A 144,179-nucleotide genomic window follows, 5' to 3' on the forward strand; every position below is an offset into this window, starting at 1 on the left:
GTACAACTCTCATCATCAAAAGCAGAGTCTCTGGGAAATGATGCAAAAAAACACCACAACAGGCTGCTACCAAAGATGATGCCAGAAAAAAAAGGCACTAAACTGTTGTAAATTTTATGACTTCAACAGTATTTTACTGTTAACTTTTAGTGTGTCAATGGTGACTTGGCAGAAGATGTGTTAATGAGAAGCCAGTGAGTCAAACAGCTGCTTCACAATATATTCCATGAAGTTCACTTACCTGGTGTTATAGCTTTAACTTTTCAGGTAAAGTCAGACTGAGATAAAGTATTACAGCAGACAAGACTAGGTTTACAAAATGTTGCTTTCTCTCTTGTATTGAGCGTCTCTGATATTAACCCAGTAAGATTGTATAGAAATTTTAGTAACCATTCTACAAATTACATTTCATCAAGAGCATATTTAACACGAACCATTTTAACATTATTAGTTGATTTTTATGGTTTTCAGGAAACCTGTGTTGATATTATGCAGGGGAACAAATCTTGCAATAGCAAAAACCCAATATTACTATAATAACCTCCCTCCTTTTTTCTTCTGTTTTGGTTGAGGATCTGTCTGTGTGCCTTAAAGCAGTTCTGCACATTTCAGAGGGAATTGTACCTGAACACAGACAGAATAAACAAGTAGAAAGCAATATACAGAAAGAAGCAAAAATGATAGGACTAGTTTTCACTGCAATTATCTCATATTTTAGTTTGACAGTAATACATTGTGGATGTTGTGTGTTAAATACAACATTTATGTTAACATCTGCATATTCCTCTCAGTATCCTTATTTTATGGCGGCTGAGAGAGCTCAGCACACTACAAGTGAAGAAAACAAATCAAGAAACACATTCTCAAATTTTACAATGCAAGACTTGCTGCACATACAGAAATGCTGCAAGTCACACACAACAATGAAACAGATTTATAACCAGTGTCGTGAGAGTTGGTTGCGAAATTTGATCGATTCCTCATTACTTTTGTTACTCAGCCTTTGAGCAATTCTAAAGGCTCAAGCACACATCAGGTATTCTGTATTTAACACCTCAGAAAAAACAAAATACGACATTATGGTTTAACAAGCAGCTGGCCAACAGTTAATAAGTATACTGACCAGTAACAGCTAGCTTAACAGCACTCAGGAGGTCCCATCCTCATGATGAAGCCAAGGGGTTGAAACACCTTCCAACTCTGAGCAAAGCCCAGGTGACTCATAAATGTAGGCTTACCAGTGGCAAAATTTAATAAGCCAGCTGAATAGACACAACATGTAATGTTAATTAAGACACTTTTGGGGTCACTGGGACTTTTCCTTTGGTTGAGGCTAGTTGCCTCCCCACACCTCCATCCCTTTAAATAATGAGCCACTGCTGAGACACTTGGTCCAGACTGTTGCAACACAGTTAATTACAGGAGTGACCTGAGCAAAACACGTTCGACGATAGTAAGCAACACCGCTCATGTCTTTGTCTGGTGTTCACTCAATGTCATCAGGGGTGCTATTGCTGTTGACTGTAAATGGGACTGCAATCAACTTGTAGTTCTGCTCTGAACATCTCAAAAGACTTCATTTTAACCACTGACTACACAGCAATTAAACATTTACTTGTGCACATATTGTCTAAACAAAATATTACATAATTTCACATCTGCACTATGTGTATCTGTATTCCCCACACAGTTCTCTTATTAACTGTTTTACAAGTTGAGAACTAGCCCAGCTGCATTACCTGCTTATCTCTGCCGGCTGGCTGATACAAAAAGCTTATAGCTATCAAGCATTCCTGACTAAATGAAGCACAATATGCAAATTCTGCCACTAGGGGTCTCTCTCACATTAAAACGCTAACAAAAGATGTAGTTAGATGTTGTGAAGTGACGTGGGATCATGGGAGTTAACTTCACAACAACCACTGTAGCTGATGAAAATCTATCTGACATGACTCAGGCAGAAATCATGTCCATGGAGCAGGTGATATTGAAGTTAAATTCACATTACATTTATTCATATAAAGTAACACCTAACAAACTACCGACTGACTTTATTGACTCCAAATTACTATTTATGCTTATCTTTAACACTGTGACTTGTTTATGGTAATACAAAGGCTAGGCTCTTATGCTAAGTCTATCTAACTCTAGTCACCTAATCATAAATGCTAACTACTATTATATATAACCACTTACGCTAATTGTTAATGTTTCTCCCACATATACACAGTGTAGTATTTGCATCCCAGTACACGTACACAAGATGTCATCTTGTCACCACAGCCTTGTGGTGTACAAGAGTACAAAATGTCTTTTAATTTTGATGCAAAAATGCACTGCAAAGTGGTCTATTAAAACCCCTTAAATCTAAAATAAATATTGTCAGGCATAGCAAATTCTTGAACACCACCCACAAATGGTAAACATATTTATCTAGTTTAGTGTGCCCTGGAAATTTACATTCTGCTATGTTGGATTTTTTTTTTTCTGTATTTACAGTTGGCCACCATTTCTGTTATGTTTCCATAATATTCTACCATGCATCCTTCAGACCTCCGACATGTCTGCATAACCCTGACCCAAAGCGTGCACAGCAGTGGACATTTGTTGGCTCCTCATCCATTCCAAGGCTCTCCATTATGGCTCTGGATGACAGATGTAGATACGGCGGTGTTCTCCCCGCGGCTGTAAAGCATGAGGCCTAACCTTCCTTCCAACAGAAGTAATGGTCCACACCTTTAATTGTCGTGGGCTGTTCATCTTCACTAACAATAGCGGTAAGCAATGGGTCTGGGAGAGAAAGGCAGTCGTGTCTGACAAAGGAAGTGATTTAGTTCTGGAGGCAATTCGTAAGCGGGCGTTGCAGGGGCAGCAATAATGTGCGGAGAGAAAGATCATATGGGGTAAGAGGCGTAGCAGACACAATAGTGGCACACAAGCAATGCTAGATGTTTTTTCCTCCCATTGCAAAGATTTATCTGGAAAAAAAGAGGCAGTAAAATGTATATTGTGTGTGTCCTTCATGGAGCAAGAGCTTGTGTTATTGAAGTGGACATGATTTTCTCTGAATTATGAATGCTGCAGGAGCTCAGAAAGTAAGTTGGACAAGAGCAACTTTGTCGTCATGTCTTCATCAGTCAAAAAATAAAATAAAAAACAAACAGGAGACCTCATTTAAAGAACTGGGCTGTTTGCGTAGGTGACACTTTTCAGGTTTTGATGCTTCCTCATTATTCTATTTGATGTCAAAACATCATTTGATGCTGAACTTTCAAAAGTCTGCTCTTAGTTGTGTATTTCTTTATTCCGGCGAGCCTTCTAAAGAGGAAAAACTGCTGTGAAAAAAAGTGCCATTGATGGGTCACTAGTTTACTGTCTGAATTAGACATGTAACATAAGGAATAGACAAGTGTAGTTACCAAATTAAAGCATGTTTCCTGGGAAAGTTGAGGCCCATTAAAATGATAGATTGCGCGGTGTATGCAAAGGGATGCTTTACACCCACAAAACAGTCTAATTGCATTCATTCCTGTAAGAAGTCCACAAATGTTGAATCTAGATTCTCGGGCGTATTGGCAGCAAGCTGCTAGACAGCAGATGACTAGCTTCAAACGAGTAGCGAGGGGGAGGGATGTAAAATCTTGACAAACAGTGAGAGCCAGTGTCCACATCATCCCTCGCCCCTGACAGGCTTCCCCTGCATGCATGAATTCAAAGCTGGTAAAACCATGGCTGGATTCATTTTGATCTGACATCCATCATGTAGATCAGTGTTGTGGTTTCACTGTACTGTGTCCACGATAAGATGTTTTGGCAATCGGCCCATGACTTCTGTTAAAGCCAGTCAAGAGAAACTGGGACCAATTTGGCATTTCTTTCACTAGGTATTGTTGGCATTTGGCTTTTTGTGCATTCATTCATACTACAATAGTCACACAAGTACCAAAAGTATCTCTGAATGTAGTTGTACTAAATGTCTAAATTGATAAATCAAAAAAGAATATAGGATCTATTGAAAAAAAATATCCTGCCTCTATTATATCTTTGTGTTAACCACTTTTGCAAGATCATTGCAAAAAATGTGTATTTATTTACCCATGTTATATTTCATTTATTACATTCTGTATAAAGAATATCAGCTAGTATATCTATATCATGTTTTGTACTTCCTAATATCAGCATCAGCTCCAAAAATCCTGTTTCAGTCAGACCCTAATCTTAGTTTTAAAATCTAATAGATCCAATCTTTAACTCCTAAATATATAGAAATATAAATCTTCCTTCCATCAGTCAAGCACCTGTCAGCCACATGTCATCCATTAAAGGAATATATATTATAGGGTCCCTGGAATATTTTCTATCTTGTAAGGGGTTCTTGGCTGACAAAAACCTGAGAAGGAGCGATATATTGTATATGAAGTTAATCATATTCATTCATGATCATTTTTTACGTTGAAATTCATGGTGCTGTTGCATCAGATTGTGTGATCCACTAATGCGTTTAGATTTTTTTTTTCCTATCAGTGCTGTTTCTTTACCCCAGAGAGGGTTTGCAAATTGGAAAATTGGGAGGGACTGCAGATTTCGTCCTCTTTTCATTTGTCAGAAGGCACCAGAGAAAGCCTTGCAGCCAGTTGCTGGGGGGTAAATGGGTTTTGTGTACTAGTTTAAAACCATTAAGAAATAAACTACACGATATGCTGCGATATTAATGGTGATATGATATGCAGACTAGACGCATGTCTAAGACTCGGGGGCTCTTTGATGATTACCACTATAAAAAAAAAGAAACACATCCCTGCACGCATTCATCCAATCAAACGTGAGTCTGTATTCTCTGAATGCTGACGTGATAATTAACCATGCAGTGATTTATTTAACAGCAGTGTCCGAACCTGCTAAGAGCACAGGTCTCTGAGCTGAGTTATAGAATTACAGATAAACTACTCACTGTGTTTGCGCACCAGCTTGTATGGCTGAGGCATGGCGGCATGTGTGTGGAAGGCGTTAGGCAGATGGGATGTGTCTGATATCTCTCACTCAACATAATGAGACGAGAATGCGCTTCACCAATCTTAGGGCCCGTCTGATGGCAAGAGACACAGTGCCCACTCATACGGGAGGGATCTTTCCCCTCTTCAAAGATAATGAGATGACAATGTATTCAACTATCATTAGACAGAGACAGGGTTTGGGGGGAGGATGGAGGGAGAAACATTCTACAGCAGTTGTCGGCCGCCTTTGATCAGACGAGAAAAGCAACTGTCACTCTTTGTATCAGCACTGGACTCATGAAAGCCCAGCTAACTACTTTATCACCGTCAGTGTCACTTTAAGGCTGTGCACTGGTTTGTAGTGTGGTGATTTTTCAAGTTCACCTGGATTGTTATGGCTGAATGGGAACACACAACTCTGCGGTGAGATACACTCCTATAAATAAGGATTCCAAAAGGGTTCTGTCTGAAGGGCTAAAGTTGATTGTTTTAACTAAAACCGTTGTAATATAAAAGGGTTCCCGGTAGAATTCCCTGTGTGCATTCTAGATAAAACCCTTGGACTCTTAACAAGGTTCTCAGTAGAACCCCCATGATAGGGGGATTGGATAAAACCATTGGAATATAAAAATCTTCCAGGTAGAACACAGAGTGTGTTCAAGATAAAACTCCTAGAATCTAAAAAAGGTTCTGTGTTGAATGCAGAGTCCCCCGTGTGGGTTCTAGATAAAACATTTGGAATACAAAAAAGGTTCTGGGTAGAAGCCCTGGGGTGGGTTCAAGCAACCACCCATAGGATATAAAAATGTTTCTGGTCAAACCACCAAAGTGTGTTCAAGATAAAACCTTTGGAATCTAAAAAGATTTCACTAGAACCCCCTGGGTAACTTCTAGATAAAACCTTTGGTATATAAAAAGGTTCTCCAAAGAACCCCCTGGGTGAGTTCTTGCTATCACCCTGAGAAGACGGGATGGGTCTCGATAGACCCTCCAGAGAGGATTCTGGGTGAAACCATTATGCAGTAGAAAGGTTCTCTGTAGAACCTCTAATAGAGGGTTCTGGATAAAACCTTTGACACATGGTTCTAGGTATAACCCTTTATGTTGGGTTTTAGGTAGAACTTTCTGAAAGGGGTCCAAGTGGAACCTTTATAAAAGGTTCTACCACGAACCAAAAAGGGTTATCCGAGGGGGAAAAGCCGAAGAACCCTTTATGGTTCTAGTAAGAACTTTTATTTCTAAGAGTGTAGTGTCCCGCTCCTTGTGCGATATGTTAAATTTTTGTCTCTGTGAAGTCAGTCACTTGACAAAAAATTGTTGCGGTGTAAAATCAATTTGCCATCACCTGGGAGGAGAAGACACAACATTTTGCCTGACACTGCATTCCGTCGCGAGATGTCACAAGTGCCATGTTAACAGGCTTATTTAAGCAGGCTCGACGAGACAATCTTATTCTAAGTTGACAGTTTGTTGTGGCACTTGTAGAGGGATCCATCTTGTCTTTTGTCCCCGTGGCGACGATGATCCCTCGCATGCTGTTTTTTCTTCTTTTTTTTTTCATTCCCAGTCTTTCTTAGAACTCAGTGTTTTGACAAATAAACCATCAAAATCCTTTTTTTCAGGCATTCTTCAGTGAGCATTAGGCCAACTGATCTGTACTGAAGTTCTGAGACAGTATTTTGACAGCAAACAATTATGCAGCGTTATCATTTATCTGGCAGAAGAAAATGTGTTTGGTGAAATCCAAATTTCTGTGCCTGTAACATGTTATCTTTGTAATGCAATAATTTGTCATTTGTGTAAACTTTCAATCCTCCTCAATCCAAAAATATGCAGTATACTATATAAAAAAAACAACCTGGTGCACATATGGTAAGCCTTCAAAACCAACAATCAATAAAGTACAATGTTTGCAACGCGTGCTGTGCTGTTGCATCTTTCTCTCATCACTTTCCATCTCTGTTCACTGTCAAGAAAAAAAGAATAAAATACGAGGGAGAGCTGCTCCCTCACTCCTCAGAAAATATGGGGGAAAAAAAAAAGGCTAGGAGCAGAGCTCAAAAATAGAACAATCTGTCTGCATTTGTCACACAATTATGAGAGATTGTTCAAACTTTTGTGATGCCAAAATCCCTTTAAAACCTGACAAATCATCTCCAAAGTCAGAACTCATCTTCCTCGTGGGCTTCATGCTTCCCTTAAAACTCAGCAAGATGCTCATTTGAAAGTAAGAGAAGGGGGCGCCTTAACATCCAATTTCCCAACATTTCATCATCGTGTCTCAATAATTATGCAGGGTTATTAGCTCAAGTATTTGTCCTTGGCATTCTTAATGCCGGTTGACATTTATTATGAACAGTAATGGTATTGGAGATCTTTGATTTGCCGTTTGCGGTGGAAAGTATGGCTTGGTGTGTTCTCTGCAGTGCAACAGCACCCTCTCTTGATAATTTATGATATCATTACATCACCAGGAAGACACAGCATACAGTATGCGAGTGTGTGATGAAAACACACGAAAACCCAAACTGCTAAGATGAACCAAAATGGGTGGACACATATTTAAATAATTTGTTTGTATACTTTTATTTTTAGTATGAATTGAGTTGATATTAGAATATATACATTCTTTTTAGATTAATGCACCAGAAAGCTCTTATCCCATTCTCATTTTAGTGTTATTTTCTCATTTGTCTCAAAGCTTAAAACTCAGTTTCTTAATTATCTGTTACTATTTGTCTTGATCTCCTCCTATGTAATGTTTCTGGGTTTAACAAGGGAAATCATGCATGTCATTGTCATTCAGTATGGAAAACATGAAACTTTCAGTGTTGGAACCATTAAAAAAATACCTCATACTGTCCTTCAAACTTAATAATTTACATTCTATGTCTTGGCTAAATGCCATATAATTATTCACTTGCTCATTATTTTGGGAGTGGGCCTGTTTTATGGTGTGAATGTACACATAGTTGATCTTATGTATTGTGACGGCACAATTTTATCTTAATTAGTGCAGATATAGTTTCAGTATGCATGAAGGTGAAATGTACAATATAGGGAAATATGTTTTGGCCAACATGTTAAATTCTTGGGATTAGATTTAAAGAGGAACAGAGGATCCTCTTTTGAAGTAACAAAACTTAATTTGACTAATTTTGGTCATGTTAAATATCTAAAAGGGTTAAATAACAGGATTCTAAGGATGCACATCAATCAATAGGATTTCTATATCAGAGCTTTGAGTGAAGTCTGTGCTGAACCACCATACTTCTAACGTATCTGTAAATTTTGTCGCTTAGGAATCAAAATGTTTTGTTTAGTTATTTATTTTTATGCTCTGTTCAATCATAAAAAGAATGTGCTCTATGTAGGCCCTAGACTTGGAAACCTGACGACTTTGAGGTGGTGTATTGCATCACACTCTAATCACGTGACTTTCTCAGTGTTTGGATCTGTGTGTGTGTGTGTGTGTGTGTGTTAGAGTTTGGATTCAAGCCTATGGGAGGCAACTTGGCTGAGTTGGCAAAACAGTTTAGTCAGATGTGGAATTTAAGATTGCATAACGCTGAGCTAAGCCCCGGGAGAAGAATAAACAGAAATAAACGGAAAAGAATCAAATGTTGTGCATAACAATCATATGCAATACAGGGCCAAATTGAATAACGCTATTTTCATTATTATGGCCTCATGTATCTCAGAGGTATATTGAGATAAGTATTCTGCACCTTGGGGCTTTCAGTAATATTATACTCTGAAGAGGTGAGCTTAGGTGAAAGCTATTATCCTTTATTGATTTCCATTATAAGATCTGACAGGAGGAGATGCAGATAAACAGAAATAGAAAAAGTTAGAGAGGGAGATTTATCTTTACATCAGCTGCGATATGGATTGTGCAAAAAGGGCTAAAGTTCAAAAGAAAAAAAGATGAAGGTACTCTAATATTTTGTGTATTCTGCAAAGAATACATTTCTGAATTTAATACGTACATGTGGACACATAAGCTTGTATTTTGTATGCAAAAACCATCTAAATCCAATCAAACAAGCAAGAGGAGGGCTGAAACTATTTGAAGGGTACACAGTGGAAAAAAAAACAAAAAACAAAGGCAAGCAATAGCAGTTGGTCCTCAGTCTGTTGATGAGAGAGTGAGGAAAAAAAAAACAGAGTGGTATCAGCAAACATGCTTGATTTAAAAAGCGGGTGCTGCAATGAGAAGAAAACTGAGGTTAATGTTGACATCAAAGTACCTTCCAAGTCTGTTTAGTCAAAGAATCAGTTGAGTTTACTTAAAGCAGAACAACAAGAGAAATCAAATATCTGCCCGCTGAGGGGCCACATTCAGCTCCAAACATGGATTTGAACATGCAGAGAAGACTGAAGTCATTTTATTTATAGGTTTGCATGCTGTACAAAATTATGATAAAAGCATAAAAAGTAACATTTGGCCCCAAAAACATGATATAATTACAGTTACAAATTGTTCTCAGTGTGATAAAGTTAGCAATGTTTTACTTTTATGAGCAGAACCAGCTACAAATCTAAAAATTCTAATCAAAGTCACATTAGTGAGGTGCTGCAGAAATCAGGTTTCCCAGTGCTGCACATGTGAAACGGTGCTTGAAATTCTCCCATAGACTCTCTCATAGATGGCTGGTTTGGAGGCACCTGGTGCCACTTAGCTGTACTTTACTGTTTCTTCTGTGTTAATCCAGTGGTCGAGTTGTAAATAAGATCATCTACATCAGTGGTTCCCAACCTTTTTCCTCAAGGGAGCCCCGATGACGCCTGACTAAGTGGCATATTTTTATGGACATTTCGTATTATATTCAATGCATAACAATAACACTACAGAACAGATAAACTGTAGAATTAACCTAAATAGCAACCACAATAACTGCCGAAGGTTTGTTCAAAATGAGGGATCTGGATGAATTTTGAGCAGTTTTCCTATTATTTTCAGCAACTTTCTCTGTCTGTATTATGTATTTTTATTAATTCCTAACAATCATGCATAATAAGCTTTTGTGACAAATTCTGTTTTGTCTTCTCCTTGGGACTTGGCCATTGTTCTTTGGTTGTTTTAACTGCATACTTTTCCAATGCAGGACGAGGCTGTCTAGCAGAAAGTGAAGAGACTGTGAATATAGCTTGTGTTTAAGTCTTCACTGTGTCCTTATCCTGTGAGATTTTCTATTTCTTTCTTATTTATATCTCAAAACTACTACAAGACACATTCATATTCTCTTAATTTTACCCCCTGTAGACAAAAGCACTAGTGTTTCCACTGTAACATCCACAAAATACAAGGTCAATAATAAAATCATCTAAAGAAAAATGGTTGAGGTACAACACACTATAACTTTGCCTGGGAAAATGCAAACAGACTCTTTTCATCTGATTTTAAGGAGAATCTGACCAGGTGGAAAACATAAAGAGTAACTATATAGAAATAGCCAGTCTCTTCACGGATGCTCTTGTTTGCTCATTCAGGTTATGCAGAGGCATCAGCGTTAAACTGAGACTGTTGCATAACTACTTAAAAACTCCTTGTAGTAGCTTTAAATAATAATCTAAATTTTAAAAATGACATTTCATTAGGTTTTTGCACAGAAATGAATTAAAAGCTGAGATAAAGGCAGACTTTATATTACTTTGACAAAAGTCCTTTAGCGAACAATAGCAGGTGCCAGGGCCGCCAGGTTGGGAACCAGTGATCTACGTGACCCAAAAGGCATCGTATCCTCAAAAATACAGAACAGACAGTGATTTGATATATAATATTGTATAAATCAAATAAAACATTCGCTCAGCTAGCATGCCTGGAAGTAAAGACTGAAGAATAATAACTGTAGTCACCAGATTGAGAGCACTGGTTTAGGCATGATTCTATCAACACAAATGTAGTTTCTGAAAGTTCACAAAAATCTGTACAGTAAATATCAGTGAAATATCAATATGATATATTTTCTGTAATTCACAATTTTGTAAACTTTTATTTAATGCGTAACAAGACTTCTAAGACAAGCAAATGACTTTGGTGTTCTGTAGCTACAGGCTCAATAAAAAAAGAACTGAGGAAAATGTCCAAATATATTATTCAGAAAAAAATTCATTCCTGTTCTTCAAACCAGCGCGGACAAAGTCATCACACTCAGTGTTCACAGTGGTCTTCTTCACTAAAGAGTAAGAATCTGCTCAGACCACCCGCAAAGGGAAGACAATGGTACATGGTTACATGTATGTAATATAACAATTTTCATTTGAGTGGCTATAAAGTGACATAAAAACCCAAAAATAGACTGTATGTGATGGCACCGATAAGAAAAGTCTCTGTATAGATGTAAACTAACCTGCAGGCTTATTTACTCAAAACTTTTACATTTAATCTTACGGACATACACTGAACTTTTCATAAAACTAGTATAACAAACCAGTACAACAAAGGCTTGGCTCTTGCTACAGCTTAGCCAAGTCTATGAAAATTCTTGATCGGTTGAGAATGTGGAGAATGTGCAGTCCTCCCCAGTGGGCAGACATGTCCACTAATGATGGAAACAATGGTTTATGGGCAAGGCTCCGTCTGCGTTTCCCTCTGAAAAATCTGGAGAGCCGAGTTAAAGGGAAAAAAAAGAAAAAACATGACTCTCGAAGGATGTGTCCTTGATCTCTTGTTTTGTTTGTCCACTCTTCTTCTGCTGCTCTCTCATTTGTTTCCCATGCTGTCGTGAGACAAAATGCTCAAGGCAATTTCACCACCACCACGCAGGCGCCTGCCCTGCCAATGTTGAGAGGGACCTCCTACAGGAAGACAGAGAGGTTAACATGCAGCCTCTCATCTGAGGCAGTCTTCAAAAAATCCCATTTTACATCATGCAGATAAGAGGGTTACTGAGGCAAGATTGGAAAAACATAAAGCAAACAAACTATAAAATGCTGATACGATTCAGTGACTCGGGAGATTTACACTCACAGAGGGTGTTAGCTGGAACTCCTGATGGTATGTGTTACCAGTTCAGGCGAAAAAAAGCTGTTTTTTTAAACCATTTTAAATGTCAAACATTCCCTAAAACTGAATTTACATTGTAATATTTTTATTTATATTTATATCTAAGAAGTTTAGCAAGTTTAGCAAAACTAGTGAATCCAGATTTCAAATTAAGCACAGCTCTGTTGTACAATTAACTAATCTTAAATTAGTGATTGAAACTGAAACGAATGAATGAATTAATGAATTAATCAGTTTAATCAATACAGTGATGCTTGCTTGCCCAAATTAAAATAAACTGGCAAAGTAAAGGTTAAGTAAATTTCACAATGTTTGCTAGTTGGCTAAAAGTTTTGTGAAAGCTTATATTGTTTGCTAGCTGCAGCTAAAGAATAATAACAAACAAACAAACAAAATTTTTTATATTTTTTGCATTTTTTAAAAAGTTAGGCTATATCCTATTGTTTGCTTGCTAGCTAAAACACTAGTTGGCCTAGTTAGCCTACTCATGAAGGCTCAGCAGAAAAGGTGCGATCTCTCCTCCTTTGAGAAAAACATATTGGCCAAATTATCAGCTGGAGTGAAAGAAAGAAGAGACACATCATAAAACTCAGCTGGACTGAGTCTTTGAGGAACTTCATTATATTGTTCAGTTCATTTTTAAAAGGCAGCTAAAAGTTAAACCTCCTCAAGTGTAAGTCAATACTGGATTACATTTCATATTGGACTTCAAAGTTTTGGTGCAACAGAATTAAATTTAATCTAAGTTTGGAGTAAAACCTAAATTGAGGTTTCTTAATTTTAAGAAAGGTTATAATTTCATTCAGGTTTAGAACTTAATCCTTTGTTGGTATCGCCCGATCTACAACTCTAGTGTTTAAACTGTGATTTATTAGTTTTTGTTGCTTACCTCAGTCCACTCATTGTTCTGTGCATCGTAGGACTCCACAGTGTTGAGATATGACTGTCCATCATATCCACCCACAGCATAAAGCCTGTCACCCAGCAGGCAAACACCCACCGCATCCCGCGGAACACTGAGGGAGGACACAGTGGTCCACGTGTCCGTCTTTGGGTCATACCTGTAATTTAAATATTTGGTCAAATGATTGTTTTTCCATCGCAGTAGGCATGAAAAAGCAAGATGAAATTACTCATCCAATCAGCCCGAACCTCAAGAGGGAAACTGTGTCCCATCCCTACTAACTGAGACGTCCTTATGTTCGCCCTCTTTAATCACTGATGTCTGAATGGTCACTAGCGGCAGCTCCTCTCAGCACAGACAGAGAACCAAATTGAAACTTAAAAGCAAAATTGTCTCTTGAACAGCAGTCCAGAGAGAGCTGGACTCATCAGTGAAGGCAGGAGTTTCTGAAGAAAGATTTCATTTTTCACCATGTTGGCCAAAATGATGAAGAAAATGAGGACACATTATATGATTCACTTTCTGAGATTTAAGGGCATTTTAAATGTTTAAAAATTCAGTCATGTATTGCTGACACTTAGCATTACAAAGTTTGAAGCTGCCTCATGCAGTTTTATTTCAGTTTTAAGCAAACTAAATCAAAAAATGAAGTGAAAGAATGTGATCTGCAATCATAAAATTGTATTATTAAGTATTATTTATATAAACAGACAGGTGCAATAACCACCAGTAACACTGTATGATAAAAGAGCCTTAATCTTACAAATAGAAATATATAAAAACATGGGATATGCTCAGAAGATGAATATAAGGTATTTTAGAACACCATCAACCTTATTCAAGTATGCTGGAGGTAATGTGGGAAAAATAAATCTGTCTGTACACGTATACCTTTTTAGATGTCAAAAATACAGATCAGATGTTAGGGAAAGCCAGTCTATCTAGAAAAACACAGATGTCACGATCTTGAGAAGTGCAAACTTAAACAAATAATGAGAGGTTGGAAGAAACTGGAACGTCCCGAGGTAAACAAGTAGAGCTGGAAACACTAGAGGACATACAGTTTACAGTATGGAAACTGTAATCTACAAAAACCAATGAGAACAAGAGGTGCTTGGAAAAAAGATGGGCCTTCTTTCTATCAAGTCTATTAGATGAAATAAGTTTTGTTCATTTTTTTTTTTATGAAATTGTAATAGAAAACTAGCTGCAGTAGCCCAATTTCTATAATGAATGATAAAAGCACATTTCTTCTCTCTCAGTACAAATTATTTTAACTGCTTTCTAGTGAGTAAAATCACAGTTTTAAAGATGAACTGAACTGTTGCAACTGTTACTCTCTGCCTGACTAACACGTCGATTAAAAATCAAAAATGTGTAGAAATCAGGCAGCACTAAAAGGACTGTATATACATCATATATACACAGATATATTAATCAGGAAGTTTGGAAAAATAAACAAATGTTCAAATGAAGCAACCTTGTTTTACTTCTATTACTTCTATTAGAACCACTTACAAAATTACACTGCAGATTAAAGCAGAAAAAAGCACAATGACTTCCCACTTACTATTACAGTAATGGAGGTCTGTGATTATTGTTTGACAGTCCAGAAAAATCTGTGGCACTTTGATTTTGACTCTAAAAATGCTTGTAGAGAGTCTCTGAGGGTATAGTAAACCCTCATCAGGGTATAGAAGGCTTCATCATTATATATATCATATTTATGTATCATATTTTTTAAATTGTATTATATACTGTATATATGTTTATTTTAGTGTTTTGTTATTTCTTGCTGATTATTTTAATTGTTCCTTTCATGGGTTTCATCTCTCTCTTGATACTCTGTTTTTGTAAGTTCTCTATATAAAATGTATTATTATTATTATTATGTTATCACCCTGATGAGTATATAGGATATTTTTCACCCTGTGTATCCATCAGGGAACTCTGAGTCGAAATCCTTGAGCTAATAAAGGATTTTTAGATTCACTAAATAACCATGGGCTTCCGTTACTAGTAAGTTGGACAGAGTTTTTTTCTGTTTCATTCTACTATTTTTTGAGTTTTTATTGTCATATTACAAACTCTACTTTTTTGACCCAGTGCAGCCGATTAGTTTGATATTGCTTTGAAGGCTGCAGCTGCATTCACAGATTGTTTTCTTTAAATAGACAAATAGTGGGAGCACATGAAAATTGGGCATAATTTGAAATTTTTCAAAAATAGGGAAAGGTAATCTTGGCAGTGAATTACAACTGAAGGTGCTCTACTCTGTGTCTGAGATTCAGGTGATATTGTGGCCACCAGATGGTGCCAGACACTGTAAAATAAAAGCATGTGTGGAAACTATGATCTCTTCAACGGAGTATCTCGTATTCTAACACAGACATGTCTCAAAATGCAGGAACAGGGTGGGGATGGCGAGGGGCTGAACTCCCTTTTGTTCTTGTTAGAAAATCCCGTCCCCACCCATGGCTGAATTCCATCAACTGAAATCTAAAACTGTTTACGCAACATGTCCATGTTTGTGTGTTTTCTCCAGAGAAAGAAGAGTTTACCGACCTCTCCACACAATCGGAGAGTCGAGAACAGTGGTTGGAGGCGGGGGCGTCGTGTCCACCGACAGCATACAGGAAGTTGTTGTATGTTGCTACGCCCACTCCTCCTCGCCTCTTGGCCATGGGTGCACACATGCTCCACTTGTTGGTGTGTGGATCAAAGCACTCCATCGACCTCAGACAGGAGCTGCCGTCTCGGCCACCGACTGCAAACAATCTGAGAAAAAAAAAAAGACAAACCGGGTTAAAAATCTCACCGCCTAACTTGCACATACAGTAACTGCTGGATCTGGCAGAAGCAGCTCACGTCAGCTGTCAGACGTTTGATGACAGAACAGTGATAATGTGACAGGTTTTATAAAATACAGCAGTGAGCAGTGGATAGCATTTTTCAAAGGCTCTTTCCTTGAGAGTGTTCTCTCCCAGAAAGATCACATCAGTGTTTTCAGTGCTTGTAGCTCACAGGCCCGACAGCAAGAAAGTAGAGGCTAGGGAAACAGTTTCCTTGTTGTCTATTTTTGACCTAGATGCAGAAATAACTCAGCTTCGACTTTAACACTGAATACTGGATGCAGCTGAGCAGCAGCCTCTCCTCCTTCGGCACACAAACATATTTAAATGAGGCTGAGAGCTGGTCTGTTCTTTGCTTAATTTACTTTCAAATGGTGTTGTAAGCCACTTAATACATACAAATACATAAAGTGTTGTGCTTTTATGGAGTCTAGATTGCACTGTATAAATTAGCACACTAATCAGAGCTGCTGACTACTTCACAGCCACGCTGTAGTTTATCTCACAGACCACAAAGGTTGATTGTGGATTTCAAGAAGTATAATGTTGTCAAACTGTTACTGCACTAATGGTGCACTTCAGCTTTTCCTGGACCAGTGTACTGTGAGTTACGTAACCGTGCCTGTGTTGTTGCGTGCTCTATTCCAACTTGTGTATCACGTTACTGTTGACCACTTTCCACAGCAAAACACGCTGCTGTGTTATAGATCTTTGTATTTATTGTGTATCATTTCAGTAGAGTCTGAAAATCAGCTTTCAGAATATCTAACGGTGGCCATAAACATTTCTTTTATGTCAAAGTCACAGTATTTTTGCATGAAAACATCATATGACCTATATTTAGCAAAAGGAAAAGCAGACATGTTCAAATTTCAAGTCTATAAGCAAGGTGATTTTGTAATAGAAAAATATCCAAGAACATTTGACATTGTATGGTTATTTTAATGCGTAATTCAATATTCAATATTTCTACATACAAAAAAGAAACCACATATTTAAAGGGACAGTTCAATCCAAAATCAAAAACACATTAAACATTTTTTTTTGGCTTGTAGTACAGTTTCATGTAGGAGCTACTTTCATATTCAGTATTACTTTTTACTTTTTCATTATTTGTATCATGTGTAATATTAATATTACATTATTATTGATGTAATTTAGAATATTAATATAATATAGTAACACTTTTTATTAGTTTTCAATATCACTGCCAGTATTACTTTCAAAGTCATTGCCAACACCTTTTTTCTGTTTTAGTTTATTTTTGTTTGCTCTTTTAGTTAACTTATGTTACTATTTTTATATATATATATATATATATTAGGCACTGTTGTTTTGCATTTAAACTTAATATTTTATATTTAACTTTATATTTGATACTCTGTTGTTTTCTATTGGTTTTATTCTGTTACTGTACTGTTTTGGAGCAATCTCGGCCACAAGAATTTCCTTCACCACAAGCTGAGTTTCATTATTTTCAAGAGAAGGCAGACATCTCTACGGCTCGTATCTATAAAACTCAGACACTCACGCTAAATCTATTTAGATGGATGAGTAGCACTACAGGCCGGACGAAAGACACAGATTTTTGATTAAGGGGTGAATTGTCCCTTGAAGGCAAACAGGGACCTTTCAAAATCATGCCCTAACACTGACATTCCTTTTTCCCTGTAAATTGCCGCTCTGCCTCCTCATTGTCTGTTGCGGCTTTACTAATGCCACTGACCTCGACCTCAGGCTCCACGATATTTCAAAGTCACAGAAAAACAACAATAAGGTTGCACATTTTAGCATTAAGCAAAGTTGGGATTCCATAAAGCAACTTACTTTCCATTGAGTGCTGTGACTCCCATGGTGCTCCGTGGTGTTGACATACTGGCCACATAGTTCCACTGTCTGGCCTGCGGGTCCCAGCGCTCCACTGTGTTGAGATAGCTCCAGCCATCATGGCCTCCCACAGCGTACATAGGGCCCTCCAGCACAGCGATACCTACACAAATAGAAACAAGAGATATATGTTTACCCAAAAAATAACTGCTGTTATGATACCTATAAATACTCGTGTATTATATGTATATAATGTTTATATTAGAGGTGCACAGAGATGTCAATATTTGTATCCGTATCTGTTCAACCAACGAAATGATCTGGATATGTATTCACATAGAAGACCAGAAGTGGGCATATTTTATACCGTGAGTCACGTTAAACCTGGCAAATGTTTTGTTTTCTAACCTAATATTCATTGGCAATGCAATTGTTGTTCCATCAAAATGATTTAATATTAGCAAATAATTGATTCTGAAATATATTTCCACAACTTCATACTTCATACTACATACTTTTCACCTGTTTCCTTTCTTTTTTCAAACTAAATTGTCTGAAGCCCCCCACCACCTCCCTTTTAACAGTGATTGATTAAGGTAATTGCAACTTTTTTTTAACTATGCCAAGTTAGTCATGGAACATTTTCTGAACAATAATAAGCGATTCTCATATAAAAGAAATATATTTTTCTTTTTCCTAGCATTACAAATTATTGCAGTAACATTTTATATGATTTTATTACACTGCTTTAGTGAATACTCAATTCTGATTGATCAATTACAGCCATTAGGTGATTTGTTCACTTTTAATGGAGAGCTGGACACGGTTCGATTAGTTCACCTGTGAAAAGGAAATGACTAGCAGACAGACTATACTAGCTGGCTATACTAATTATACAGTTTAGAGAAACAGCCATGTAATAAGCAGGATAAAGTACAGTGAGCAGGTCATTATTACAAATTATTACATGACAAATAGTCTATTTTGATTTGTCAATTACAGCATTCTAAGGTCTGTTATTACTGTATAACAGACTGTTACTATGAACACAGTCAGCGTCTGTAGGAGCAACAAAATCATTTTTAGATCTGTAAAATAATTTTGAAATGTAGTGCTGTTGTGTCAAATAATTGTTTTTTGTAAGTAATGTACAGTGAGCATGTGATTCATGATTGCATCACCCTGTCTGGGTTTATTTGACCATAATGACTCAGCTCACTGTACATTAACCCTTCCATAAATCCTGATAGGGTGATGCAGGACAAAGTATTTCTAATGTGTGAGAATTATTACAGTGTGCAAGCATACAGTAGATGCTGGAACATTGATATCCTTTAACTATTGCTGTCATGCTAAGTGTTTCACACAAATATCAAAGCTAAAGCCACAATACATTCAATTCCTCCTTGAGGGTAATGAATCAAAGATTAGTTCCTTTTTTCAAATGCTCATTTTAAACCATAATCTCAGCACAGGGTAACGTTCACAAACCACATATTTGTGAATAATCAGTGAAAAGAAATAATATGACATTTCTGAATCAAACCTTTCTTCACCAGTTCTTGGAGAGCCGAGGCAGAGATGCATTTCTCATTTTAGAAGTGAGCAGAGTGAGTCACACAGCTGACCAAATCTATTCAGAAAACAGGAAGACTATAAAACTGCATTGTTGTTCCTCATTCCTAAGTCACAGGGGAAAGCGGTTTTTGCCAGCAACATTGCAGAGGATGTTTTAACACAATGGATTTTTATAACACCACCCTTATTTCCTTTGGTGAGAGTTCAATTATTTTGGGGGAACATGAGGGCAAGACCACATCCAGAGAACCTCGAATGACAAAAACACAGTCAGACAGAAACAATTCTCGTAGTGGAACTCTCTTTTTATTACTGACTGGTGGTTTCGGAATGAAAAAGAAATACTTTTCTTTCTCTCGTCTTTACCCATAATGCACACAGCAGGCAGTAGCCCGGGCAGGGATGTTGGTAGGCACTATCAAATATATTCAGACTCAAAATATGCACGCCACAAGCAAAGCAGCGAGAGATATTTGCTACAGGAAAGATCAAAGACGACACAGGTAATCTGTACGGTGTGATCTCCTGGGCTCGCTGATACCTCAGACCACACTGGGTGAGTGAGCTGAATGCTTTGACAAGATCTCCCTGTTCTGTTCCCCAGACCTGTTTCAACTGTGAATCAAAACGCTTCTGATATGAGATTTATTGGGCAGGGAAGGGTAAGGAAGAGCAGGGCCAGCACAGCCTGCCAAGCTTTGATAGGCGAATGGGTAAATATCAAAGGTCTATCTCTAAAAGAAATGTGTCATTTTTCTTACAGTGTGCCAGCTGTGCATCCCACAGTTTTGAACCACCAGGTAGTCTGACTGTGCTAAACCTTGGCATGATTGAAAGAATTGTGTTTTACAGTCAGCATCCTCTTGAAAACCGGTAAAGACCGGTAAAAAAGATATTGCATAAATAATGACAACTCCAAAATTTCCCCCTTTTTAGTATAAAGAAATACAAGTACATTCACAATTAATGAATTTACAAAACCAATGAACAACCTGAGATGTGTAATTGTGTAAAGTGCAATTTCAGTCTACTGTCACTGCATGTGTATTGCAATATACAGATCACAGTGGATCGACATGTGTCCGAAGCTGTATTTTGAAACTGAGCAACAATATAGTTTTGTACTTCTTCATGATTCCATGATTCAAACATCTTCTCATCTAGTCAAGATCTAGATCTCTAGATTAATTTTCCAGAAATGTCCGCTCCTGAGTAGTAATACTGCACCACAGCAACAACAACACAACTAAAGTGGAAGCTAATGAGGGAGAAGGTCAAGTTATCTCCTGCCTCAAAAACCATTTACAAATTTAAAAGGTTTGGCTCTGCTTTAGCAGCAGGCTTCTGCCAATACTGTTTTATGATACATTCTTTTGCACTGAAGCTGTACATTAGTAAATTTATACTATCAAAGATAATATTTTGCACAATGATCAATATCTTTAAATATAACCACAATAAGTATTCATTACTGTTTCAGAGATCAGTGTTTTGGTCTGGCATTAATGAATTGATGCTTCGTTTTTTAAACTTTGTCTAAGTCATCCACTGGGCTGGATTGGCGCTTTTAGTGGGTTTGTTCTGGAGCTTGATCTGTACGTTTGAAACCTGTTACAGACAACTTAATAATTATTTAATTGAGAAAATAACTGGCAGACTAACTGATATATAATATAATACAATACATATAATACATAATAATATGTACATACTGTATGTGTATATATAATATAGTGTATGTTAATATACTGTATAATGCATAACATATATGTTTATGTGTATGTATATATATCCTTATTATCAATGTACTCCTTCAAACAAAAGCTGTTCTTTAAAGAAAATGAGACACATCTATAAACAGATACATAGAGCTTTGAAACAGGATTGTTGTGGAACTCAAAATGTTAAGTGTGCTGTACTGGTGTTAGTTTATGCATATCAGATAATTAGTAATATTATCTGTAGAAATAAGGAATCTAACTCCATTAGTATGCAATCCTTAACTTTTATATTGACTAGCCTATATACTATCTACATAACAGAGTTATTCAGTTTAGGCTCTTGGTTTTTTGTGTACCACCCCATGATTTTTAGTGTCCCCACCTGGCCATCTTTATGAAAACTTTCTGAACCACTGTTGTCACTGTATGTGACACTCTGGTATAAACAAAACACTGATTTGATGTTTGCATTATTAGGTTTTCTATCAGTGTATTACTTTTCTTTTGAATAAAGTAAGTGGAGGCTCATGTGCCTCACAAGACACACTCACCAAGTCCATGTCTGTGCGTCGACATGGGGGGCATGGTGGACCATACTTTGTTGATGGGATTGTAACACTCCACCATGTTGGACGTCTTGAGTCCGTCCCTCCCGCCAACCACATATAGCTTGTTTTCGATCACTGCCACACCAAACTGCAGCCGGCGCCCGTTCATGACTCCGACCTGAACCCAAGTGTTGGTCCGCAGGTCGTACTTCTCTATGGTGGTGGAGCCTAAAACCACAGATGCAGCAAGTGTTACAAGTTAAATACACCATCGCTTGGGTGCCGATAACTCCTGCTCATGGGCCGTACCTTTGGTGGCATCCATCCCTCCTACGGCATAAAGTGCACCCACAGTGGACTTTCGGGGTTTGGTCCTCGGGCTCTGGAACATAGGACGTCTCTCAGGCAGAAGATGGTATTTCATGGCTTCCATCAGCAGCTTTTGGCATTCCAGATCATCAGAGAACATCTTGTTGTTTTCCAAGTCTGCAAGGAGCTGCATTTAAAGGAACTACTTTAATAGGTTACATCATGAGAACATATTCAAAATATAAATGTGTACAGAAAGTGCCAAATAATTACGGTGTTTTATACAAATCATCTGTGAACTGATGCATTGTCTTGGCTGTTTATGCAAAACCAGATTCATCCAATGTAGAATTACAGAATACAGAATGAAGAGCAGCTTATAACTTCATGTAACACCCGTGTACATAAACAGCTTCTTATTTTTAGATGTTGTAAAAACAAGTCTGTTTTCACAAAACAATTTGTAGTCAGGAAAATCATATTTAGAATTTTGCGTGTCCCTGGTCTTTTGGAAAATACCCATAAATGAGCCTTTAATATCTTGTACCATGTATATAATACTGAACCCACACCGAGGACTGAAGCAGTTGCTTTTCAATGTGCACATTTTTTTAATAGTTTTTTTATTTAATGATGTTGTTAAGCCTGCAGGTAATGTAAGTAAAGCTCTGCTCTGCTCATCTCTTCAGTTTCTACTTAGTACTGGTTTTGACAAATGTGATGATTCATTTCTGTTGTTTATTTGCCTCACAGCAAACATTATCTCCCCAGCCAATGGATGAGATAACTTATGTATTAGATCATGTTTTCCACATATTCATTCATAAACTATTCACTACTTCATTGTATGGATGGATTAGATCATGTTTTCTGCATACTTTTCATTTAACTGCTTCAATGTTGCTTGTGGGTTGTTTTTTCCTGCATCTGTTCACCTGATATAAAGTAAAATATCAAATTCACATGTGCATAATTAGTTTTGGAAGATAATCTGTCAGTGAAACTGAACCTGGTTCATATAAAAAGGAAGATATTTTCATTCTTCATATCTGCCAAAAATCTGGGTTTGATGTTATGTAAATGAGGATGACACAGTTGTAAAACAACGTTGCACTCCTCTCAGAAATACAGCATTCATAAAACATGAGTTGCAGTTGTTAAAACAATAATAATTCAAACATAAGTGAGCTATTTATAGCCTGACAATGCACATAAAAAGTCGTGTAGCTGTCATACTGTGAATCTGATTCATCACAAGACTGGAGAATGCTTTTAATTGAGCCACTAACATAAACAACGTGATTATTGACAGTGCAGTGGTTCATTGCCTTTCAGAGGTCAGTTGGAAGACTGGGGGTGTACTGGGGTCTTTTCTTGCACTAGATATGTGGGACAAACACCTCAATCTCAGAGGACACAGGAGGCGTTGTGACAGCTTAGTTCTCAGCAAGAAACTCAAGCAAAAACACAGCATGTCCTTCACCACTGTCTTTATATGTGCTCTCTCACCTGTGGAGGAAGAAGAGGCAGGCGGATGAAAGCGAGAAGCACCCCGAGGTCCTGCTGTCGATGCTGGACGTCGTACCGCACCCACATCATCAAAGCCTGGAAGATTGTTTCCTCGTCGGGGACGTTGATGTCATCGCTGGAGAGCAGCTTAACAATCTCCGCCGTGGGGAGCAGCAGGAACTCCTGGTTCTGAATGACCTCCAGGAAGTGTTCCTGGAACACGGAGGAGACGTGGAGGAGGCAGATAATCATCAGTCATTAGCTGGGGGGGTACGTGTGATGCAGCATCGAGTGTGTGTGTGTGTGTGTTTCTACATGTGTGAGGACCACGTGGCACAAGGACAGATAGGTGAAGACAAATGAAGATAGAGAAGCAGATAGAGAAGGCCAATTTAGAGGTTTCTATTGACTACTTCTGACAGTGAAATACTCTGTTTCTCAAACATTTTGACTGAACAGATGAAACTGTCATCTGTTTCACTCAGCTCACTAAATAAAATGATCCACACAACAGCAGGCTACAAATCAATCTGGCATAAAACATCTCCAAAAAAGCCTCTTCGTAAGCTTATAAGGCGTCCTTGCTGCTGATAATACATGACACCATTAAGCCTTTACAAGCCTTTTAATGAGAAACAGAGAGGCACTGTGCACCAACATTACCATCACAGCAATACAGTGTCCCGCTCCAAGTTTTGTGGAAGATGTTCTCTATTGCCTTCCTAAAGATTGATCTTCCATTTACTGGCCAGAAGCCCGGGCGATATTACAGCACCGCATGGCTAACTCTTCAAGGACATTGTCTCTGGGCAGTTCCATTAGACATGATCGTATATAAAACACCATCCCTCCTCGACAGTATGTTATATCCAACATTAAAACTCATGAAAGACATGCAGGGCAATCCTCGTCCATAATTATGCCCTGTTTCCTTTTTGAAAGAGGCAGCTGAGCATTAATTATTAAGCTGCCAGAATAACTTTGACAAATCATGCGCTCGCTGTACGGTGGATGCTCAACAATTACAAAAAACAAGCAAGCTATTGATCATCAACTTGCAGTAAATTACAATGTCTTGGTCGGATCTATTATGAGAGCAGGTTTTAAGAGCTTAACACAGACAGCTTTAATGAAATGAGGGACATCTATTGATCTGCTGTGGTAACACTGAGGGAGAAATCCCGTCCAACTCTTTGACGTTGCTTTAGACCAATTATATGTAATTACCAGTCTCCAACAGCTGACGAATGAATTGAAAGCTCGACAGTTTGTTTCATAACCGTTTAAAAGGATGTATTTTCAGAAGCTGGCAATCTCATTGGTGAGTAAACTGCTCGGAAAACAAGATCAGCGGGAGAGGATACTAATTGATTTAACTACTGCAAAACAGTAATTGTGTAATAACAGTGTTTTTCTGAGGAGGAGGAGCGCGGATGTTTAATCGGCACGAGGCTGGGAGAATTACCTTTCAAGAACTTTTCGATTACCATGTAATTTGCAGAGGCTGGAAAACACAGATTGCTATATATGTTGTTTTCTTTTAAATTTGGTTTACTTCACAAAATCCAAACTCGGTCGCACCTTACAGAACACTAATACGATGGAAAAAGCCATAATTTGTCTCAAATTAGACAAAAGAAATAATATGTTCTTCATTAGATATTAAACAAGCGCAACTATACTCTAATTAGACACCATACACCAAACGGTACCCCAATAAGACATAACACGCCGTAAAAAAACAAACACTCATGAGTCTTTAATATCTTACATCTATCAAATATTTAACCCACACTGAAGATTGAAGCAGTAGCTTTTTGATGTACTCATTTATTGAACAAAGGTTCGTATTTATTAATCTTGATAGGCCTGCAGGTAATGTAAGTAAAGCTCTGCTCTGTTCATCTCTTCAGTTTCTGCTTTATACTAGTTTTGACAAATGCAGTGGTTTGTTTGTGATATTTATTTGCCTCGCAGCAAACATTATCTCCCCAGCCAGTGGATGAGGTAACTTATGTATTAGATCATATTTTCCGCATATTCATTCATAAACTATACACTACTTCATTGTTGCTTGCAGACAGCGAGCCCTAATTTGTATCAAATTAGATGAAAGCTAGATAGTATATGTCCTTTAATGGACAGTAGACCCTTTATTGAAGGGTAATTTGGGAGTCTACAACAGACCTGTACTGTAAACTAAAGTGCCAGTTGTTTGGGAACAGCCAGCGACAGAGTGTCTCAAGTAGCAGTTGTTTTGATTTCACGTTAGTTTACAGTACAGTTCTATTGTCCCAAATTACCCTCTAAGAAAGTTTAATAAGTGTCTAATAACAGAACATATTATTTCTAGTTTTGTCTAATTTGATACAAAGTAGAGTTTGTTACGTCTTATTATGGAACATGGCATTTTCTGATATTTAACTGAAATATAGCTTTTTGTCATCTCAAGCAGTACATGTAAAGGGTATCTCTTCCATAAAGGAAAAGGATGTCAAAGGCAGATCTCGACTGCCACGCTCAGCCACAGAAAAACAAGCTTATCAAAACATAACTCGCTCCACTCAGAACCCAGAGGATGGACTTCCAGGAAGCTGACAGCTCTCGCAGCTCATTACTGAAATGATTGAACAGGAAGTTGGCCCTCTTGTGCAGTTTGATGATTAGATTAACCTCCTGGTTCTGGATGGGGCCTATGTAAACAGGCTGAGCAGATGTCCTTTAGGAGATAAGGCCTGCCTCGCACTGTCACTTCTGCACGGCCAGCAAGACGTTATCTGACAGATATGTGCATGAATCTTAATCCAATGCAAATATTCCTCGCAGAGATATATATATATATATGTGGAAACTGCATTTTCACAAGTCAGGCTCTGCACTAATCAATGTGCAGCAACATGGTATTTCTTACTGACAGCCATATAACCAAATTAGATCAGGTGAAAGCATGAAACTATTCAATTTCTATTCAAATGTGGACGTCACCCATTTCTCTGCTGAAATTAGATGAAGACACCAACAGCTCATTCCTTTACAGGTTATGACAGGTTATTTAAATTAACTAGCCTCAAAACAGAGGGCAGTCACAAATATCTCAATGTGTTATGTACAATATATCAAAATGTGATGTGATCTACACACATTTCATTCATTTACTATATTCACAAAACAATGCTTATTACACATTTAATGAGAAACTTTCTTGAAATAATGAGTACTGTCTCTCAAAGTGTCTTGTCTCAAAGATATAGATACAAGAAAGTTTCTCAATTTGAGATAGTATGTCATTATTTTGAGAGTTTCTAATTATTTTTGATATTTGAAAACTAAGTCATTGTTATGAAATAAATAAGTTATTATTTTGAGATACAAAGTTATTGTTTTGAAATAAGCAATTCATTGTTTTGAGATGTTAAATCATTATTTTGAAATACAAAGTCATTATTTTGAGAGTTTTTAATTACTTTGCAATAGTAAGTCATTATTTTGAAAAATAACTCCTTATTTTGAGATACATTGGTGGAAACTGGTTTCCATAATAATCAGAATTGATAAGATAAAAATAAAAATCAGATTTGCACTGAAAAATGGCTCACAGTTAATCCTGTCATTACATTGATTATGTAGAGTTCATTTGGTTCACTACAGCGTGGACTGCCTTTCATGTGCAAGAGGATACAGTGGTAATAATTAAACTAAATTTTTAAATACTCTTGATACTGTTATTGCTTTCATTACCACAGCTGCCCTCATCTAATCATGCAACAAAGAGTCACTTTTGAGAGCGCTGTCTCTTATCACAAAATAAATAATTCAGCCCACCCAGCCATGTAAACGTGGTGTGGCTATTCGCCCTCCTACCATGGTGTAGTTATGAGCCACGTTGAGCAGGTCCACGCAGCCCTGGGCGTCTGCAAAGGAGCGTATTCCCAGGCAATTGGAGGGATGGAGCTGCTTCATTAGGAAGTTACAGCAAACCTGGATGACTTGTGAAAGCTGGAGGAGGCAAGCTGCTGCCAATAAACTCTCGATGGTCTCCTCTTTCAGCTCAAGGACGCCTGCAATGTCAGGAAAAGAAAAATATATATTTTTTATGTCACGACTGGAGTTGGCCATAATGTCAAACGCAGGTGCAGGAGGAGCATTTCAATCATACTTAAGTATAAACAGTTACATACAGTAAACTAGGGACGGTTGCAACACCTGCATTTCTCTTGTTTACTCAAAGACTATTTGGACTAGACCATGGGTCTGCAACCTTTACTCTCAAAAGAGCCATTTTCAGCCAAAAAAAAGACATAAAAATCTGTCTGGAGCCACAATTATTTGTGTATTTTCACCTGAAGACTTCTCTCTTTTTTGGATTTGTCATCCGTAGCTAGTCTACAGTGGCTCAAGACCAGCCACCTGCAAAATTCAGAGGAAAAGTCCACATGTCCCTATCCAAAGAGCCCCTCAAACAAATACAAACATGTTTTAATTTAAACATTTTTACATTCGGGAATGCAAGAATCATTTTTGACCTGCAACAATGATAAATTAAATCTTAAATATTAAAAAATAAGTCTTGTTTATTTCCATATAACATTTTGTCAAAGCCACAGGGAACCACTGGAGAGGCAAAAGAGCAGCATGTGGCTCCACCCCTGGACTGGACCAACCAAATCCTTATACATTAAATTTACATCTTACTGCTAATTACTAATATCATTTGAAGATAATTACCTATGACACATCATTCACCATATTTTTTTCAGAGGAAGAATTCCCCAACCCCTGGGGACAGTAAAATATGATAAGGGGATGGTTGCAACATATTAAAAATACATTAAATTTCACTTATTAACTTTTTATTTTTTCCCAATAAGAACAGTATTCTGAAAATATGCATTGTTTTACAATAATATTTTAGTACTATCCATTTAGAAACATTTATCATATAGCAGGGATTGAGTTTTGTTTGTTTGTGCATAGAACATGGTCTAGCTTAAATGAAGAATCAAACAATTTATAATGCAACTTTTTATTTGGGTGAACTATCCTTTTATCTTCCCCACAATGACTTGCTTATGTTGAAAAATATTGCTGTGTGGTATGTTTTGAAATGACAGAATACCATGTTCTCACACATGTCACTAAGAAATCAACAAAACAAGGATACAAATGATGAAGTTATGATTTACTCATCAAAAAGGTCAGGGGAAAGTATGACATGGCCGTGTGTAGAATGACTATCATCATTCTAGCATGTTGGTGGCTTGAGAAATGTTGCAGCCATTCCTTGTCGCAACCATCCCCGGTCTACCGTACCCGTAGTGACAAATAGCTATACTACATCCTACAGCAAAAACAAGCCGGATAATCATCATTATGTTATTTTACCCTTTTTTATGATTACAATACTGTGTAAGTGGATATTTCCAAACAACAGCACTTATCAAAGGGGATTTGTCCTGTAAAATAAAGCAATATTTCATTGAACTGCTGCCCAGTCAGCCCAGTGATGAATTGCCTTATCGATCCATTTTAATCACGCTGGGTTTCAGAAGTCTCATAACTGCTTACAAGAGGTAGTGAATGTCTTTATGAGCACTCACCGGTGTAGGCAAAATGAACCAGGGATCTGAGGGCCTCTGGATCGACTCCCTCCATCTTGATCTCCTCCTGCTTCGCTTCTCTCACGTCACTGGTGAACATAGCAGCAAAGTAGTCCGACACAGCGCTCAGGACCAGTCTGCCATAAAGATAAATGTGGCAAATTTATGCTCCCATACTGTACATTAGTTGAACATCGCTATGTGAGATCTATATGCTGATTATTTTAAGTGGTTAGCGAATCAATCCTGAGGTTGCATGTCCTCAAATGTAGCTTTTCTTCCTAATTAAGTGCATATCTTCGCAGTGTATTGTATCACATTGTACTGTAATTTCATGTAGTAACTGTGATTTATACTGCTTGTCTGGCTTTAACACTCTGCTAGGTCACTATGACAAATTGAGTGACTTACTGTTTCCCCCTACATTCTGTGTCGTTCCACTTTGTCAGTGTATGATAAATGAAATTATCCCACATCCTTCATGTTGCTAATAGCTACACTGGTCAGACTCCTAATTATGTTAACTCATTTGTCTGGCTCGCATATCACACTGGTTGATTCATGAGGGAAACGAGAGATCATATGGCAATACAAGGAAGTGAGATCGAGTGACACAATCCAACAGTCTACATCCATGTCTGCATAATGTTGCGGGTTTCTAATATTCCTCTATGTATTTATTATATCGTGTGTCCTTTATTACATCTATCCACCATACCTGCTTTACTTGGCTGTGTCCTATGAGCAAAAATATAAAGCCACACTGAAACAGGCAGTCAGACAGCTGATCATTTCGCCCAACTAGGTCAGTCACTGATACTTTTTTCTCTCTCTCTGGAGCATTCTGGTTTCTGTTTCATGAGTCTGTCTGGATGAACTAACAAAATACGCCAGTGGATAGACGTACGAGCACATGCACTCAGTGAACGCGGTGCCTCCCAGCATTCAGGGGGATGTCATGCGATCTGATCAGCTCAACCATTCAACTGAAGGCTGGATGCCCAAATATTGACACCTACGTGTCGTGGATCACGGTGTTCCTTCATGTTTCAAATGTAATGCGGAAGGGAAGAGGTTGAATTACAGCACAGCAGTGTACGTTATTTTGATGCAAATTTAATTTGCATATCTTTGTTCTCTATTGGACAGTATTGGACCCTTTATTAGACTTAATAGAGGGTAATTAGGGACACATTCCAACAGAACTGTACTTTAAACTATTATTTTCCACACTTGGAGCCTCATTAGACTTTATTAGAAGGTAATTAGGGACACATAGAAAAAATATTCCTCTACTGCTTTTTTGAAGGGGGGCATTTACTTGGTAATCTGGCTCAAATATTGCTTTTAAATGGGGAAGTAGGAGATATGTGATTTCATTTTAGTTTACAATACAGTTCTGTTGTTATGTGTCCCAGATTACCCTCTAAGGAAGTCTAATAAAGATCTAATAAAGGATCTAATACTGTCTAATACAGAACATACAAACATTACATAGATACATAGTTATAAATAGTACGGCTTGTTATGTCTTAATGGTCCTTGGGTATATGGCGTCTGATTAGAGTATTGTTGTGTTTGTTTACTGTCTAATGAAGAACATGTTATTTCTAGTTTTTGTCTAATTTGATACAAAGTAGGGTTTGTTACGTCTTATTGGTGTACTACAAAATAAATAGTGACAGAGGAATCTTCCTTTGCATTTCAAAGATTATTCCTCTGAAGGATTGGACTGAATGTGTTTCAGCGAAGTGAAGTCCAGACTAAAGCCTGAATGCAAACACATCAACAGCTTAATGAAGTGAATCCAAATGAGCTCTGTATCTCTTCACTAAATTCGATGCAGGAGTAATTAACAGAATTAAAGCTGACAGAAGCACCAACACCAACCTGTGAGCCGGTATCTTATGATCCCCTGCTATCAAGAGGACATCACACAGCTGCTTGTGCTGGAGGTACGTCTCCATCTTGCGGAAAGTCTGTTCTGCATGATTTGTGGCCTGGAAAAACTCATCGGAGGAGTTGGTGTTCATCCTGGAGAAGGTGCTCAGAGCCAGCCTGTGTGAAGACAAGCAAGGAGGGAGGAAGAGAAGACAGATGTTGAATGACCAAAACTAGATGATCTTTGCATTCTGTGCTTTTTCTATATTCTTTTGAACATCTGGGCATTGCATCACAGGCCATTTGCTCTTTGGACCCTTGTGAGCAACTGTTTTCAAAACCAACACCAGCCGTGCCCAAATGTTAACATGAAAAGCTTGAGATAAAACCATATACAGCACACGCACTCAAACGACACACTGTGATCACTACAGTCGCTGATGTGCTGTTTTCACACTTGATCACACAGTGTCTGAACAAGTGTGAAAAAGAGTACTGCATAGTGCACAGTTCATATAACAATAGCTTCACCCCTTTGGTGGTTTTGTTCCCTGAATTATTTTCTTCAGCCTGGCGATGCTGGCATGATGTTAAATTTCACATCGGTTCAATTTCAAGTTTCTTCTCTCACTTGACTCTTTCCACTTAATGCATTGTGTTTACAAAGGGACAATCAGATGTTTTGGGCTGCATGCATTTAAAAAAAAATATCAAAATCCTCAAAGGATAAATTGATTTTTATCAATGCAATCATTGCTCAGTCTAAGCAACCCAAATGTCCCATAATTGGGTGACCCTTCTGGCATTAGCCAAATTACCAAATGGCTAATCCACCACTGAACATTGCACATGGTCTCCACTAAATCAATAGAGGAATACTTTAAGTTTTGCTGCATTAAGCTTCCCCTTTCTACTTTTTTTAAGATACACAATATGTAATAAATAGTGAACCCAGTAAACAATAACCTCTTCACAAAACACAGACATAAAAAAAAATCCATAGGACAATCACAAGGATATTTCAATTCATGGAGACAAAATAATTAAAAAAATGTATGTCATTCACTGTTTCCTCTCCCTAGCTATTATCATAAATATGAAATAAAAAAAATAAATTCAAAAAGCTGAACACAGCAAGATAAGCACTAAACTACTGAGGACACAAAAGAGCTTATTTGGACACATGGCACTCCTGAATCCTCTATTCTCTGCGGTGCATCTGCATCTTTCTTGCCACTCTAAGCTGAAATTAAAACTGTTACGGACTAAACTCCGTAAATAAGTGGATAACTAAGCGCGACAGTCCAATGGGACAAGCAGGCACCACAATCTATGCAACAGCTTCCCAGACAGAATTTCCCTCTGTCTGCGTGCATGTCTTTGTGTTTGTTCCTGTGTGCGTTTGCATATCTTGTGTGCGCACGTGTGTTTTCCAAAGACAGGGACTTAACAAGTGAACAAGCCTGTTCCTCACAGCATTGTGGCATTGAGGCTGAGTCCCCATCCCCACAGGCTGCTAGATTACATGCTGTTTTACAGGAATCCAAGTAATCCCTCAGACTCGTGGCAAATAATGTAGCCCAGTTGCTTGGTGTCCTTCACAGAGCAAGTCCACTCATTGACATTTAGGGTTGTTTGTTACGCCACATAAACAGACCCAAACTGCCTCTCCGAGGGAATTTACTGCCATCTCACAGTTCTTCTGCTGTGTGGAGCTCAAGAAAAAATGTCAAAGCTATTTAAAGCGACACTTTATGTCCCCACTCATTACCACTTATCCACTGATATGAGAGCTGCATAAACTAGTAAAATTACAGATTTGTCGATGCGAATGAACTGGAAACCCTGTAATGCTTGGCAGCGTGGCGTATCGGCACACACTAAGATTTATAACACGGGAAGAATGGAGGAGGTGGTGGCTCGTATTGACATCCTGATTAACACACTATTACAAAGTTTTTAGCCAAGTGTGTGACTTTCCCCTCTTTGATTACCAGAAGCAACAACATTTTCCCTTTGGGAATTGTTTCTATTGCCCTCCGGTCACTGCAGTATCCTATACTCTAATCTTTACTGGGAGACTTTCTGCTAAATGCAAGAGTAATTTATTGCCCTGTCACGATAATTCCCCACTGACTCCGAAGTCTTGGAGAGGAACACCAAACAAGACTGAATAAGCAATAGGGCCGTAAAACTGAGATGCATTGCCTTTGTATTGGCTCCACGGCACGCTGTAAGGATTTTTCATGCCTACCAATCTCTCCGACACTAATTGCTTTGGTATCACATTCTAGGGAGCAGTAAATTTCTCGGAGGTGTATATTTCGCTTTCACTTGTGCGTCGGATCATCAGAGGTAGAGCCCACTTTTATTGAGGCACTAAAGGCCCAGAACACCTTACTCCAGAGAAACTGCTGTAGGGACATCGCTGTATGTCGCATATTACTAAGCAATCTGATGAGAGTCACAGAGCCTAACAGGACCGATAGATTTCTGTTGTGCTCTACAAACTAATGTATCACACTTTGTTTTACAGTACACTATTAAGATGGACCAAGCTGTACTTTTTTTTTTTTTTATCAAATTAGACAAAAACTATAAATAATGTTCTTTATTATACATCAGAACATTACTGTAAACTGAAGTGTGTTGTTTCTCTCTGTTAGACATTCAACAGAACTAGGCATCAGTCTTGGCTACTCAGCCAAATGTATGGAAGGTGTGTCTCAACTAGCAGATATATGATATTTTTTAGTTTACAGTACAGTTCCGTTGTAATATGTCCTTAATTACTCTCTAATAAACTCTAATATGGGGTCTAATAATGTCTCATAAAGAACATATTATTTTTAGTTTTTGTCCATGTGATACAAACTGCAGCTTGTTAAATCTTGTATTACTATTTTGTAATAAACTGCTACCAACAATTGCTGCACTCCTGGAACAATGATGAGGTAAATCATCCTATAGAAAAGATCAGACTGTTTGGGCTTCTGTATCCCATCCCACCTCATCCTGGAGTACATATCACCTGAAGTCTTGTCATTTGCGCTTCACACCTTCTCAAAGATATCACACCGCAATGTGACTAATTGGATCTGAGAAAAGACACTGTGAATTCATGCTACTCAGGTGAAGCAGAGGTTGTGTGATTCGTGCCTGTGTTAGGACTCTGTTTTAAGACTGTATGATGTAAACGTGCTACGTTTTGAGAAACAGACAAAGAGAAGACGTTTATTAATAATAACGCAGAAGAGTTATTTAAAATGTCGTGTTTAAGGTCCTTTCCTCTGTTCCGTCTGCTGTAATCTGCTTCAGCTTCTCACTGTGCCAAAACTGCCCTCCTAGATGAATGGTTGGACGATTCAAGATGTGCTTCCATCAGCCCAGATTAGCCCCTGGCTGCAAAGGTTGTGAGTCAGACATGTTGCTGAGATTCTCAGTCTTATTCCAACTAGTGTCAACTCCATCCCTCTACAAGAGGGAAAGTCGTGCCTGCCTGGGCCAAATGGGAAATGTCTCTTTCAAAATGGATTATAACAGCCATTTGCCCCTGAAGGCTGCTGAGTAGCTCGGGTTGGGTTGAGAATCCAACAAAGCCTCGTGCAGCATGTGCCAAGTCTATATATTCCATGAGATCTTTATGCCTCTGTACTTTGACAGTCGGTGTACTGCCATTCGGCTTTGTGTAGACAGAAATATATACACTGACTGTAATAACTTGATCCCGGCAGTGAGGCTGAGATGATAACTCTGTGCAGAAATAGATTTTCCTCCCTGCACTTTCCCTATCTCACCAAGCCTTGCAACAGACATCCTCCCTCTGAAGCCATTGTTACACTGGACATACCTGCTTAATATTGATAATGATGGAGGAAATGTAGCCGCACACAGAAAGCATGTCTTTTGAAATCGGCTCTGAATGTGGCCAGTGGGCTCTTTATGTTAGACAGTGCAGTGGAAAATTGCCCAGCTATTAACAGAAATGAAATATTGCTTTTCCTCTCAGCTTTTTACCAAAAACCGCACACATTTTAAAGAAGTCTGGTGGAGAAGTCATGTCAGCACAGTGTCTCCCATCACATACTTAACATCTCAGGTGAGATATTGATTCCTGTTTTGAATATTAACTAAGTATGTCAGAGAGGAGTTAAATCTTGTGCAATGTAAATGAAATTTCATCAGTCAAAACGTCTGTTCGTTTAATAAGGAAATTCTGCATAACTCACTTGCAAACACAAATGAGCCACTGAGGAATAATGTGCCAGGGGATGAATATATTTCAAAGTAGAGATTCAATTTTTTATGTTGTTAAGAACAGCATATTAGAATTGTGGACGTGTGTTGAAGAGGTACAGGTACGGTGAATTTTATTGGTGTGATACATTTTAATTCCACACAGAGATTCTCAGACCTCCTTCGTAGGTTAACTGTGATTACAATGCTGAGCTGTGCAATCTAGCGCTGAGGAATTTGGTATAAATTGTGTGTGTGGGTGTGTGTGTGTGTGTGCGCTGCATATGTGTGTTGGGGGTTGGGGGCGTCATGTAAGTGAAAATTGTGCAGATCTTAGCAGAAAGCTCCTCACTGCTTTGCTGATGGCAGATTAACTTGCACCGTGTATGAGAGTGTCATCATTGTTGGATTGTCCATAATTTATTTACATCTGATGTAAGTGTGTAAACAAATTACTCCACGTTATTAAGGCAGTGGGTCCTGGATTTCATGTAGTCAACTGTATGAGATATTTAGATATTTCTAGATCTAAGTCTTTGCAACCTGGGCTTAACACCTTTTCCTTGGCCTGTAGAGGTTTTATTTTAATTTTACTTTTCAATGTAATTATTTATAGCTTATAATCAATCAAAAGAAAGAAACACATCACAAATCAAACAGGTTTATGTGCATATCTTTATTTTTTGTTTTTTTAATTTGTATTAATTTTACCCCAATTAATTGTTTAAGTGTCTCAGAGATCTTGGTCACCGTCGAGGCTCTCTGTGTGAGCGTCTGAACACTGGACAGCGTCTGAGATGAAGATGACGGCAGCTGAACAGGACCTGAGTGCACGCCTGGAGGTGCTGACTGTGAGGTGCCAGGGCCCGCCTCAGAGGGTGGTTGTTCTGTGGGAGATCTGTAAATAAATGATAAAAATAGAACCACTGAAGTGACCTTTTGGGGGGTTTAAATTCTGCATTTTTTTGTCCGTACAGTAAAAGCAAATATTTACATTTTGAGTACAAACTAAGCACTTTAGTAACACTTGGGCATGTTGAAGAAGAGAACATGTATCCAGTAAAATAACCACATGCTTTTAGGGTTTACGTTTTACAGCTTTTAGATAAAATGTACCATCGAATTGTATTAATTCTGAAAAAACAACTTACCTTTAGATTCTCAGATGGCCGAGGAGATAAAAACGCTCTCAGTGCTTCAACGTCTTTAGATTTTCATTTGGGATTCTTGTCTTCTCTCTTAACTTGTCTGTGTGTGATCTCTGTCTTGGCACAGCCCTGCAGTCTCATGTCCTTATTTGTGCATTGATGGGGCGTCTCCTTACGCTAATTAGGAAGAACTTGTACTTGTGAAAACATTCATCATTCAAAGAACACAGATACAAATGATTCTGCCATCTAAGAGCACCTTCATGAATCTGAGTTGGACTTTTCTTACGACTGTTCTTCAGAACAACATTAAGAGAAAACTTATGAAGATATTGGTGAATGAGGCCCACTGGCCGTAGAAATGAATGTCTTCTCTCAAATACTGTAACAGAACTAAATGGCACTGGGTGTGTGGCGCTCAAAGCACCAGAGATAACACACAGACCTTGTTGTGAGCAGTTTCATAAACAAACTTCTTTCTGTCTTCTGTAGAAAGAGTCTCTCTCACACTGAAACAATTATAAAAATTGATGAGAGATGTTATCTTTATTTTTATTCTTTTATTAAAGTTTTATTCAAGTTTCATTCAGCCACATGCGTCAACTTCCATATGTATGCCGTGTTTTCTTGGTTAGCAACTAGTTAGCAATGGCTAGCAAGAAACGCACCATTACCCAGAATACATTATGTATTTCTCTGCGTTTGAACATTGTTGGAAACAATTGGGATAATGTAAGCACTCAAATCAGCAAAATAAATATGTCTAGCCTTTTTAACTTTTTAATGCGCCAATATTACATATTATAGTTTTTTTTCTTAGTCCTTTTTTAAATTGAATTATATTTTATTTTATGGATATATTCGAAACACTTTTGTGCCGCTGGATATGATTTCCCTAATTTTATGTCTATACTATCACATTTTCAGCTTGATCACAGTTGTTCATGTCTCTATGATTCTTTTTCAGTGCAAATGACTGGATGTGAGTGCCTCAGGACGCTGTTGAACTAAGTCATGGCCCCTACTAATAGTACCCATGTAAAATTCATAGAAAGCTGTGTCAGGGGTTATTTTCTTTGAATTAAGTCCATTTGGAAGAAAAAAATGACTGATCCACATTTGAACATAAATGGGGGTATGTGTCCAGCATATATTGCTGCTGTATCTCTTCTGCTGCTCAAAGCTTTCTGCAGAAGCAAAAAGAGGTGCTATTGAAAAACTCTGTCTTGATCTTCAGCCTCCATCTGAGACGGCCTCGCTGCATACAGAATGCTGATCTGGCAAAGTTAAAGAACATTCAGAATCAATTAAGTGCAATCACAAAATCTCCCAACACCCGAGGATGTCACTATGAGATCACAGCAGACATGGTGTATTTTGCAATTTACAGCGTCTTAAGGACGCCTCCGCTGGATGTGTCACGCACAGACCAAGACCCTATAAGCCTGGTGGTGTTATGAAGCATCCAACAAATATCTGAATTACTGCTGTTGACAGGGGGAGAGGCGGTGGTATTTCTTTTCCAAGGCGGTGGAGAGGGAATTGAGATATCATTCAAACTAAAAGTGCGCTGACTCAAGCCTCTGTTAGTGTTTATGTGGGAGAGGTCAGGGTTTTCATTCCATTCAGGTTAACTTCTGTCGTATATTATCTGACAACGACGGGGAGAGGCTATTTGGATGAGAGTCATGAGGACAGAACAAATATACACCATACACAGCAGATATGTAGGGGCATTAGGAGCGAGGGTGGGAAACAGCAAAGTGTTATATCCTACTTACTCCACTGCGTTTGATTTAACAACTCTGTAGATATGTACCAGTCAGTTGGATGAGAAAGGTTAACTAAGTTCAGGGGAAAGCTAAGAGGGAGAATAATTACACCAGCATAGATCACAACTTAAATGAGCCACTGACTTTTTCACCCATCTTCAGTACAGCAGGTTTTTAACAATGTGCTACAATACATAATGTGCTACATTATGTATAAAGACAAAGACCTCTTTCAATAGATCAGTGTTCAGGGGACAGTTCAGATCACTTGATGTAGGGTTTTATAAGGTAATTATTCATAGTCTGTGTAGTATTGTGTGTTTGTCCAGATATATTATTAGAGAGCTAAGCAATGAACTGCTGTGGACAGGGTCAGCAACAGAAGTATTTTAGCCACTTTAAACAGGTCAGCTTAAAAAAAATAATGTCATTTTACATGTATGCTATATTTAGAACAGCTTTTTCTGCTGTTAAACAAGCCAAATATCACTCTCTCTAAATCAACCAAACTCCAAACGCAATCAGTAATTTTTCATAACAGAACATGGGAGCTGCTGGTCTACCGCTTGTTTGTGTTATTGTGTGACTTCAGTTTTACAGTGATAGTGCAGATTCATTGACATCACACGATACCACAAAAAACTAACAGACTGAGGCAGCAGTAGACCAGAAACTCCTTTCCCTTCTTCAAGGTAAAATTACTGATTTTGTCCATAGTTTGGTTGATTTGAGCAATATTTGGCTTATATAATGGCAGTTTCCTGTTGGAAAAGGCTGTGTGACAGCACAGTAAAGCAGTGAAAATACACACTAAAATATACACAATACACTTTTATGGTTGACCTTTTTTAAGAGACCGAAATACTTTTTGTTGCTGACCCTGTCCACAGCAGTTCATCACTTGGCTTCCATGCTGGTAGTCCTCTGCTGGTCCAAACTACAGGAGTTCCAGCCACCATCATGTGTAGCTGATACACTGATTATTGACATAGTATCAAGAGCGAGTAAGTGTCATAACATGATTTACCATATGTAACATACTCATTTCAGTGCAAACCATGATCTTATTCCAAAGTAATTCTGTTGCCTAAACGTAACTTAACTGTGACTGTTTTACAGTGTTACAGTGTTTTTGTTTTTACGATTGACTCTGGATCTGCTCTCCCAAAGTTAATGGGAAGGTCTGGCGGATCACCTGAATGCAAAATTGGACTTTGGTGTACGCACAGCACGTAATTTGAACATTTCAAGTTGTGTTGTTTGTGCACAGATTGAAGAGAATGAGGGGTTGCATTATTCAGAATCACAGAATCATAACCACATATACTACATTGTTTATTCTAAAAAGGTGCACCCAAAAGTTGGGATGAGCTGTTTTCATTGACTTTGTCAGCTCAGTTTGAAAAGAAGCTTAAATATTAATAACAAAAGTGAGAAACCAAATCAACGAAAGAATGGAAGGAAGTGACGGGTTGTTTTCCTTGAAGATATTGTGTGAATGAAACTAATCACTGAGGGGCATGTACCACAAAATGACTGACACATATTTTCCAACTACAGAGGAACGGCTAAAACTTTTGTATTTTTCACAGCCGGCAGATCTCATTTCTACATTCAGCCTGAGGGATTGTGACAAATTATGTGTCAAGGATTTATGATGTGAGACGTAATAGGGCCACCCAGCTGGTGGAGTAAATGAATGTGCATATCTCAGTGACATCCACACATCTGCTTAGCCGCCGATGAACATGCGAGCCATGGTGTGTCATACAGTCACTGGCCTAATTCACTGTGCAACGTTGTACATCTACAGAGGCAGCGCTTGTCCAAACAGTGTTTCAAGCTACTAGTCCTTCACAGTTATCAAGCTGGAATCATGTTTTTTCATGCTAACTATTTTTTTCTATGTTCTTTGGTTTAATGTTTATGTAAAACAGTCGCTGACAGGATGGTTCATTTATTACATGAAAGGAGCAAGTGATGGAACTGTCTTGTCAATATTATTAATCATACACTCCTATTTAGAAAGGAAGATTTATTTTCTGTGCATATTGTTAGCAGTTTGGGTGTGAAAGGGGAACAAATCCATGAAAAAGATTTAAAGTTAGATTCCATCACTGATTATCAAATTCATAAATGGACAGTGGTGGAAAGAGTACTGAAAGGCTGCACTGTTACATTACTGAAATATTACTCAATTACGGGTAACTACTGGTCTTAAATAAATACTCAAAGTACAAAGTAGTCTTGTGAAAAAATACTCAGAGTATTAGCTATGTTTTAATTGTGGATGTGTAATTAATTATCAGTGGGAAGCATTAAATCGAACGGGGTATCTGTTGCTCCAAGTATAAATTAGGGCTGCAAGGATTAGTTGATTTACTGATCAGTTGATCAAAGCAAATTTAGTTGCCATTTTGATAATCAGTTGATTGGTTTGGTCATTTTTTATTCAAAAATATTAGGTGCTTCCATCTTTTTAAATTTAAGGAATATCTGTTTTTCTCTGTCATTTATTACAGTAAATGAAGAGTCATTAGGTTTTGGACTGTTTGTTGGACAAAAGAAGCAATTTGAAGATGTCGCTTTGGGCTCTGAGAAATTGCAATAAACATTTTCCACAATTTTTTTTTGAATTCCTCCTAACTAGCGTTCTGCTCTCTGGTCACGCTCACCTCTTCAAACCTGTACCTGCTGCAGAGATGGGTGTTTTTGTCAGTATGTCATTGGTTTTAAATGGTCAGTTTGTAATATTTTAGCTACTAAAATGTAAATGAAAGGCTTGGATATTAATTCAAATTGTTCTTTTACCTAAGTACATGGTGTAATGCATACTTAAGTGTAAGTAAAATTAAAGACAGTCCTCAAAAACTTACTTAATTTCAGTGATTTGAGTAGTTGTAATAGTTACTTCCACCCCTATGAACGGATATCGCCAAAATCAAGCAGAGCTGAAGCAAGGATTTATTTTATGACCCAACAGAGCAGAACCATTTTAATATTTCAGCATCATTGTCAAAATATGACGGCTGTGCTGTATTTTACATGGCCGGCATGAACTCAAGGTCCCTCTGAGAGCCAGAGAGTTACACATTTTTACTGTAAGGCACATCTTTTATGCATGTACTTTTCACACACAGGGACCCCAAAACATGAACATCTGCCAATTATGCCAACACGGAGAGCGAATCGTCAAAACTGCATCTTAACTCAGAATAATTCATGTTCAGTTGAGGGTACTCGACCGTCCACTGCCCGTGGCATTCATTTCATCCATATTAGCACATTTTGGGCTGTAGACACAGTGTGTGTATTGAGAATGATGGGCTCAATCATGCTGAGCTCTGTACAGTATAAAACAAAGGGACAGCTTCACTTTCATCATTCATTTCATCACCAGGTGCATGGAACAAAAGCCAGGCAGGAATCAGCAAAGCTAGAGGACCAATCACCTTAGAATGTCACAGGCGAGATAAAAGGAGACTTGGTCTTTTCATCCTGCATGTGAGGTGCTTTTAGCTTTCTGCCAGACAGCACACACACACACACACATCTCTCTAACCTGTTTACTTCCTGGAAGAAGATGTAGGATCTCACAGAAGACAGAGGGGGGAAAAAAAAACAACCTGGAAAAGCAGGGGGAGGGATTTATAGCTGGAAAAAAACATCTATGACCCTGAGAGTTTGGCGTCAGGATATGTAAAAAGATTTTGGTAGAAAATAAATTAAATAACCTCTGCCAGCCACTAGCTATGATAGCTTTTGGCTTATAAAGTGGTTGTAGTGCCGGTCTGGATAATTCATGTGATTGCACCGCTTCCTCTTTTTATAGGTCCGGTACGTGTTATGTGATGTAATGGCTCATTCCCGGTATCCACTTTTAACTCTATGGAAGAACGCATTAGTGTAATGTGTAAAAACTGAATACTCTGAGGAATCACCCAAAGTCATGCAGTGCATGTAATCTGGACCACAACACGGACAGCGGAGCAGAAAAAGCCTGGGCTTTTCGGTCCACTGAATAATTAAAACGATGCTTTATTGGTTTATCCTGCCCAACATGCTGTGGACAATGAGAGAGAGCTGTCCCCAGGTGAGCCATGGTGGCAGCTGCAGAGCTTGAGTAAATTGGAAAATGATAGCTGTGCAGATAATTTAATCCTGGCTTAATTAAAGAATCTACATGCAGGATGGCAGTGCAAATATTGAGTGAAGTTATAAAAGCTGCAGATATAGTCTAGTATTTAGTCTCAGAAATGTTGAAGACGGATTTTAAGTCTACTGTTTTGTGCTAAGTAGGGAACATTTGCTGTTTGTTTACTGTAGGTTGTGCTCATCTTCCCTAATCACAACAAAACATTCTTACTTCTTAATCCTGGACTGTTGCCTCAGGCATCAGACTTCCTCAGTTAGATGCAGATTTTATTTAGCAGCGACACTCTCACTATGAAACATCAGGGAAGCATGTGTTCCCAAAATAGCATCCTATAATCTGGCTTCTGCTGAGTGAGAATATGATATGCAAAGTGACTCCTAACAGCACCTAACAGTCATACCTCTCTCTGGCCTCCACCTCTGCAGGTTCCTCTGTGCTGTTCTTCACGTCATCCTGGCAGGTGTTGGCGTCCTCTTTCCTTGTGGCACTGGGCGACGAGCTGCTCTTTGAAGACTCCTCGTTGACCTGGAGACCCTGGATGGTGTTTTGCTGATGGTGCCATGATTGATGACCCGCTCTGACATAGACAGGTGTGGGCCCCGGCGTCGGTGCCAAGATGCTGTGGACGGGACTGTTAGTCTTGCGTAGTCCTCCGATGCCTCTTTCCCGTGAGTGACTCTTCAGCCGGCCCTGGACGGGCGTCACTCTGTGGTCCAGGCCATCCTGCTGGATGTAGCCTCCCACCCCTCCAACGCCGCCGCCTCCACTGCCGGCCGAACCTTGGGATGAATGGCTGAACCAGCGCCAGCGGAGCCTGAGGATCTGCTTCACGTCAAATTCCTTCTTCCCCGACACAGACATCCTCCTCTGGGTTTGGAGACGAAGGCGATGGTACGTTGAGTCCCCAAAAACATGGAGAGCAGAGGAGAGAAGAGCCTTGGTTTCAGTCCTCACTGACTACAATGTGCCTCTTCTCTTCCGTTATTGTTTCACTACTATCATGACCACCCCCTCCTCCTTCTATTACTCCTCCGTTGTTCTTTTAGTGGAGATGGAAAGCAGTCCTCTGCAGCTTTTGTTCCTGTGCCTGAGACAACTACCCTCCCTCCAACTCTCCCTCTCTGTCTTTCTCTCCCTCCTTCCCTCCTGTGCTGCTGCTGCTGCTGCTGCTGTTTCTGTTTGCTGCTGCTGCTGTGCCGCTGGAGCTGAGTTAATGCACATGCATGATCCACACTCCCTCCCCTTCGCCTCCCCTGTTTCGCTTTCTCTCCCTCTGCCTCTCCTGTGCACACACACACACACACACACACTGAGAGATAGACATGTATACACTGGAAATAAAATGAGAAAATCTCCCAAGCCCTGCCCAGTCCCCTCTGCTGCTGTTCTGTGTGTCCCTGTGTGAGTATCTCTGTGAGTATCTCTATGTGTGTGTGTGTGTGTGTGTGTGTGTGTGTGAGAGAGAGAGAGAGAGAGAGAGAGAGAGAGTGAGTGAGTGTGTGTGTGTGTGTGTGTGTGTGTGTGTGTGTGTGTGTGTGTGATAACAGGGCTGCCTAGTCTTGCTGCGAGGGGGAGGTGGGGTATCATGGAGGCAGAGTGATGAGGTCACACCTTAACAAAGTAAATCACTGCTTGCTCAAGGAGGAAAAGGGGAAGACTACTAACTACACTGCATTATCAGCAGGGTTGGGAGGGTTACTTTAAAAATGTATGCTGATACAAAGATTACCTCTTAAAAAATGTAACCAGTAACCCATTTAGACAGTAACCTTATCTTGTGTTACCTTTGGATTACCTTAATACCAAATACAGTAAAATTACTTTGCCTTAAAAGGTTTATGTTAGTTGTAAGGTTTATCAGTTGTTTGTCCAGATATTTCTTCCTTTGTTATACGTGATTACATGTTTAGATTGACAGTGATAATTATGCACATATAAATGTACTTCGTTTAGTAGATGTTCACACTCAAACTTCAAGTGTAAACGCAACACAAACGCAACATCCTGGTGACTGGCATCAGTACCTACAGTCCCAAAATATCTTTCAGTATTAGTAGTGACAGGTTAGCCCACTAAGATTTCTGTACATATTAATATTAGCGATTGGTTTGTGTACCTAATGCTAATGGTTGGTCTGTGTGGCTAACATTAGCGAATGGTCTTACCTGTAAATGTTTCTCTAGGCTAGTTAGGCTAGATGTTGAGTTCTTGGGTGACGACAGCATTTTCAAAGCTGAAGGCAGTTTCTCTTTTCTGATTTAAAGACAAAATAATGTTGAAATTCCTACCCAGTGTAGCATGTTTTTCACTAAAGGCCCTGATAATGAATTGACAGTAAGATTAGCTGGTTTCACTCAGATCAGAGGAGCATTGTGAGACTCGTTAAGTGTTCTTTATTTCAAAAAAATATTTTATAATCCTGCTCATAATCCCTATTTCTACTAACTCTATCTGCAAATCTGATCCTTTATTTCTGTAACTGTAATAGAATACAGTTACCTTTTTGTACCCTAATTACGTTATCCCATTAATTGTGATCTGTTACTCCTCACACCTGACTATCAGGATTATTAGTAGGAGCTTCTAGCTCATTATAATGAACGTGGATACGCATGCATGCTCATTCATAAACAGAAAAACAGGGAAACGTTAATAACTCTCATAAATAATCAATAGACATCTACACACACTATTAAAGGCAAGTTAAATTTATCTCACACTAATACACATCTGTACAGTCTGCTATTCTCACATCAAACAGAATCCCATGGGGAAATGTCTCAGCGTATGAAGCCATGCAGAAAAAATATTCTCCTTCAGTCACTGTCTTGAAAGCCCCCTGCGATTACAAGTGAAAAACTACATACTGATGAACCTTCAAGGTCAGTAAGCTGCCTCTTCCCCATGCAGCCCTGGCTTCAGAAAACACTCTTTTACATTTCAAAAATAGATCCTGCCTCTGCATATGCTTAGTACTGACTGCACCACTGCAGGTAATTGAGATACCACAGCTTAACTTACACGTCAAAGGCAAAGAGACAGTGGTATATCATACAAGGTAATTTTGGGACATTGGATCAATGCTGACAGCATCACCAGCATAAGAAAATATTGTTATGGTGGTGTGCTGCTGTAGAGCACTGATCATCCCTCAGTCAGTGTGCAGAATGATGTAGGCTGTGTGCAGAGTTTGTTGTCACATCCATCTGCTGAAGCCTTAAATTTTAAAACACAAACTTAAATCTCTGTAATGTACACTAGAAGAGTTTGGAAACTTGATGCCACCAGTTCACATACACTGAGAGCACACTGGTACCAATTTACAATAAGAAAAGCCTTATACATGAGCTACTGGTGGTTTATAATTAAGTATTAATTAAGTTGTAAACACTATAAATTGTGAAAAAAAAAAACAATTACAAACAAACGCAGTTTTCATATGTCAATGTGGGCTCTCTATTTGGCAACATTCAGATACTACTTTAGGGCTGCAACTAACTAATTCACAGTCACAGTCAATTATTTTCTCAATTAATTGATTAGTAGTTGTTTGGTCTATAAAATGGTGATTTTTTTTTTTTATCTGTTTCACAAAGCCCAAGATGACGTCCTCAATCATCTTGTTGTGTCCACAACCCAAACATAATCAGTTTACTGTCACAGAGGAGTAAACTATTTTGAAAACTGATCGATCTATCAAAATAGTTGTCAATTAATTTAATAATTGATTAATAATTAAAAATTTATAACTGGCAAAATGTAAAATACATCATTATAATCACTTATGTCATGTCAACACCTGTGATAACAATGAAGAAGACTGCTGAAAATGTGAAGGTAAACAATATTGCCAAAGCCTTAATGTATGAGCCTGGTAATTTGATATGTTACTTTGATATGCCATAACTGATGAGACTGACAGGTATGCTGGCTGATGGAGAAAACAAAGTAAGCTAAGAAAACAATGAGATCTGAGGTTTAACACCACAAATAATTATGGGCTTCAAAACTTAATTAATAATCTAATTACAAATGATCTGTAAATCATTTATATGGGTAGTCTTGTAGAAAGTGGTAACAGTGGACTTTAATCACATCGTGTCAAACACATATGCATATTTGAATATTCATAGATTCAGGATTTCTGAATGACCAGAAATTCACCCCCCAACAGACCGCTCTTTGCCAGCTCACCAGTCCCCATCCAGTGAGCACCAAACTGCAATTCAACGTTGGTGGTTGTTGCTCATTGAAAAATAGTTGATATTTGGTCTGAACGTTTAAGACCTCTCTTGTGAAGCTTCCAGAACATTGTGATGAGGAAATTTCTTTGTGTAAAAAAAAAGAAATTGTGCATCATGCTAATGTGCATGTGCGAGTACACAGGCATGTTGGTCATAGCTTCAACTATTCTAAGGCCACTGGGGTTTGAGACTTGTGTTCAACGTTTTTTTTTTTGTTTTCAATCCAAAGTATTATTCCAATATTGTAGAGGATGAAAAATGTCACAGTTGTAAATCCTGATGAAATATGTGAACGTTCAATGTACGTCTTCAGTTTGGGTCACCAACTCTGAATGTCTTTCCACCAGTGGCCGTCATCGTCTTTTCGATGGAAAAGCGCTCACGGGGCATATCGACAAAAAGCTGAGAACTCCTGCTGTAGGCTATTCTGTCGGCACTGCTGGATATGGGTGTTTCAGGTACTTCATTATGATCCGGTTGTCAACTGTGTATGCCCATGGGGTGGGTGGTAACTGGATTGAGAAATGAATTGTGAACCATGAAAGACTGTGAACCACAACAAGCCTTACCTTACCTGCTTGATACTGCAGAGCATCTGGTCAGGATTTATGGATTTCTACAGTGGAATAATTTGATCAATGTTAATGTTCTGCACTTCAGCCCCCTATTAACACTGCGTTTTCATGCTTTTCATCACCACAAGCTTACACACTGACACCATAGAATTACAGTGAGCTTAACTTGTGTTCCTCTGAAATAGATGAACACTACTCGTTCCTCGTTTCCACATCCATGACAAAAGGTTAGAGGAGAACTCTGCACTCAAACTGCTGCTGGATTTCAGTACTGTACAATCTCTCATCCGCCTCCACCACCTCCCACTGCAGGTTTGGTGAAGTAGAGGCTACCAACTATTGTGTCCACTAGTATCTACCTAGTCTGACTCACCAGATGCACACTGCTGGTATAAGTCATTTCATAGGCCACAGTATCGCTATCTGCGTTTTCAAAGTCCCCAGGAAACAAGAACAAGAGCTGCAACCTACACGCTGAAAATGGCAAAATAGCACCTGGGACACGAATGGTATGAATATAAACAGGCAAACAGCTGTTACCAGTGATGTAGTCATTTTAATGCCAGAATTCGCCTCCCGACATGCAAGTGTTCTACCAAAACAGGGTCCCCCTCGACATTATTTTGCAGCAACACCATCATTACATCCTGGGCTTAGCCCTGGCCAAGATATTTGTGATTGTTTTTAAAAAATGCAAACAAGGCAGGGCTTTTTTCCCCTATAGCAGAATATGTGTATGTGAAGCCAGACCTTTCTCCAGCACTGAGCGCTGTGGAGGGAGGTCTGGCTATGCAAGACTACTATCTACCTAAACTATAATTGCCCATGTTATTTAATGGGGACAGGCATTGATCTGAACTATAAAAGATGTTTAAATATCTTCTGCTCACACACACATCGCCTCCATTATCTGATTATGAATAACATATTTAAAGCCAAGGATGACACTTTTCACAATTGCTCCGTGCCCGATTGATTTGTGAGTGAGTAGTCCCCACTGCTAAAATAAGATGAGCATATTGATTACAAGGGAGACAAGGATTTTCCCACAACTTCTGCAAGATCAAGAGATACGTGTTATAAAATGTTAAGTCGTTGCATTATTCAAAATGAACTGTACGGCAAAAACTAGAGGAGGCTGAAAAACTGCATGAAGTGTGTGGATCATCCTTTGTTTATATCCGAGTGTTTATGCTAATGATACAATAAGAATGGATGAGTTTCGAGCATTTTCACAGTCAAGAAGCAAAACACTGAATTATTAATAAGAGCTCTCTCTACATATAAAAATATTTTATATTGTATTATGTTATTTTGAGCCCCAAAGCGCCAGCGTATAGTAACTGGCCCCGACTGGAGATTCTAATAATTGAAAGGGTTTATACACATTATTTGAGCTTGTGTATCCACCACAGCTCAGGTTCAGCTGCTCTGGGGTTTTTCTTTATATGGAAAGGAAGACTGTACCTTAGACCTTCACCTTTTGACAGTCACTGTTTCACGAGCGGGATAGTGATCATCTTTAATGCCATGACTGAATTAATGATTTCCATTAACTAAAAGCAGCAAGACCCGTGGATGTACAGTATTTATTTGATCACAAGTTTGATTATGTTGCACACATTTTTTTATAGTGGTGCACTAAGTGATGCTATAACCAGCCTCATCAAGTGCCATAATAACATGCAATACATTATGTTTACATGTACATTAAAACGCAGTGTTACTAACCTCAACCTGCTGTTCTACTGCCAGAATAGCACACTCTTTACTACAGGCATAAAAATGAAAGTAACAATTTTATTGAACTGAACTAAATGATGATAAGGAATATTATTGCTCATATTACTGCCCATTTATAACTCTTGGTTTCGTAGTAATCTCTTGGCATAGTCATTAATCACTAAATGTCATTATTACCGCGAGTAGCTTTAGCCGCATGTGTAATCTGATGAAAACAGCATTCATTGAGTTTCATCGCCTCTGTTTTTGTTATTGCACAAAAATTCTCCTCGCGTCTCCCATGTGTGTTTATTTTTGTCCAGGAGACATTGGATATTCTTTACACTTCATATCTTTTTTAATTCAACATGATATGAAAACAGTGTTTTACAAAATTATCTTTAAATAAAGCTGTATATGTGCTGTTTTATACACCAAACACATTCATTATGAAAAATGAAAGGGAGCAAAAACGGTCAATTCCCTAAAATCTATCACACCAGTGGAAAAATGCTCACACTAACCTTTTTTAGCTTTGCCAGTATGTGAAAATGGATTCTAAATGAATGAATTATTATTATTATACAGAATAAATCGGGTATTTTGAGGACACCATCTACAAAGTGTAGGTGTATCATAATAATAACAGCCCGTTAGAGTGAGATATGAGCTAATGTATAGTAACAGGCCATCACACTAGGCAACCTCTTTTATTCTTGCAGAAGTCAAGGACACCATCTGGCTGCACGCTGCATGACACATGAGATGTCAGATGTCAGACTGGTGTGGTAAACCACATTATCATCCAACATCTGCCTCCCCAACGAACATACCTACATGCCTGGACGGCTATTCTTTGAGTGTGAAAGACGGTAGATGCTCTCTGCTTGCACTAGCAATCAAGCATTAAGTTAAATGGCTGAAATGTCTCTTGAAGTATTATAAATAATACATATCAGGAGAAGGGGACTGTGTTATATAGTATGGAAATTAGATCGATGAAAAGCCAAGAACCATGTAAGAAAAACTGAAGAGCTACTGGGTCCATTCATTGCTGGAGTTATCAGTTGTTCAGAACATGATCAGCGACCTGTGATCAGTGTGGAGAGGCATTAAATGCTTGCAGATATTTCACATTGTATTCACTTGGTTATGAGTATTTTGGATAAATGCTGGATACAAGCACTGTCTGAATTATACAATTGCTTTTGGGGGAGCTCTTTTTCTTAGGGGTGGGATGCTATGCACACATAATATACAATAATACACAATATAATTCAGTTCACACATAATATTTAGCCTAAGACAACAAAAAAACAGAACAATGATTCACCTTTGAATTTTTTTTCCTCATCACTCTCTGCAAAGAAATAATAAAATTACCAATGCAAAGTGGAGTGGGGGCTTCTTAGTCAGAGGACATTCACTTGAAAGACAACATAAGGTGCGTAGTGTGTGTTGAGTGCACTCTGATGCTTAGACGGCCACAGCATGAGTAGACAGTATTGTGCTCATTGAACACAAATGATCCAAATTTATTATGGACAAATAAACATCCATGTTGACAAGTGCTTTAGCCTGTTATTTATTTCAGCAACCTGAATCAGTCCTTCCATGAAGTTGCTACTGGAACAATAAACTCGAATTCAACCAATCCCCATGAATTCTGCACAACCTTGCAATTTTGTCAAAACCCCAAACTCTATTGACTTTATCAATGCTCTGTTTACTTTTATATTTTATAATTTCGTGCTTGCCATTTTGACTTGAGTTTGAGCTCCAAAATGATTTTGATTCTTTGTGCAATTCTTCTTTTACAAAAAAAAGCATGTTTTGTTGAAGCTTTTAAAATCCTGAGGTTACTTTGAACCCTCAGAACAGAGTGTGGTTGTATTCTCCCTAGAACAAGTCACCTTTGATTTTTAAGGAATTACATAAAATAACAAAATAAAAAAAAAAACAAAAAAAAAAACAATCTCAACTTTGTTGTTGTGCACTGTTCATTTGCTTCCACAATTTCAGGGCATGAAAAGGCTGAAACAACGCAGCATCCATCACATTTTGTTTTTAGAAAAGCTGTGATGAAATCTGACAATTTAGGCTGCAACAATCCCACCCAAAAAAGCCGGCATAATCTTTAAGGGACTGCTAAATACACAAATAAATATACATTTTTACAGAAAAAAGGTGACAGTAAAAATGAAGATAGTCTTAAGCTCCCCTTACATTTTTCAAAACAGTCTTTCCAGGGAGCTCATGTCTCTTAGGAGAGCCAAGCCCCCCCCCCAGGGAACCCCCTCCACTCCCAGCTGCAACTATAACATCCTGGCAAATAACAGTTAAATGCTTCAAGGAAAGAGGAAGGAAAGGCCCTGTATGTCAGTTTTTATGCTGTGTTCGGCAGTGATGTTTCAAATGTTATTGACCACTGTCCATATTCATGAGACTACCAAGATGATATAGCTCAGCAAATAAAATGCAACGCCAAAGACAACCGCACACACCAGCACGTACTCACATATTCACCAGCACTCACCCAGCACATACACTTATGCACGCAAAGATTGATTTGAAATTTCAGAGCAATATAAAATACTACTTTTAAATGTTTAATTCTTCAGTGTAACACTCCTGACCTGACATGTCCATGACCAGGGTTCAGTAACGAGATGCAGCCTTTCACTCACTCTGGAGGTCAGGGGGGACAAGTTGAAAATTTATGAGAAAATTACGTTTAATGTTCCATTTATGGCTGAACCAGCAGACGAGAGTAGCGTGCCTCCTGAATCAATAACACACGCTGCTTTAGGCACATCTGAATGTAACCAAGGACAAACTGTATCCAGAATGCATAGTAAAGATGACCTGAATACCACTGCTGGATTAATTCAAATCTTTACCTGTCTGCAATACATAAATAATAACTGAATAAATCTCTTTGAAAATATCGTGAAAATACATCACCACAAGCGGTGATCTTTCCTCTTACCTGAGAAATTGATTCTAAGAGTCACTCCTCACCATTCAAACAGTGAAATTTCTAAAATGGACGGCCCATGAAGACGAGCTGCATGCAATCCAACTACTTGCACATCACAATTGTGCAGGACTGTTCCAACTTTTCTTCTCCCGCGTCCCTCTTTCAGGACAAAAACGTTTGCCTCTCCAGAAAGGAAGGTGGCACTTTCCTCTTTCAAAGGAAACTCCTGATAAGTTCCTTCCTCTGCGGTACAACAACAATTGCGTTCAAGCAACCAGGAACAGTGGGATCACATCCTGTGATTGAGGCACAACAGTGCTTTCTCAAAGCTTTGCCCCACAAACCATGTTTCTGGAACACTTATGCTTTTTACTGTGATCAAGATCTCAAAATGCTGCCTGATAAAACAGTTATGACTGAAACAAGCCCATGTCTATGTTAAACAAATACAAATAAGTATTTATAATGTCAAATAAAGCTTAAAAATGATAAACAATCAAATGTTTTGAAATTATTATTATTATTATGCAGCTTTGTATAAATCCATATGTTTGATAAAATATACTGCAGAGTTAATTCATCACAAGAAAGTGTTTTAAAGCCTGATGTCATCATATTTTACAGTTTTAACAGTGGTGTATTATATTTCAACCACTGGGGGGCGCATTAAACATTCTATTAAGAAAAGCCATATAACTAAACTGTATCATTGTCACAGATGTTAGTAAGTACAAGTTTTGTGACAAGGGCCTTAAGGAGTTTTTATTTTGCCAGAATGATCTATTCTATCTCTACAAACACATTTAAGACATGTCTTCTATTGATGTGTGACTTTCTGTTATAAAGACCAGTGTTTTAAATTCACTATCAACAAATTATAAGTGATACATGCATATAAATAGTGGGATGGCATGGCGTGGTTCAAAAAGTGTTTTAACTTCAACAGCAGAGGCCGTGGTAAACATCTAGTCTACAACTAACACTCAGTGTTGGTTTCTGGGACCATGATCTTTTCCTAATTGTATCTTCACCCATGAAAGAAAGTTGATTTAATTCTTCTAAAGATGTTATGTACTTACTAACAGGAGGTCATAGGCACACTGTGGTTCATGATTTATTTTCATGAATAAAAATGTTTCAAAAACATCCCCTCCCTGTGTTGAGTAATGTTTTAATGAGCGACGTGTGCTGTCATGCTGATTTGATCAGGTTCTAAAATGTCTAGTTGACCGATTAAATTGCTTGGTTGGAACTACCTGCTGTATAATTGAGTTTATTTTCATTTTATGCTATTTTATTCTTCTACTTCACTACATGGAAGATGCAAGTATTGTACTTGTAATCCACAATATTTATTAGATAACTTTAGTTCCTCTACTTTGCACTGATAATATGAGAGATAATTGACAAACAAATAATGATACATTTTAGATTAAAATAAAACATTATTGATCCCTGCCCAGCCGATAAAGCAGTTAAAATTAGCCCCATCTGTACCTGTTTCAACATTAAAGAGACCCCTGCATTACTGTATCAATAATTAAATGAATCCAATAATATATACATTATTCTGAAGTAAGCCATCCTTAATAATTAGGTATTTATGTATATTTTAACGCCAATATTTTTACTGGAGTTCAGTGTACTCCAGTAAAAATTTAATGCATGACTTTTACTTGTAACTATCAGCATTGCTACTTTCACTAAAGTGCCAAATCTTACTTCTTCCACCTTTGACATGACCTCAGCAGTTTAGTTTATTATGAAAAACAGTGAGTATAATAAAACAAACTCATAAACATGGGCTTAGATTTGTAATATTACTCCAGAGTTTAAACTGATTAAAGTATGTGGAGAAAATTAGCTGTGTGTCAGTAGCTAGCTAACCGCTGCATTAGCACAGAAACTAGCACTTCTTACAAGCAAAGTAATACCAAAAGTCAGTGTTGTATAGCCAAGCACTGCTAACACAACGAGCATGTAGTAACGAAAACTTAGCTGGTTCAGTGAAGTGAAGCAGTTCTTCATCCATTTGGTCCTCAGCTGCTCTACAGGAAACTTCTGCCACCCTGCTTGCAGTGCACGGTCCATATCAAAATCAAAAGTGTTAGATATTCAGTGTGAGAGTTGAGAGTAAAACTACAGAATCATTTCAAGTCTAATTCAACTAAAAAATAGATGTTTTTCAAAAACAGTTGTTACAGGGAGCCAAATATTATAGTGTGAACGACTCTCCAGTGACTTCACAGGATAGTGTTAATGTTGTAAGTGATAGTGTTTGTGTTATAAGTGTTAGTGTGTTACTGTCACGGAAATGCAATGAGTGGTCACAGACTCGTGTGACTGAAGAAAGGAGACTCTCTCTTCGTGTTCACCAGACATTTCTCAAAGCCTTATTAGGAACACTCGTGTGTAAGTAAATGTAAGCAAATATGTTGTTTATTTACATTTTCTATCCAGCTCTGTTGATTTCTGTAACACTAAATACCTTAATTGGTAAGCTAACAGCCAGCTAATCTTAGCTTTAATATATTTTCAACTGCCTAGCTACTTGAAACATATAGGCCTCTAGCGTGTGTGTAGCTAAGTCAGAAGTTAAAATCAAATCAGAAAGAGGTACAACTTGTCTTTTCAGAGCGAGGACGGGATGGTCCTACCCTGAGCTGCATGTTCACAGCTTCATTCTGTATTTGATGGGTAAATATGTTATATAAATACAGATCTTGATATGAATAGTTTGCTTGGGGAAGGTATGCATATTTGTCATTTCTAGTGTGGATATTGTAGAGATGTACGCAGAAAAAGTATGATTTCTGTGAAGGTTTCAGACTTAAAGATCTAGCTAGCTAAATCAGTAACAGAGGTGCACATGTTCATGGCTGCATGCTGATTTTGGGTGGGTGAATATGTCATAGTCAGAGAGAGTTTCAATCCAGCACACTTTTACTTGAGTAATTTTTAAAAGAACAACCATGATGTTTACTCTTACATTTGGATACGTTAATTGCACTACTTTTATTCAATTAATGAATTTAAAATAATTAAGTAAATAAATAATGAAATCATCATTTCTCTATTTCACAATCTCAGAAAGTGCATCCGTAAGTTTGTACATGCTTAAATCATAATGAATGAAGAGAGATATGTGTATATTCTTAATTTATCATGCAGAGTCCCTGTAGTGCTCTTACCCTGTGGTTTCGGTCTCTTTTAGGATGTTGTCGGAACACTACTATAATGCAGAGAGTGGATCTACTTGACATGGAGGATAAAGACTGTAACGTGAAGCGTTAACACTGCAGGTCAGTTGTGTAAGCACTACCTATCAAGTTGGTCCAAAGACGGATTTTCTCCTGACTGACGCTTTGTCAGATGTGATGTGCTAGCTCAAAATTACAATTTGAACTACAAACTTCTTTGTATTAGTGTTTTTTTCCCCTTCTTTTACAGTATGTAATAATATAGCACTAGTTGAATGGAAATGATAATTGATGGTAAATTAATTGTAAATGGTTAATTCATGGTAAATAAGTTGACTCCTTACAGTTTTCTTTAATATAATACACTTAATAAAATATAAATGAACTCGTTAAATGTTTTTACACCCACTATAGTGTTGATATGGCAACAACTCTAATGTGAAAAAATACACCGACAGTGCCATCTTTTGACACTACACACTAGTGTCGTGTAAACTCAACACTGACACATGTTGATGAGTTGTAAATTTTAAATACTGAGAGAGCTGGTGCAACTCTTATCATAGCGAAAATATTTAACACTGTCAGAAGTGTAGTTTTGACTATTGTGTGGCTTACTATAGACACTTTCAAAGTGTTGAATTTAACTCTATTGGTGTTGAAGTAGCACTGCTGATTTAGCTGTACAGGAGGAACGGCCAGCTAGTTGTACATATGATGTATTCCTACACTGTCTCTCTCTCTCTCCTGAGCAGAAGCAGCTCTAGAAGCAGCATTCATTCTGAACCAAATATGAAATCCATAGATTCTTAAAAGCAGAAGACTGAGATCACTTGGAGGTCTGATACTGATACAACGTGCTAAAAGGTAAGTGATTTAGACACAGGCCATATGTCTTCAAAATCTTTGGTGTTGTAGGTATTTTTATGTGTATGTCATAGGTTGCCACAGTTTCCCTTGCTTTACTCAGATTTGAAAGTTCTGGCTCCACAAAGATGACAAAGAGCAGCATTAGCCAAATGCATGAACTATAGGTGCAGGAAGTAGAGCAAGTAGCTAACAGAGCCCAGCTGTCCTGCAGCACTGTAAAACAAACTTCTTGTTTCTGTTTTGGTAACAGCATAAACCACTGTGTGATGTTACATGCTGTCATCATTCTCCGGGTTCTTTCAAAATACAGTACCCTTTATTTTATTCAGGTTTTTTTTTTTTTTTACCAAACCTGTAATTACCAATATGTAGTAGATGTGCTTATGTAGAACCATATCTAATACAATTTAGTCTTTATTACACAAATAACTTTTTCATGAGCTATTCCAACTCTAATAGTTTGTCTGCTTACTCCTGCACTTAAAATAGTTAACACAATCATCATCAGAAAAACTACTCACTGCTGCTGAGCTCACTCATCATAGTTATCTTCAGTTTCTCTTATTAATAGCTGCAATCATGCTGTGTGTCAAGGTAAGATAAAAGTCAACTTTACTGTCACATATACAATTAATCAAAGCATAACCAGATTCCAGTCTCTGCATTTAACCCATCCTAGTATTAGGAGCAGTGGGCAGCCACTGTGAAGCACCTAGGGACCAACTCCAACTCTAAGCCAGTGCTTTGGTCAGGGGTATTGGCTGGAGAATTGACCTACACTATAGGTTTTCAGTGCCAATGTTGATGGAACACAAGCATGGGGAGAACATGCAACCTCCACACAGGCACCGCCGTACATTCATACTGTATGAATGCACTGTATAACCGATACACTGAGTAAAAATATATCTTGATGTTTGTTCTAGGTGGATTGACATAGTCCACTGTGTATTGTGTGCTTTGTGTAATAAACGATTCACTGGATTTAATGCATCTCCGTATCCAGTAGCTGTTATGTCTTTGTGTAAGTGGTGAACAGTGTATCATCAGTAATGACTCTCAAAATTACAAATAACAATTCAAGTTGGATTAAATAATGGATTGTTCTGGATGAAAATATCTGTAACACTTTATAATAACTAACAGTAATAAGTGGCAAATTCGTAGACAATTAAACTTTAAATTATAGCTATTTTCCTTTTAACAAACAATGATATGATAATTAATTAGGTTTATTAATTATTATAAATGCTATATTTCAATTTAGCATTGTATGTGTTATGAATTAATTAGTTAAATTTTATTTCATAACTGATAAGAGAGAATCACAATTACATTCAAATTAAATTAGTAAACTGTTTATTGTTGCAGACACTATAACATTTTCTATACTAATTAAGTATTTATTAATGATTACCAAATGATTTGTAAAGCTTTCAGAAAACATTACTTAAAGAGATACCTGTAACACTTTGTAAATGTCTAATAATTAGCTTGTAAACTGCCTGTAAATATTATTTGGATTGCTATTATTAGTTATTTTAACCCAAATCATGATTTTCCTAAATCTACCCACCCAAGTATTTTTTTTGTTTCTTAAACCTAAGGGAATTGTTTTGGTGCCTAAACTTACCAAAGTAGTCTTTGTGCCTTTATTTTAAAGTATACCCAAACATTTCATATTTGTCTTAATTGCTAACTTGACCATGGGGCCCTGCACATGCAAAATGACGCTAGAGGGGTACCTGCAGCGTCATAGCTGAAAGCGTAGGGCCCCTGTCCAAGCTGCCACATTGCCAGATGGTATTATTTGAACGTGTGTTAACAGTAAAACAGCACTATTACTAAAGTGCAGTTAGCTATCAAATTGCCATTTATTAATGATGGTTATAAAATAGTGTTACCAGCATATCATAATCAAAAATAAGCAACAATATGTTGGATAAAATTACTGTAATGTGGAACAACTTACAAACAGCATCCAATATTGCATAAGATATTATGCCATATCATATTATACCATGTGATTAAGACATTTATTGAAAAAAATGAATAAGGACGCATTATAAATTCTATAAATCTTTTTATTTAGTTTATTTGGCAGAATGCACACAAAAGAATAGACCCAAAAAATCATGCTTTATCTCCATTAACTCTCTATGAACATAGATTTGGTTTGAAAATGAATGACATTAAAAAAGTGACTGTTTATTTCTGACAGTTTTTTTGCAATCAAACGATGTGTGTACAAAGAGAGTGACAGCAAATGAAGGAAATAAAATACAGAGGATCATAAAACAGGTAAGTATGAACATGACACAGGATTAGGGAGTAACACCTATTTAAAACAAATGAAGCAAATGCATAATTTTGGTCAATGGTACAGAATGTAAGGGTAAACAAATTGTCTTAAAAATGACCAGAAACATACTGACAGCACTTTAGAGAGTTGATGTTTCCAAACAGTGATTGTCTTTGCAATTATGGTATATACAACACATCACTCTTTAGAAATTGTTATAAAGGGCCAGCTCTATGTTGCGTAATTATGCTTCTGCACTGATTATATAATGTCAAAGCTTGAAAATAAAATACTTCCATACATAAAAAACTGGTAACTGTTTATGTTTGTGTCTGGGTGTATAAACAACATTTTCCTTCAAAATAACTATTGTAACTATCTGTTCTGTGCAATAGACCCCTGGATACAAATATACCACACCCGTTCATTAACAACATTCATTTAATAAAATGAAATAGGACAAAATGACAAACCCTATAATAAACTATTGGTGAAAATTTGGTGACGTGGCATATGTTCAATAAATCTGGACTATGTACAAAAAAACAATATTTATTATTACAATACAAATTAATCTTATTTACATTTTGAAGGGATTTTAAACAATCTCATGCACTTCTGTCTAATTACTGAAAAAAGAATTATTTGTTGTTAACAACACTGAGATGACTATATACGTCCTCTTAAGAACTTAAGTTTGAAGAATTTTCTGTATTAGGAGTGGGTATTTAGTTGTACATGAGAGAGTTTGATTTGCCTCATAATCATTTTTTAGGTGAAACAGACAGCTCAAGTCTTGGGAACCTGAAACCACCTCTTGAACCACTGTCACTGCTAGAAGATGAAGACAATCTTGACTTTTTAGAAGGCAGAGAAACACCTGCACTTCCCTCCACTCCTGCTTCACTGTCCTCACCAAGTGTCACTTCATATGAGCCCTTTGACTTTGAACCAAAACCTCCGAAGGTACCAAACTTCAACTTGCCTTTCTTTCCTTTGACTTTGCTTCCTCCTAGGTCTAATGAAATGTCACCACCCTCAGATTCTAAGTGAGCTGAAGGAGAACTAACTGCAAGGCCGCCCTCATCACTCAGAGAAGAAGACCGATGCCTTGATTTCTTAAATAGATCCAGTGAGGCTGACTTGCCTTTAGTTGACACACTGAGTCCAGGCTCACCCTCTAATTCTAATTTCCCAGTATGTACATTTAGGTCTTTAGAGACCTTACCACCTTTTCCACTTGCACTCAATTCTACCTCTGGTCCCCGAAGGTCACCTTCACTACTTCCCTTTGCTTTTGATTTTCCAAACAATTTTGGCATCTTTACTTTTACTTTGCCTTCACTGTGCCTCAGTTCTGGGCTGGGAACCTCAATATCTTGTGAACTGACTTGACAACTGACAGATGGAGACTGAATGTTTATGCCTCCACTCGCTGCAAGTTCTGATTCAACATTACCTCCACCTTGCTGCCCTTCCAACTGAGGCAAAGCAATACCAAATTTTGGCACCTTCATTTTGGGAAATGTTACAGTACCCTCTGGGAAATTAAGGCCACCACTTGCACTGCCCCCTGACACACTAGTGTCAATATCTCCACCACCTTCCACCTTTATTTTTTGGCCCCTAAACCCTGCAGACATGGTTGCCTCTCCTTGTCTATTTAAATTTGTATCAATTTTAGGAGCAGATATGTTCACCTTTGGGATTTGGATATCAGGAGTCTTTAATTTTACATCTGGCCCTTCCAAACTAACATTTGGACTGTCAACGCTGGTGTGCAATCTAGCCGATGGCAAATCAACATCAGATGACTTCAGTCCCTCTGAGAAAGACCCATCTCCTTTCAGTTTTGGTGATTTGATATCTAATTCCACATCAGGAAAATGAAGCTTACCAAAAAGAGGCTTCTTTGCCTTTCCTCCTTTAACATGGATATTGGGTGTGTCCACATCCAAGTTCACTGATGGTGTTTCTATGGCAACATCGGGTTTCTTTGCCTTTCCTTTGACTTTTGGAAGTTTAAATTTGCCCTTTTTCCCTTTTACATGTATATCAATATCAGGGGCATCAAGACTTACTTCAGTATCTGGGAGATTAACCTCTGTCTTAAGTGTGGATTCAGGCCCCTCCACTTCAGGTGATTTCATACCAAATTTAGGACCTTTAAATCTGGGAAAGGTAACACCTGTCTTCACAGGATCAATAGACACACCTTCCATGGAGATGGTGGGTGCTGCAATGTTAGCATTTGGACCTTTGATATCTCCTTCCACTTTGGGTACAGATGCATCCATCTTTCCTTTGATTTTAGGCCCCTTGACGTTGATATCAGGTGCTTTAAAATCTATGTTAGATTTGGGAAGGTTTAGGTCAATGTCTGGACCCTCCACCTTTGGACCCTCAAAGCCAAATGAAGGCATTTTGATTTTAGGCATGTCAAATCCACCCTTTGGCCCTTCAATATCAACCTGTGGACCTTTGATGTCAACTTCAGGTGTTTCTATGTCTCCCTTTATCTTAGGAACTGACACATCCACATCTCCTTTGAGTTTGGGACCTTTCACATGGAAATCCATATCTGGCATGGAAATTTTGGGTCCAGAAATCTTTGGCATGCTGAATTTGGTTCCTTTCAATTTTGCATCTGGTCCCTCAATGTCAATCTCTGGTCCTCCAATGTCTCCTTCAACCTTTGGAAGTGAAATATCCACATCTCCCTCGACTTTTGGACCTTTTAGTTTGATGTCAAAATCTGGCATCTTTGGTCCTTTTATGGTTGGTATCTTGACCTTGGGTCCTTTGATTTTTGCCTCTGGTCCTTCAATGTCAATCTCTGGAGCGTTAATGTCAAGGCCAGGTGCCTTGACATCAATACTGCCTTTTGGAGCATGTATATCAACATCAGGGCCCTCCACTTTTGGACCTTTGAAGCCAAATGTTGGCATTTTAATTTTTGGCATTTCAAATCCACCCTTTGGCCCTTCAATATCAACCTGTGGACCTTCGATGTTAACTTCAGGAGCTTTTATGTCTCCCTCTATCTTTGGAACTGACACATCCACATCTCCTTTGAGTTTGGGACCTTTCAGATTGAAATCCATATCAGGCATGGAAATGTTTGGTCCGGTAATAGTTGGCATCTTAAATTTCGGTCCCTTGATCTTACCACTAGGGCTCTCGATATCCAACTCTGGTCCTTTAACATCCATTTCAGGGACATCAACTTCTGGCCCCTCGACATTTGGACCTTTCATTCCAAAGGATGGCATTTTAAATTTAGGCATTTTAAATCCTCCTTTGTGGCCCTCAATGTCAATGTCTGGTCCTTCGATGTCAACCTTGGGACCTTTTATGTCACCCTCAATCTTAGGGACTGACACATCCACATCTCCCTTTACTTTGGGCCCTTTCATGCTGATATCCCATTCTGGCAGCTTTGGTCCTGATATTGATGGCATTTTGATCTTGGGCATTTCAAATCCACCCTTTGGCCCTTCAATATCAATTTGTGGACCTTTGATGTCAACTTCAGGTGCTTGTATGTCTCCCTCTATCTTTGGAACTGACACATCCACATCTCCTTTGAGTTTTGGACCTTTCAGATTAAAGTCTACATCTGGCATGGAGAGTTTAGGTCCAGAAATTTTTGGCATGCTGAATTTGGGTCCTTTGAGTTTTGCATCCGGTCCTTCAATGTCAACCTCTGGTCCTTTAATGTCAACATCAGGTGCCTTCACATCAATGTTTGCTTTGGGAAGGTTTATGTCAACATCAGGACCTTCTACCTTAGGACCTTTAAAGCCAAATGATGGCATTTTGATTTTGGGCATTTCAAATCCACCCTTTGGCCCTTCAAAGTCAACCTGTGGACCTTCGATGTTAACTTCAGGTGTTTTTATGTCTCCCTCTATCTTTGGAACTGACACATCCACATCACCTTTGAGTTTGGGACCTCTCAGATTAAAATCCACATCTGGCATGGAAATTTTGGGTCCAGAAATTTTTGGCATGTTGAATTTTGGGCCTTTCAGTTTTGCATCTGGTCCTTCAATGTCAACCTCTGGTCCTTCAATGTCAAGATTAGGTGCTTTCACATCAATGCTTCCTTTGGGAAGGTTTATATCAAGATCTGGACCTTCCAACTTTGGACTTTTGAAGCCAAATTTAGGCATTTTCATTTTTGGCATTTTGAAACCTCCTTTGCCACCCTCAGTGTCAAATTCTGGTCCTCCGATGTCTATGTCAGGACCTTTAATGTCTCCTTCAACCTTTGGAAGTGAAACATCTGCATCTCCCTCGACTTTTGGACCTTTTAGTTTGAGATCAAACTCTGGCATCTTTGGTCCTTTTATGGTTGGTATCTTGACCTTGGGTCCTTTGATTTTTGCATCTGGACCTTCAATGTCAATCTCTGGTGCATTAATGTCAAGGCCAGGTGCTTTGACATCAGTGCTGCCTTTTGGAGCATGTATGTCAATGTCAGGGCCCTCTACCTTTGGACCTTTAAAGCCAAATGATGGCATTTTGATTTTTGGCATTTCAAATCCACCCTTTGGCCCTTCAATATCAACCTGTGGACCTTCGATGTTAACTTCAGGAGCTTTTATGTCTCCCTCTATCTTTGGAACTGACACATCCACATCTCCTTTGAGTTTGGGACCTTTCAGATTGAAATCAATGTCGGGCATGGAAATGTTTGGTCCCTTAATAGTTGGCATCTTGAACTTGGGTCCCTTGATCTTACCACTAGGACTCTCAATGTCCAGATCTGGTCCTTTGACATCCATTTCAGGGGCTTTAATGTCAATATCAGCTTTCGGGAGGTTGACATCAACTTCTGGCCCTTCTACATGTGGACCTTTCATTCCAAAGGATGGCATTTTAAATTTCGGCATTTTAAATCCTCCTTTGTTGCCCTCAATGTCAACATCTGGTCCCTCAATGTCGACCTTAGGACCTTTTATGTCTCCCTCAATCTTTGGAGCCGACACATCCATATCTCCCTTTACTTTGGGGCCTTTCAGGTTAATGTCCCAGTCTGGCAGCTTTGGTCCTGATATTGATGGCATTTTGATTTTAGGCAATTCAAATCCACCCTTTTGCCCTTCAATGTCAAGATCTGGGCCTTCAATATCAACTTCAGGTGCTTTTATGTCTCCCTCTATCTTTGGAACTGACACATTAACATCTCCTTTGAGTTTTGGACCTTTCAGATTGAAATCCACATCTGGCATGGAAAGTTTCGGCCCAGAAATCTTTGGCATGCTGAATTTGGGCCCTTTGAGTTTTGCATCCGGTGCTTCAATGTCAATATCTGGTCCTTTAATGTCAACATCAGGTGCCTTCACATCAATGTTTGCTTTGGGAAGGTTTATGTCAATATCGGGACCTTCTACCTTAGGACCTTTGAAGCCAAATGATGGCATTTTGATTTTCGGCATTTCAAATCCACCTTTTGGCCCTTCAATATCAACATCTGGACCTTTGATGTCAACATCAGGTGTTTGTATATCTCCCTCTATCTTTGGAGCAGACACATCGACATCTCCTTTGAGTCTGGGACCTTTGAGATTGAAATCGATGTCTGGCATGGAAATATTTGGTCCCTTAATAGTGGGCATCTTGAATTTCGGTCCCTTGATCTTACCACTAGGACTCTCAATGTCCACATCTGGTCCTTTGATATCCAGTCCAGGGGATTTAATATCAATATCAGCTTTCGGGAGGTTGACATCAACTTCTGGCCCCTCAACATTTGGACCTTTCATTCCAAAGGACGGCATTTTAAATTTTGGCATTTTAAATCCACCTTTGTGGCCCTCAGTGTCAATGTCTGGTCCCTCAATGTCGACCTTGGGACCTTTTATGCCACCCTCAATCTTTGGAATTGACACATCCACATCTCCCTTTACTTTGGGACCTTTCAGGTTAATATCCCAGTCTGGTAGTTTTGGTCCTGATATTGATGGCATTTTGATTTTTGGCATTTCAAATCCACCCTTTGGACCTTCAATATCAATCTCTGGACCTTCGATGTTAACTTCAGGTGCTTTCATGTCTCCCTCTATCTTTGGAGCAGATACATCCAGATCTCCTTTGACTTTGGGACCTTTCAGATTGAAATCAATGTCTGGCATGGAAATATTTGGTCCTGTGATAGTTGGCATCTTGAATTTCGGTCCCTTGATCTTACCACTCGGACTCTCAATGTCCATATCTGGTCCTTTGATATCCAGTCCAGGTGATTTAATATCAATATCAGCTTTCGGAAGGCTGACGTCAACTTCTGGCCCTTCAACATGTGGACCTTTTATTCCAAAGGATGGCATTTTAAATTTGGGCATTTTGAATCCACCTTTGTGGCCTTCAATGTCAACATCTGGTCCTTCAATGTCAACCTTGGGACCTTTTATGTCACCCTCAATCTTTGGAACTGACACGTCCATATCTCCCTTTACTTTGGGGCCTTTTAGGTTGATGTCCCAGTCTGGCAGCTTTGGTCCTGATATTGATGGCATTTTGATTTTAGGCAATTCAAATCCACCCTTTGGCCCTTCAATGTTAATGTCTGGACCTTCAATATCAACTTCAGGTGTTTTTATGTCTCCCTCTATCTTTGGAGCAGATACATCCATATCTCCTTTCAGTTTTGGACCTTTCAGACTGAAATCAATGTCTGGCATGGAAATATTTGGTCCTGTGATAGTTGGCATCTTGAATTTCGGTCCCTTGATCTTGCCACTAGGACTCTCAATGTCCACATCTGGTCCTTTGACATCCATTTCTGGGGCTTTAATGTCAATATCAGCTTTCGGGAGGTTGACATCAACTTCTGGCCCTTCAATGTTTGGACCTTTCATTCCAAAGGACGGCATTTTAAATTTCGGCATTTTAAATCCACTTTTGTGGCCGTCAATGTCAACATCTGGTCCCTCAATGTCGACCTTAGGACCTTTTAAGTCTCCCTCAATCTTTGGAACTGACACATCAGCATCTCCCTTGATTTTGGGCCCTTTCAGGTTAATATCCCAGTCTGGCAGCTTTGGTCCTGATATTGATGGCATTTTGATCTTGGGCATTTCAAATCCACCCTTTGGCCCTTCAATATCAACCTGTGGACCTTCGATGTTAACTTCAGGAGCTTTTATGTCTCCCTCTATCTTTGGAACTGACACATCCACATCTCCTTTGACTTTTGGACCTTTCAGATTGAAATCCACATCTGGCATGGAAATGTTTGGTCCTGTGATAGTTGGCATCTTGAATTTTGGTCCTTTGATTTTACCACCAGGACTCTCAATGTCCACATCTGGTCCTTTGATATCCAGTCCAGGTGATTTAATATCAACATCAGCTTTCGGAAGGCTGACATCAACTTCTGGCCCTTCAACATGTGGACCTTTCATTCCAAAGGATGGCATTTTAAATTTCGGCATTTTGAATCCACCTTTGTGGCCTTCAATGTCAACATCTGGTCCTTCAATGTCAACCTTGGGACCTTTTACGTCACCCTCAATCTTTGGAACTGACACATCCACATCTCCCTTGACTCTGGGCCCTTTCAGGTTAATGTCCCAGTCTGGCAGCTTTGGTCCTGATATTGATGGCATTTTGATTTTAGGCAATTCAAATCCACCCTTTGGCCCTTCAATGTTAACATCTGGACCTTCAATATCAACTTCAGGTGCCTTTATGTCTCCCTCTATCTTTGGAGCAGATACATCCACATCTCCTTTGACTTTTGGACCTTTCAGATTGAAATCAATGTCTGGCATGGAAATGTTTGGTCCTGTGATAGTTGGCATCTTGAATTTCGGTCCCTTGATCTTACCACTAGGACTGTCAATGTCCAGATCTGGTCCTTTGATATCCAGTTCAGGGGCTTTAATATCAATATCAGCTTTTGGGAGGTTGACATCAACTTCTGGCCCTTCAACATGTGGACCTTTCATTCCAAAGGATGGCATTTTAAATTTCGGCATTTTGAATCCACTTTTGTGGCCTTCAATGTCAACATCTGGTCCTTCAATGTCAACCTTGGGACCTTTAATGCCACCCTCAATCTTTGGAACTGACACATCAACGTCTCCTTTTACTTTGGGTCCTTTCAGATTAATATCCCATTCTGGCAGCTTTGGTCCTGATATTGATGGCATTTTGATCTTAGGCATTTCAAATCCACCCTTTGGCCCTTCAATATCAACCTGTGGACCTTTGATGTCAACTTCAGGTGTTTTTATGTCTCCCTCTATCTTTGGAACTGACACATCCACATCTCCTTTGACTTTTGGACCTTTTAGATTGAAATCAATGTCGGGCATGGAAATGTTTGGTCCTGTGATAGTTGGCATCTTGAATTTGGGTCCCTTGATTTTACCACTAGGACTCTCAATGTCCACATCTGGTCCTTTGATATCCAGTCCAGGGGCTTTAATATCAATATCAGCTTTTGGGAGGTTGACATCAACTTCTGGCCCCTCTACATTTGGACCTTTTATTCCAAAGGATGGCATTTTAAATTTCGGCATTTTGAATCCTCCTTTGTTGCCTTCAATGTCAACATCTGGTCCTTCAATGTCGACCTTGGGACCTTTTAAGTCTCCCTCAATCTTTGGAACTGACACATCCACATCTCCCTTGATTTTGGGACCTTTCAGGTTAATATCCCAGTCTGGCAGCTTTGGTCCTGATATTGATGGCATTTTGATCTTGGGCATTTCAAATCCACCCTTTGGCCCTTCAATATCAACCTGTGGACCTTCGATGTTAACTTCAGGAGCTTTTATGTCTCCCTCTATCTTTGGAACTGACACATCCACATCTCCTTTGAGTTTGGGACCTTTCAGATTGAAATCAATGTCGGGCATGGAAATATTTGGTCCTGTGATAGTTGGCATCTTGAATTTCGGTCCCTTGATCTTACCACTAGGACTCTCAATGTCCAAATCTGGTCCTTTGACATCCATTTCTGGGGCTTTAATGTCAATATCAGCTTTTGGGAGGTTGACATCAACTTCTGGTCCTTCAATGTTTGGACCTTTCATTCCAAAGGATGGCATTTTAAATTTTGGCATTTTAAATCCACTTTTGTGGCCGTCAATGTCAACATCTGGTCCCTCAATGTCGACCTTAGGACCTTTTATGTCTCCCTCAATCTTTGGAACTGACACATCCACATCTCCCTTGATTTTGGGCCCTTTCAGGTTAATATCCCAGTCTGGCATCTTTGGTCCTGATATTGATGGCATTTTGATCTTAGGCATTTCAAATCCACCCTTTGGCCCTTCAATATCAACCTGTGGACCTTCTATATCAACTTCAGGAGCTTTTATGTCTCCCTCTATCTTTGGAACTGACACATCCACATCTCCTTTGACTCTGGGACCTTTGAGATTGAAATCAATGTCGGGCATGGAAATATTTGGTCCTGTGATAGATGGCATCTTGAATTTCGGTCCCTTGATCTTACCACTAGGACCCTCAATGTCCAGATCTGGTCCTTTGACATCCATTTCTGGGGCTTTAATGTCAATATCAGCTTTCGGGAGGTTGACATCAACTTCTGGCCCTTCAATGTTTGGACCTTTCATTCCAAAGGACGGCATTTTAAATTTTGGCATTTTAAATCCACTTTTGTGGCCTTCAATGTCAACATCTGGTCCCTCAATGTCGACCTTAGGACCTTTTAAGTCTCCCTCAATCTTTGGAACTGACACATCAACATCTCCCTTGATTTTGGGCCCTTTCAGGTTAATATCCCAGTCTGGCAGCTTTGGTCCTGATATTGATGGCATTTTGATTTTAGGCAATTCAAATCCACCCTTTGGCCCTTCAATATCAAACTCTGGACCTTCAATGTCAACTTCAGGTGCTTTTATGTCTCCCTCGACCTTTGGCACTGACACATCCACATCACCTTTGAGTTTTGGACCTTTCAGATTAAAGTCTACATCTGGCATGGAAAGTTTTGGCCCAGAAATCTTTGGCATGCTGAATTTGGGTCCTTTGAGTTTTGCATCTGGTCCTTCAATATCAACCTCCGGTCCTTTAATGTCAACATTAGGTGCCTTCACGTCAATGTCTGCTTTGGGAAGGTTTATGTCAACATCGGGACCTTCTACCTTAGGACCTTTGAGGCCAAATGATGGCATTTTGATTTTAGGCATTTCAAGTCCACCTTTTGGTCCTTTGATATCAAATTCTGGACCTTTGATGTCAATGTCAGGTGCTTTTATTTCCCCTTCAATCTTTGGAGCTGACATATCCATATCTCCTTTGACTGTTGGACCCTTCAGATTGAAATCCACATCTGGCATGGAAAGTTTTGGCCCTGAGATAGTTGGCATTTTGAAGTTCGGTCCTTTAATTTTGCCATCAGTCTTTTCAATTTTAACATCTGGTCCTTCAATGTCAACGTCTGGACTTTTGATTTCAATGCCAGCTTTGGGAAGATTAACATCGACTTCTGGCATTTCAACTTTTGAGCCTTTGAAACCAAATTTTGGTAACTTGAATTTTGATCCTTTAGCTTTTGGACCAGTCAATCCCAGGTCAAGATCAAGACCTTCAGAGCTACCAGTCTTCCCTTTGATACTGACATCCCCTTTCACCATCTTCACATCAGCTTCTGGAGCCTTTATCTTTGGACCCTTGAATCCAAACTTTGGCATTTTGAATTTTGTTTTCTTTGTGCCAATTTCAGGTACATCAAGTGTGACATCAGGTCCCTCAAGTTCAGCTTTTGGGAATTGAACATCCCCTTTCAAATCACCCTTCAACTTGGGTCCCTTAAGATTGATGTCAACATCTGGCAATGATATTTTTGGTCCAGATATTTTTGGTGTTTTTATGTCTCCTTCAATCTTTGGAACTGACACATCTCCCTTTATCTTGGGTCCTTTCAGATCAATATCAAAATCTGGCAACTTTGGTCCTGATATTGATGGCAACTTGAATTGTGCTCCTTTGACTTTTGCATCTGGGCCTTCAATATCAACATCAGGAACTTTAATGTCAATGTCAGGTGCTTTTACATCAATATTAGCTTTGGGAAGGTTTATGTCTGCATCGGGACCCTCCACTTTTGGACTTTTAATATCAAATGTTGGCATTTTGATTTTAGGTATTTCAAATCCTCCTTTTGGACCTTCAAAATTAACCTGTGGACCTTTGATGTCAACTTCAGGTGCTTTTATGTCTCCCTCTATCTTTGGAACTGACACATCCACATCACCTTTGACTTTGGGGCCTTTCAGATTAAAGTCTACATCTGGCATGGAAAGTTTCGGTCCAGAAATCTTTGGCATGCTGAATTTGGGTCCTTTGAATTTTGCATCTGGTCCTTCAATGTCAACCTCTGGTCCTTTAATGTCAACATCAGGTGCCTTCACATCAATGTTTGCTTTGGGAAGGTTTATGTCGACATCAGGACCTTCTACCTTAGGACCTTTGAAGCCAAATGATGGCATTTTGATTTTAGGCATTTCAAGTCCTCCTTTTGGTCCTTTGATATCAAATTCTGGACCTTTGATGTCAACTTCAGGTGCTTTTATATCCCCTTCAATCTTTGGAGCTGACACATCCAGGTCACCTTTAACTCTGGGACCTTTTAGATTGAAATCCACGTCTGGCATGGAGAGTTTTGGCCCTGAAATGGTTGGCATGTTGAATTTCGGTCCTTTGATTTTACCACTTGGACTCTCAATGTCTACGTCTGGTCCTTTGATATCCAGTCCAGGGGCTTTAATATCAATATCTGCTTTCGGAAGATTTACATCAACTTCTGGCCCTTCAACATTTGGACCTTTTATTCCAAAGGTTGGCATTTTAAATTTAGGCATTTTGAATCCGCCTTTGTGGCCTTCAATGTCAACATCTGGTCCTTCAATGTCAACCGTGGGACCTTTGATGTCACCTTCAATCTTTGGAACTGGCACATCCACATCACCTTTGAGTTTTGGACCTTTCAGGTTGAAATCAACATCTGGCATGGAAAGTTTCGGTCCAGAAATTTTTGGCATGCTGAACTTGGGTCCTTTGAGTTTTGCATCTGGACCTTCAATGTCAACTTCTGGTCCTTTAATGTCAACATCAGGTGCCTTCACATCAATGTTTGCTTTGGGAAGGTCAATGTCAACATCAGGACCTTCCACCTTTGGACCTTTGAAGCCAAATGATGGCATTTTGATTTTAGGCATTTCAAAGCCACCTTTTGGGCCTTCAATATCAAGATGTGGACCTTTGATGTCAACGTCAGGTGATTTTATATCCCCTTCAATCTTTGGAGTTGACACATCCAGGTCACCTTTGACTCTGGGACCTTTGAGATTAAAATCCACATCTGGCATGGAGAGTTTTGGTCCTGAAATGGTGGGCATGTTGAATTTCGGTCCCTTGATCTTACCACTCGGACCCTCAATGTCTACATCCGGTCCTTTGATATCCAGTTCAGGGGCTTTAATATCAATATCAGCTTTCGGGAGGCTGACGTCAACTTCTGGTCCTTCAACATTTGGACCTTTTATTCCAATGGATGGCATTTTAAATTTAGGCATTTTGAATCCTCCTTTTTGGCCCTCAATGTCAACGTCTGGTCCTTCAATGTCAACCTTGGGACCTTTGATGTCACCCTCAATCTTTGGAACTGACACATCCACATCTCCCTTGACTCTGGGCCCTTTCAGGTTAATGTCCCAGTCTGGCAGCTTTGGTCCTGATATCGATGGCATTTTGATTTTAGGCAATTCAAATCCACCCTTTGGCCCTTCAATGTTAACATCTGGACCTTCAATATCAACTTCAGGTGTTTTTATGTCTCCCTCTATCTTTGGGACTGACACATCCACATCTCCTTTGACTTTTGGACCTTTTAGATTGAAATCAATGTCTGGCATGGAAATGTTTGGTCCTGTGATAGTTGGCATCTTGAATTTCGGTCCCTTGATTTTACCACTAGGACTCTCAATGTCCACATCTGGTCCTTTGATATCCAGTCCAGGGGCTTTAATATCAATATCAGCTTTTGGGAGGCTGACGTCAACTTCTGGTCCTTCAACATTTGGACCTTTTATTCCAAAGGATGGCATTTTAAATTTAGGCATTTTAAATCCTCCTTTTTGGCCTTCAATGTCAACATCTGGCCCTTCAATGTCGACCTTAGGACTTTTTATTTCACCCTCAATCTTTGGAACTGACACATCCACATCACCTTTGACTCTGGGGCCTTTCAGATTAAAGTCTACATCTGGCATGGAGAGTTTTGGTCCAGAAATTTTTGGCATGCTGAACTTGGGTCCTTTGAGTTTTGCATCTGGTCCTTCAATGTCAACCTCTGGTCCTTTAATGTCAACATCAGGTGCCTTCACATCAATGTTTGCTTTGGGAAGGTTTATGTCAACATCGGGACCTTCTACCTTAGGACCTTTGAAGCCAAATGATGGCATTTTGATTTTAGGCATTTCAAGTCCACCTTTTGGTCCTTTGATATCAAATTCTGGACTTTTGATGTCAACGTCAGGTGCTTTTATATCCCCTTCAATCTTTGGAGCTGACACATCCAGGTCACCTTTGACTCTGGGACCTTTGAGATTAAAATCCACATCTGGCATGGAGAGTTTTGGTCCTGAAATGGTGGGCATGTTGAATTTGGGTCCCTTGATCTTACCACTAGGACCCTCAATGTCTACATCCGGTCCTTTGATATCCAGTTCAGGGGCTTTAATATCAATATCAGCTTTCGGGAGGCTGACATCAACCTCTGGCCCTTCAACATTTGGACCTTTAATTCCAAAGGACGGCATTTTAAGTTTCGGCATTTTGAATCCACCTTTTTGGCCTTCAATGTCAACATCTGGCCCTTCAATGTCAACCTTAGGACTTTTTATTTCACCCTCAATCTTTGGAACTGACACATCCACATCACCTTTGACTCTGGGGCCTTTCAGATTAAAGTCTACATCTGGCATGGAAAGTTTCGGTCCAGAAATTTTTGGCATGCTGAACTTGGGTCCTTTGAGTTTTGTATCTGGTCCTTCAATGTCAACCTCTGGTCCTTTAATGTCAACATCAGGTGCCTTCACATCAATGTTTGCTTTGGGAAGGTTTATGTCAACATCAGGACCTTCTACCTTAGGACCTTTGAAGCCAAATGATGGCATTTTGATTTTAGGCATTTCAAGTCCACCTTTTGGTCCTTTGATATCAAATTCTGGACCTTTGATGTCAACTTCAGGTGCTTTTATATCCCCTTCAATCTTTGGAGTTGACACATCCAGGTCACCTTTAACTCTGGGACCTTTGAGATTGAAATCCACATCTGGCATGGAGAGTTTTGGTCCTGAAATGGTGGGCATGTTGAATTTGGGTCCCTTGATCTTACCACTAGGACCCTCAATGTCTACATCCGGTCCTTTGATATCCAGTTCAGGGGCTTTAATATCAATATCAGCTTTCGGGAGGCTGACATCAACTTCTGGCCCTTCAACATTTGGACCTTTTATCCCAAAGGACGGCATTTTAAGTTTCGGCATTTTGAATCCACCTTTGTTGCCTTCAATGTCAACATCTGGTACTTCAATGTCAACCTTGGGACCTTTGATGTCGCCCTCAATCTTTGGAACTGACAAATCAACATCTCCTTTTACTTTGGGCCCTTTGAGATTAATATCCCATTCTGGCAGCTTTGGTCCTGATATTGATGGCATTTTGATTTTAGGCATATCAAATCCACCCGTTGGCGCTTCAATATCAACCTTTGGACCTTTGATGTCAACTTCAGGTGTTTTTATGTCTCCCTCTATCTTTGGAACTGACACATCCACATCACCTTTGACTCTGGGGCCTTTCAGATTAAAATCTACATCTGGCATGGAGAGTTTAGGTCCAGAAATCTTTGGCATGCTGAATTTGGGTCCTTTGAGTTTTGCATCCGGTCCTTCAATGTCAACCTGTGGTCCTTTAATGTCAACATCAGGTGCTTTCACATCAATGTTTGCTTTGGGAAGGTCAATGTCAACATCAGGACCTTCTACCTTAGGACCTTTGAAGCCAAATGATGGCATTTTGATTTTGGGCATTTCAAATCCACCTTTTGGATGTTCAATATCAACCTGTGGACCTTTGATGTCAACTTCAGGTGCCTTTATTTCTCCTTCAATCCTTGGAACTGACACATCCAGGTCACCTTTGACTCTGGGACCTTTGAGATTGAAATCCACATCTGGCATAGAGAGTTTCGGTCCTGAAATGGTTGGCATGTTGAATTTCGGTCCTTTGATTTTACCACTTGGACTTTCAATGTCCACATCTGGTCCTTTGATATCCAGTTCAGGGGCTTTAATGTCAATATCAGCTTTCGGGAGGTTGACATCAACCTCTGGCCCCTCTACATTTGGACCTTTAATTCCAAAGGATGGCATTTTAAATTTCGGCATTTTGAATCCACCTTTGTGGCCTTCAATGTCAACATCTGGTCCTTCAATGTCAACCTTAGGACCTTTTATGTCTCCTTCAATCTTTGGAACTGACACATCAACATCTCCCTTTACTTTGGACCCTTTCAGATTAATATCCCATTCTGGCAGCTTTGGTCCTGATATTGATGGCATTTTGATTTTAGGCATGTCAAATCCACCCGTTGGCGCTTCAATATCAACCTTTGGACCTTTGATGTCAACTTCAGGTGTTTTTATGTCTCCCTCTATCTTTGGAACTGACACATCCACATCACCTTTGACTCTGGGGCCCTTCAGATTGAAATCCACATCTGGCATGGAGAGTTTTGGTCCTGAAATTGTGGGCATGTTGAATTTTGGTCCTTTGAGTTTAGCGTCCGGTCCTTCAATGTCAACCTCTGGTCCTTTAATGTCCATATCAGGTGCTTTCACATCAATGTTAGCTTTGGGAAGGGTTATATCAACATCTGGACCTTCCACCTTTGGACTTTTCAAGCCAAATTTGGGCATTTTTATTTTTGGCATTTTAAAACCTTTGCCACCGTCAATGTTAATATCTGGTCCTTCAATGTCCATCTCAGGACTTTTTATATCTCCCTCAATCTTTGGAAGTGAAACATCCACATCTCCCTCGACTTTAGGACCTTTCAGTTTGACATCAAGATCTGGCACCTTTGGTCCTTTTATGCTTGGTATCTTGACCTTAGGTGCTTTGATTTTTGCCTCTGGTCCCTCGATGTCAACCTCTGGAGGTTTGATGTCAACATCAGGTGCTTTGACATCAATGTTAGCTTTGGGAAGGGTTACATCAACATCTGGCCCTTCTACTTTTGGACCTTTGAAGCCAAATTTAGGCATTTTCATTTTTGGCATTTTGAAGCCTCCTTTTACACCCTCAATGTTAACATCTGGTCCTTCAATATCCATCTCAGGACTTTTTATATCTCCCTCAATCTTTGGAATTGAAACATCCAAATCTCCCCCAACTTTAGGACCTTTTAGTTTGACATCAAAATCTGGCATCTTTGGTCCTTTTATGCTTGGTATGTTGATCTCAGGTCCTTTGATTTTTGCATCTGGTCCTTCAATGTCAATCTCTGGAGGTTTAATATCAACGTCAGGTGCCTTCACATCAATGTTAGCTTTTGGGAGGTTTATATCAACATCTGGACCTTCCACCTTTGGACTTTTCAAGCCAAATTTGGGCATTTTTATTTTTGGCATTTTAAAGCCTTTGCCACCCTCAATGTTGATATCTGGTCCTTCAATATCCACCTCAGGACCTTTTATATCTCCTTCAATCTTTGTAAGTGAAACATCCACATCTCCCTCAACTTTAGGACCTTTTAGCTTGACATCAATATCTGGCATCTTTGGTCCTTTTATGCTTGGCATCTTGACCTTAGGTGATTTGATTTTTGCATCCGGTCCTTCAATGTCAACCTCTGGTCCTTTAATGTCAACATCAGGTACTTTCACATCAATGTTTGCTTTGGGAAGGTTAATGTCAACATCTGGCCCTTCCACTTTTGGACCTTTGAAGCCAAATGATGGCATTTTGATTTTAGGCATTTCAAATCCACCTTTTGGACCTTCCATGTCAACCTGTGGACCTTTGATGTCAACATCAGGTGCTTTTATATCCCCTTCAATCTTTGGAGCTGACACATCCAGGTCACCTTTGACTCTGGGACCTTTGAGTTTGAAATCCACATCTGGCATGGAAAGTGTTGGTCCTGAAATGGTTGGCATGCTGATTTTCGGTCCTTTGATTTTACCACTGGCACTCTCAATGTCCACATCTGGTCCTTTGATATCCAGTTCAGGGGCTTTAATATCAACATCAGCTTTCGGGAGGCTGACATCAACTTCTGGCCCTTCAACATTTGGACCTTTTATTCCAAAGGTTGGCATTCTGAACTTTGGCATTTTAAATCCTCCTTTGTGTCCCTCAGTGTCAACATCTGGTCCTTCAATATCCACCTCAGGTGCTTTTATGTCTCCCTCAATCTTTGGAACTGACACATCAACATCTCCCTTTACTTTGGGCCCTTTCAGACTAATATCCCATTCTGGAACTTTGGGTCCTGATATGGATGGCACCTTAAATTTGGGTCCTTTGAGTTTTGCATCCGGTCCTCCAATGTCAACCTCTGGCCCTTTAATGTCAACATCAGGTGCTTTCACATCAATGTTTGCTTTGGGAAGGTCAATGTCAACATCTGGCCCTTCCACTTTTGGACCTTTGAAGCCAAATGATGGCATTTTGATTTTAGGCATTTCAAATCCACCTTTTGGATCTTCAATGTCAACCTGTGGACCTTTGATGTCAACTTCAGGTGCTTTTATATCCCCTTCAATCTTTGGAGCTGACACATCCAGGTCACCTTTGACTTTAGGACCTCTCAAATTCACATTGAATTTCGGTCCCTTGATTTTACCACTTGGACTTTCAATGTCCACATCTGGTGCTTTAATGTCAACATTAGGTGCTTTCACATCAATATTTGCTTTGGGAAGGTTTATATCCACATCTGGACTTTTGAATCCAAACGATGGTGTTTTCAATTTCGGTATTTTAAATCCTCCTTTGTCAACATGTGGTCCTTCAACATCCACATCTGGAACTTTTATATCCCCTTCAGTCTTTGGAAGTGAAACATCAACATCTCCCTCGACTTTAGGACCTTTTAGTTTGACGTCAAGATCTGGTATCTTTGGTCCTTTTATGGTTGGTATCTTGATACTGGGTCCTTTGACTTTTGCCTCTGGTCTTTCAATGTCAATCTCTGGAGCGTTAATGTCAAAACCAGGTGCTTTCACATCAATGCTGCCTTTTGGAACTGATGGCATTTTGATGTTACCACTACTCTCAAAGTCAGCATCTAGGCCTTTAATGTCTACTTCAGGAGCTTTCACATTTATATTAGCCTTTGGGTGGCCAGCATCAACTTCTGGACCTTCCACTTTTGGACCTTTAATTCCAAATCCTGAAATATTTACTTTGGGCATTTTAAATCCACTTTTTCCGATGTCAGCACCTTTTATGTGTCCTTCAACCCTTGGCACTGATACATCTACTTCTCCTTCAACTCTTGGACCTCCAAGTTTGACATCCACCTCTGGCACCTTTGGTCCTTTTATGGATGGTATTTTAATTTCCGTTCCTTTGAGTTTTGCATCAGGGCCTTCAACATCTATCACTGGAGCTTTAACATCAAATTCAGGTGTTTTTACATTAATTTCACTTTTGCGGAGCTTGAGGTCCACATCTGGACCCTTGACATTTAGACCAGATGATGGCATTTTGATTTTTTGAATTTCAACACCACCATTTCTCCCTTTAATATCAACTTGTGGACCTTTGATGTCAATTTCAGGTGCTGTTATGTCTCCTTTTATCTTTGGTGCAGATATAGCCACATCACTTTCAAGTTTTGGTCCTTTCAGGCCAATCGATGTCATTGTAGATTTTGGCTGGTTGAATCCACCTTCTGTTCCCTTAATGCCAATATCCACTTTGGGAGCTTTTATGTCTACGTCTGGGCTTTCAACATTAACTGTGGATGTTTTAATATCAACCGCAGGTGCCTTGACATCAATTTCAGGTTTGGTGAGTTTTATATCAACATCTGTAGCATCCATCTTAGGACTTTTGATGCCAATCGGTGGCATTTTGATTTTAGGCATGTCAATTCCACCTTTATGCCTTTCAGTGTCAATTTCTGGTCCTTTGATGTCAACTTCAGGTTTTGCCATGTATCCCTCAATCTTTGGAACTGTCACATCCATATCTCCTTTTAACTTGCTTCCTTTCACACTGATATCACATTCTGGCATTGTGGGTCCTGTTATGGATGGCATCTTGAATTTCAGTCCTTCAATTTTTACATCAGAGCCTCCAACATCAAGTCCAACCTCAGGACCTTTTGCATCAACTTTTGCTCCCTTGGCCCCAAATGATGGTGTCGTTATCTGTGGCATTCTGAAATCTCCTTCCTTCCCCTCAATTTTTATAGCTGGACCTTTAATGTCTACTTGGGGTGCCTTCATTTTTCCCTCAGTCATTGGGACTGTTACGTCGAGATTTCCCTCTATCTTAGAACCCTTCAGATTTACATCTGTATCTGGTCCTGTTAGGGATGGCATTTTAACATTAGACACCTCCATTTTGTATTTTCCATCAACCTTTGGTATGTTAGTTTGAATTCTAGAGTTGATTTCAGGTGCTTTTAAGTCGGTGGCAGCTTCTGGAAGCCTAATGTTAACAACTGACCCTGCTTCTGGTTTTTGCACCTGCTGCGTCACAGGCACTGACATATCTACATCACCACTGAGTTCAACTTCAACACTAGTTCCCTCTTTTCTGATTCCTTTCATTCCAATGACAGGCATCTTGATGCTTGACTTTTTTATCCCACTCATATTGCCCTCTGTGTCATAACCTGGAACTGCAGTGTCTATTCCAGATGCTTTTATTTCTCCCTTTGTGCTTGGCAGGTTGATATCAGCCTCACCTTTCATCTTTGAACCTTTAAGGTTGATATCCATACCGCCCACTGAAACCTTGCCTGGTGCTGAGGAATATCCTGAGGAAACATTGCCTACTGTTATTCCTGATCCTCCTATCCTGCTAGTATCAATAACTCTGGAACCACTGTGACTGATGGTACTTCCTGATGAAGACAGACTAATTGACCCTCCATTCTCATCAGCTGACATTACTTCTGCACCTCCCAACCTTCCTATTGTAATATGCCTACTGCCAGTGTTTGTGCTGTCACTTATTGTCATGCTTGTGCCTGACACCTGAATGTTTCCATCTCCTTGCTCCCCACTCCCTCTTGAGATCTCAACATTGGGCCCTTTTAATCTGAGACCTTGTGGCACAGTGTAAGAGACATTACTTGACTCAAAAACTCCCTCTTCTCCTCCCACTTTACCTGAAGGGCTGCCATGTGAGATTCTGATATGAGCAGAGCCATCTCCAGATTCATGCCTTAGGCCCTTGAACTCTGGGCTTGAAAGTTCAAGTTGCTCACTTATGCCACTTGGCATATCCACAGTGTAGGTAGTGATGCGACGAGTGATGGTAGTTATTGTGCTGCCATCACTGCTTGTGCTGCTATGCCGTTCTGTGCGAACATCGACTCCCTCTGCAAGGTCTTCAGACTTCAGCCTTGGTTTGATCTTTTTTGTGTATATTCTCTTATAGTCCTCATCATCTCCACTCTATTGAGAGAAAAAAGGCAGGAAGGCATACAACATGGAAATATTATTATGTCATGTATTTTGCTCAGTAGCTTCCTCAGAGACAAATCAGTGATCATATAATTTAAAAAAAAAAAGAACTTACAAGGATGATGTCTGGGCTGGAACCTCCAAACCGGGGCTTCCCTTCCCATGTCAGGGTGCCCATTGGAGAACGACATGGCGTGCTCAAGGGCGAGCTGTAAGGAGATTTGTCTCCTTTGTTTTGTAGTTTAAGTCCAACCTTGTGACGGTTCAATGTCTTCAATAGCTCAGCTGTTTCTTCTGAGCTCATGTTATCAAAGTAGACAGTAGCGCCTACAATCTGGTCACCTATGAATTAATCAGAGACAGCAGTAAAAAAGTCTGTTAAGATTACTGAAGATTAGTTATCATTAGGTGAGACAAATCTTACTTCATAGTTGACGATTTGAGAGAAAAACAAATTTTGTACCTTCATACACTCTTCCAGACCGTGCTGCAGGTGACTCTCCTCTCACCTCCTTAACAAAGATCTCTCCCTCACTTGTCCGTTCAATGGTCAGGCCAGTTTTATCTGGACCCTCCCAGTCTGGAAAGAGCACCTCCCTTGTTTCCTCCTCTTCAGCCATCTGTAAACATAGCCATACAAATAATGGGTTGAAACCACAAGAACTTACAGTATAGACATTATACAAAATGAAATATAGAAAGGACAAAGGATTTATTGTAAACTTATCTATATGAAATACCTTGTTTATGCTTTCCTCTGTTTAAGCCCTGGTGTGATGGACACTTGATCGATTGTTTTCCTGCATAAAGTATAAGAATAACCATTAAAACAAATAAATAACAATGCATCACTTCATTTCAGACAAATTATTCTATTTTCACTCTGAAGACGTATCCTATATATACTAACCCTCATTTGTTAGGAGGTCTGGTTTGTAACACCCATTGGTGGACACTAGATGGTGTTAAAACCATTTCAGCAAACACCCCCATCCCCCCGCCCACCTCACCCAACACACCTCCCTCTTGGGTGCTCTGTGTTTTGGAAATTTGGTTGAAGTCAAACCACACCCTGCCCTGAGGAAAGCAGCCCAATCCTACGCCTACACCCCAGCTCCAATGTCAATAGAGAGAACAATGATAGTTAAAGCTTTCTAAGCCTTTGCTTTATGAAAACACACACTAAGGTGCAGAAATACATTGTAACACATATACCAACATGTTTGCACACGCCCTCTCTCATTAACACAAATTCATATCCACAAACATTCACAGACAATTTGAACAAGCACTTGTTTGTATATGCCCATACACACATCAGACTTTTTATTCTGTTCATTCATAACAGCTATAGGTCAGTTTCAGTCTAGGTTGACCATGTATTTGTTGTAATCATATTCATGACTATGCATGATCATGATTCCGCAAAGTTGATCACCTGTAAGGTGTATTCAGCATTACAAGAGCACATATCATGTTACTTATTGGGTGTGGACTTCAGACTTTCTAGATATTTCTAGCCATTATACAGACTTTACCCTTACACTTTCAATAAGCAAAGAATGATGGAATAGTTCACTTCTATCAGTTTAAATCAAGCAAATTAACAGGCATGCTTAGTTTTTCTGTCTATCCTTATGTGCACTGCAAAAACATTTTATTGCAACATTGCAATGATAATACGGTTTGTTTACATCATTCTAAAACCTGCCTCTTCAAATATGCTGACTAGTCCTACCCACTCTCCTCTTTGAAACAGACAACCCATTGTCTCATTAATACCAAACTCTCCACAACCCACACCTTCAATTACACAAAGCTGTCTGAGCCATGTGTCCCTAGCTAGCCAGCAATTGTTTGCATGTTTTTACATTGTATTTTGCAAACACCAATGTCCAAAGTGACATTTTTCCCTATATACACACACCAGGAGCAGTTTGGGGTTCAGTGCCTTGCTCAAAAATAGTTTGCACATACATGTGGACCAAGCCACCAATCTTGATATTTAGAGACTGCGCTTTCTACCACCTGACCTACAGTCACCCAGCCATTTAATGCTTAAATTCATGAATCAGCAATTCAGTTTACAGAGGGCTCACTGACTACAGAGTATCTAGATAATTATTGGTGAAATTGTATTACAAAAAGCTGTCGGCTATCGAAAACAACCCATGTTGTTTTTATAAATTGTTTCCTTTAAAAAGGCTAAGTCCTGTATTTTCATCCAGTGTTTGAACATTTTACTTGATCATACCATGAGTAACCAGTCAATATTTGATAGTACTAAAAATATTTTTTGCTTGAAGATATCGCACTGTGAGACAGCATATGACCACAGTCATTTCAATGAGAGCATCAATCCGCTGTTGACTGGAGCAGCTTACCACATCAAACTGTGCAATCATTCAGTAGGTTTCAGCAAATTGTCTATGTGTCTGTAATCAGCCAGTATAAATGGCAAAAGCTTATCCACGGGATGGCACAAAAGAAACAGGATATGAGTCATAGTGGCCACTGTTTGTCTGTATTATTATCGAGTGGACCAATTTGGAAATGTTGGACACACTTAGAAAGGGGGCAAAGAGAATTTTTAATAGTGGTATCACTCTGCTCCATACCTGTATCACCAGATATAATTTCTTTGTGGTCAGTTAGCACATCACACATGACATGGGGTGGAGTTAGGGGGCTTGGGTTTACATTTAATGAGTTTGGCACTATCTTTAGCCTGACATAAGTAGACCAAGACCATTGTTCAATGTGATGACATGCAGTCAGATTGCTGAGATCGTGCATTTAATTCACATATACTTGATTATGTAATAAGATACAACTACTAGCTGCTAAGATGTCAATGGAGACAAATTAAGAAGTCAGTTGGGAGGAAGAATGCATTGTTAGGATCCGAGATGGTACTGATCCAGTCCAATATTGGTATCGGAGCCCAATATTGCTGTAAGGCATTTATTGGGTATCAGACTCACATCACCAGTTTGCATTCTGATCTAAATTCCATGACACCACTTGGTCTCAATTCATGAATACAACACAACACCACACGTTATCTATTTATAAATTCTACTGCTAAGCAGTGCAGGCTGAGAGTTGAATAGCAGCAAGTTACATGACACAACTGCAAACATACAAGCTTTCCAGATGGCTGGATGTGCATCAACATCAGTAACGGCAGCTCAGTTTCAGCCTGATGTAATCTTACTAGCACCAGTAATAATAATAATAATTAGAAGTAGAAAAATGTGTAAAACATCAATTTAAGATCTGAGTAAAGACTTTATCTTTTTAGGAAAACCTAAGTGAGAAAAGAATTTAAAAAAAATGTTTATCCTAACTTTACATTCTCATAGTTTTTTAATAATCTGATGGCATAATGTCAGTATGAGAAATTATTACTAAAAATAACACTGACACATTTTTCATACTATTTCAGCTCTAAATAAACCATTACACCAATAAGCCACAGATCCCTTCCCCATTCACTGAAGCTGCCACACTGTTCTGCAAGATAACAAGCTGCTGGGAACAAGAGGAACCTGAGGCAAAGATAAAGAAACAGCTGCTGCACAGGGGTCTGTAACAAGCATCACTGTGTCAACGGCCATCTGCCACTCTTGCTAAACTGTCATTATACAGTATTTTGGTCAAATGAGAAGGTTAGAAGAAGATGACACTGATGTCTCAGCTACTTCCCTGAAATATCAAACAATAAGTAGTAAGTCTCTCTTGAAATAACTATATCTCAACTATTAGCAGAGCAGATTTTTTTTTCTTAAAGCAAGAGTGTGTGAGAAAGTATTAATAAACAGACAGTCTGGAATGCAGAGTGATCTGCAAACTGGTCTTCCTAGTTTACTGGACCCTGTCCAAGGGCACAACACAAGCAATATACCAATTAACACAAGTCAATAAATAGACTGGTCCTGCATGATTGGGAATACTGGAAAATGCTTGAAATGCTTTGAGGTAATATAAAGCCCTCTTTCTAAAATAGCCTTTTGGAGACTCTCACAACTGAATAACAAGGGCCAGGGCCACTGAGAGTGATAATACCAGAGAGAGGGACGGTGTTTATGCCAAAGATGACGCCAACCACTCGCAGGCATCTACAACCTGATCCCCTATGTCTCTCTATCTCTTTCCTCTTTTTCTCCTCCCTCTTTCTGTCTCATTGTCAGTGGGCCTTGACTGAAGCTTGTAACATGAATCTATCAAGACCTCAAGCCTTACAGGATCCGCAACATTATATGCATCAAACACAGCTGAAAAGTGTGAGTATGGAGGGATCAAAGACGGCACTTTAACCAAATGATCCTTCCTACATCTTGCCCCTTTTTGCTCTGTGGTCCAAATAACACTTGAGCAAACTTGGTACCTGGGTCAATTTTCTCCTTTTCCTGTAAAAACAACATGTAAGTTCACATCTCAAGTTAGTTAAGGTTAGCAATTCACAAGCTAACCATCTATCTAATGTTAGCAAAAAGGGTGATTACTAGCTAGCTAAAGATTGATGTAGATAAGCAAGCTAGTTAGCTAGCATTATAACATTAACTAACTTAAGATGTGAATATATGCCGCTTTTACAGGTCCCTGTACAATGCCTTCTATCTTCAAATTTGCAATTTTCTTTTCAACATAGACAAGCCTAGCACTTAGTACAACTAAGTGCAAGAAACAGGAAAGGAGAAAGATGACAAAGGTACCAAGCTTGCTCAACTGTCATTGAGCACAAAACAAAAATGGGCAGGACTTAGGAAGGGTCAATTAACTCATGCAGCTCAAATACCACTCAGGTCAACTGACGCTGCCAGTTATAGTATCTTAACCAGACCTCTCTGATCCCAGCCGAAGAGTGTTTGGAATGAAAATAAGAATTTGTCTTTTCCCCATGGGTCACAATGCGGCTCATTTTACATATCCACCTCCTCTCTTCATTCAGTCAATGAAAACAGACAAAAATAGCTGACAAACTTTTCACATGATCTTGGTTCCCTCACTTTTTTCATTCCACATGCCTCTCAGGGCTTATCAACACTGCATAAAACTATGTAGCAATTGAGAGGGACAGGGAATATTAAGCATTTTAATGCTTAAACAAGGCACATACGATTGTTGGCTGGATCAGTTTTCAGAAAAAGTAACAGTCTCACAGAGGGAGGGGGACAGCAACATCCATGTTTTCACAAAAATTCCCCAAGAGCAAGGGAGGGAAAACAATTTTCTTATTCATGTCTTCACCGCTCACTCAAAGAGACGACCTCGGGACACTTCTCTCTTTGCTTTCTTCATTTTCCCCTCCCTATCCATCTATCAATTTTCATATATAATTACCTCTCATATTTAAACTTGTTTTCTTACCACCACATTTTACCCTTGCTTTGAGGCTTTCCATAGTCAAGAGTGAACTAGCTGAGCTGTCCTTGTTCTCACAGTTTTGACATACTGTGTTTCTGGCAGCAAGCTGCAGGGAGGAGCTGTGGCTCACAGCTATATAGGAGGGAAGGAAGGAACTTAGAGAGAGGGAGGGAGATGGAGAGAAGAGGAAATGGTAAAAAAAAATAAAATAAAATGAGCGAGATAGTCTTTGAGAAGGGAGAGGAATGGTTGTGAAACTTGTTATGTTAGCTTATGAGGTAATAGTAAGAGGAGGAAAACAAGTAGAAATGAAAAGGCAGTGATACACTGGTGGACAGCAGGGGAGGCGATTGCCCCCCTTTTGCCCCCATGTTTGAAATAACGCCACAAAAGTTAAACATGATAAATATCGTCTTTAGCATCAAAGACAATGTGATAAAGTGCTCTCCAATGTGCTCATCCAGTGAACAAAATGTGATAAAGTGCCCGCTATCATGGATCAATGTCTAAGACAACACGGTATAGGGTGCCCTTCAAGTGGACAAAATGTGATAAAGTGCAATTAAGGTGCTGTTCCAGTGGACAAAATGCGGCACACTGCCCTCTAGGTTGCATAGGCATCATAATTTCCACCGCATACAGCTAATGCCCTGTTTATTTTTTCACCCCTGCCCTTCAGACAGCCTGAGTTCGCCACTAGAGTTATATCACCAAAGGCTCTCCTCAACAGCTTACAACACCATGCTGTGCATAGGGCACCCTGATTATTTACAGATTACACTCTCTGTCTTCATGCCCCTCTGCTCAGACGAGCTTCGAATATGCCCTAACACAGTGTACCCTATTTTGAAAATAGAGCACAGAGGAACAATTAACTTGATCAAGATCATATGATTAGATGTGGATTGTGTTGCAAAGAGATGCTAAATAAATAAGCCTCTGTTCTTTGGATCATAAGACAGGAAGGCAGTCTGTGACTCAAAGCGATCGGGCAACATGACAATCAAACATTTCTCTATTCTTTCCCTTTCATTTCTCTGACATGCCTGAGAGTAGCGTTCCTGATGTCATGTTAAATTTAATTAGTCATGTCATGAAAAGCATATTTTGAAGAGTACAAAAAATTTAATTTTTACAAGAAATGCTGAAGGGAGTCATGGAGACAATTGCAGCAAAGGGAAACAGATGAGCTTGTTTATCTCTCACGTTTTATTATGGTCTGGTATGTGTGTTGAGTAAGGGGGGACATGGGGACAGCCAGGCAGACAAAAGCTCCTCTTAACTAGAGTGCAACCACAGAACATTTCTGGATACGCCTCTCTTGTGGGCCTGTCATTGGCCTGCATACGGTTTGGGTTTGGAGTTGCTTCTTTGGCCAGCTTTCCCTACAAATCCTATGATATAAATCGTCCACAGCTGCCGACTACAAACAGTTAAAGCAGCGCGAGCTTGGCAGGCCTTCGACAGGGTTGTTTCATAAGAAGGGGAAAGGGGTTCGAGCGGAACAGGTGGTGTCTGGGGGAGGAAGGAGGGGTGCAAAGAGGAGGTGCGGGGAGCAGAAGCAGCCAAGTGTCAGGTTTCCACAAGGCAGCCTTTCACAGCTGAATGGTGGTGGCATGACCTTCCAGGTTCAAAGGAGGCTTCGCAACAAACATTCCAACAGAGGTTTGGCGTCTGGCCACATAATGGGACGCTGTTCTAAGGTGACACTGACTAGAAGGCCTTAGAGTGGAGTGATGGGTGAGAAGAAACATTTTCTTTCCTTTACTTAAAGCTACTACAAGGTATTTTAAATGGTAATAAAACAGTCCCAACTTAATACCGTTGCCTCTATATGACCAAATAACCAAACGACACCATCTGTAAGATCAATTATTTCTATACACCTGTACTTAATACCTCTCTCTCTGTGAAATCAGATGATACGAGCCTGTGTTTATTCAGTTTCCCAGCCAAACAACATTACCAACATTAGCCAGTGAAAGGGAAGCATGAGAAGAATTTTATTTACATGATTTTATTTTTGGCATTACATTTTGTGGTTATGGTGGGCAAAACAGTACTGTTTTTGTCCAAAGGGGCATCAAGAATCAACAAAATACAAAAGTTCCTTGTAGTAGCTTTAACCAGTAACAGATGTATGATGTGGATCTCTAATGTCTCACATTTAAGGACACTTACCTCAGATTGCTCAAGCCAGGCCAAGGGCTACAGTCTGATGCTGTGGTTCTTGTATTCTTGACTTCTGTTGACACATAAACATAATGATAATATGGTTAGAATAAAATTACTTATTACTTATTTTAGTGATGATGTCAAGAAGTTATCATGGGTGGTACAAAAGAAACCTACCCTGAATTCATCATTCTGCTTTTTCACACAGTAGTGTTTAATTCAGTCACGACTGACAGATAACTTCCTCACAAGCAAGTCACTGTTGTATTAAGAGGTGTGTCCTAACATGACACACAAAGCCACATGCACTGTGGTTACAGTCAGGATTTACTCGTGGCATTTTCATGCACAAGCTTAATGGACCTTGCATGACCAATCAGAGCCTTCCGAATCTTTAATTATTAACCAACCAATGGTAGCAGTGTTGACCCTGGCGAGTAATGATGCAAAAGACTCCCTTTAAGTAAATAAATCCAGCTACTTGTTTGGTGGGGCCCTCAAGTCTTTAAATGTGGAGATAAGATGGACACACCAACACCCTCTCTATCCAGAGTACAGTTCTAGAAGCTTTAAACTGAGAGTTAAAAGGAAGCAAATCCGGTCCAATGTATTCTAAGATATGCTTTAGAATTCCTCTGCTCTGGTTTCGTTGCTAGAGTGATGATAATGAGACAACACTGGTCTGCCAAGGTGTAGAGTATAAAACCACAGTAGTATAACAGCAGAAATGTGCAACTACATAAGCCAGTATTGAAATAAAATATTGCTGTTGTGAGTGTATTCATCACTGGAGTGTCATTCTGCATTCCAAGTCAATCTTACTTTTACCCGCTGTGACTGGCCCAAAATATTACAGGACTTACTCGGATTATTGCTTCAACCCACCGGCATATTGTGAAACAAAGCCTCCCCTTTGTCAGTCAGCGTACAAACAGAACCAGACTTGATGTGTGTACAGACAGGCATCTACCGGTGGGAACATGTCCCTCAGAAAAATTCTTCTGAGACAGGCTCTCCAACCCCATCATTAACCTCCCCCTCCCCACCCCAGTCCTCTGTGTTCAATAAACTAAATTGCTCATTACTTTGGTGAAACGTGTGCCAAATGACTATGTTTGTAAGACTCTGAAACACTCTCTGAACACTGTGATTTTGGTGTAAATGACTATGCTAAACACCAAATACAATAGAGAGAAAGTGAAATGTAAAACCAGCAATATTGGTGCAAAACTCGCTTTATAGTCAAATGCATTGTTGTTGATTGCCTTTCTGAACGGGTCCTGTACTGAAATAGATGGGACATAGCTGAGATAAATACCAGCCAGTACGTGGTTGTCATTATGTTTGTGTAGGCAGACTTGCGCCACAGCAGCTGTGTACACTCTCCAGCACACACTCCTGTTACAGAGGCGTATTAGTCAGACTGCCATGTCAGGATTCATTCAGGTAAAGGGCTGACTGAATGACAATAGTACATTTTTCAAAGTATCAGTATTAAAGGGACAGGTTACTCCAAAATTGAAAACATATATTTTTGCTCTGGCTTGTAGTGCTTTTAATCCATCTACGCTGAAAAATTGAAAAAAGTTGGAAAAAATGCACAAAACAAAATAGATTTTTCAGTTTTGACCCAACTCTTAAGTTTTGACAAAGTTTTACGAACTAATAATGTTTTGTTGAGATAATTTACTTTTCTTCTTTCTTCCGAACTTGAATCTTTGTTTCAAAAATTGTTGTTTAAACTCACTGAAATGAAAGTGAATAATGATAATTTGATATTTTCAGTTGCAGCCATTGAATTTTCAGGCACTCACATAACAATTTTTGAAAGACAAATCTTTGGTGGGTTCTAAAACTCAAAGATTCATGTAAAGACGAAAAATAAACTATCTGTACAAAAGATTATTGGTCCACAAAACTTTGGTTTATTTCAAAATTTAAAAGTTTGAGATTGAGTTTGATTCAAAACTTTTTTGGTGAAGGCAGTTGGTTCACAAAATGTAGATTTTTCTAAGCATTTACTTACAGTGTGGATTGTTTTAGTGTGAGTTTCAGAGTTTTGGAGATTAATGAATACCTTGCATAATTCACAGACTTTGTTGTAAGCAGTTTCATGTCTGAACTACTTTTTTTTCTTGTAAAAAGAAAATAGTTCTGGTAGATTCTACCTTAGAAAGAAAGTAGTTCAGACATAAAACTGCTCACAGCAAGGTCTGTGGGTTATCTTGAGTAACTGGTTGTGCTTTCTGGAAAGAGATGTTGAGGTTTTCAATTTTTTTTTTGTTATTATTTTGTACTTTGAGAATCACAAGCTGATCTGCTTAATCTAGTTCCATTATATTCGAAATATCTCTATGGCTGAAATCTCCATAACTTTGAAACTCACACAAAAAAGGGTTGAGCTGGATAAATGGCATTACAGGTGAGAAAAAAATATATTCTTGATTTTGGGGGAACTGTCCCTTTACAGAAATGTGAGATTAAATTTGCTTGGCTCACTGATGCCTAAAACAAAATTCAGTAAAGGGCGAGATGTTCGATGTGAGATGTATGACTATGAAAGACATCATGTGATTTTTGTAAAAAACTAAAATAATCTCATCCAAGTAGACCTTTTCACAGGGGCCATATCTGAGTACACAGACTCAAAAGATAAGAAATCAGTTATCTCATCTTCTGTTCTCAGTACCTTGCTGAGACCACACCTATGAACGCACACACAGGCATGCACAGTGGGGTGAAGAGTGGTCACCAACAGCGCAGAAAGAAAATAAAAACACATGCTGTTTGGACGGGTAGAAATACCACACCACAGTCCACGAGGCAGATCACGTCGCTTCGCCTCTGTGCTGTGCTTGCAAAGGGAGTAGCTCAGCGCACAGCCCCACCCAGTCCTCCAGTCACACACATTCCTTGATAGAGCCGTCAGGCCAGCTGGAAGGGAGCCCGGCCTCTCCCCGCAGTGACTAACTCCAAAGAAATGTCCTCTTTCTCTCTGACTCCTGCTCCATTCTATGCTGCCCACCCTGCACCCTGCCCGAGTGCCCACCCCCCCTGCAGTCAGTCCACCACACACACCCCCAGCCTCCAGGTTTTGCTCAAATAAACAAGAACACCGCCTTCAGTCAGACAGTTAATGTGCACCCTGAGACACTCTCAGATTGTCTGAACGGATCCCATTTTCATCATCCATATCATTGTTGTTATCATCATTTTTGTTGGCTCCACCCGTGCATCAGGCACAGACACAGCAAACAGCACTTTGCAAACCGTTTTCATCCCAGCCCAGGTGTCTCTTACAGAAATGCCTTAAGGGCGCATACCTGGACACTTTGACATAGTTTGTGCTTAAGCCAAAGCATACTGGAAACTGATCAGAGTGCCCTTGGTTTATCTGTAAGCTTGATTACCAAACCCAATCAACTTGTTGAACAGAAAACAGGAGCAGTGTGACAATGATTAAAGCTCAATCGTAAGTGAATCAAGCACAGCGGTGCTGCTGAGTGATAAGATTTGATTATGAACCAATAAAGAGGCCTCAGTACAGAGAGGGAAAGAGGGAGAGAGGGGCAGTGACCAAATCAGTCATGTTGTCAAAACAGAATAGACTCCCTGTTCCACTATCTCTATTGTAGTTTGACACAGTGAGTAGAACAAATAGGAAAAGAGACATAGCAGGCCCCAGCGTAGGTTCGCTCTCGTCTCAAAAACGCAGATAGGACATGCATGTGTGACGCATATAAAAGGAATGCACGTCAAAATAAATGGTTCTTTTCTGCACTCCATAGTCCACATAGCCTTAAACCAAACCACAAGGCCTGCATAAGACCAAAGCCTGCCCACTGACGCCAACTTGGCCTGCTGTTGATTAAACCATTGTGAGTTTGGCAGGAGTCATGCACAAAATGGAAAAACTGAAGAAAACTTGAGATCATAAACAAGAGCGGGGGCTGCGCTGAGAGTACATTTCAACAATGTCTCGATTTTCATGCAAATTATATTGAAGTTTCATGTTCGCACAAGCACAGTAAAAGAAAGGGTCCATGCTGTACGAGGCGGTAAGAACCAGATAACTCATGGCTCCTGTCATTACTCATTGTTCTCTATTACACCCCTTGACATCCAAGGAGGGAGGATCTCACTGTGAGTTTCCTCTCCTGGGGTTTCTTCCATTTTTTTCCTTATGTGCAAAGGTTTTGAGGGGAGTTGTTCCTCATCTTCTTAGGAACTTGGGCTGTGTCACAAACTGTTGCAGTTGCAGCCTCGTAAATCCCAATAGACATTGCATATAATATTGGGATATACAAAAAAAAAAAAAAAAAAAAAACATAGAACGAGACAGTGACATTTTTGCAAACATGAAATAAAACATTTTTGGTGTAGCTAAAGTTCTGAAATGAGAAGTGATCCTGGGGTGGTGCCCACGGGCAGTTTCAGTGACAAGAATATTGAGCAACGAGCAATTAAAAACTACGATGAAGGGGAGCACAGCTGTAGAATAACTGAGTTGAACATGCAAATTTTAAACTGGCACGACTAGTTACGCCAGGGAGATACAAATAGAGTGAAGTTTATACATAAATCCTGAGATCCATGAGATCATAACAGCTTTACAGACATCCGTAGGCATAGATATATACAGTATACAGTAAGGTATATAGTAGGTGATGTCATGTAATTGCTTGCAACAGCTTCGACTCAAGTTATTCTGACTTGATCAGGGTTTGTGTCAGTCTTCTACAGCTGCTGTTTAAAAAAGAACAAATGCAAGTTCATTCACGGAGCAGGAGACAGGATGGTTAAGAGGAGCCCAGATGGCAACTATAGCAGCAGAACATATATATAGAGACATAAGACTTCCTTAGCTGTACAGCTTGAAGCATAAGCACAGCTTTGGGATATATATTCATACTTAGCATCCAGAGCAGTGCAGAGTTGTTTAGGACAGAAGAAGGAGGGTTGGACTGTGATGAGTGCCATCCCTGAGTATCTTGTGCCAGATTAAGGAAACCTAAACAAAGCTGAATGTATTTCTAAATTTACATTCCAAGCCCGGCTGCCCTGACATTTTGCCTGCGTCATTCCAAATAGAGTTTTTGTAACAGATGCTGCGTGTCATTCCTCACATAGAGCACCATAACAACTTTGTGGGGGTTGGGGTGTCGGTAAGACGGTTAATGGGGAGCAGGTAGGCTGTGAAGAATGACAATAATTACTGAATTTATTGGTTTTGGCTGGTCTCATAACGCAGATGTTTTGGCAGAGCAGCAGTGAACATTATTGGCTTATCAGAAAAATGATTCACACCCTTTTTAAATTCCATGCTTGCAAAAGTTCCTCTGAGCTCGAAGCTACAGTAAACAAGTCTGAAATGCATGCATGTGCATGGGTGTGACATAGAGGGGTATTATGTTTGACTTTAGGTGACTGTCTCATCATAATTAGTTCTCAAATTACTATTTCTCCACAACAAGGCAAGAAAATCTAATGATAGGTGCTTCCCAGAGCACACTGAGGACATACTGAAACATTCCAAACCAGCACTGGATGGATGAGAAGGGAGTGGCTGCCTAGAAAGACTTTCTAAAATCGCACACTACAGTTAGATGTTTATTTGTAGCTGGTGGACTGGAATGGTTGTGTATCTACAAATTCGCTATTGTTTCATTTAACCAATCTCTCGGGAGGGACTTCAGTGAGCCTGTAGGATGTCCGAGAGCACAGCTTTGCTTCTAAAAGAATACCAAGTGTGAAAAAAAATAAACTACAGTTTGATCGCAATCACCCTCACTTCTTTGAGCTTATTCACTACACATCCACCTCCCTCGTTTCGCCTCTCCACACTGTCCCTCCTTCCAACCACCCACTCAACAGACCCATGAGGAAATGGCAGAGGAAGTGTGCTAGAGACCAATTTCTTTCCGTTTCACAGTGGCACGGCTGAGTAACGCCACTCCTCTCCTTTCGTCTGTGCTGCCAGTCAACAGGGCAGTAATATATTATGGTTCTGTTAGAGCGCTGTGATAAATATCTTAACACGGTCAAGTTAAGGCTCCAAACAGTCATGAGGCATGTCCTGTTCTTCAGGCTAGGAAAGATGCTGTTTGTCACATGGGTGGCAAGTGCAACAAAATCGGCGTGAGTGGCACTGTGGCGTGTGCACCGCCGAGGTCAGCTAGGATCATGGAGCAAGATTTTTATCAATAAAGCTTTTTCAAAATTTGACAATGTGGATTTTGGAATTCAAAATGCTGCACATTACTAGGTTGCAACATAATGTAGCCTCTGTACTGCTACACTGGTGGAAAGTGCAAGAATCCACCTCAGGCCGTCACGGGGCCCTGGTAACTGACAAACGTTTTAGCTGCAGGCAATCAGAAACCAGTTCTGTTTCAGCACTTGAAATATATGTTCCATCTTATTATGTTTGTGTAAGCGCATATCGTTGCTTGAAGCAAAACGCTATACCTGCAATATGCCTGACAAATGCAATATAGTCCTTCGTGCTGTATTGTCAATAAGTAAAACGTTTTAAACGCTGAGAACACTAAACAAATTATAGCTTTAGTCACAACCTACTACCCAAAGACATTTTAACCCTCTTCAAGCAGCCTGTGTCACAATCAATCACCTTGACAAGGGCAATTTGAGAAATGCCAGACATTTACAGCTGCGAGATACTCAACATAAGTTATGTGCACATTGTTGAAGAGATTGTGCAGAACGAAGCAAAAAGCAGCACTCCCTAACACTCCGCTGAAATAATTTTTGGGTGTGGCAGGAGGGAGCTGCGGACGACAGGCAACTACATACAGAAATTTGACTTTCAACCGATGTTCAACAAAGGATTATGTCCGCTCTGGATCTCATATCTGCTTTTTCCTCATCTTCAACAGACACATTATGTCAGACACAGACCAGACTATACGTGATGACTCCAGTTTGAACCACACTTGGAAAGATGCCGTTTATACGTTGATGTAAGTTAGGGCAGACAAATAAATATCTCTCAACTTTTTTGGGTAGATAAAATACATCTCTTTTTCTCCAAAATGTGCGAAGACTAAGCTCCCCCTCTACGCCTCAAACCTGGTTTCAATTAGCTTGTCTTTCCAAACCACTACATTCCATTACTCCCCTCCTCGCCCCCGCCCCGCCCATCCCCCTTCACTAACTCACTCCCCGACTCCCCCCCTCTTTCTCCTCCCCTCCTCTCCCCTCCTCTCTCCTCCCCTGCACACACTGGCTGGGAGCCCAGGTTAAGAGACCCAAGGTAAAAGGAAAAAAAAGAGAAAACTCTATCTGCTCAAGACTTTAAAAAGTAAGTCGTAAAAAACATACGTGCCTCAGTACAAAGCAGCAGTGATAGTTTTCAACTTTCTAGCTGGAAAAGAGGCACGCTTTGTTCGAGAGCTGATTCATATCATATCAAAAACCGTCAGACGAGTTCAGCACATTCCACAAAAGCAGACTGCATAAAAAAGGCCTGTATGAGATTTTCAGTGTACCAAAGGACTAATAATTATTCAACACAGATACACAGATAAAAGAAAAAGTTCTAATCAATACTTTTCATTTTGCTGGAGCCCTCTAGATACTCCATGAAGGAGTTTTGGATGTGGTGGTAGGGAAGCACTGCAACAACTGTCTGCAGCATGTATGTTTTTTTTTTTTTTCTTCTTCTTTTTTTCGGGCTGTAAAGGGTGTGCCTCTGTGAGGAGACAGCGAAGCAAGAAGGGAGGGAGGGAAAAAAGGACAGGGTGGAGGGACGTGAAGGAGAGGAATCCACACCCAAGCTTGTTACTGTGGGCTCTCACAGGGAAGTACCTTTACTTATGAAACATTCAAGGCTCAGCAAAGGGCGTTGGACAGATAAGAGAAACACATCAACGATAGCATCAAGGCAAACAACTCTTTTATCTTCCCGCACTTCTTCCATTCATCTTTGCTCTACTGTGTACAAATTTGCTATCCCAAAGACTGGGGATTATGTGAGGACATCCACGTTGCACAGAAGTCAAATCACTGCACAATGATTTGGGATGTTATTTCTTCCTTCTAAAAGGACTGAAATCACATAAAGGCATCCTATGTTCTTTATACAACAGCAGCTGAAGCATTTATATGCACCTTGGATAACAAGCTTTGTTTGCAGTTAAAGAAAAGTGAAGTGCGCAACTCCAGTCAAGTCCACTGCATTCATGTGGTGGCTGTGGGTACACACCCACTTCACACACCCAGCGCTATATTAAATGGGTTTTAAAGCTTACGATGATTTTCACACCAAATCATTGCCAATTCACACTTTTCCAAAAATAACCACACACACAGAGGTAATAATACGCAGGTTTTCTCTAAATACAAAACGTCCCAATGGCAAAACTTCCCTTTAGGAAAAAAAAAAAAACATAGGAGATAAACATGCAATAAAGTAGGACAAAGTTACTGAACTCTTATCACTGATACACACACTCACTATAAGTGGCCATTGGGATATTACAGGAATGTTGCACAGATAACTTTGACACTTTTGCAACTTAGTTGTTTAAACTTTGGCAAAGTTTTTATAAGTGATTAACTATTTTTCAGCTCAGCACAGCTGGCAACAAAGCTCAGAGACACAGTTTCAAAAAAAGCATTCTCTTCAATCTCAGAAAAAGAAAGTAAAGTGCATCTTTACCTGTGCGCAGTCTTTGCGCCCAAGAAGCCTCACACCAGCTTGAGCATCCTTGAAAACTTGCCCTCTCCCCTTCTTCCCAGCCCAAGAAACGTACTTCTTCCAGTCACAACTTTGCAGTCTATGAGGATTCTGTCACTGTTTTCCTATTACTCGATCAACCAAGTTTCCAGGGCGTTTTCTCCCCCCCTTTCTCCCTCCTTCCTCGTCTCTGAGTTGATTTAGACTTCTTTTTTTCTGTGTGGCTGCTCCTCTGGGCTGAGCAGAGTGGTTGGACAGAGAGTTGGGTAGGGCTCCTGATTTGCAGAGGGAGGGGAATGCTGGGGAGGGGACCGGTGCGAGGGAGTGGTTCTCAGCAGCCGTGGGACCACCCACTGTTTCACATACAGGGCTCCAGTGACTTGCAACAGGAAAAGTGCTGCTCCTTCTTCAAAAAATGAAAAGAAATGTTTATTCATGTATATAAAATAACTACATTAAGTGTTCATAAGTGCCTACATTTATCATCCAAAATGTGACCAGCAGTCAGCACTTTTGAAACTGTTTTCATCAGAAGTACTTATACTGTCAAAGTGAGCAACGAGCAGTGACTAAGACGATTCTTGAGCTACTTAACAAATTATTCAAGTGAAAAAAACCTCTAATACTACAAATTAGACAATTTTAACATGGCTTCAGTGTGTTTTTGCTTCATAAATGCTTTAAATAATATTTATAAAAATGAAGATAACATCTTGGTTGTTTTAAGCTAATTCAAGGCATATGACCCGCCTCACTTTACCCGTCAGGCATCCAAGCACTGTCTTGCATTTATGATTATGCAGTTATCAGCACAGCAGTCAGAATCCACTGTATTTTTTTCTTAACTTCTTGTCCTTCAATTCAAACAAAATAAAAGTACTTTAATTTGTTTCATTTCATCAGTTCTTGCTTCACATTTTTAGAATGAGAATGAAATACACAGCGCAACAGACCACAAAATGGCTATCAGATGATGACAATGACATAAACATGTTATTACAACTCTTAAACTTCTGCACACAAACTGCGACAAAGTTATCATTAACTCAGTGAGTCAGGAGTGAGTCCTTTACTTACATACAAAAGGCAAAGTGTGTATTTACAAGACTCAGTTTTTGTGTTGACAATGCCCACCCTAGAATAATTCCCACTGAATTCTAAGAGTTGTATGTTTTATTTTAAGTAACTTTATTTTGAAATGTATTTAAGAAATATGTTTGATATTGTGGTCAGCCATTTCATAAGCAGAAAATAGCAATTACAATAGTAATCTCAGTAATTGTCAGTAAGAAGACCATAGTCTCTTCCCTGCATGATTCTATAATAGCCAGTGTCATATTTCTCAGTGAAACTCTTATTGCCATAGGCACTGCACCTCTTATATACTGTCATTTCAAGTATTTCAAGAATACATTAAAGCTATAATGAAATACTGAATGATGTTTCTGTATTCCTCTGTCACAGTACTTGTTGCTGCGCATATTTCAGTCTGCACAGAGACACAGGCTTTGTCTCTACAAGCTCTAATGCAGGGTCAGCCAAATCAAACAGGGCTCGGCCAAACTCACAACCAATATTAAAAATAGTTTGGTTTTTTTTCCAACGCTGACTTTTGTTCTAAAAGACTCAAAACACTGCAAATGATTGCTGAGAGTTATACAATGGCAGCGGTTGAATTTGTGCGTCTGTTTCAGTGTGGTGGAAAAAGAAGAGAAGAAATTACACGAGCCGTTGAGACAGAGTCATACTGGGTGTTGCCTCAGACAAATTCAGCCTGGGATTACGGATAATATTGGGTCAGCGAATCAGACCTTACAGGGTTATAGATTAAAATGGCTGATAACACATCAGCTCCATAACTGCAAAAATCACTGTGAAGATATGCAGTAAGACTGGTAACTTCTCTTTTAGCATCTTATTTACCAGCAAACAGCAACGTGGCTGTGACATGGCATCAACTTTTACGCCCTCTGACAATGCTGTTACTATGGTTACCCACAGATGCCTTAAAGGGAGCAAATCAACATGTCCCTTTGCCCCCACTATAAAACAGGATTGGTGATTTATTTACACCATGTAGAGTCCACTACACTATAGTTTTGTTTTGTTTTTGTTTTTAGGCCCAGGACCATTTGGAGTAACAGAAGCTGAACATTTCAACCATTTATCCATTACTTTTAGTTACAGCTATTTCAGTTGTTACCTTTTAACCCTCTTTTAACCCTTTGTCTTTTTCCTTTAGCTAGGTATTTCAAATATTTACCCATTACCTTTAACTATTTCAAGTATTTAGCCATTACTTTTTGCCTGGTTTTGGAACTATATGTCCATTATTTTTAGCTGGAGCTATTTCAACTATGTTAAGCATTTATCTGTCACTTTTAGCTATTTCAACTGTTTACTTTCTGCTATGAATTATAACTATTTTTGCATTACTTTTAGCTAATTCAACAAGTTATCCATTATTTTATGTTTCAGTCATTTATCAATTTCTTTTGGCTATTGTTTCAACCATTTATCCATCACTTTAGCTATCTTCAACCCTTTATCCATTAATTTAGCTATCTTCAACCATTTATCCATTGGGTTAAATTTTAGCTAATTTAACAATTTATCCATCACTTTAGCTATCTGTTTCAACCATTTATCAATTACTTTTAGCTGGTTCGACTATTTATCCATTACATTAGCTATCTGTTGAACTATTTACTTTATTACTTCACCTAATCTTTTTAAACATTTATCAGTTATCTTTACTCTGATTGATTGCTAAGTAGTTTTCACACACTCTTAATCACAACACTAAGTTGTACTTTTTCTCAACTAGTTGAGCTACTCTATTCTTTCCAAGTCTCTCTGGCTGAGAATCTCTAATTTTTAATATTGAAAATAATCAGAAAGAAAATGCCTCATTGCATTTTTCTCATAGGGTACCACATAATTATAAGAATTAAGTATGAATCAAGTAAACATTATTTATGTTGTTTGTAAGTAAAGTGCGCAGGTGCATGGTAAATTATACTTTCTGTACATGTTTCATATGTTACATGTTTTTTTGTTTTTTTTTGTGACAGCTGGAGAGAGACAGGCGAAGCAGAGGTGAGACAGAGGACGACATGCAGCCTGGTAGCTCTACCAGGTGAACTACTGTGACACTCCATGTCTGTGGTTTTTAATTAAAAATTAGACTTGTTAGTTTTATTTATGTAACATCTTTCATGTCTTAAAGTTTTTATACAATACAAGATTTCAGTTTCACTAATGGTTGCACAACTCATACAAGTGTGATATTACACATACCTACTAGGGGCCTTTTACGTGGATTGATGGTCATATATACTTATACATTCCCAAATTAAACAAGTTTCATAATACACAAATTTATTAATGATAATATATGATTTATATATTTTCTGTATGGGTTAGCATATGTGTGTGCATCCAGATTAGAAAATGTCATGTGGTCATGTGTTGTATTGTATTTGCGTGTCCAAGTATGTGCAATGTATGTGTGTACTTGTTCAACTCTCAGTGTCCTTGAAACAGGACAGCCAACATGTCACACCCATGGTCAGTGAGGTGAAATATAAAACAACATGCAGGGAGCAGAGCAAACACAGGGGAAGAAACTGCGTGGCTATGTTGGGATCGAACAGGGCGTGTAGTAATGTGTGCACACATTACTACTTTAATATTACCACATCACACCACTATGAGTCAAGAGCGCTCTGATTTTGTTTTCTCTCAAAAAACAGGGTGCAACTCACCCACAAACACAAGAAGACCCAGTGTGCATGTGTTTGTGTGTGCATGCATGGTTATATCTGTAATTGTGTGCATGCTTAAATAAAAGTGAAAGAGTTATTCCAACCATGTGCAAGATAAGCAGAAATCTTAAAGATCTCTGCACAATGCCTTTACTCTTTGTGTTTTAAATAAACACATTTAAAGTAAAAACATTCCTAACATAAAACACATCATTGTAGGGCTCAAAATGTTTTGAAGATATATCCTGTGAATGAACAACATGTATTGCATCATTTTATTGCGTGCAGAGATCATTTATATCATCAACATATTGTCCTTTTTGAAGTAAAACTGCAGCGCTTGCCTACAGAGTTAAAAGTTTTAGCGATAGAACTGTGTTGCTTAATGTGTAAAAAGGCTCATTATCCTCTCCACACAAAGTGTGCTGCTACTGCACCTGTTTGCTCAGCTCCATGTTTGTCTTTTTGCTGCTGAGGTGTGGCTGCTGGTGCCTTTGAAGAACAGTTTCAGCTTGGAGCAATTGCTGCTTCCAGACAGGCAACTCCTATGGTGTGTGTGCGTGTAAATAGCTGGACGCCTGTCTGGACTGTTCAACAACTTTTCTGCAGGTTTACAATGTTTATGGTCACATAACAATTCCACAGGAAACACTTGCACTGCAGTTGTTCTTTACTACCCTGAAAGGCCATGATTATGCACTCTCACTGTTACTTAACAGCTCATTGTTACACTGATGAGGTGAATCCAGATAAAAGCTTTTATCACTTATTGATTGGACGGTATTAAATCTACATCAGTCCACAGCAGTAGGTGGAAATCAAGATACGCAGATAAACATACACTCTTAGAAATACAGGTGCTAACTAGAACCACAAAGGGTCTCCATAATAGAGCCCTTTATAAAGGTTTCACCTAGAACCCAACATGAAGGGTTAAACCTAGAACCATCTATGAAAAGTTTTACCCAGACCCACCGATGATAGGCCTTTTCCACCAACATGGAACCAGACCTGTTCTGGTTCAAGCACCTAATGTTGAATGAATCTGTTCTGTGCATTTCCACCCAAACAGAAGTTGGTTCAGAACCTAAAAAGCTTTTTTTTTGAGCTGGAGCCAAAAAAATAGCAGGCTTTCCTTGGGAACCAAAGTTGGTGTGTCGTAATCTACAGGTTGTTGTGCACTATGCAACGCCTTCTGTTCATGACATCCTGCTGATTCACTACATAGCGCCCAGGCTCCAAGAATCTTGAATGGAACAGATTCAAGAACCAGAAGTGATTTGGTGAAAAAAGTGCCGTGTCAGGTTCAAAAGGAGAACCCTTCTATGGTGTAAAGGTTCCACCCAGAGCCCTCTGTTGGACTTCTGTCCAGGCTCTTGCCACCTTCTAAGGGAGTTAACAAGACGGGTTCTGCTGAGAACCTTTTTATATTCCAAGGGATGTATCTAACCCACCCAGGGGATTCTACAAAGAACTATTTTATAGTCCATGGGTTTTATATAGAACTCACCCAGAGGTTCTACCAGAGGTTCTTAATGGCGCCCCTAGCCTTACAAAGAACCCCTGACTAACCTTTTTTTTTTTTTTCAGAAAGTGGTTCTTCAAAAGCAAATGGTTCTGGGTAGAACATCACCCCTCAGGGAGAACCCTTGTTTCTAAGAGTGTAGAAGAGTTGGAGCTTGGAGACACCTAAAATGAGGATTGTGCAACAGGGATGAAACCAAACACTGAGGACACGTCTTGAATATTTTTCACATTTGGAGTACATTTTCACCAACTGAATCTTCTCTGACTGTCACCACTGTGACTGTAGCAAGTCATTCTAGTTGAATACAAGGATATGTGGGAATGGGTGTGTTTCCTGGTCCTAGGTGTGTCAGCCAGTGTGAACCAGCGCAAATAGCTTGGCTCAGACGCACGATGACTCACAGCCCATGACTACAATGAAAACAGGGAAGCTCAGGCTGTAAAGGAGAGAAAAATCAGAGGATTAGATGGGGTTGGGCAGTTGAATGTGTGTGTGCGTTTGAATGTATGTGTGTGCCCACGTTTTGTGAGTGTACGTTTGAGCGTGCGTATGATTAATGCCTCCCGCAGGATAAGGGAAGTCACATGGCACTGATCTGAGCAAAACTGCAACTTGTGATACAATTAAAAGAGAAGTGACACCACAGCAGCATCTAATGATTGTCTAAATTATATCAGAGTTCCTTGTGCAACTGTTTGGCTCTTTGCGTTATTGGCATTCGAGCCAGATGGGTGGGAATTGCACATTTGATTGTGTAACGCAGGTTTAATCAGTCACAAAGGACTATCTGAACATATTTCAATAGAGTTTTTTAACCCAAAGGAATTTAGAGAGTTTTGAAAATATCTGATAAAGGTTAGGATGTGGTTAAAGAGTGAAAATTCTTGTATTATACTTGGAAAATGTCACAATTAACAAGTGAAATTCTTTCCTAAATTCAGACAATGCAGGCAGTGTTCCTGGCAAATGGCCTATTTCTATGAGTCATCAAGATAATTTGTGAGAACATGAGATACAATAGCAGAGTTTATTCCAAAACATGTTTAACAGTGTAACTCAATATTTATTGTTTATTTTTTTCTGTTTACATGACTACTACTAAATTTATTTTGTAAGAACATTGCATTGTAAAAACAATAACTTTAATCATTTTGTAACTGTAGTTGCAACTAATGATAATTTTCATGATCAATTGGCCTGTCAGTCATTTTCTCAATCAATCAGTTAGTTGTTTGGTCCATAAAATTTTAAAAATGGTGTAAAATGTTTTATTTCCTGGTTTCCCCACAACCCAACAATATTCTGTTCATATTCAGACATAGATGACTGAAGAAACGAGGAAATATTCACATTTTAGAAGCTGAAATCAGAAAATATGGACTTTTCTTTCTAAAGAAATGTCTCAAAGTGATTAATCAATTATCAGAATAGTTGGCAATTCATTTAATAGTTGACAATTTATCAATTAATCACTTAATCATTGCAGTTCCATACGTCTTATTTTTAAAATGCTGTTTGTGGGATTTATTTATCATGTTTGTTCTAAAACAATAGCAATGTAACGACTGAGTAATTTGATTGTCAGTAATCCGAAACAAGACAGTGATTTACATAGGCAGCAAACCTATTCAAAGCATCTTCTGTCACTGAAAGTGATCTTGTTTACTGCATTTGTGGTTGCTTGAAAATGTCAATACACTTAAAAAGTCTTCTGGCAGTCCAGTCTGCATGTGGAGAGGTCATTGTTAAAAGCAGACACTCGCTACACAAACCATATTGTGTGCAGAGAGAAGAGTTCTTTTTATACAAACTTCATTAGATTTTTAACACAATGCAACATTGTCAATATTGTGACAAGTGTCTCAGCAGCCAATGCTGAAGACACTGTCAGATAAACACTGTCAAAGAGGCATTGTCAGTGTCGAAGAATGTCAAAGGAAATGTACTACAGATTTGGGTTGTGTTCCTCATAAATGAATGAATGCACTATTGTTGTAGATGAGTCAAAACACTATAAAGTAGAGCAGTTCAAACGTGGACTTCTCATATCTTTCTGCTGCTGTTTCCAGTTTATTTATTAATAATAAAAATGCAGTCTCCTCTATTTTTGTCCTTGATATTTACTCTTGTTACTGTTTAATTCAATACCACTAGACTTCATTGTCCTTTATTTAAACAGGTGGTCACACTGAGATGAGGATCTCTAATTCACCTTCAGGCCTAAAATAAAACAAAAAGTTGAGTGTGATTACCTGCAGCATATTTCATCTCTCAGCTCCCACTCCTAAATCAGAACAATGACAGAGAGCTCAGCAGGTACAATAAGATAAAAACATTCTGTGTTTGTGTTATCTTTTATTTCTCACATGTGTAGGATTAATATAAACATAATGAGTTACGACAAGACTTGAGACAGAGGGTGGTAGAGCTTTTGCCGTAAGGGCACCACAACTGTGGTATAACCTTTAACTGAGAATCAGACAAGCTACTTCAGAGTCCTATTTTAAAACTTTTTTTATAAAATGTTTTTTAATTAGACTCCATTTTTTTGCTTTTAATAACTTATCTATTTTCTCCGTTGAACTTTTTAAAAAATTGTAATTGCACTTTGTATTTGTAAACCTGTTTTTTGAAAACCGCTATATTTAACGTTTATTATTATTCTTATTCGAGACAACAGCCACACACAACAGGCGTACAATTACTGAATTTTAGTTTTTTTACACTGTGTTTTCAGTCAACTAAATAGTCCAAGAAAATTGTTTAAAAAGGTCTCATGAAAATAAACAGCCTCTTTCACTCATTTCATTGACATCTGAAATCATGACTGTATACAGACGTGAAATCTCTTCTTTAAAATCAGTGGTGGAGTCTAACTACATGACATGACAAATATGATCATCTATATCAAATATGATGTTATAGATTACACTACCTGTTTGCTCCACCTCAACCTGCTGCAACAATAAAATGCTGCTTATTTGTATATACATCAGTAATCAGTGGTGAAATGTAATGAAGTACATTTACTCAAGTATAGTACAATTTTGAGGCACTCTTACTTTACTGGAGTATTTCCATTTAAAGCAACTTTAAACCTCCACTTTGCTACAATTAAGAGACAAATATTGTACTTTCTGCTCCACTGTCAGACAGCTCTAATAATAATTATAGTAAATCTAAACACTGATGGGGCGAATTTTTCTACATACTGAGTACTTTTACTTTTGATTGACGACGTTAAGTAAATTTTGCTGGTACTAGGCGTATACTTACTTGTGCTTGTGGTAATGTTTAAGTACTGAATGATACTGAATAAAACTGCCCTTCTGAATTAGGATTCAAACACTTTATTACTCAACAATAATTGTTGCAACACGTTAGATAAAAAGGGCAGTATTGACCTGTTGCTTGTCAAATAGTGAGCCCACATTTATCTGTACTGCTGAGCCTCTGATCTCATTGGTTGCTCAGCATACTTTCCCCATCAGCAGCATTTATACCTGTCAGCTTCATCAGATATTTGTTAAGAAGTTACTAGCATTTAACCACTGTCAGCATATTTTAATAATCACAATGTTTCTTTTGGCATCGAAATAACATCAAATGACCAGATTCATACACAAAGGTTTTAGAAATATTGATATTTTAAGGATGCACAATTTTAGACTTTACAATAAGGCTCTCTTTGACTAATTATAAATGTTAAAACTGTATCAGTAAGATTAATATTTAGTAAGCAGTAGCAAGGTCTTGCTAAATATTATGTCCACATCAGTGTATGAAAAGTGAGTTAGAACTGTTAATTCATCATATTCATTTATAAAAACCCAATTAATAACCAAATTCTATATGATTTATAAATAATTTGTAAGTGGTACCATTCTTCCTAAGTAAAGAATCTGAATATTTCTTACACAACTGTTGCAGTCAGTCAGAAATTTTTCTGCTTTTACTTACTTAAATTTAATTTTGCTGGTAGCAGTTTCCAGACATATTTGGACTCAGTTCAAAATGTTAACCTGGCAACTTCTTCAGCTCAGTGAAAATCAATGACTTTTCACTCCGTTCTTAATTTGCTCAAACCGCGGCCAGTGAAGCATTGAATATAATTGGAAAATTCCTGACTTGTAAAATTGCTGTGAAAGTCAAGGAAAGGCTTCATCCTGTATGTGAATCCATTTAATTTAACTTAATTTAATCTGCGCTGATAATTGGATTTTCTTCATCTCCTTGCAAATGAGTTAAGACTCTGAAACTAGAACAAAAACCAGAGAGATATTGTTCCTGTTCAACAGGTCATCAAAAAGTTTATAATTTAACTTAATTACTACCTGCTTCATTTGCTGCATTGTACGCAACATGCTGCCGCACATGTGATTTTGTCCCGCCGTGCCCCCGGAGGCTTGTGAGTAAGCAGACCTCAGGCTGGGACTTCTCAAAACAAAGTGTAGCTAAAGTAACCGCTGAGAGCAGAGTGTATCCATGGAGAGATTACAACTACAAAGAAATCACAGTCAGCTAATGACAGTGCGCAGAACTCAAGATACACTATCTCACAACACACAGGTCACCCCGCCTGATATTTGCCATCACCATAGTAACTCATCATTGGTAATCTGTTTGGAATTCCCCACAGCGCGTGCTCCCTCTCACACACACACACACACACACACACACACACACATGAACACACACACAGTGATGATTCAGAAAGGCGAGCTGTTCCTTTGGTACAGAGAAGAATGTGAAGGGAAAAAGGGGAATGAGAGACAGACTGAATTGTGGTTTCCACTGCGAGTTGTGAGTCACGAACACGAGGGAGGGACAGAGAGAGAGAAAAAAAGAGACTATTCTGGGATGGCTGCTATAGCAACATAATAAGCAAGGGGGCAGGTACTTGCAGGGGTGTTTCCATAGCAATGCCCTCTGTGTGTATGGATAAATATCACATGCCACAAAGCAGTTTGTAACATAGTAAGAAACTCTGCTCTACTTTGTTACACAAAGTTTGTAATTGTTTTTTAAGAGAAGATGATCCCCCACCCTTCCTGTTTTTTCAGTGCAGTGCAGCCATTCGGTCTTTCTACGTCGGCACAGACTCATCTACACTGACTACCGCTCGGAGGAACACCTTTCACAGGTTCGGTCTTGTCCCTGCATCACAATGTGCAGAGTAACTAAGTTACTGGAAACTTACATTGAGTGTATTACACTCTTAGACAAAAAGGTTTCCAAAATGGTTCTTCCTGGAGGGCTGAAGTTCTTCCTAGAACTATTTGCTTTTTAAGAACCCTTTTTGAATAAATAAAAGGTTCTTTGTAAAACTGAAGGTTCCATTAAGAACACTTTTTTGAAAAAACAAAAGTTTTTCAAAAAGATCCTCACCATCAAATATTCAAGTGTTTATCCATGTTTCAAATCATGCTTTTAAATGTAGGTTATCTGAAATCCCCTTAATTAATTCAATTTACTGATGTTCTTTTGTTTTTGCCTCATCTGTAAAATACAATTTGGCTCTTTGCAGAACTCTCAGAAGATAAGACGGTTACAGGTGAACTCGGGTTCTTGGTATGGGATATAAAGGTGTTTTTGGTAGAACCCCCTGGCTGGGTTTGTAACGAAAGTAAAAAAAATAAAAGGTTTTTTGGGTGGAACCCTCTGACTCTACATAAAACCCTTAGAAGGTCTCTGTCATTTCTGGATAGAAACCCCAGAGAGGCTTCTGGTTGGAAGCATTACACCAAAGCAGGGTTTTCTGTAGAACCTCTCATAGGAAGTTCTGTGTGGAACCTTTTACAGGTGGTTCTACATATAACCCTTTATGTTGGAGTCTAGGTAGAACCCCCTAAAGGGTTTCAGGTGGAGGTTTTAAAAAGGTTTTACCAGGAACTAAAAAGGCTTCTCTTACGGGGACAAGCCAAAGTGCCCTTTATGGTTCCAGTGAGCACCTTTCTTTCTAAAAGTGTAATGACGCTCAGTGGTTTCAACATATCAGCTCCCAGAAAGTGAAGTAACTCCAAAGATTTGACACATTCATAATGGAACAGGTACGTTCCTGCTGTATCATCAGTATCTCTAGGGTCCAACAATTACTCCCTGTTAACCGTTTTGAATTATTGATCCGAGGGGGCGATAAGAGGTTTTGCAAGAGTTTTTCTTCCGTGTGTCTCATCACCACCCATCTGTTGTTGCTTCAACACAAGCAGACACCTTCCCGAGCTGCACATTCCAGTCATAGCAGTAAATGTTCCAACACTGACTCTTTGAGAGGGATGTAAACCGTAAACTGACTGCAAGTCAATACATGAAATGACAATCAATCTTTTCGCAATCAGGGTCGGGGCACCAGGGTGTTCAAAGAGATAATCCAGGTCTGAACTACTCCTTTCAAAACCGGATACTGCAAGAAAAAGTTTGTTAAATGTCTTGAAAAGAACTTAGACAATGCAAGTTATTGTGCTGATTTTAGCTCTTAAATCCATAAAGTATCTATTCACAATAAGGGACAGTCGCACTTGTTTGATGAAAGGATATTTGATAGCCTTGGGGCTATTTTAAAGACCAAAAGTTTGGTACACACCCAAACCAGACAGCTATTATGACTAACCTCTAAACCTAACATTTCCGTCACTCAGTACTTAATAACATTGGTAACTAGTACATCAAACAGAACTATGACTAGAATTAATAAATTAAGAAGAATAATTAACTAATATTATTATATTTTTAGGGCAGGCTGGGGCCGACTGCAACAAGGGATGGTTGCAACAAATCTTATTCCTTCAATCAGAAACATGCTACAGTGATAGTACACATACTGCACATGATCACTTAAACCCCCTCCCCACCAGAAAGACAAAAGAGACATTCAACATCTGCTGCAGCAGCACCCTGTTTGGAGATATGAAAATACTTCTTTTCATGAGCTGTATTTTTGTCATACTGTCATGATCTTGTTTTATGAATTAATCAAAACGTACTTAGTTTGAATCTTTGCTTTGTTGACTTCTGAGTGACATGTTTGGCTTGTGCCTCGGTCAGTGTGTCTAGCATATGATGCTCTGCCATGGCTGCTTAGCTTTGGAATGGTTGCGAAAATGTGCTGCAAAACAGACACACAACAGTATTTTTCAACATAAACGAGTCATTGTGGGGTAAATAAAAGGATAGTTCACCCAAATATCAATGTGCACAGAGGGACAAAGTCACGCCCTTCATGTGTGCCTCATGGGACCCAACTTCAGGGAAAAATATGAACAGTGGTATTTGGAGAGAGGCAAGTTATTTTTTGATCCTGTTTGAATTCACATTCACATTTTGTGCAAGGCTTGTTGTGGTTTGGTTTTGTGTGAAACTACTCAATGAACTGCATGTCTCATTCCACATAATATACTCACCAACACCAATATTTAACTTCCTTGGTAATGTTATGTTACTTGAAGTGTTTCATACAGCGACTCCTGGCCCTTTTATCAGCTGGCAAGAGAAAGAATAAGCAAGACCCACTGTTGTGTGACTACATTCTGGTATGAAAGCATGCAGGCATCATAGCCTCAGCAGCCAATGTTAGCTTTTGTAGGGAGAAAATCATGACATCATGGGTATGCAGTCTTTTTATTTACATATCTTCACAGTCTTACATTTCGACAGTTTTACAACAAATAGTGACTGTCTTGACTTGTAAAATTATCTTTAAAATTACAAACGTGTAATTGATGGCACAATTCAAACGGGATCAAAAAATCAAAAACTTGTCTCTCACCTAAGACCACCATTCGTATTTATGTCCCATGGTGGTCTACTGGAGGGGATGTGACTTTGGCTCTCTATTGCTTTTTTCAGCATGCACAAGTCTATGTGAGGTAAATAAAGTTGTATAAGAACAGTTCACACACTGCAGTGTGACAAAAATCACTTTTTAAAATAGTAATATAACACTATATATATACTAGTAATATAATATTATTTAATAAAAGTTTGTTGCATTGCAACTTGCTGTATTCTTCCTATCTCACACTGAAATATAGAGAGATTGAATAACATCTGTAACATCTGCACACTGACTCAAGGTAGGCCTGTGTTCTACACATAAATCAGGAGCGTCAAACTCAAATTTCATACTGGGCCACATCAGCAATATGGTTGCCCTCAAAGGTCTGGTTGTAAATGTAAGACTATACAAATGCATCTATTTGTTATCACATTATATAGTATAACTGTCACTGCATTTGATTATTATTGCTTTTAGTAATATCTTAATAATTAATAACTAGCTCTAAAAGCAGAGGTCTAAGAAAAATAATGTTAAGCAGCTATTCAACTACTATGAAACATTACAAAGTAGTATCGGCAAAAATAAAAATAAAGGTTCAGTTTATACAAGGCTTCAAATCCAAAATGTATATTTGCTTAAAAATGAAATGATGGCATGTTGCTCAGCTGCTACTATTAACATCAGTAGCTGTGGCACTGCTGGAAACAACTATATGTCATTATGATGCCGTCTAGACACTGTGCTTCTGTTAAGCAGTGTAGAATTATATTTTACATTAAGCAAATAATGTTCTCTGCAAGCTTTTACAGGCCACATATATTACGATGCCAGACTGGATTCAGCCCACAGGGTTTAACTTTGAGTCATATGACTTAAGTAGAAATAGAATAAATGAAAACTCACTAACTGTTACTTGACAAATATTGATAAATTAATAAATAATCCTTTATTAACATATTTTCAGAACACTAAGCTTATTGAAAAGGAAAAAATGAAAAGTTATTTAATGAAAAATGTAATCTATTTTTAATATGCTGCAACTGCCATCTGATCAAGTTACAACTGTCCTTAGGGTTGAAGTCAGTTGCAAATATAAATGTTATGGTTAATTAGCAGACAGAGTTGAGATTAATATATAAAGATTTGGATGGTTTAATCCAAATAGTCTCAGAGTAACTAAGAGAAATGCAACAAATGTTGCAACTGCCCCTAGTCTCCCCTATTTCATAACTTTTTTTTTAACCTTCTGCATATTGTTTTTCCATGACAGCGATCAATATTTCTAGACATGGTAGTCATGGTAGTGCGCATTATAGTTTTGTTTTAGTTTGACAACATCACTCCTAGTGCTCCACCTCCAGATTTTGGTAATATGAGCCAGAAGCAACTCTGGGGTTTCATGTCCAAAAGCGCAGGGGCTGTCTGTTTTCCCTCTGCAGTACCTCTCCTCTCTTCCCTCCTCGTGTCACGCACTTTCCTCTCCACTCTCACACTGGCATCCTCTGTTGCAGGGCAACACAAACTCAGCAAGAAATAACTAATAAAGAATCACTTCTCGAAACAATGACTCTCCCACTTCAACTAATGCATGTTAGTCTACTTGCAGGCATTGTTATGAGGTCATGCCTGCTTGGTAACTATAACTATCATATCATCTTGTCTCTCCCTGCCTTCTTCAGCTATTTCCCCTCAGCACGCTCACCTTTGACCTCCCTCATTCCATTCCAGTACTAAATTACTGCTGCGTTTTAGTGCCACAGAGAAATGTGCAGCTCACACCCCTTTAAGAGCACAAATGGGAACAAACGCCCCTCACTCTGGAATCAAGGTTAAGATATGAAGGTCACGTTTTCTTGCCTAATAGAAGCAGATATATCAGGATATATGTAGACATGCATTTCTACCACATTCAAAGTTTGCATACTTTACATTGTTCCTCTTTTATTACATGTGTTCGTCCTTTCATGACCTGCATGAGTCCTTATTTGCCTTTGCTTGAATTCCAGTTTAGAGTTCACACGTCCCTGGCTTTACCTCATATGCAAAGAGGGGACACTCGAGGTAAAGTAGCCCTCAAGTGCTGACTAAGATCCATTTTCCAGCCCCCTGTCCTTTTGCTTAAGTTTACTGTGTTTGTGTGTGTAAGTGGGATTTTGAGCAAGCCCAACCCCAAAACTAGAGTCTAAGGAAAACTCCATAAAACTCTGAGGGTGGGACTGTATGTGCGGTGTCTGCGTGTTGTTACTGTCCGCCTAGAGACGCCCCCCACAACCAAATGACAATGCTTACGCACTCTCGTATTAGCCCTTAAGCCCAGGCACTATTGCAGAGCTGTAAACATGCCTAAAGCGGAAGAAAATATCTATTTAAGGACTTTGTGGCCACAGCTACATCCTAAAAAATCTGCACATTCTACTGTCTAATTATAACTGTCCCATCAAAACACGAAGCCCAGAGGAACGTCTTTAGAGCATCTGCCATGTCTTGGGGTTCTTCAGAGAGAACTTTGTTGGATTTCAGACTCCCCAGCGTTAGCTCTTCACCTCGCTGTTCCAAGCCCCCCCACTGGCTGTCTCACTCTTTTCCAGATGTGTGTCTTGCACCACCAGATGCTCAGCACATGCATACCATGCCTTAAGCTCCTACAGGGGGTTGACAGCCACACAGGGACCTTGTGTGGGGAAACAATACAGGCTCTCTCTTGCGTTCCTCCCTCGACAGCACTCCTCACTGCTGCAACTGCTTTTAAGAACCCCACCACCACCACGCCGCCCCCACCCTGCTTCCTCGTGCATGAACATAGAAAAATGTCCAGAGAGCAAGGACAGGGAGAGAGGAAGGAAAATGAAGTAGTGAGCGAGTGTGTGGCCAGGAGAGAAATAAAGAGTTTGGAGGGGGGGGGGGGGTGGTTGGCAGGACTGGAAGAGAAAATGTTGCTGTTGGCATAAGTGTGCGTATTGTTCTTGAGACTTGGTTTAGTTTAGCCTTTTAACTCTGAAGTTACGAAACATAAATAAAGACCAGAATGTTGTAAGGACTTGACACTGTAGCTACTGCATAGGAAGCATGCCTCAGGAGCCTCAAAACTGTGTCCCCTCCTCATATCACTTCCATATTTGATTGCATAATGAAAAGGCTTTTGTAACACCACACCTTCAGCAATCGAAGGGTTAGCCATCAGAGGCGTTGTAAACTGCTGCAATGCTCCTGATGAATTTGGAGTTATTTGCTCAAGTTACAGCCCTCTTCCACCACGATCCACAGGATGGGTGAGTCATGCGTTCAAGGACTTGGGCGCTTCGCTGTTGTGGGAACATTTCCATTTTCTGATTTCCATGGGACCACAGAACAAACTAAAATGGCCTCCCTGATTCAACACTACGGTGGAAGATGGTTGCACCAAAATGATCTTGAATCATGCTTAGTAGGTTGGAAAAAATGACACATCTGACTCACTCCAGGATGAGATTCCTTCCTCCTGCATCTCTCGAGTGTATGAGTGTGTGTCAGAGAGAGAAAGAGATCCACCCAAGCTCTTTTTAACTTTAGAATTGAACAGATTCAGTGATTAAACTAGAGTTGGTTGTGCAAAATAGATCACTGAACATGTCATAACTGACATTCAAGGATGATGTGAATTCATAATGTAAATATAAATAAACTAGCGTCATTATATGGGCTGGTCCAGGTGTCCTATTTTGCCTGCTGCTACTGTATACAGAACACGCAGTGAAGCCCTGAACAAAGAAATCGGTTATAGCAGAAGTGAAAGGATAATCAAGGCAGCAGGTGTGGCAACAGTCAACAACAAATGAACAAAAGTGTTGGGTTGGGTGTGTCTGATTAAAACAAATGCTTTGTCATCGAAGTCCAACATTAATTATAGCAGGCACAGAAAAATATCACATTAAGCTTCAGGAACATTTTCCTCAATCACTGACAAAGAAAATTTAAGAAAGGAACAATTTTAGATGCAATTTAAGACATTCAGTCTAATGTGAAAGGAATGACTGAATCTATGTCGGCTATGCAAAGAATATGGCAGATTGGTCTGTCCCTCTAAACTATCGTTTCTTCTTAAAAAATACCAACTTGCAGAAGTACAATCTGAAATACGTCATTTCTGCATTTGAGTGGGCTGTGGTCAAACCAAACTTTTTTTTTTTTCTTAATTGGCCTGTCGAACTCCTTTCGTGCATTAACAATAAATGTTTGTACTTGTTTATGGGATGAAATTGTCAGTTAAACATCCAGTTCAAATTTCAACATGGTCTTCTTTGTCTAATTCAGTTTCAGTTTTGAGTCTGTCAGTCTTATTTCATCAACACTGATTTCTAATGAGGGCCTATTTACTAAGTGAACATGTAAGTGGAATTTACCTAAAGGATTTTTGGTAAATTATGACAAAACTGCCTTAATTCAATGAAATTTAGAAGCAATGCAAGTTTTAATCTTAATGACCTTTGGTCTTGTAGAAACCATTTTAAAGGACTTCCAAGTGGATATTCTCTGTAAAGGTTTCAGGCTTCCTCTTTGGGGAAACACAAGCAACATCAAAATAAGAACCCATAGTTTGAAGCAGACAAAGTTCTCGTTCTCTTAAATTTGAGCAAACCACAGAACACAGCCTAGTCATTTTCTCTACTGGATTCTCTCCATTCAACAAACCTAGCAGCCAGACAATGGCAGGTCTTTGTCTGCCCTCTGCAGGCAGAACAGGAACACTGCGGCACCAACTGCACCTACAGCCAACAATTTTACTGTGAAACCTCTGGAGTACTGATTTAAGTGTTGTAGACAAGTGTTTACCACTGGAAATGCAAAGCATGCTAAATTTAACACTTCACAACACAGTGTTACTGTAAAACAAGGTTTCTAGATCATTTAGTGCAGAGTGAGTCACAAACATGATAGTAACTCGATATCAAGCTGAAAGGAACTGCTTCACTGACCCCTTCTGGTTGAAAATATGAACTCTGATACATCACCAACCACACCCAGCACCAACACTGGGTGTGGTCGAAAGTGTGCACTCCAGTGACGAGGATATCCGTAGTTGAGAGCATTTACATTACTTCTTTTGACTACAAGCCTAAAAAAAGCATGATTTTCAACTGTTATTGCTTATCTCTTCAAGTCTATTTATTGATCATGGAAAGCACCAAATAAAATGTCAATGTCTTTTCTGGGTGGCAAAGAAGGAAATGAAACTTGTAGCTGGGTTACCATTCAAAACAACTTAAAAAAACAGACTGAAGTCAGACATCAAATCCCATAGATGGCATTGTGGAAAATGCTTTATTTCGCAGGTCAAAACAAAAAACCAGTTTGGAGCCACTGAGACAAAATTCATTCTTGTCTTCAAACACTGTCATTTCCAAGTCATTTCTGCAGTTAAGTAAGCACGTGGTGGCTGAAAGTCCATAGGTCAAGTGCTGGAAAGCAGAAGCGCAAAGTGCTTTCATTCAGACTGTCCCAGTGTCCTCTCACTTGAAGATCTTGCCCTGGTTGAAGGGTTTACCCACATGCTTGAATTCTCCCTCCCAGGCAAAGTACTCCTTTACCATGGTCTTGCACTCCTCGCTGTCTGGCTCCAGCTTGCGCCAGTCATATGATTCGTAGTCGACCTGCCAGTCCGGAGACAGCTAGGAGGAGAAGAAAAACAATACGTTAGTTGAATGCAAGTGACTTACCCTCATGGTTTGATGAGCTGATACTGTACCAACACAAATGATTATTAGATAGATATTCCAGCAGAGAATACTTGGACCATCACTGTGCAATGCAGACCGTGACAGTTGCATGTGTATGCTTACTAAAGCATACACGAGCTGCTGTAGCTGTCTCACAACTACAGCAGCACAGACACCTTACCAAACTACAAGATGTAATATTTATGTAAATTTTAGAACTTGATCATGGATGTCATTTGTGCCCATAGCATGAACCAGCCTTTTACTCACTAAAACAGAGACGACTGGGATGAATATGGTCTCTAGTTTCTCTTCCCCTGTCAGATTAAGACTTTGTGCCATGATTGGACACTGCCTTGCCCAAAGACAGGGGACCATCCACTAACCCCAAGACTGTGAAAGCATCAAATCCAACATTGTGTATCAGAAAAAATCTGCTCCAAGCCCAAGCATTTCATGGTGATGACACACAGGAATGACTGCCCAAATCAGTTTGCCAAAACAGGTAGTAATGGTTTGAACTTAGGAATGTTATCAAATCAGTACATCTGTGCAGGCGTGTTGACCATTTCAAATACTTACAGTGAAGGCCAGGTCTTGGCCTCTGAAAACCCAGATGCCGGAAATGCTGCTGTCGTTGTTGGTGCCAAACAAGAGGACACTGCCGAAGGCATTCTTTCTGAGTTTGTCCAGGCGCTGGAACATACCTGTGAAGAACATGGAGGGGTTTGAGATAGAGTATGCATTATATCAATCAATGGAGACAAAAAGTTCAAACATACAATGCATTATCAATTGGGTCAGATACATTGACGGTCGATATCCTGTTTGTCGCCAATGTTTTTCTTTTATCTGGCTGATCAACTTCATGGTCGCCTTTTCAGCTATGGCTTAAGCAAAAAAAAGGCTAAAACTGAAACACCTGTGGAGTCGTTCTGTCTTGCATTTCAATGCGATAAGGTCAGTGTCTTTATTGTGCCCACAGCATGAACCAGCCTTTAACTCACTGAAACAGAGATGACTGGGATGAATATGGTCTTTAGTTTATCTGCCCCTGTCAGATTAAGACTTGGTGCCATGATTGGACACTGCCTTGCCCAAAGACAGGGGAACATGTGCCTTCTCCAAAGAGTTGACTCCTGGTTTAAGTTCAAGCCTGTTTGTGCCAAAAAACTCTTGGAAGCAGTTGCTGAGTTTTAAAATATAATTATTCACAAGGCAAGCAGTGGCTTGAACAACAACCACACCTTGTTTGCTAATTCTTAGTTATATATATTCTGAACATGATCTTCAACAAATTCCCTGAAAAATTAATTCACTGAATAGGAGTCAAAGCCGCTCCAACTGATTGGGAAAGAAATAGGTGTAGGTCACAAAGTAATGTACACACTGCACCTACAGGCAATGTTTAAGTATGCAAGTGTAACATGCAAACCATTACACAAATAGTTAAGTACACAACTTTAAAAACGCAGGAAGGGCTCCAGACTAACTAGCGAGGTGTATTGATTAATTGATACTAAGTGGCCTTCTTTTCTGATGAAGTTGGGTCCCATAGTTGATACTGCAACATCTTTAAGTATTTGCATGCTGGACTTCTGTTCTTTACAATTCAATGGGACCCTTAAATTTAGTGAGTGGCAGCTCTTCCGACAATATTTGATGGGCTGCATTGAATTTTATTGTAATTTCAGTGTTCCTCTGCAGACCAATACATAGATTCCTGCCTTCAAAATGCTTTTGGAAGCAGTGCTGCAATTCCATTTGTGCATCAGTCCCTGCATACTTTGTTTTTTGCTGTTGTGCTTTAAGGGTGCCATGTTTAAAGTGTGCATTGAGTTTGAAAACTTTTCCCTACAAAATGTTGGGCCACAGTGAGAGCCTCCTTTTGCAATTTTGGATTGTAGTGTCAGAGAGACATCTGAATGATTTCTTCTTCTGAAAAATGAATCAATATTCTAACTGTAACCAAAGGCCCAAGCAAGATCACTTATGGACTGGACAAAAGTTGATGACATCTCACTGTCCATATCACTGCCGTTATGACAAGAGCCTCACTTTAGCTCTCCACTCTGCTGTCTTTCATTGTAATTCTCAATCTCTTCCTGGTGTCTCCACGACGCACAATTATTAATGAAAAATCAAAAACCAGTGACATTTCCAATTTGCACTGGTATCCCCAGTTATTACATTTAGTAGCAGTTTCTAGAAAAAGGTTTTAGAGTGCAACTAAACGATCGCAGCCTACAGCCCTGACAAGTCTATTGAGTGTAGTCATACTTCTGTCAAACTTGCCCCGTCTAAAAGTTTTCCTAAGAAGCCTACAAACTCTTGTGATCACATTCACATATGGGGAGAAATGTGCATTTCCTTCAGAACATCAAGCCAACCTGAACAAAGAGGAAACTCATGCCAACACATGAACCAGCAAACCCACATACATGAAGAACCCAAATCTGAAATCATGTTCTTTCCAACCACTAAGCCACCCAAATGCTCCAGATAACAATAAGGACTGAGAAAAAGAAATGTGCCTTCACAAAAATGACCTCAATAGACCATACAATCCATTGAGTCATTCTTTGGCAGCTCAAGGTGTTTGGTGAAGTAGCAGCTGTCGCATCTCACCTGTGATAAGGTTGCAGCTCTTGAAGGTGAGTGTGAGCTCCTCAGGGTATTTGTACACGCCATACCAGATTGAGTAGCCCTCACGGTCAAAGTTCTCCCAGAAGTGGGGAAGGGCTACTGACAGGGTGTCCTCGTTGGAATATTTTCTCTTGAATTCGTCCATGACAAACGCGCTAAAGAAGAGAGAGGAAGGTCAGGTCAGACAACTGCTGTCTGTACATGTAGTGGAGAGAAAGACGTGTGGAAATTAGGTAAGTGACATTACTAGACACTATACACATGTATTTGGTTTAACTCTGATTTGAAAGAAAAGGCTACTTGTCTGTTAGATTACAGGTATTGGAAAATAGACAAATTTAAGACTATTCACACAATTTAACCCTTCTTACAGAGTTAGGTTCCCATTCCCCAATATCCATTTTACTGTGCCCATAGCATGAACCAGCCTTTTACTCACTAAAACAGAGATGACTGGGATGAATATGGTCTCAGGTTTCTCTGCCCCTGTCAGATTAAGACTTTGTGTCATTAATGGACACAGCCTTGCCCAAAGACAGGGGACCACCTGTTTTCCATGGACAGGAGAGCTGTGATTGGTGTTAAGGCCCATCACCACCAAAAACACGGTGTGCAGATCACATAGCCTACACTGTAAACAAGTAAGTATTCAAATGTAATTGATGCCTCCCATGGACAGTCAGTCAGCTTCACCCACTAATTAGCACTCATTTCAAGAAGAGAGGATGTACTCAGGGAAATCTGCTGAGGTCATCAGTTGGAAAAAAGTTGGACTATTGGCTCACTGCTGGATTAAAAGTCTATGAATTTGTCTGCTTAAAATATTAAAAAAATACATATAAATTAAGATGCATACTTATACAGAGGCTACATATATAGATCATTCTACCTCTTTGGCAGGTGTGCAAAGGGGTCCTTGGTTTTGGGCTCAGCAGCCAAAGCAGCGTCACAGTCATCCATCTCTTCTTCTGGGGCGGGCTTCTTCTCTTCCTTTTTCTTTTCTTTCTTCTCCTGGGGCTTGGCTGCCTCTTTTCCTGCCTTCTCTTTCTTAGGTGGGGTCTCTTTCTTAGGCTGCATCTCAGCAAACTTCTTGGCTGGAAGAGCGGAACAAACAATGAAAAACATGTTTTCTGTTTAAATGTTACATGATCAACTTTGTTTTTGTACTCTCTGGAACCACTCTCTGGCTAAAACTATGTTGATGAATGGTGAAATATTTCAGGGAATTTGACATTTGTTTTAGGAGGAATTTTTTGTCACTGAAATTTAACTTACTTTTTAGGAGAATCTTTTAATTAGAATACAGCCTTTCCAAAAGGTTGGGCATGCAGCAGGATAAGTGATTGTTTTAACACTTTGGGCAAATTTGTAAATATAATTAGGTTAACTTGCACACACATTGAATTTTCAGTACGTGCCTTCAGATCTCATTGCTAGTGACTCACCATCAAACTGGGCCATCTTTTCACACAGCTTAACCTCTCCAAGGACGGTCTTAAACTGGGGCTGGTTGACACAGGTCACGAACCAGCGAGTCACATTGGGGTAAGGCTGACGGAAAGAAGGCTCAAGGACCTACAGGGGATACAGAGTTGTAAGGAGAGCTTCTGGAGAGCATCTGGATTGAAAAATCAGGTTGGATATCAGGTGTTGCTCCAATAAAGGTCACAACTGTGTGTCAAACCTGTTTGTAAAGCCAGAGCATGGAGCAGGCCACAGTGATGTCAGCAAGGCTGACCCTCTCTCCCACCAGGAAGGTACGGGTGTTCAGGTGCTGGTTCAGCACTGTCAGGGCCCTCTTCACATCCTCCTTGGCCTGCTCTGTGGCCTGGACAGACCCAGACAGAAGAGTGACTATGCAGTATACAAAACGTATAAACTTTAGTACACAGTCAAGTGCCAAATCTCAGCTACAGAGTGTTGCACTCTGGCCAACTGAAACTGGCACCAACCTTCCACCACAGCTACCAACTAATACTTTAAGTCTTAAGTTTAACCAGAAAATGCTGAGCTGCAAACCTGCTTGTTGAACTGCATGATTCCCAGAGTGGGGAAGACCCATGCGCTGGCTGGAGGGATGATTTCTGAGTCAGCGAAGCTCACCCACTGCAGCACCTGGGCTGCGGCCTGGGGCGTGGCACCACGCAGGGCATCATTGCTCACTGTAGTTGAAAGATGGAAAGTGTTAAAGAAAACAGAACAAGTCTCCCATGTAATGCATGCACTATACCTACAAGCACACCTAAATGAAACTAAACCATGTTTTCTCCACAAAGAAGAACCTAAATTGTCTGACAAAGATGTACTGTATTAACAAAGTGACCTGTGAATATTAATTTAATAGTTTGCTAAATAAAGCCATGAATTTCACAATACACAGTGGGAAACAATAAGTGATATGGCTACAGAACAAAAGAGCAAAACTGAAATGCCTCTAGAGTTATGCCTTGTAGCATAATATTTCAGTACCCTAACCTCTGTCTCTTCACTGTGCCCATAGCATGAACCAGCCTTTTACTCACTAAAACAGAGATGACTGGGATGAATATGGTCTCAAGTTTCTCTTCCCCTGTCAGATTAAGACTTGGTGCCAGAACTGGACACTGCCTTGCCCAATGACAGGGGACCACCTGTTTTCCCCAAAGAGGGGTGACTCTTGATTGACACCACAACAACTGTTCTTTGAACTGTCCCCTTAAATCTAGTGGGATTAACTGTACTTCGTCTGAGACATTAGAACTATGAAGAGTCATTTTGGATGAACAACCAAATTGCCAAGTTAACCAAGTATATGTAAATGTGAGACTTACAGTAGTGAGCAATGGCATTACTCTCAAACAGACAGAAGCCGTCATCTCCCTGGTAAGCCGGCACCTATAAACAATGGCAGAATTTGACTACAATTTTCCATATGCATGTTTTTGCTTATACTCAGGTAGTTAAGTACATGACAAGACATTAAGAGTGACATGGTCGAACCAGTTTCAGCCCTTTGACTTATTACATTTGATCATTGGTTAATGAACTTGATTTGTTTATCACTGTTGACAACTACACTACAATCCCAATGTCAACACTCCAAATTTTATGTAGGTCATGTAAATGTATTCCATTTGAATATTCCCATTTAGACTCTACTCACAATGTAGTACTTTCAGATTAAGACGTGTGGAATATTCTCATGCTATTCAGATTTTAGGAGCATTCTCTGGATGTGTATCCAGGACATTTGCAATTTGTGCCTCACATTAGGTTTTTCTACACAGCTTGCAACACACAGCCTCTTGCCTTTTAACAGTCAGCTCTGCCCACAGTACACAAACCGACTAGCCAACAGTTTGCAAGGCCAGGGAAAGATGCATACATCATTGAAAATCCTATGTGACTGGTCAGAAGGAGAGCTACACCTACTTTTAAACATCAAGACTTGGATATCAGCAGGATTTTGGGTACACTTGATATCATGGATATAATGGAATATTCATTTTCATGAGCCACATTAACTGATTAATAGGAGTCTATTAAATCTACATACTATGTACATGTAAACAATCACTAAAACAAAAGTCATTGTCAAAGAGGAAAGACCCTTTAAGCCAAGCACAACTGCTCAACTGGAGTAATCCCATTCAACCAAACCAAAACCACTTGCACTAACCTTGCCCAGAGGGAAGTTGTTGAGGAAGGCAGGGGTACGGTTCGTCTGCCCGAAGGTGAAGGCAGGGGGGTTGCTGGCAACTTTGAGGCGAGCACCACTGTACTGGGCTGCAATCTGGGCCTTGAAGGCCCGCCAGTTCTCTGGGTACGTGTACAGAGTCTATAAAGAAAAAACAACATTGCAACTGAACAATCTAAAAGCACATTCAAAACGTGAATCTTATTCTAAGAAAAGTGTTACATTTGTTTGCAAGTTAGCTGAAAATTAAGCAAACCCTAAATATGTTCCCTTGACAATATCTCACCAAGCTGAAAGAATTCATGCACTAAGCCTTGTAGTGGAGTTTTATTTCTTTAAAATTTACTATGCACTATCTGCAAAATGCGTATATTTTAGTAAAGACACAGACCCGGTTAAAAGGAGGTAAACTTGGTCTTGTAACGGTATTGTGGTCGACCCAAATTAAAGATGCCACCTAGACTGGGATGCTCGACCATTTAAACTGGTCTGTGCAGGAATGCGAGCAGGATTAAAGTTTAAAGATCTTAGGTTACAATAACGTCACCACCAACACTGGACAATTGCACCTTTTACACCAAGTACAAGCAAAAATGTAGTTATATTCACGTGGCTTTAGCTTTAAAAATGCTAACTTATGCTAGCTATCATTACCGGCAATATAACCAGGTGGCCTTCGTGAACATTGTTCAGACAGACAAATCATATATGAGTCAGCCTTAGAAGTACGCAAACTGGATTTAAGTACCAACGTTAAATGAAAACACGTAATTGTAACAGAAAGTTTCCATATGTTGAAAATAGCCAAGGTAACGTGGCACAAGTGTGGGCCAGCAGAGGGGCGTCATTCAGACTGAGTGCTACGTCAGGTTAGCAAAGAGCTAACCTTAGAATGAACACTGAATGAAATTCTTTGTAAATAAACCCAATAACAACTACCTAACAGTCCACTGGCATCATACGCGAGTAAAGCTGCTCAGTAAGAGTGCAGATGGGTCTGATTTTCAGCGGATTGTAACACGAAAGTTCAGAGAAAACGCCATAAGTGGCCATCTCTCCATCTTACTCACCCCTGCCGCCATCTTCAGGACGAGAGAAAGAAAGAACGAGGGCGCGCTGACGTATTTACGACCACAGTACGTGCGCGCCCTTTAAATTTCCGCGTTCACGTGTCGCATCATCTTTTGTACTGACCAGGTGATCAATTTCAAAACATCTTATTTTTAAGTTGCTATTAATGACAGTTGTTTTCACGTAAAGACAGACTAATGCTTTAATAAGATACAACAAAACATACTCTGATATTTAAAACAGAGAAGAATACAAAGATATAAGAACAAATAAAAATACTTTATTGAAGTCCACATACAAAACAAAACAATGTATAACTGAGGTGGGAATTATGACCGAAAGAAACAGTAAATTAATATTATGGATTACATCTGCATCTCATGCCATCTTGTTGTCAATTTAGCAAGCATTTTCCTGGTTATAACATAATCTTTGAATTGTACACCAGATCCAATGCAAAACCTAGAAATGTAGGCTTTATAGCATATTAATAAAATTATGTTGCTCAGGGGCTTCAAAACCATTGTAGAAAAATATTCATTTTAACAAAGAAACAACTATACTACTACATAAAAATGTCCAATGTGAAATGTGCTCTCTCTGGGGCGAATCAGCTCACAAGACCTGCAAATTAAATATTGAAGGAAAGTTCAACAATCAATCACAAAACAGAGAAGTGAAAAAAATGTCAAACTCATGTCATACACAATACAGCTAAGATTGTTGCACTGCATATGAAACAATTAAAAAATGTTCTGTCAAACTATGAATCACATTTTCCTTATTTGGCAGAATAATTTGACAATAAATAAATCCATGTTCAGCATTATCAGTCATGCCCGTCTGACGAACAAATCTACCACTAATATGACAATGTCCTGTGTAGTACTCACCCAGATAATCGTCCATGAGAGACCCAATGGCAAACTGAAAAACAAGGGAAAAGTTTATTTTTAACTTAACTACTGTGTAACCTTTGAGATACAGTGACATATTTTATTTTTATTTTTTCCTATGGCCAGGTGAAACATTTAAAATTTAAACATAAAGAAGAAACAAAACACTCACAATGTCATTCTTGTCCACTCTTGTTCCCACAATCTTCAGCCGGATCTCATCATCTTGCTGGATTACAATGTCCTTGAAAAGAGGAGGAGAAGACATCAGCACAACAACTTTGCATACAGAATTTATAACGTTACACTTTAAGTTCCACTCTTGCTTTCTTATGTTTCCTGAAAAATACCTTCTGAGCAACTGTAACTACCTGGATTTTTACATGTAATTTACTTACTTTTAAAAGTTGTCAGTGGCAAAGCAATGAAATTATTTAGTGAACATTACATTTATATTATTAAACTAATTATGTAATATTGCAATTGTTTAAATTTGGTAAGCTAATGAAAAAAAAAAATTCTTACTTCATCAACTGTCTTATAACATGGAGGATTCGAGTTGGGATCAAACTCCATTTCTGAGGGGATGGACTGTAAAAAGAAAGAGATAAAAACAATATCAATCAAAAACTGTATTAACGTCCACCAATTCAACAACTATATATGTTAAGCTGACTCACATGACGAGAGATGAAGCAAGACATGGGACCAATTTCTGTGAATAATCCAACCTGCGAGAAAAAAAAAAAAGTAATTTAGATGAGGCACAGAAAAATTTCCACTATCAGTTATTCATTCCTTCATAATTAATACATCAACCACTACAGCAAAAACTCTTGACTGGAAGCAGTATTACTGCAATAGTTAAAAGAAGTTCCCTTCAGCAGAAGAGATTTTTATTAGACTGAGGCATGAGCCAATATAAAATACAAGTATGTCTTGTATAATTGTCTTGGCTATTATATTCATAAACTTTATTATATCACAAAACATCTTATATAAATTAAATGATTCATTGGAAAACATATGTAAACCCAAGTTTTAGACATTAAAATAACCAGTTATGTTAATGTACATGTTTTGGACATCAGAAAATGTTAGCAAGAAGCAGCACAGTGTCAAGATGATATATTATCATCCAGAGGACTGCAGGATGGTAGCGGTGGTGAGTTTGGCAGACAGACCAGAGAGGGAGTTAATATGTCAGATTTCACATGCCATCATTATATACCCCTTACCTTGTTAACCTGAGTGACCACAGCATCAACCACTTCCCCTTTAAAAGGGCGGAACACAATGGCCTTGTACTTGACTGGATAGAGGACAAACCCTCTCCCCGGCTGGATCACACCTGCACCGATGTTGTCAATGGTGGTAACTGCGATGACAAAGCCATACCTGAAGGGGAGATATAAATTAATTATATTAGTTAATTAATTAATATTAGTTTTCCAACCATTATATCTCAGATGATATACTGCAAACCAAGCAATCTTAAAAATACATGATCTGAAAATTAAATTCCAGATGCTTAGGCCCAGTAGGTCACCAGTCTTGCAATACACTGGGTGAAACCCTGCACAGTATGATACTATGATGAGTTTAGAAATAGCACAGACAATCAGAGATTTTTGACTAATTGGTTACTTGACAGATCTCCTACAAAGGAGAAAGAAGTGCCCATGTGTTTATTTCTGCCTCCTCCTGTTTAACTTTGCTTTCAAGTCCATTTACAGTCTCTGTCACATTTATCTAAGGAGCGCAGAACAAAAACAACAGGATTTTGACGTAACTGCACATAATGGAGTCTTGCAACCACTCACTTGCCAGTGCAGGTGCCCTCCACTTCTGTGAAAAGCTTCTGCTTCACGGTGTTGAGGAGGTTGGGACCAAAATACCTCGGGTGTAGTAAGATCTCATGCTCCAAAGAAATCTGTTAACATAAAATAAATACGTGCATTGCGAGACAACTGTTCAATGGGTATTTTACGGTTTAGTTAGATACATCCTGCCGGTGCTGCCTCGGTGCATCTGACAAAAACAACAAAAAAATGGTGGTATTTCTGCACAGGTATAAACAAGGAGGTTTTACAATGCGGAGGGGGGCTAGAAAAGTTTAGTTCAGCTACATTATCTATGCTAACCAAGCTGCTATCGTGCTAAACACACACTGACAAAGAAAACATTGTCTACACGACTTATAACCGGCTCACACACGAAGAATAATAAACACACTTACATGGTAAAACATTTCTGTTGAAATGTTCAATCCGTATTCGCTTATTTTTCTTGTTTTTATAAAGTATCTAAAACGTTTCCCCCGTAATGAATTAAAACCTGTCGCTTATTCGCAAAGGAATCATTTCCGGGGTCAGGGGTCGGTTTTATTTTGGTTTTGTTGCCCTGAGTTCTGTCTCTCAGGGACCTCACGCTTCACTTATATGGTACTGAACAAATCCAGTTAGAATTGGGACACACAACACCAGCACTGACCGAAAACCATAAAACATAACCTAATTTAACTTAATTTTTTAATTAGTGGATGTTTCTGTAGGGTTTGTTGGTTGTAAACTGCATAAAACGCTCCCTGGTAACTATGGAAACACTGCACACAGTCCACCGCACACACAGCCTGATCCCTGGCGGTGAGGAGGACTAACGCATGAGGGCGGGGACAGACAGCAGGCGTGACTCAATACTGCACTCTGATTGGTTGGTTTGACCGAACTGGTAACATCTGACATAAACAAGAATTTTTAACACTACGAGAGACTGAGGGTAAAACTAACATTTTTATCAGAGTATGTAACGATTTTCTACATAGGACTGTAATATAACCCATCGCATATAGGTTTATATAAACTGCTCAACAATGAAGGTGACTGAAAGTTACAGAAAGCGATAATATTTTTAATTTTTCAGCATCGCCACCTCGCAAATATTTGCCTGACTTCCTTAATCATTCTGTGAAGACTGGAAACTTAACTCCGAGCTAAGTGCTGGTCCTGACACTCCCCCCTCCCCGACTCCTCTCCTGCGATTTCCAGCCACTTTCCAGCTGACTGACATGGCGAGGAACCTCGTCTCGAGATTATTTCGTCCCCCTGTCTTCGCACAGCTTGTAAGTTGTCAACACTTGTCTAATTTGTCCTGTTTTAAGCACTGTTTCTGCATTATTCAGTTGACTCCGCTGTGCTCCGTCCAGGCGTCTCTCCGGTCGGGTTGCGTGTTTCGGGAGCAGGCTGCGGCGGTGGTGTCTGGGACCAGACGTTTCTCCAGCGACCCACCACAGGAGACGATCAGCCGCTATCCAATACCCACCAAAAAAGACCTTCCTTACGATATAGTGGAGCTTATGGAGGAAGTTGAGTCAAAGGTAAAACCTTAACAGCTGAGTTATTGAACTCTACTACACATAAACACTGTCAGGTGTCTGACTTTACAGCCTGCTTAACTTAATAATTTCCTTGCAGGGAGGATTTCTGCCTAATGTCTTCAAAGCCCTGTCTCACAGACCAGCAGAGTTCAGAGCCTTCTTCGCTTACTACAATGAACTCATGAACAAAGAGACAGGTGCGTGTTTTAGTTAACATACTGTTAAGTGCAAGTGGTTTTGGTCAGAGGCGGTGCTAGAAATGTCAAGGCCCAGACACTGGCCCCCTGAAACCAAAGAGTTAAAAAAAAAAGACCCAGTCAGGGCATTGCCACTCATCCTTGCTGCCAATTTTTTCCCCCCAGTGGCCACTCGCGGTATTGCAGCCAAAACTAGCCCAAGAAGCATTTTCCCACATAGGCCACCATTGTAAAAGAAATATCTATTATCCTGTTGACAGGACACCTCAAATTTCAAAGGTCAGTCATCACTCTTTCTATTATGAAAATAATAAAATTAAAATAAAATAATTCCTAGAATGCAGTGATGGGTAGAGGCCTGAAAATCTGTACTCAAGTAAAAGTGCAATTACTCCCAAAAAAAAAAAAAAAAACTCAGGTAAAACGGAAAAAAATCATTTGAGAAACCTAGTCATGTAAAAGTAACTAGTAGGCTCCCTGGTTAATTTTAAAAAAAGTAAATGTTACTTTCCCTTTTTGTAATTTTTTAGGGTGTATTATAATTATGAAAGTAACATTAAAGCTACTACAATGAGTTTTTAACTGAAACAGTTTCAATGTATTACTGATGCCTTAATGCGCAAGCTAACAAGATCATCAGCGAGAGGATTGACCATAACTTTATAGTTACTCTAAATGTTTGCCACTGGGTCTGATTCTCCTTGAAACTGGATGAGCCTTTGTTTAGATTTTCCCAGGCAGCAAAGTTACAGTGAGTGGTGCGTTAGCCATTTAAAAAGAAGCAAGAGCAGGTTTTTCTTTGGATAATTTTTATTTTCTACATTATATTTTGTTGGTGTTTTAGTGGAAGAACTACTGCTTTTGTCCACATGGGCCTCCAAAATCAATAAAATATAAAAGTTCTTTGTAGAAAATTTGATGTTGATTTTTGCATCTCATTAGGTTAACTGATTTCTAAAGCACAACAATAAAAGAGGCCAACAGACCATGAGCTACAAGATAAGCTAATGTCAGTAACATCAAAGATTAAGGTTGCACCTGAAAATTAACATGGCTAAAGTTAGCCAACTATATTTTCACCTGTAGTATATGCGACTTACTTCAATGTGCTTGTGGAGGTTAAAAGCGTAGTTTTTTAAAGGCAGAGATCTCAGTGTTTTTCAGGAGGCACAGCAGCACTTCATCATGTAATTGTTGCCTTTTTTAGATGTTTGGATAAAAAGTGTGGCCAGGGATTGTTGCTGTAAGCTCCATAATCTGGGTTTTGCTCTGTCATCATTGCATTGTTGTCAAAAGACAGATGGTGCTTGTTTTTCTTCCAGGCAGCAGCAACTGCCTACACGTAATGTCCACATTTAGAGCAGACTAGATGTAACTAATGTATAAATTACAAATGTGGCAAAGTAATAAGTAGATTACAGTCTCAAAAATATACTTAAGTATGAGTTAAAGTACAATTTTAAAACAGGAACATTAAAAGAAGTCCTTTTTTACTCACTTGCATTACTTGTATCTTGTTACTGCTCACCTTGCTGGTGTGCTTTAGGCAGGGGTGGCAGTACTACAGAATCTGGTTTCAGTCTGACACCAAGTAATACAAAAGACCACAGATATTAATGCCGATATTCATATTTTTCATGATATAAAGTAGCTAATGTACCATCAAAGAGAAAAATGTCATAACATATGAGGTGAATGTACTAATTATCACAAAACAAACATGAGGCTGTTTTTACTGTTAATCACTTAATCACATGCAAGTTTAACCACAAGGCAAATTTCATGGTAAATAAAATGTCATGTGAATTCCCACATGCACACGACAGCAGCAGAGATGCAAATATTGCAGCATTAAGAAGAATGTTCAGGTGCGCAGGATGTGATCTAAGATGTTATGGATCCTGGATTCAAAACAAAACTTTTTATCAGTAGTATCAGTTCTTTGGGGATCGATCTACCCACCCCAAATTCCAGGTCTCCTATGCCACTCAAGGCCCAAATAATCACTCACACTTAAGTTGCTACAAGCTCAGATGACACATCATTCACTACTTGAATAAGCCAAGATGTTATTTGTCACTGTTGCTACTGAGACTCTTTTTTTTTTTGAGGGCTGTGCTTTGCCCGTGTGTTGGATTTTGGTGCCAGTTAGGCCATGGAAACGCTCTCTTGGAGTGCAGGTGGTACATGAGGAGGCGGGTGTGACTTCAGCAGGTGATTAAACAGCGGTAGGTAGTGTAGCAGACACTGTGATAAATAAGGTCTGGTTTAAATTGGTAACTACCAGGTAGAGAAACAAAACAGACAAACTGTCATTCAGCCCGTCATGAGCAGCATGTGCTGTTTTTGTGGATTTAGATGTTGCCAGATTTAACAGCGAAGACTCTCAATTGGGAACGTTGTTCACAGGTAGGAGTGGATGTTGTTGTTGTTGTGAGAGGGCCATAATAAAATAAAGAGATCATGTTAAGAGAACACATCAGGCATTAGGATTTTCCTTACTTCATTTTGTGAAATAATGGGTGATCACTTAGCCTACATGTGAAACATGACTTATTGAGAAAGAAGAAACGTGGCCCCTGAGGCTTTTTAAGAACCAGCAGTTTTGAATATAGACAGAGGACCCATTATCATGTTTCAGCTTCTCAGAAATGACTGATGAAAATTAGCCCTTAATGAGAGGACATTAAGACATGGAGAACAGAATCTAGCCCAGAGGTGACCCACTCCACTTTAGCTAATATTTGACTTCACAAACCAAACTCTGTCAAACTCAATCGTGCAGTCAGTGTGTGGTTATTGAATAATCAGTCTGGCTTTTGCTTGTGTGTGAAGCCATAGTGGTTTTCTGTCTCTGAGCATTTACACTTGACATTTGATAATACATGTGTTTTTAGCAATGCGGCCACTCCCTGAATATCAGGAGCCCGTTTTAAGAAGCATGTTTAAATATTTATCTGTATAACTTTGTTGGCTAAAACCTTTAACACAACATACTCAAATCTGGACTGATGTAGTAGCGTTACTTATTGAGACATTGTGAACTTTAACATGTAAAGTTTTCTTGTCTTTTCCAAGTAGATCCTGTGATGTAAGTAAATACAGTAAACATGCTAAAAACACCACATCTCAGGAAGTCATGTATGATTATCTGCATGTCATTGTCATTGACCTTCACATGACAGTTCTTAATGATAATGGTAGTGAATAATAGCATTGTGTGTGTGTTTTTCATTTTCTTGTTGTTGTGTGAATGTCTGTTATTTCTAATGTCTTCCAGGTGGATTAACAAAGGCAGATCGTGAGCTGATTGTAGTGGCTACCAGTATCCACAACAAGTGCCTTTACTGTGTGGTATCCCACAGTGCACTGCACCGCATTTATTCCAAGAAACCCACTCTGGCCGATCAGGTATCGTCTTTGATTGATTTTCCTGACTTCCACATTATAATACACATATCATTTCAATCAGAAATCTTATTGTGTGATGTTTGAAAAGTGTTAAATGCAGTACGGTTTGTGATAAGAGTGGACAAGATGTTGCTGTTTGCCAAATGCTTACTGGCAACAGATTCAGGATATTTCAGAGGTTGACCAGTCTGCTAAAGAGATCATTGGGCTATTTTTGTAACATTAACCTATGATCAAAATTATCATCACATCTGTGTACATTATAATTCTAACATATATCTTACTGCAAACTTAACAAACTACATTTCATAGGGATGAGATTTTATGTATGAAAGTGTTTTCCTCCTTTTTAAATTAAGTTTGTATATGTGTTTTCTTTTGGTGTCTTTCTGCATTACTATAAAACAGTGAAAAAATAGCAAAATGATTATATATTAAATCACAGACATTCCCTGCTCCCTCCTTCCCTTTCACCCAGGTTGTTGTTAACTATGAGAACGCAGAGCTGTCACCTCGGGAGCGAGCCATGCTGGACTTTGCGTTGGCAGTGTGCCGCTCCGACACCATCACAGAGCAGCATTTCCAGTCTTTGGAGGAAGTGGGCTTTGACCGCGAGGATGCCTGGGACATCGCTGCCATCGCTGCCTTCTTTGCCATGTCCAACCGGCTCGCTCACCTCACCGACATGAGGCCAAACTTAGAATTTTATAATATGGGCCGCGTGCCACGGGACAAGAGCAAAGACGGAGGCCAAGAGAAAAAGGAGTAGTGTGATACAAACAAGATAATCAGAAATCAAAGGTGACAAAGGTTTTTCTCCCTTTCATGTCAACAATGAGATGTTTTCTAAGTTATCTTGAAATGAAGTGCAATATCAGATCTACAGGTACGCAACCTGACTGCAATTAAATTTGAACATTAACACTGGAATTAGTCAGTGTGTCCTGAGATCATAATTTGGATTAAAAATTGGGCCAAAAAAAAAGTTGGGAAAATAAACAAACAAGAGTTTGTTGATGCCATCATGCTGACCTTTATTTAATTAAAATGTGTGTGTAGCTTTTGGCTTCTGAAGTGGGACATACCAGAAATGTTTGAAGAAGAAATATGAGAGACGATCAGACTTTGCGAGATGTGTTCCTTCCTGTGTGTATTTTTGTTGGCCCAGCTGTTGTTTTTTTGGTGACTCAGCATTTTCTAATGTGTCCAACTGTTTCCTCCTTGCCTTCACATAGGTGGTGTTGTTTGTTCACTTCCCACTTCACTTGGGGAAAATTAACATTATGCAGCTAGTTGTCCATTAGATTAAATTTAATCACACAGTTTCCTGTCTGTTATTTTCTTGTTCAAAGTTTCTTGCTCTGTGTTTTGGTGTGTTGCCTAATGTATCGGTACCACCTGCCACCAAGAGTGCAAATACGTTACTGAGATTGATTACAGCGTTGTAAGCTTGTGCTCTTAAGTTTTAAAATGTAGCTGTTCTGCTATGCCTTCCCTTTATTTTTTTAAACAAATTGTTATTTTCCTGATATATGTAACATTTGACACTTCTTTTTTGACTTTATCACTTAATAAAGATATTAATTTATTTTGGTAATAATTTATTTATAATAAATCACCTGTATCACACTTCACTGCTGGCAGGACAGACTGTGATGAAATGGTAAAAATGAAGAAATCCCATAATCTCAATGAAGTACTGTGCATCACCAGCAGATGGCATCACATCAACATGTAGCAGAAAGGTTTAAATTTATACTGCGAGACTAAAGGTGAAAGATTAATGTGATCTCAAACCCCATTAGAGCTGCACAGTGAGATGCATTAGCCAACACATTTTTTTAAAAAACACTCTTATTCCACCAACATGGTTGGGATCATATATGATGGGTGCAAATCTGAGCTCAGTTTCTTTTACTGGTGTTACTGATCTAAGTTCAGTGCTAACATTTTCCCCTTAAGTTTATTTTTCTGGCAACCTACTTTTTTGTGATGCAAGGCAGAGATGTCTCCAGGCGTCACCAGAAGATTTACTTTGGTTTGCACGTGTGAGTGACGTTAGAGTCACACTGAGATGCGGTGAGAACACCTATGCTAATTGGCGTGTTCACATGCTTGCAAAAACGACCCTGCTCACTTGAATATTTAAGATATTCACACTTGAGAAAATGTGCCTGACTGTGAACAGAGCTCTGTGTGAATGACTGATTTCAGTCCAAAGAATCACAAATTAGCATGTTGAGTAATGATCTGAAAGTCGTCCAAACTGGATATTTGCTTCAGTGGGGGTGGGCCTCTTCAGATACACACACTCTTATCTATATTAAATTCTTCTGACAGAGCTCGAGACACATTGTTAAGCCGTGTGAAAATGAATCCACTGACAATACGAAAAGGTCATTTCCTCCAGGACTTGTCCTGTCCTGTCCTGTCCTGTCCTCATCATCCTGATTAAGTGTCATATGTCTCAGCAACTGCTCATGTACTATTACAGTTCCTCATTAAGCACCAGACCTCATGACCCCCATGTCTCCTTTTAGTATTAAAAGGAGACAACAGGCTCCAGACGAGGTTAATTTATGGTCTGTGGGACCCCTTGTCACTCATCTTGTAAGTCTTCAGGCCAAGAATAGAATAGAATAAAATAGAATAGAATAGGCAGATAAAATGGCATCTGTTTGTGGTGCTTGATCAACAAGGTTAACAGCTTTCAGATGGAGGCTTTCAACCGTTTCTTATTGTAGCCTGTCTGTGCATTGATGGACAAATCAATAAGGTTTTATTTCTGCTGCAGACTGGAAGAGGAGTCTGGGGAGGTTTGTTGGCACTGTGTCTTTATTCTCACAAGGCAGATAAAACAAGTCAAATGAGCAGGCGAAAAGAGAGTTAGTGGAGCAAGTGAGATGAGTGGTGAGGTTATGGGTCAAGTAGGAAAAATATGGGTGAACACCAGTGAAGTAGACATCATTAGGATTAACTTCCATGCAGATGGGTATTACTGTAAATTAAAGAGCATTAGCAACAGGTTTAAGACATGAGCAGCAGCCCTGATCCATGAGGGGAGATCCTGCATATAAATTCCAGTGGTGCGCAGCAACTCACCCAAAAATGACCTCATAATCAGAATATAAGAATCACTTTTCTACTCAGAGGTTTCACTCACATCACTTTAGACACACGTTGAGAGAGTGAGCAGTGCACAAAATTGTGACAGAAACCTACTTTAGACCACGACATGAATGAAAAGGATGACCCAGAGAGATAATGTGCAAAAGAGAGACGTTTCAGCGTCAAGTCAAATGCAAATATTGAGCCAACATGTCTGAGAGGAGAGAAATATTCACAGATACAGTTCCATGACAAGATCCAGAACAGTTATGTAGTGACATTTTATTGTTATCTAGTGTTTTCAAGGTCAAAAATAAACTTGCAATTACAGTTTATGGTTATGATCATAATATTTCTTTTAAACTAAAAAATCAAGTGATTATCTCTGACTTTTAAAATGCTCGTATAAACTCTCGTAATAAATGTGGAGTGAACTTAATGATGTGACACATGAAGCTTTTAAATTTCCAAGACTAAACTCTGGTAGGAAGTGCTTTATATTGCACATGGTTTACATTATGTTTCAGAGTTTTCTGTTACATCTCTGCACTGTTAGGGCTGCAACAAATGATTATGTTGATTGTCAATCAATCTGTTGAACATTTTCTCGATTAATCAATTATTTGTTAGGTCTATAAAATATCAGAAAATAGTGATAAATGTTGACCAGTGATTCTTAAAGCCCAAGATGACGTCCTAAATGTCTGTTTTGTCCAGGACCCATACTCAGTTTTCTATCATAGGAGAGTAAAGAAACCACATTCTTCATTTAAATGGCTAGAATCAGAGAATTTTTAATGTTTTTGTTTAAAAAAAATACTCAAAATGATTAATCGATTATCAAAGTAATTGGTGATTCATTTAATAGTTGACAACTAATTTATTAACTGTTGCAGCTATATCCACTGTGGCTAGAAATGTAGTGAGAAATCTAGATCAAATATAATCTGTTTTTAACAAATGCTGCCAGTTATTATAAAACGGCAACTATTTTCAACACAATCATGGCATTTTTCCTTCAAATAAGCTGACAGAATATAACCTTTCACATGCTTTTGTTTATACTGACCAGTGTGACAGAAATTTTACATCACTCACATGCTTCATCATGCATCCTCTGATGTGAATCTCTTTGTGTCTCCTCCAGACTTCCTACAGTAAGGACTGGGTCAACCCATATAGCTCGAGGAGAGATAAAAAAAAAAAAAAGGGGGGGGGGAGTTTTTGGAAGAAGTGCTTCTCATATTTTATGCCTCCGCTGGGTGTTCAGGCAAACTTGTCCGCCTCGATTTAACACAACTTTGAGAGCTGTCAGACAACTCTTCCATTCTTTCACACTTGCAGAGGAGAAGAGCCAGGCTGTGCTGTTTTAAAATGAGGAAAAATTCATGCAAGGGAAAATGTTGCGGGATGTTCTACCCCAAAAATTGAGTTCTCAGCTTTTTATTTTTATTTTGTGGCGTTTGCTTTTTCAACCCACTAACTGTAATGTCAAATTCAGCTCTTCAACAGTACATGTGTTACTTGGATGTGAGGGCACAAGGTGTGAAAAAACTAATGATGTGGTGTAAAGCGTAGATTAGGTATCAGAAATCAAGATAAGAAGAAACAACTTTCACAGTTTGGATTCCAGGTGTATCAGTGCTGCAGGCATTTGAATGACAAGCCGAGAGAACAGATTATAGAAATCTTTCCTAGATTAGAAACAGTGCTGCTGCATACCAATAAAATCATGTTTTTTTAATGAAAAATGCCAATATTCCTTTAGTGTTTAAGAAAACTTTGATATTTTAAAAGGCTAAAGATAAACTTCTGACATTGTGTTATTTAAATGAGATGCTCAGTTCTTGAATGTCTGAATAGCAGTATTTTCTCTTCCCTACAGCATATTAATACACCTGAAACAACAATGAACATTTGGTAACATTTGGTGTGTCTTAGTCCTTTCTAAGCCCAGTCTGTTATTTGATGATGTATGTTGTTCTTTTGGATAACGTGGCGTGGTGTCTTGTTGTTTCACCTGTACAGACTACATGCACAACTGCTAAAAAAAACACAGTAAACAGTAAACTTAAATCCCTCAAAAGGAAAGAACCAGAACTTCTTTCTCAAATCACCATTATGACCAACAATTCAACAATTACATACCAGGAGAAAAACAGGCAGATATTTGAAATCTTATAAATAAAGATGTTAACTAGACCCATAAAGTGTTCTTCAGCTTGTTTCCATAGGAGAACCCTTATTAGTTCCTGGTTTAAAAAAAAACTTCTATAAAGAGTCCACTTGGAACCCTTTCAGACAGGTTGGCCTAGAACCCAGCATGAGGGGGAACACCCAGCACCCCTCATTAAAGGTTATACAGAGAACTTTTCTGCAGTGTAATGACTCCACACAGAACTCTCTCTGGGGACTCAGGGCCTACCCAGGGGGTTCTACTGAGAACCTTTTTTTTAAATAGCAAGGGTTTCATCTAGAGCCTACCCAGGGGGTTCTACCAAGAACTCTTTTAGATTATGGTACAAAGAATCCTTGACGAGAGAGTTCTTGAGGATTTGAGCAGTTCTTGGGGATTTCTTTCTGTTTTCCAAAAAGGGTTCTTTGGAAGGAAAAGAGTTCTTAGTCTTACAAAGAGTGTACAGAAGCCTCAACACACCAGAAAGCAGCATAGTCAGGAAAAATGTGTTTTAAGTAAAGGGCACTACCATGATCACAGTCGTGCTCCATTGCTCACAGTTCTGTGGCCACCTACCTTGTATGCACATGACACCTATTCATTTAAGTCATCGTTTGACCTGAAGTTCATGCCCACATGATTGATTGAAAATGTATTCTGGAAAATTAAATTACTGATTCTAGTAGAATTTGACAGAGCATGAAATTATGTGAAAATACGGGAAATAATCAAATGTAGTGGCTGTTACACGCTGATTATATGAGGAGTTCTATTTTAGGATGGCTTTTTCCTTTAACTGAGATGCTCTATTTACACACAAGGGATGCTCTTGCACTTTGTGACTCATTGAGGAGAATGCGGATGGGCACAAGGGCTGAATTCAAACCAAGCAAGCACATATGGGACATTAGCAAATGGACAGACACAAGGATGAGACCATTATCCTCCCTGTTCAGAATGTGTGTGAGCATGCATGTGTGCAAGCCGGCAAATGCACATACTGTTGTGTTAATGTGTGTACCCAGTCATGTTCTCCAGCAAAGTGTATGTGTCTGTGTTGAGCATTCACAGCTGAGGTCATTTGCATTAATTTGGTTTGATGGAATTTCACATGTAACAGAGCGGCTACTTGTCCTGGGAGTCTAATCCCCACAGACTCTACATCAGAGATAGAACATGCAGTTAGTCACACAGCTGCGACACAGACAGGACAAGTGGCAAAAAAGGCAACAGCGCTTTGAAAATAGGCTGTCACTGGAAACAGTGCACTGACATTAAAGGTGCTGGGGACTTGGCATCTTCACATTGTCATACAGTTCAAAGGTTGGTTGATAAATGTCAGATTTTGCTGTCAGGTCTTCTGTCTGGAGTTGGCATTTCGTTGCACTGATAGCCTCAATACACCAGAATGCAATCAAACTGCATTTTGAGACGGGGGCATGAGTCTCACTTTTCACCATATTTCTACAGCTAATGGTGTAGAATGCTAATGATAACTTCAGCATACTCAAATATTCAAAACAAGACCTGCAAGCAGGCTGTAACAGGACCCAAGCAGGTTGTGAAATTTGTCTCTTTGTCAAGCTGATTTGAGATAAATGAAGTAAATGAGAATCATTATACTTGCCTCAGCAGTTCACATTCACAGAATGTTCAAAAATCCAAATTACATATTTCCCCAAAATTAAAAACAAACATCCCAGATTTGACCAACTAACCAATACATAGAACAAAGAGAGAGCTGTAAGTTAGCAGCAGAAGATCTTCACCTGCCACACTTTAAGGAACAGTGAATGAACCCTCCTATTATATTGTTACCTATCTATCAGTTATGTTCAGTTTCGTGTTCTTGCTTAGGACTTTAAACAATGTGTGTTATTGCTATTTTCTTGCTTCTTTTTGTACAATGTGCTTTGTCAATACTGTATTTTATTATGGTCACACCAATAAAGCCACTTTGAATTTGAATTCTCAATCCACCTGCTACCACCACATAGTCCACTTTGGAATTCATTAAAGTGAAGTCTTTAGACCAGTAGACCATCAGGACAACATCTCAACTCTAAAGCACCCCTTTGTAAAAGCTAACAGCACTGAAAGGGAGTTTCCCAAAGCTCCTAATACACCATGTTTGTTTTACAGATTTAAATCCACTTCACCTATCAGTTGGTGTTGTGTGTAGCAGAAAGATGGAAACATACAGTATGTATAACAGAAAAATAAATTTGCACATCCTTAAATCCAATAAGAGTTAAGGTAGACCTGCCATGGCAGCTGTCAAAAAGTGCATCATGATGATAAAAGCAACACTGACTCACAGAAAGGTGTGGCACGAGTCAAAGGAACTCTAAATAGCAGCCACTGAGAAGAGGAATAAGTTATACGCTTGATATCTGGATATCATCCTGACATCACTCAGGCAAATGCTCATGCATCTCCACATGGCGGACACTCTTGCATGACCCTTCAATCAACCAGTTTGAGAAGTGTTTCAGATTAGACTGTTCCAGACTGATAATCCAAATGCACATTCACTCAGATTACTTCATGCCTGCGGATTATGGGTCATGCATCATCTCATATCTGCTGCTGGAAGAGGGAGATTCATGCTTGTAGTGTTTTTGTTTGTTTTTTTCTGCTGTCAAAAGAATATTTTATTTCACAATGAAAGCCTGTCCACTGAGCCACAGAGCAAACTAATCATTTCAATATTAGATGGAAGATTGTTTAATGGCTGTGATGTGATTGTTTTTGGCAACGTTCCTCAGCTCTAAGATCAAAAGCTTATTTCTGCTTTGTTTTTTGTGTTTAGGTTTTAGATGATGCTTCAATTTAGGTTGTAATGCTCTTAAAAATATTTCAGAAGTCTGCCTTCACTGCAGATGTCCTTGAAACTTGGCAAGATCATCACTTGGCAGACTCTATTGTACGTATTTTGCAAGTGCTGTGCTCATTTGTTTGTGTGTGCCATGAATATGAATATGTCTTGACTCATTTAATTGCTGCCTTATCTCTTCGGGGGGATTTACACGTCTCACACATAAAACCCATGTTTTGGATCCAGCCAGGAGACGGAGCCAAGTAAACAGTTATCCAGACCTCTGGCCCACAGAGAGGAGGAAGCACTCTGGTCTGTCAGAAAAAAAAAAAAAAACACAAGGAGAGTGAGAGGAGACGAGGCTGATGGATGACAGGACTCCCTGTCCAGCCAACTGCGCTACTGCTCTCTCAATTGGCGATGCGTTACATTAGCATTCAGACTGTCCCTTTTTCCCACCCACGGACATTAATCACAGCTTATTACTGCAATGAAAGTGTCACGACAGAATTGATTAAATAATGGTTTAATGAATTCCTGAAATGGAATAGCACTGGATAAATAGGAAAACAGAACACAATAAAGAAAATAGAATATGACAAGAGAGCAAAGTATGATATGGACTAATGCTAGTAGCTCTGTCATTTGGTATTTTGACTTAAGTGCTAACATCAACATGCTAAATCTGTTTTATGAGCTACGGTTAAGGTTTGGTTAGGCTCAGGAACAAGAACAACAAAGTTAGGTAGAGATCATAAGCCCTTTGATGGTTAGAAATTATAGTTTGGGTCAGAATTACTACTTAAGATTAGGGGACTTTTGTTATCATGGTTACAATAAATATGCGGTTAAGGTTAAAGACATGGCTGTGGTTATGAGAAACCCACAGTGACTTGCAGAAGGAAGTGGGAAAAGAACAGTTTCTTGTGTAAAAGTCTGATGTTTTGTTGACCATACATCCACCAGCTTTTAAAGATATGAGTGATGTCTAAAAAGATAATTTAAGTATTTGTTTGGAGGTTAAGAGTGTGCAGACTTTTCTCCTTTGTACAAAATTCAATGAGTTTAGTTACTTTACTGTCAACCAAAGTGGTGTATCAATAGACCATCTGCTGACTGACATTACTATCCATAGAGCCGTGCCACTAACACAGAACAGAAAGTATTCTGACTGAGGCACTGTTTGGAGCGCTGGGATAGTGTGAGAAGGTGAGAGACTGTTTGGACGTGAGGACCGAACAGGTGGCGGGGCAACTTGCAGGGCATGGAGGGGAAAGAGGATCATCTGGTGTGGCAGCAGCATCCAGCAGGGTTGTTTCTCAACTCCGGCCCCCAGGGGATTGTAGGAGTGGTGGATTAATTGTGACTGGAATGAGAAAATGTGAAGAGGGAGCAAGGGAGGAGGGAAAGGCTCGGGGGTGACGTCCACAATTTCCACTCCAGAGCTGACGCGTTTCTGTGTGTTATTGAAGGAATAGCATTTGCCTGTCGACGCCCACCAACCAACCGTAAACACCCACAACCCAGCTGCCACACACATAGCCGCATAGCGAGAGCTTCATTTTTCTTTCAACTGATAATGCTGGGCCAGCAGTTCAGCAGGCAGAGGTTGCTGCCATATTGGATGGTAATAAGATTCAGCTTCAACCTATAACTTTTTCATGGATTTCATTACTTTCCTGCCCTTTCCTCACTTTGCCCTACAGCTTCCTTGACCTGTTTATGGTTTGGATTTCAAAATGCTTTACCTACAGTATATCCCTTACTGTAGCTGCATTATTAAGCATCACAGATTAGATTTTAATCTGTATTCCCACAGGAAAAGGAAAGCATTTTAGTTTTGGTTCATAGCTTTTTGATCCCCTGTGAAGTATACATCAGCGGCATGCTGAGCTCAGCAGTCTGACCGTTTGACACTCTCTGAACATGCAATCTGGAGTCGCTCAGGCCCCCGCTGAGCACAGCGTGTGAGAATGTGTTTACGTTGATGGTGTACAAGCATATTTGTGTTTATGTGTGGCAGTGTGAGGCGTCAGACACCCAGTCTTGCACTTTACCACATTACCACATAGGTTTTATGACATCAAATCAGAGCCTCCTGTTGCTGGCCTGACTTAAAACAACAACAAACAGCAACAACAGCAACAGCCCTTGTTTACATGTTGTCACCCTGAGAAATATCGTGACGCTGGAGGTCTGGCTGATTATTTCAAGCACAAGTCTGGAAGTGGAGCTGGAGCTCCTCACGGGGGGTTTGCTGTGTATACCAGGCAGTGTTGATGAGATTGGGGTACGGGCATCTGTTCCAATGGTTTGTTTTCCCCAAGACTGTTAACTACTTTTCATAATGTAAGACATAATACAAAACATGTGAGTGCGTGGGGAAGGTCAAAAGGTTCCCAAGTTCTGGAGAGCAGGGAAAAACTTTCAGGAGAGAAAGAAACTATTTGTATTTGTTTACAGCAGCATAAACAAAATGCCAACAAAGATCCTTTTCCTCCTGGATTTTTCTCTATTTTGCTGCATCATTTTATCCTGTACAGAACCTTCTTGAGTTTTCAGGTCCTTAGTGGAGAAATGTATTTACTGTAATGAGTCATGGCATGACCATAATCTGTTATCAGAGATTAAGGAAACATACTAAAGTGAAATAGTGGCTTCTGGGACAACAGTACTACAGACAACATGTTCTCCTTTGAAATTTCTATGCTCGTCCGGAATTTCAGTTTTTGTCAACAACAAAAACAACAACAACACATAACTTTGTTTATACAGCACCTTTCACACAAAGTGAAAATAGAAGAATCGGAAAATCTATCGGAGAAAAAATAAAATAATACAATAAAAGCAATCTTTAGATAAAAGCATAAAATAAGGTAAAAAAAAAGTGATGATAATTATTTTTTTAATCAAATATTAAAATTCTATTTACATTCATATAAAACTGCTTCTGTGATGTTTGTTTCATGTGGTGTTTATCTGAATGAGCATATTATATTTCAGTGCTGTGTTCACTGAGCCTCTGCTTTCTCACCACTGTTGTGGTCTGATCCCTGACGAAATTCTCACATACGTCTCAGAGGAATATCAGAACGAACAAATTTCTAATTAAACTGTGTGTAATGTGATGGGTGACTGCTGTGTTTCCCCACATTCCTGAATAATTACAAGGTTAAAGCTGATTTAAAACATCTGACTTTTCTCTCATCGCCAAACGTCATACAAAATCAATGTTGTACGTGCTTTTAAATCCTGAACACGATCCAGAAATTTGCTTGTTGATTAATTAGCAGCTCTCACATAGTGTAACAACTCTGTTGCTGTGAGGATGTGCTAATTCAAACAGCCCAGCCAAACCTCACCTACTTAATATAAATTAAAGGATTATCTATATTTCTCAAATTGTCAATTTCCTCTTTGGTTTTTTTGGGGGGGGTGGGGGGGGGGGTCTTGTGGTTTCTATGTGTGCACTGAGTGGTTGATATGCTTTATTCATAAGGTGTGAATGGAGAGGTAAAGACTCACAGTGTACTCCTCCTCTGCCATACTGTGAGAACAGGAGAGCTGAAAACATCAACTTTGACCTGTAACTTTGAAGGAATTTAATAAAAGGCAATAAGTATATTTCTGTTTTTTGTCAAAATGGATGATGTCCCTATATGCATGATTCCAGAGAATGATTTCCAGTGAGAAACGTGCTGTCTTTACTTAGAGACTGTTTTTACAGAGGAGTACAGAGGTCTGAGAGCCAGCTGAACTTTATGATGTCACAGTAAAGCTGATCTTTGACTCAGCTCACCATTTAATCCTGTTAGATATTTGTGTGAAATTTTGTCAGAATTAGCGTATGAATTCTTGAGTTATAGAGAAAAAATGTGTGCAGTAAGGTCACCGTGACCTTTGACTTTTGAACACCAAAACCACAATACCACCACCGCAAAAATTTGGTCAGTCTTTTTTTTGCAGTTAGTCAGAAAAAGACAATACAGGTTTTAGCTGGTGGGAGTTGAGTTTGTCTGTGTTTGGGTGTGTTTCTTTCTCCTTTCAGGTTGTGGCTGCAGTTTGGGTGTCTGTGATTCTTCCCGCCTGTAGTGATGGTTGTTAATGTTAATATTTTCAGTCTCATTTGCCAGGTTGCCACAGATTTCAATACATTTTTATGGGAAATTAGAATGGAATTATTAGTTTTGGGTGCCATTATTGTCACTCTTTAGTCATTTTGAAACTGTTTTTGGACCCCTGTACATAATCTTCAGTGCTAAGACACTTCCTCCGTTTGTTGTTCTACATAAACAGACACATGCTCACACACACTCCAAAACCTCACAGGTGTGGCTGAGGTAAGCAGAAGAAAACAGAGCAGGGCCGTCTTGCAGAAACACAGAGGAGAGGGATTAACCTTTAACACAGCAAATTAAATATAGAGGCTGCTTGTCTTTCAGCCAAACTACCTTGAAAGCCTTTGGGCACCAGGCACGCATGCACACACACACACACACACACCCCTACACACTCAAATACATGAACATATGGAATACCAGAACCCAGACTTTATCATGAATTTACCATATTATCCTTAACCTTTAATCTAGCCTTGTAGCAGGGATTCTCAGTTGATCCTCAGTTATGTAATATTCTTTGTGTGGCCTACTGCTACCCTCCCTCTCTGTCTTTTCATTTACAGTAAACAACCAGTTTAAACCACACAAGTCCTCCAGAAATCTTTCCTTTGTCTTGCCATCCTCTCTCACATTCAGACAGATTACATACAACTAACTGCCAAAGTCCTCTTTGCTCCAATGACAGTTGGGCAAGCACAATACCCAGCAGAACCTCAGTCAACTTTCTCCTTTGCTGTTTCCTGTACTTAGATAAGGACTCTAAAAGATATGGAAAATACATTATATCAGTGTTGAACATTCTATGCTCTACTGAAGCTTATGGGAGATGCAATGTCAATCATACTATTTCGAGACCAGGAGCAAATAAATGAATGCACAAATTTGGACAAATCAGTGTGATTTTGTGTATGTTTTTAGTGCTCTGATATTTTTTTTGTTTTTGAGACACTCCATTGCAGTGACCCATATGCTGTGTGCTCGGCTCGTCTATACTGTAGCAAAAACCAAATTTGTATATGGTTAAAAGATGTCGCTGGGGAGCTTTAAAAGCCTCACATATGTATAGTCAAATGATACACTTGTTAATGTTAGCAAAATGTTAGCTAACTAGCCAGCTAATGATTGATGTAGGATAGCTAGCTATAACTATGTAACACAGATGCAATGGTTTTTTCTTTTAAACATTGACAGGCGCTAGCACATAGCATAGGTAAGTATAGGAAACAGGAAAGGAGAAAAATGACCAAGGTTCTAAAAGGGGAGGGACTTAGGGAGCGTCATTTGTTCATGTCTTCTCTGACTAGATATATTTGAAGTAGATAGGATCACAGTTCCTCAAAAGTGAAGCCAAAGCATCTAGGTTGCCCCTGTTGGAAGGCTGCCATACAAACCATAATCCTGCCTCCCAGTGTTAATAGATAGCACATGGGCCAAACTAAAACATCAAAGTACATGTCAATTTTTTTTCTCCCAACGATGATTTTTTGGTCATTTTAGGTAGTTCTTATCATGCTGGTGTTTGTTCAAGTGTTATTTTTTCCACATCATTTTGGTTTTAATTAGTTGTTTGATGATATAAAAACAGGGTTTTTATGCTCGTGACCGGGTCAGTCAGAACTCAATACTGTGGCTCCAAATTATGTCATCAGTGCAAGAAGGCAGCACTTGTATCTGGGATATTTTGGCTTCAATTTTGTACTGTGGGAGGACATGAAGAGGCATTGTCCATCTTTGCAGTCACTGGACTTCTGCAGGCAAAATGTTAACAGTAGAACAGGGTCAGACATTGCAGAACCACCTCAGTGTGGATTCAAAGTGCTGTCAGGTTTAATCATGCAATTGTTTAAATACTGTTGTATAATCAGTCTAAAATTGCAACAGATAAAACTAATAACCAATGTCTGATCATATTTATCATAGTTTGATATTTGATAGATCTATGGTAAATTTCTAGGTTTCTTTTTTTGCTACCTCTGTCTCTATCAAAGGTTTTCACAGGGCTATGCATCGCTCTGTACATGAGCTGAGGTACTTTCATCTGCCTCTCCCATGGACTGTTTCGCTCATTTTTATTCCCATACCACTTTAATAAATGATTAGAATACTGACACAGTGCAGAAGGCATAACTCAGCACTTTAGTGTCCCTGTGTGTACACACACATACAGCATAGTACTGACTGTACTGATGTCTGGCAGGTATTTTCCAGTCTGACCCTCTTAACCAAAATATTTTTCTATTTTGATATTTCTGAGATTAATAAATTTCATCCCTGTAAAGTAAACCTGCCCTCCTTGCTCAGATTAATTATATTTTAAGTATTTACCTACCAGTTTGTCACATAAACTGTGACCAAGCAGAGGTTTAAATTTGCAAAATACTGTGACTATGGGGCTCAAGATAACACCACAGTATGGTTTTTCAAATTTCCCTCATTGCAGTTTTAAGTAAAATTTTGAAGAGTTCAGAGGATTGCACTCTGACACAGCCAATGCTCAGAGGTTTTGGATAGTCCTTAAATATCCAGACCTATTAAAATAAAACTTGAGAAATACGATAAATGAATCACCATTCTGCCTGAAATGTAGGCCCCTGTCTTGTTGATTGGAGTTCATCCACAAAACATCAAACAAAAGGAAGTTGAGAGGAAGCCTTGTTTGGCCTTGCAAAAAAGGAATCAGAGCATATTTCCTAGACCACAGAAGGAAAACATGCCCCACATTCTTCGTCTCGCATGCTTTTTTTTTGGCATATTGCAGCTCAGATTTCTATTTGATTTCTTCTCCCATTCAGTTTTTATTTTCCTTCCTTATCCGAGAAACAAAGGAAATTTTCTAGCACTATCTGAGAAAACCAGAGCATAACTGAGACAAAGGAAATTTTCACTGTATTTGTCGTGTTCTAATCAGATTCTTTAATTGTTTGACCCGTCCAAAATGGTTCTCGAAAGCTCTGGCAAATGACTTCTAGTTGACTTTTTAGCCTTTCTATCAAGTTTAGCACATCCCACTCCATCAACATGATGGTGTAGTGAAAATATCGCTGT

General features: G+C 39.2%; 5 protein-coding genes across 6 annotated transcripts; 1 reads left to right on the top strand and 4 right to left on the bottom strand.

Annotated features, from left to right (window-relative positions):
* Window positions 1-9,306: 9,306 nt before the first annotated feature.
* On the bottom strand, window positions 9,307-51,971 carry klhl4 (kelch-like family member 4). Its single transcript, XM_084719053.1, has 12 exons — window positions 51,572-51,971; window positions 42,442-42,908; window positions 30,739-30,906; window positions 28,849-28,985; window positions 27,113-27,309; window positions 23,252-23,464; window positions 21,743-21,929; window positions 21,437-21,661; window positions 17,587-17,749; window positions 15,473-15,685; window positions 12,893-13,064; window positions 9,307-11,795 (listed from the first exon to the last, which is right to left on the bottom strand). The coding sequence occupies exons 2-12, from the start codon at window positions 42,900-42,902 to the stop codon at window positions 11,736-11,738; spliced, it is 2,196 nt and encodes a 731-aa protein (XP_084575179.1). The 5' UTR covers window positions 42,903-42,908; window positions 51,572-51,971; the 3' UTR covers window positions 9,307-11,735.
* A 5,724-nt stretch (window positions 51,972-57,695) lies between these two features.
* ahnak (AHNAK nucleoprotein) lies at window positions 57,696-95,105 on the bottom strand. 2 transcript variants are annotated; one of them, XM_084719055.1, is made up of 7 exons: window positions 94,856-95,105; window positions 86,182-86,245; window positions 79,371-79,430; window positions 79,094-79,250; window positions 78,746-78,972; window positions 63,207-78,621; window positions 57,696-63,011 (listed from the first exon to the last, which is right to left on the bottom strand). In XM_084719055.1, exons 4-7 carry the CDS (start codon window positions 79,248-79,250, stop codon window positions 58,699-58,701), a joined length of 20,112 nt encoding a protein of 6,703 aa, XP_084575181.1. In that variant the 5' UTR covers window positions 79,371-79,430; window positions 86,182-86,245; window positions 94,856-95,105; the 3' UTR covers window positions 57,696-58,698. The 2 variants fall into 2 exon arrangements, with proteins under 2 accessions (XP_084575181.1, XP_084575180.1); XM_084719054.1 differs by having other exon boundaries at window positions 57,696-61,532; window positions 64,047-78,621; window positions 94,856-95,103.
* Window positions 95,106-113,215: 18,110 nt separating this feature from the next.
* Window positions 113,216-121,154, bottom strand: eef1g (eukaryotic translation elongation factor 1 gamma). The gene is made up of 10 exons (XM_084719056.1): window positions 121,031-121,154; window positions 119,943-120,101; window positions 119,095-119,158; window positions 118,304-118,446; window positions 117,969-118,112; window positions 117,730-117,859; window positions 117,174-117,378; window positions 116,267-116,439; window positions 114,221-114,345; window positions 113,216-113,590 (listed from the first exon to the last, which is right to left on the bottom strand). Exons 1-10 carry the CDS (start codon window positions 121,040-121,042, stop codon window positions 113,432-113,434), a joined length of 1,314 nt encoding a protein of 437 aa, XP_084575182.1. The 5' UTR covers window positions 121,043-121,154; the 3' UTR covers window positions 113,216-113,431.
* A 137-nt stretch (window positions 121,155-121,291) lies between these two features.
* On the bottom strand, window positions 121,292-124,320 carry polr2g (RNA polymerase II subunit G). Its single transcript, XM_084719058.1, has 8 exons — window positions 124,167-124,320; window positions 123,751-123,860; window positions 123,166-123,325; window positions 122,608-122,658; window positions 122,453-122,518; window positions 122,100-122,171; window positions 121,925-121,958; window positions 121,292-121,655 (listed from the first exon to the last, which is right to left on the bottom strand). The coding sequence occupies exons 1-8, from the start codon at window positions 124,176-124,178 to the stop codon at window positions 121,642-121,644; spliced, it is 519 nt and encodes a 172-aa protein (XP_084575184.1). The 5' UTR covers window positions 124,179-124,320; the 3' UTR covers window positions 121,292-121,641.
* A 175-nt stretch (window positions 124,321-124,495) lies between these two features.
* On the top strand, window positions 124,496-129,841 carry LOC146326725 (uncharacterized). The gene is made up of 5 exons (XM_084719057.1): window positions 124,496-125,048; window positions 125,133-125,303; window positions 125,401-125,500; window positions 128,781-128,911; window positions 129,390-129,841. Exons 1-5 carry the CDS (start codon window positions 124,995-124,997, stop codon window positions 129,678-129,680), a joined length of 747 nt encoding a protein of 248 aa, XP_084575183.1. The 5' UTR covers window positions 124,496-124,994; the 3' UTR covers window positions 129,681-129,841.
* Window positions 129,842-144,179: the final 14,338 nt, after the last annotated feature.

The sequence above is a fragment of the Lutjanus erythropterus genome, chromosome 5 (assembly GCF_056507025.1).
Source record: "Lutjanus erythropterus isolate fLutEry1 chromosome 5, fLutEry1.hap2, whole genome shotgun sequence".
Taxonomy (NCBI): domain Eukaryota; kingdom Metazoa; phylum Chordata; class Actinopteri; order Lutjaniformes; family Lutjanidae; genus Lutjanus; species Lutjanus erythropterus.

Bases quoted from the DNA above. Each gene is read 5' to 3' on its own strand.
- klhl4 (XM_084719053.1), bottom strand. From the start codon at position 42,902: ATGTCTGTGTCGGGGAAGAAGGAATTTGACGTGAAGCAGATCCTCAGG. The intron at 17,750-21,436 runs GTGAGTGTGTCT...CTATTTGTGTAG, and splicing joins GACGCACAGACATGGACTTG to GTATCGCTGTGCTGGAGGGC. The intron at 15,686-17,586 runs GTAAGTTGCTTT...TTTTTTTCTCAG, and splicing joins GTCACAGCACTCAATGGAAA to ATTGTTTGCAGTCGGTGGCC.
- ahnak (XM_084719055.1), bottom strand. From the start codon at position 79,250: ATGGCTGAAGAGGAGGAAACAAGGGAGGTGCTCTTTCCAGACTGGGAG. The intron at 78,973-79,093 runs GTACAAAATTTG...ATTAATTCATAG, and splicing joins GTCTGGAAGAGTGTATGAAG to GTGACCAGATTGTAGGCGCT. The intron at 78,622-78,745 runs GTAAGTTCTTTT...TTCTCTCAATAG, and splicing joins CCAGCCCAGACATCATCCTT to AGTGGAGATGATGAGGACTA.
- eef1g (XM_084719056.1), bottom strand. The intron at 118,113-118,303 runs GTTTGCAGCTCA...GGGTCTGTCCAG, and splicing joins TCATGCAGTTCAACAAGCAG to GCCACAGAGCAGGCCAAGGA. The intron at 114,346-116,266 runs GTGAGATGCGAC...TGTTCTTCACAG, and splicing joins GAGCTGCAACCTTATCACAG to GTATGTTCCAGCGCCTGGAC.
- polr2g (XM_084719058.1), bottom strand. The intron at 122,519-122,607 runs GTGAGTCAGCTT...TTCTTTTTACAG, and splicing joins CTTGCTTCATCTCTCGTCAT to TCCATCCCCTCAGAAATGGA. The intron at 121,959-122,099 runs GTGAGTGTTTTG...CTTGTTTTTCAG, and splicing joins GAGTGGACAAGAATGACATT to TTTGCCATTGGGTCTCTCAT.
- LOC146326725 (XM_084719057.1), top strand. From the start codon at position 124,995: ATGGCGAGGAACCTCGTCTCGAGATTATTTCGTCCCCCTGTCTTCGCA. The intron at 125,304-125,400 runs GTAAAACCTTAA...ATTTCCTTGCAG, and splicing joins TGGAGGAAGTTGAGTCAAAG to GGAGGATTTCTGCCTAATGT. The intron at 128,912-129,389 runs GTATCGTCTTTG...CCTTTCACCCAG, and splicing joins AACCCACTCTGGCCGATCAG to GTTGTTGTTAACTATGAGAA.